General features: G+C 38.4%; 1 long non-coding RNA gene across 3 annotated transcripts; it reads left to right on the top strand.

Annotated features, from left to right (window-relative positions):
• Nucleotides 1-32,117: 32,117 nt before the first annotated feature.
• LOC135732131 (uncharacterized) lies at nucleotides 32,118-35,717 on the top strand. Of its 3 annotated transcripts, XR_012334730.1 has the most exons (6): nucleotides 32,118-32,293; nucleotides 33,144-33,295; nucleotides 33,808-33,872; nucleotides 33,987-34,085; nucleotides 34,781-34,888; nucleotides 35,622-35,717. It is a non-coding gene; the product is annotated as an uncharacterized lncRNA (long non-coding RNA). The 3 variants fall into 3 exon arrangements; XR_012334727.1 differs by having other exon boundaries at nucleotides 32,118-33,295; XR_012334728.1 differs by lacking the exon at nucleotides 34,781-34,888 and having other exon boundaries at nucleotides 32,118-33,295; nucleotides 35,622-35,710.
• Nucleotides 35,718-144,179: the final 108,462 nt, after the last annotated feature.

Raw genomic sequence — 144,179 nt, 5'->3', positions numbered from 1 at the left:
TTATGACTATACACTTTAGTTTAGTGAAGAAACAGTTGTATGACCATAGGGTGGCTTGATTTCAAAGGTTTTGTTCAATTATAGGGCCACCTACTGGTGCAGGTATACCATTTTTTTTGTGTGGCCTCGGACTCTGCTCATACATCAGTGTATCAAATCTGGTGAAAAAATCTCTTTTCGTTGCGAAGTTATAACCATTTATGTGTAAAAATACAAAATTTCAAGGTAATTTTTCGTTTTTTGCATTTTTCGGCCATTTCTGATAAAAATTTTAATATAACGCCAATAGAACTTTTTGTTCAGAAGGTAACGCAATATTCTTCCTATGGTGTTTTCGAGTCGATCGGAATAACGCTCGCCGAGATATTCGCGCGTGTTTTTTAAGTGCTCTTTTGCTGCGCAGGGTTAACCGTAAGGCGAAATCTGGCATGTTTGGTATCGTTGGACTCGGCAACTATTCAGAACTCCAAAGAAACAAGTCCCGTGAAAATATGTCAATCGGAGCCAAAGTTATAGGCGTTTAAAGCATAAGTCTGACCACTAGGTGGCGCTGTGACGAAACTCTGCATGCACCCTTAGTTCCTGACTGGCATCACAAGTACCAAGTATCGTGTCAATAGGCTTAAGTTTGGCGAAGATACAGCCTCAAATCCGTTTTTTTGTGCTCTACTTAAAATTCGTTGACGCGGTTTACGGAAACGGATGGACGAATTGACATGAATTCCATAACTTTTTGCCGTGAGGGTCTGTAGATGCTACATACCGATTTTCGTGGAAATCGGGCAAAAGCTCTAGGACGAGTTCGCAAAAGTAGGTTTTACGAATAACTCAAAATGGCGGAAAAATTTTCATGACGGAAAATGACGTCATAGGGTCCAATCGAATCGGCTTGAGCCAAGGAATCAGAGGATACAAGAATTTCGTTTCTAAGACTTACGGATCAAAAGTTATAAGCAAAAACGTAAGTGCAACTTTGGACTGTTGGTGGCGCTAGAGGGTTGGAGTTAGAGACTCCAAATTTGCTGTGGGGACACATTGGACTGTCCTTTATCAGTGTGCCAAATTTCATAACTTTCCTACGTACGGTTCTATGGGCTGCCATAGACCGCAATGGCGGAAGAAGAACCAGAATAATAATTATTATAATAAGAAAACTAACAAATACAATAGGGGTCTTCGCCCCTTCGGGGCTTGACCCCTAATAAGAACACTAACAAATACAATAGGGGTCTTCGCCCCTTCGGGGCTTGACCCCTAAATATAGCTGCAAGCAGCAATCACCGGGGTCAAGCCAAAAAGGGCACAGCAGAAAGTAAAGTTGACTTCGGATGAGCAGTTTAAAGTACCTAAGAAAATCTCTTGATTTCAGACAAAACAATATAACAGTTATCAGCAAAAAAGCTGTGTTCTCATTTAGTGAAATCTCTCCCTCTCTTTCGACGAGCATTGATAACTAGAACACTGACGTAAAAATGAGTGGTGCTTGCAGTGGCAATACTCACCTCTCAAAATGTTACAGTGTTGTTAATGAGTCAAAAGAGCCAACCCCCGTGTCTCTACGATGTTCTGATGCAGAGTTATACCTCTTGCAAAACGGTTGATAAGGTATTCTCATTGGTTGCTAGGGAGTGAATTGGCAACCACCAGTGATTATAGTCAAAGCCATGAAAGGAATAATCCATGATGACTCATGGTTTTAGATGTGCTGTTGCAGTAGATTTAGGCAAAAATAGCTATTTTCTATCTCCAAACCACTAGGGGGCGCTATGACAGAATCGTGCATGCAACCTCAGGTCATGACTGCGTTACATCTAGCTAGTTTCATGACTATACACTTTAGTTCGGCAAAGAAATAGTTGTATGACCATAGGGCTTGCTTGATATGAAATATTTTGTTCAATTATAGGGCCACCTAGTGGTTCAGGCATACCATTTTTTTTGTGTGGCCTCAGACTCTGCTCATACATCAGCGTATCAAATCTGGTGAAAAAATCTCTTTTCGTTGCGGAGTTATAACCATTTATGTGTAAAAACCACAAATTATAAATTTAAATTTTCGTTTTTTGCAATTTTCGGCCATTTCTGATGAAAATTTTAATATAGTGCCAATAGAACTTTTTGTTCAGAAGGTAATGCAATATTCTTCCTATGATGTTTTCGAGTCGATCAGAATTACGCTCGCGGAGATATTCGCGCATGTTTTTTAAGTGCTGTTTTGCTGCGCAGGGCTAACCGTAAGGCGAAATCTGGCATGTTTGGTATCGTTGGACTCGGCGACTATTCAGGACTCCTAAAAATCAAGTCCCGTCAAAATACGTTGATCACAGCCAAAGTTATAGGTGTAAAAAACATCTGTCTGGCCACTAGGTGGCGCTGCGACGAAACTGTGCATGCACACTCAGTTCCTGACTGGCATCACAAGTACCAAGTGTCGTGTGAATAGGCCTAAGTTTGACGAAGATACAGCCTAAAATCTGTTTTTTTGCGCTCTACGTAGAATTTGTTGACGCGCTATACGACAACGGATTGGTTTATCGAAATTCTTTTGATAACTTTTTGCCGTGAGGGTCTCTAGATGATACATACCAATTTTCGTGGCAATCGGGTAAAAACTCTAGGACGAGTTCGCAAAAGTAGGTTTTACGAATAATTCAAAATGGCGGAACAATTTTTATGACGGAAAACAACGACATAGGGGCCAATCGAATCTTCTTGAGCCAAGGAATCAGACGAAGTAAGAATTTTGTTTCTAGGGCTTACGGATCAGAAGTTATAAGCAAAAACATAAGTTCAACTTTGGACTGTTGGTGGCGCTAGTGGGTTAGACATAGAGACTCCAAATTTGCTGTGGGGACACATTGGACTGTCCTCTATCAGTGTGCCAAATTTCATAACTTTCCTACGTACGGTTCTATGGGCTGCCATTGACTTTCGGCGGAAGAACGAGGAAGAAAAATAATAATAATAATAATAATAATAAGAAAACTAACAATAACAATAGGGTTCTACGCCCCTTCGGGGCTTGACCCCTAAATATAGCTGCAAGCAGCAATCACCGGGGTCAAGCCAAAAAGGGCACAGCAGAAAGTAAAGTTGACTTCGGATGAGCAGTTTAAAGTACCTAAGAAAATCTCTTGATTTCAGACAAAACAATATAACAGTTATCAGCAAAAAAGCTGTGTTCTTATTTAGTGAAATCTCTCCCTCTCTTTCGTCGAGCATTGATAACTAGAACACTGACGTAAAAATGAGTGGTGCTTGCAGTGGCAATACTCAGCTCTCAAAATGTTACAGTGTTGTTAATGAGTCAAAAGAGCCCACCCCCGTGTCTCTACGATGTTCTGATGCAGAGTTATAGCTCTTGCAAAACGGTTGATAAGGTATTCTCATTGATTGCTAGGGAGTGAATTGGCAACCACCAGTGATTATAGTCAAAGCCATGAAAAGAATAATCCATGATGACTCATGGTTTTAGATGTGCTGTTGCAGTAGATTTAGGCAAAAATAGCTATTTTCTATCTCCAAACCTCTAGGGGGCGCTATGACAGAATCGTGCATGCAACCTCAGGTCATGACTGCGTTACATCTAGCTAGTTTCATGACTATACACTTTAGTTTAGTGAAGAAATAGTTGTATGACCATAGGGCTTGCTTGATATGAAATATTTTGTTCAATTATAGGGCCACCTAGTGGTTCAGACATACCAATTTTTTTGTGTGGCCTCAGACTCTGCTCATACATCAGCGTATCAAATCTGGTGAAAAAATCTCTTTTCGTTGCGAAGTTATAACCATTTATGTGTAAAAACCACAAAATCTAAAGTAAATTTTTCGTTTTTTGCAATTTTCGGCCATTTCTGATGAAAATTTTAATATAAGGCCAATAGAACTTTTTGTTCAGAAGGTAATGCAATGTTCTTCCTATGGTGTTTTCGAGTCGATCGGAATAACGCTCGCGGAGATATTCGCGCGTGTTTTTTAAGTGCTGTTTTGCTGTGCAGGGCTAACGGTAAAGCGAAATCTGGCATGTTTGGTATCGTTGGACTCGGCGACTACTCAGGACTCCTAAAAATCAAGTCCCGTCAAAATACGTTGATCGCAGCCAAAGTTATAGGTGTATAAATCATCTGTCTGGCCACTAGGTGGTGCTGCGACGAAACTGTGCATGCACACTCAGTTCATGACTGGCATCACAAGTACCAAGTGTCGTGTCAATAGGCCTAAGTTTGACGAAGATACAGCCTAAAATCAGTTTTTTTGCGCTCTACGTAAAATTTGTTGACGTGCTATACAACAACGGATTGATTTATCAAAATTCTTTTAATAACTTTTTGCCCTGAGTGTCTCTAGATGCTACATACCATTTTTCGTGGCAACTGGGCAAAAGCTCTAGGACAAGTTCGCAAAAGTAGGTTTTATGAATAAATCAAAATGGCGGAAAATTTTTCATGACGGAAAATGACGTCATAGGGTCCAATCGAATCGTCTTGAGCCAAGGAATCAGAGGATACAAGAATTTAGTGTCTAGGACTTACGGGTCAGAAGTTATAGGCAAATACATAAGTGCAAATTTGGACTGTTGGTGGCGCTAGCGGGTTAGAGATACAGACTTCAAATTTGCTGTGGAGACTTTTTGGACAGTCCTCTATCAGTGTGCCAAATTTCATAACTTTCCTACGTACGGTTCTATAGGCTGCCATAGACCGCAATGGCGGAGGAAGAAAAAGAAAAAGAAAAAGAAAAAGAAAACTAACAGAAACAATAGGGGTCTTCGCCCATTCTGGGCTTGACCCCTAAATATAGCTGCAAGCAGCAATCACCGGGGTCAAGCCAAAAAGGGCACAGCAGAAAGTAAAGTTGACTTCGGATGAGCAGTTTAAAGTACCTAGGAAAATCTCTTGATTTCAGAAAAACAATATAACAGTTATCAGCAAAAAAGCTGTTCTCATTTAGTGAAATCTCTCCCTCTCTTTCGTCGAGCATTGATAACTAGAACACTGACGTAAAAATGAGTGGTGCTTCTAGTGGCAATACTCAGCTCACAAAATGTTACAGTGGTGTTAATGAGTCAAAAGAGCCCACCCCCATGTCTCTGCGATGTTCTGATGCAGAGAAAAAGCTCTTGCAAAAACAGTTGATAACGTATTCTCATTGGTTGCTAGAGAGTAAATGGACATCCACTAGTGATTATAGTCAAAGCCATGAAAGGAATAATCCATGATGACTCATGGTTTTAGATGTGTTGTTGCAGTAGTTTTAGGCAAAAAAATGCCATATTCTATCTCAAAACCAGTAGGTGGCGCAATGACAAAATTGTGCATGCAACCTCAGGTCATAACTGTGTTACATCGAGCTAGTTTTATGACTATACACTTTAGTTTAGTGAAGAAACAGTTGTATGACCATAGGGTGGCTTGATTTCAAAGGTTTTGTTAAATTATAAGGCCAACTAGTGGTGCAACCATACAATTATTTTTGTGTAGCCTCAGACTGTGGTCGTACATCAGCGTATCAAATATGGTGAAAAAATCTCTTTGCGTTACGAAGTTATAACCATTTATGTGTAAAAACACAAAATTTAAAGGTAATTTTTCGTTTTTTGCAATTTTCAGCCATTTCTGATGAAAATTTTAATAGAATGCCAATAGAACTTTTTGTTCAGAAGATAATGCCATATTCTTCCTATGATGTTTTCGAGTCGATCAGAATTACGCTCGCGGAGATATTCGCGCGTGTTTTTTAAGTGCTGTTTTGCTGCGCAGGGCTAACCGTAAGGCGAAATCTGGCATGTTTGGTAACGTTGGACTCGGCAACTTTTCTGGACTTCAGCGAAACAAGTCCCGTGAAAAAACACAGATCAGAGCCAAAGTTATAAGCATGTACAACATTTGTATGACCACTAGGTGGTGCTGTGACGAAAGTCTGCATGCCCCCTCAGATCCTCACTGGCATCACAACTACCAAGTTTGGCGTCAATAGACATAAGATTGGCGAAGATACACACTAAAACCTGTTTTTTTGGGCTCTACGTAAAATTTGTTGACGCGTTATACGAAAACGGAATGGTTTATCAAAATTCTTTTAATAACTTTTTGCCCTGAGTGTCTCTAAATGCTACATACCGTTTTTCATGGCAATTGGGCGAAAGCTCTAGGACAAGTTCGCAAAAGTAGGTTTTATGAATAAATCAAAATGGCGGAAAATTTTTCATGACGGAAAATGACGTCATAGGGTCCAATTGAATCGTCTTGAGCCAAGGAATCAGAGGATACAAGAATTTAGTGTCTAGGACATAAGGGTCAGAAGTTATAAGCAAATACATAAGTGCAAATTTGGACTGTTGGTGGCGCTAGCGGGTTATAGATACAGACTTCAAATTTGCTGTGGAGACTTTTTGGACAGTCCTCTATCAGTGTGCCAAATTTTATAACTTTCCTATGTACGCTGCTATAGGCTGCCATAGACCGCAATGGCGGAGGAAGAAAAAGAAAAAGAAAAAGAAAAAAAAGAAAAAGAAAAAGAAAACTAACAGATACAATAGGGGTCTTCGCCCATTCTGGGCTTGACCCCTAAATATAGCTGCAAGCAGCAATCACCGGGGTCAAGCCGAAAAGGGCACAGAAGGATGTAAAGTTGCGTTTGGATAAGCAGACTGAAGAACTTAGGTAAACCTAATGATTTCAGATGAAAAAATGCAAAGTAATCAACAAAAATAATCTATGTTCTTGTCTACTGCAACTGTCCTTCGGTTATTGACAATCATGGGACATTAGAGCACTGAAGGACATGTATGTGATGCTTACAGTGGGCAAACATGGGTCACAACATGTTACAACAAGTTAAAAGAGTCAAAAGAGACCATCCCCATGTCTCTGCGATGTTCTGATGCAGAGAAAAAACTCTTGCAAAAACAGTTGATAAGGTATTCTCATTGGTTGCTAGAGAGTAAATGGACATCCACTAGTGATTATAGTCAAAGCCATGAAAGGAATAATCCATGATGACTCATGGTTTTAGATGTGTTGTTGCAGTAGTTTGAGGCCAAAAAAATGCCATATTCTGTCTCAAAACCAGTAGGTGGCGCAATGACAAAATTCGTGCATGCAACCTCAGGTCATAACTGTGTTACATCTTGCTAGTTTTATGACTATACACTTTAGTTTAGTGAAGAAACAGTTGTATGACCATAGGGTGGCTTGATTTCAAAGGTTTTATTCAATTATAAGGCCAACTAGTGGTGCAAGCATACAATTTTTTTTGTGTAGTCTCAGACTGTGGTCGTACATCAGCGTATCAAATATGGTGAAAAAATCTCTTTGCGTTACGAAGTTATAACCATTTATGTGTAAAAACAGAAAATTTAAAGGTAATTTTTCGTTTTTTGCAATTTTCGGCCATTTCTGATGAAAATTTTAATACAACGCCAATAGAACTTTTTGTTCAGAAGGTAATGCAATATTCTTCCTATGATGTTTTCGAGTCGATCAGAATTACGCTCGCGGAGATATTCGCGCGTGTTTTTTAAGTGCTGTTTTGCTGCGCAGGGCTAACCGTAAGGCGAAATCTGGCATGTTTGGTAAGGTTGGACTCGGCAACTATTCTGGACTTCAGCGAAACAAGTCCCGTGAAAAAACACAGATCAGAGCCAAAGTTATAAGCATGTACAACATTCGTATGACCACTAGGTGGTGCTGTGACGAAACTCTGCATGCCCCCTCAGATCCTCACTGGCATCACAACTACCAAGTGTGGCGTCAATAGGCTTAAGTTTGGCGAAGATACAGCCTCAAATCCGTTTTTTTGCACTCTACGTAAAATTTGTTGACGCGGTTTACGCAAACAGATTGGCGAATCGACATGAATTCCATAACTTTTTGCCGTGAGGGTCTGTAGATGCTACATACCGATTTTCGTGGAAATCGGGCAAAAGCTCTAGGACGAGTTCGCAAAAGTAGGTTTTACGAATAATTCAAAATAGCGGAAAAATTATCATGACGGAAAATGACGTCATAGGGTCCAGTCGAATCGTCTTGAGCCAAGGAATCAGAGGAAACAAGAATTTCGTTTCTAGGACGTACGGGTCAGAAGTTATAAACAAAAACGTAAGTGCAACTTTAGACTGTTGGTGGCGCTAGAGGGTTGGAGTTAGAGACTCCAAATTTGCTGTGGGGACACATTGGACTGTCCTTTATCAGTGTGCCAAATTTCATAACTTTCCTACGTACGGTTCTATGGGCTGCCATAGACCGCAATGGCGGAAGAAGAAGAAGAAGAAGAAGAAATATAGCTGCAAGCAGCAATACCGGGGTCAAGCCGAAAAGGGCACAGAAGGATGTAAAGTTGCATTTGGATAAGCAGACTGAAGAACCTAGGTAAACCTAATGATTTCAGATGAAAAAATCCAAAGGTAATCAACAAAAATAATCTATATTCTTGTCTACTGCAACTGTCCTTCGGTTATTGACAATCATGGAACATTAGAGCACTGAAGGACATGTATGTGATGCTTACAGTGGGCAAACATGGGTCACAACATGTTACAACAAGTTAAAAGAGTCAAAAGAGACCATCCCCATGTCTCTGTGATGTTCTGATACAGAGAAAAAGCTCTTGCAAAAACAGTTGATAACGTATTCTCATTGGTTGCTAGAGAGTAAATGGACATCCTCTAGTGATTATAGTCAAAGCCATGAAAGGAATAATCCATGATGACTCATGGTTTTAGATGTGTTGTTGCAGTAGTTTTAGGCAAAAAATTCGTTATTCTATCTCAAAACCAGTAGGTGGCGCAATGACAAAATTGTGCATGCAACCTCAGGTCATAACTGTGTTACATCTAGCTAGTTTTATGACTATACACTTTAGTTTAGTGAAGAAACAGTTGTATGACCATAGGGTGGCTTGATTTCAAAGGTTTTGTTAAATTATAAGGCCAACTAGTGGTGCAACCATACAATTTTTTTTTGTGTAGCCTCAGACTGTGGTCGTACATCAGCGTATCAAATATGGTAAAAAAATCTCTTTGCGTTACGAAGTTATAGCCATTTATGTGTAAAAACACAAAATTTAAAGGTAATTTTTCGTTTTTTGCAATTTTCAGCCATTTCTGATGAAAATTTTAATACAATGCCAATAGAACTTTTTGTTCAGAAGGTAATGCAATATTCTTCCTATGATGTTTTCGAGTCGATCAGAATTACGCTCGCGGAGATATTCGCGCGTGTTTTTTAAGTGCTATTTTGCCGCGCAGGGTTAACCGTAAGGCCAATTCTGGCATGTTTGGTATCGTTGGACTCGGCAACTATTCAGGACTCCAAGGAAACAAGTCCCATGAAAATACGTCGATCACAGCCAAAGTTATAGGTGTGTAAAACATTCGTCTTACCACTAGGTGGCGCTGTGACGAAACTGGGCATGCGCTCTCAGTTCCTGACTGGCATCACAAGTACCAAGTGTCGTTTCAATAGGCTTAAGTTTGGCGAAGATACAGCCTCAAATCCGTTTTTTTGCACTCTACGTAAAATTTGTTGACGCGGTTTACGCAAACAGATTGGCGAATCGACATGAATTCCATAACTTTTTGCCGTGAGGGTCTGTAGATGCTACATACCGATTTTCGTGGAAATCGGGCAAAAGCTCTAGGACGAGTTCGCAAAAGTAGGTTTTACGAATAATTCAAAATGGCGGAAAAATTTTCATGACGGAAAATAACGTCATAGGGTCCAGTCGAATCGTCTTGAGCCAAGGAATCAGAGGAAACAAGAATTTCGTTTCTAGGACGTACGGGTCAGAAGTTATAAACAAAAACGTAAGTGCAACTTTAGACTGTTGGTGGCGCTAGAGGGTTGGAGTTAGAGACTCCAAATTTGCTGTGGGGACACATTGGACTGTCCTTTATCAGTGTGCCAAATTTCATAACTTTCCTACGTACGGTTCTATGGGCTGCCATAGACCGCAATGGCGGAAGAAGAAGAAGAAGAAGAAGAAGAAGAAGAAGAAGAATAATAATAATAAGAAAACTAACAAATACAATAGGGGTCTTCGCCCCTTCGGGGCTTGACCCCTAATAATAATAAATATAGCTGCAAGCAGCAATACCGGGGTCAAGCCGAAAAGGGCCCAAAAGGATGTAAAATTGAGATTGGATAAGCAGACTGAAGAACCTAGTTAAACCAAGTTTAATTAGTGAAAAGAGCCCACACCCGTGTCTCTGCGCTGTTCCGATGCAGAGATATAGCTTTTGCAAAAACGGTTGATAAGGTATTCTCATTGGTTGCTAGGGAGTGAATTGGCAACCATCAGTGATTATAGTCAAAGCCATGAAAGGAATAATCCATGATGACTCATGGTTTTAGAAGTGTTGTTGCAGTAGTTTTAGGCAAAAAATGCGTTATTCTATCTCAAAACCAGTAGGTGGCGCAATGACAAAATTGTGCATGCAACCTCAGGTCATAACTGTGTTACATCTAGCTAGTTTTATGACTATACACTTTAGTTTAGTGAAGAAACAGTTGTATGACCATAGGGCTGGCTTGATATCAAAGGTTTTGTTCAATTATAGGGCCACCTAGTGGTGCAAGCATACAATTTTTTTTGTGTGGCCTCAAAATATGCTCATACATCAGGGTATCAAATATGGTAAAAAAATCTCTTTGCGTTACGAAGTTATAGCCATTTATGTGTAAAAACACAAAATTTAAAGGTAATTTTTCGTTTTTTGCAATTTTCAGCCATTTCTGATGAAAATTTTAATACAATGCCAAGAGAACTTTTTGTTCAGAAGGTAATGCAATATTCTTCCTATGATGTTTTCGAGTCGATCAGAATTACGCTCGCGGAGATATTCGCGCGTGTTTTTTAAGTGCTATTTTGCCGCGCAGGGTTAACCGTAAGGCCAATTCTGGCATGTTTGGTATCGTTGGACTCGGCAACTATTCAGGACTCCAAGGAAACAAGTCCCATGAAAATACGTCGATCACAGCCAAAGTTATAGGTGTGTAAAACATTCGTCTTACCACTAGGTGGCGCTGCGACGAAACTGGGCATGCGCTCTCAGTTCCTGACTGGCATCACAAGTACCAAGTGTCGTTTCAATAGGCTTAAGTTTGGCGAAGATACAGCCTCAAATCCGTTTTTTTGCACTCTACGTAAAATTTGTTGACGCGGTTTACGCAAACAGATTGGCGAATCGACATGAATTCCATAACTTTTTGCCGTGAGGGTCTGTAGATGCTACATACCGATTTTCGTGGAAATCGGGCAAAAGCTCTAGGACGAGTTCGCAAAAGTAGGTTTTACGAATAATTCAAAATGGCGGAAAAATTTTTATGACGGAAAATGACGTCATAGGGTCCAGTCGAATCGTCTTGAGCCAAGGAATCAGAGGAAACAAGAATTTCGTTTCTAGGACGTACGGGTCAGAAGTTATAAACAAAAACGTAAGTGCAACTTTAGACTGTTGGTGGCGCTAGAGGGTTGGAGTTAGAGACTCCAAATTTGCTGTGGGGACACATTGGACTGTCCTTTATCAGTGTGCCAAATTTCATAACTTTCCTACGTACGGTTCTATGGGCTGCCATAGACCGCAATGGCGGAAGAAGAAGAAGAAGAAGAAGAAGAATAAATATAGCTGCAAGCAGCGATTATCGGGGTTCAAGCTATTTGGGATCACAAGACGTTTAAGGACATGGCCATATAGATATTCTGCATTGTATATTATACACATACACGTTTACCTGAGAAAGGAGAAACAAGACTGTTAAAGAACAAGACTTAATACTGACATAGTTACACACTCATTTTGTATGTAGTTTTTTTTTTATAAAAAACATAAAAATATAATTCTTACTGCAAATGTCGTGTAAGTGCCTCCAAAATTATGTTCACGTTTCACAGCTATCATAAAGTGACATGAGTGATAAAACTGACAACTCAGAACAATTGAAGTGGTAGTCTTTCACTAAATTTGATTTTAATATTATAACAGTAAAATCATGAAGTTAAAGGTGCAGTGTGTACATTTTAGTGGCATCTAGTGGTGAGGTCACGAAATGCAACCAATGGCTTAGTCCACTGCTCACCCCTCGCTTTTGAAACACATAGAGAAGCTACGGTAGCCGCCACCAGACAAACATGTCATCGTCGGAGACAACTTAGTAAAAAATTTGTCCGTTAGGGGCTTCTGTAGAAAAATGGCGCCACAAAATGTTGACTTCCATGTAAGGGGACCTTGGTGTTTGTAGATAAAAAGGTCTCGTTCTAAGCTAATAAACACATACCGGTTCATTATGAAAGGTCTTTATACACCCCTGATAATATAGTTTTCTATATAATTTTGCATTTCTGTCAAGAGATCCTTCTAAAAATTACACACTGCACCTTTAAATGTGAACAGATTTCTATTAATAGTAGAATTAGTTAAAGAGTAATCATCTTCTGTGTTTTCTGTGAGTTCAAATGTCAGCCAGTGATTGATCCTCTTCTGGCTTCTAGTGGACATAACAGAAAATTGCACCTAAAATCCACAATAAGGAATTTGAGTATATTGCCTGATCTCAATAATACATTGTATGCTTTGTCATAAGCTTTAGGGGCCGTTCGTCAGGGCCATTTTCAAAATGACTGTGTGATAGCTATACTTTTGCAAAGTTGTTTTTGTATTTATATATATATATATATATATATATATATATATATATATATATATATATATATATATATATATATATATATACAGTGTAGAGAAAATTGTACTGCACTGGCTTTACTGTTGTTGAGTGTAAGAACTGAAACAATTTAATAAAACAACCAGATACGTTATCAGAATGGTGGATGGTGTTATTAAATCCTGTCAATAACAAATATCATTTCATTTAGCAGATTCATGTTCATGTCCTTTAATCGAGTACCATGAAGGCTTTCTGTTTTAATTAGGTAAATAAAGTGAGGTATGCAAGTTATTTAACCGTATATATTTTTATGGACAAAAGGAACATATACACAAACATGCTCTGCACATTTTGTATGTTTCTCTCATCTGAAACAGTCATTTTACTTCATAGAGATCTATTCTGTAGGTCTTACTAAATGTTTGCTTGTTTAAATCTTTTAGACATTTTTTTAACAAAAGTAATTGTTCTTATAGAACATATATATTCTTTGACATAGATATTATGTGCAAACATACAAGTATTTCAGATAACAGCCTCTGTCATATTATAGTAGGCCTAAAAGTAGTACTAAAGCTCTACATTTTTTATATTTAACCACTGGCTATGTCCATACATAACTGATACAGATGTGTTGTTTATATCAAATGGAGTTAATAACAAATGATGTCATTAAGCAAATGTCAGTCAGATTTGCTATTAAGCACTTATTAGTGTTCACACATGTGCTGTGCTAGAGTAAGTTTTCAGCAAATCATTTACATTTAAAATAACCAATTGTATCATAACATTACAATTTCATTGCAATAATTCTATAAACAATTATTAAAAACTTTATAAGATACATCATGACATGTTTATGTTCTGGAAAGTAGATTAGAATACTAAAGCTTCTGATAACCAAATATATATTCTCTTTATGTATGATTATTAGTTATTATTTCTAATGTTGGCCTATTATTGTTCTTTAAGGATCCACATATTTACAGCAATCTTTTTCATACCTTTAGGATTTGAAAAATTCTAAGACAACATTTGAAGCTTTATAACTTTATTGGGTTGTTTCCCACAGGTTTAGATTGATGCATGACTAGCCATTAGTTATGTAAAAACATTTAGGTACTTTTTACAAACAAACCTTATAAAAAACATTTCTGGTGTACATCTTAAGACAAAACTATGGCCCAGATATATTTAAAGGTAGGCCAGTGTAAGCTATTTTCAAGTAAGACAACTAAAACTTAAGCCTAAATTTTAGTCTGGAACTACATTTAAACCAATGGTCAGTAACATTAATCTCTAAGACTAGTATTCAAAGTTAGTCATACATTTTTGTCTTCATGATTGAACATAACTGCTTTAAGTATCATGTGAAAAAATATTTAAATTATTTAAAATATATTTAAATCCAAATAGTTAGACTGATTAGCCCTAACTAACTACTAATTCTTCAGACTAGTCCTTAAAACACAGTCTTAATTATGTTTTTTATATTATATAGTTTTTTTAAATAACATTACTAAAATATTAAATGTATCATTTTTTATTACGAGTTGAATTTGAATCCCGAGCAGTTTTAACCTTACGGACATGTTACTATAACAACAACTCTAGGATGACCTTCGAAGAAACAAATAATTCAACATGAAGCTAAATTGTCAACAATGAAATCCAGCTAACTGAGTAATCCACGTATGAACGACAGACACAGCAGTGAAGCACTACATTAAAAAGTCAATTCTATGCAATCCAGTTGAGAAAGGAGGATACTTTTTTTACTAGATTTTAATACTGCTAACTGTGTTTTTAAAAATAAGTGGATAAAAAGTTACTGAAGTTGCAAATGTAGTATATGGAACATCATACCAGAAATGATTTTTAAGAAATTGGGTGGTTTGGAATTTTTTTTGCGATACAATTTTGATATAAACAAGTTTCCCATAAAACTGTCAGGTTTCCATAAACAGGTTTGTTTATCTTGGATGCTCATATAAAAACATAACTTTTCTCCACATAGATCTGTTATTTGGAATAACAAGAATATTCTATACAAGAAACAGATCCTTATTTTATAGAAATTGGTATGATAATAATATAATATTAGTGAGGCAGTTATTTAAAGATGATGGTCACCTCTTTAATTATTGTGAATTCCTCAATCACTGTAAGATTCCAGTAACTGCTAAGGAATTTGCAGTTGTATTTGATGCCATACCTAGTGGACTTATTCAACTCTTTCAATGTTATACATCTTATGATTGTAACTCCTTACATAATACTCAGTTATGTATTAATAGAGTAAATATTCTAGAAAAAAAATTAATAACTTTTTTATAAGAACAGAAATGAATGTAGAAGTGAATATTTGCCTAGATGTAAACCATACTAATCTGCAGTTCAACCTTTAAACAAGTTTTAATTTAAACTATTTGATTGTAATATTGTAGTAATGAGTTTCTAAAATTAATATATATATATATATATATATAAATTGTTCGTATTTTAATTTGAAAACAGAAGTGGAGATAATTAGATTTTAATTAGTTTTAATACATTTTGATGATTTGATTATAAAATAAAATAGATAAAGTACAGTAAATTCACAAAATAGTTTTTCATATAAACATAAACATCTAGAGAAGTACTTTCAACTCATTGAAACGCAGTGGTTTCTCGAGACCCAATGCTCGGCACATTTTGTATGATTCTCTCATCTGACACAATCAGTTCAGTTCATACAAAGCTCTACTGATGATTAAAGTAGATTTGTTTAAAATAGAAGACTTTTGTATATGTGCAGAGCAGTGGGCCTCCAGGAATAACTTTGAGAACCACTGATCTAGGGGACAGTTAACGTAACACCCGTTGTTCTAGATGCAAATATTTCCGGAATGATGAGCCAAAAATCCTCACAGACACTTGAGAACATAAGACAAACAGGCCCATCAGTTTAGTTGTAATCGCACACCATTACACTGGAATCGTACATGGTTAATGCTGGCTGGCTGTTGGTCTCATGTTTTCTAAGATATGTAATTATCCTAATAGACCCTTATAAGAATCTGAAAGCAGATGTTAAGTGCAAAATAACAAGTAGGTCAGACAAATATTTATGTGTCGTATACATATGCTATAGTCATCGTTCTTTGTTCTTAGGTTATAGCGCCACCTCGTGGACAATCTCTGAAATGTTTTGCATGTGACCTCGGCCTAGGTCTATACATATGTGTACCAAATTTCGTGTTGATATCTCATTCCTATCATAAATGATGGCCATTTAAGTATTTGTGGCACCGCCTCTTCGTACTTTTGACCGTGGTATTGCGACGACGAGTGCAAAGTTCAACTTTTTTTTGATAATTATTGATATTCAGTGTCTAAGGAATATTCCAGCACTGGATTGGTTCAGATCGGTCAAAAAACCTAGGACTAGTTCGCAAAAGTAGGTTTATAAGAAAATTATGAATATCTAACAAACGATTCAACTGAGACAAATGCTTCTTGAGGGAAAGTTGTTCATTATAAGTACCTCTATTAAATGATATGAAGATCTTGTTGATATCTGAAACACTGCATAATACACAATCACTTAAACACTGAATAAACGTGATAGCGCCTCCCGGAGGCCGAATTTTTTCTTACTCTGCACAGACCTTCATGGCCAAGAGACAAACAGGCCCAACGCGTTTCGTTTTGATCGGCCTCTGTTAACCCTGTCTAATAGCTGCTTTTTCTTGATTGGCCGATGGCGGCCATGTTTTTGAGCTACGCGAAATTCCTTTTAGACATAGATAGTACCCTAGACCAGGAGCACCGGTGCCAAAGGTCAAGATGATCGGTCGCATATTTCTATAGTTACAGACCTTCAAAGTTGAGGTGGTGTTATAGCGCCAACTAGTGGTCAAGCGGCGCAATTTTTTGCACGTGACCCCAGAATAGTCCCCTGTATATGTGTACCGAATTTGGTGTCGATACCTCTTTCCAATCCCAAGTTATAGCCATTTAAGTCCAAGAGGCTCCGCCCATTGGGGGCGTTTGGGCGTGGCTTTACGATGGTGAGTCGAAAGTTCAATTTTTTTTGATAACTTTTGATATTCACACTCCAAGGAATATAACAGCACTGGAACGGTTCCGATCGGACAAAAAACCTAGGACTAGTTCGTTTTTATTTTTTTCGACAAAATCGAAAATAGCGAAAAAAAATTCATGACGGAAATGAAATCGGAGATATACGTTTTGTTCGCCTTGACGCAAGGATTCCAGTGATATAAGACACTTGACATTTGGACAAGATTTTTGGCAGTTATGATCATCAACGCGTTTGTTATCGCTATAGCGCCACCTATAGGCCAATCGGGTTGATACTCTATCAACCTCTCCCCAAATTGGGTCCTACCATTTGGCCAAGTTTCAAGTCTCTAGGCCTTACGGTTTGGGCTGCACATTCCGTTTTACGGCAAAATAATAATAATTAATAAAAATAAAAATCTTAACAATTACAATAGGGTTTCAGCCCTACGGGCTTGAACCCCTAATAATAAGAAAACTAACAAATACAATAGGGGTCTTCGCCCCTTCGGGGCTTGACCCCTAATAAATATAGCTGCAAGCAGCAATTACCGGGGTCAAGCCGAAAAGGGCACAGAAGGAAGTAAAGTTGAGTTTGGATGAGCCTAGATGAGTCTAGGGGTTTACAGTGTAATTTTTTAACAGACGGTGATCATTTTCTTAAGCTAAGGCTCCAACTCCATCTGCTTTAAATAAAATAGTGCCATCATATTTGCTTTTTTTAAATTAATTATCACATTTATTTAAATTCATTATTAAAAGAGAGAGCATTTTATTTCATCTTGTGCCTGGGCCCATTTTTCTAAATTTCCATATTCACCATACAAAGTAAACGAAATGCAAAAATCTAAAATTTAGTCTACCTAAATAAACGTTTTCATATGTGTCTCTCACTCAGTTTGCAAGTGTAACTGTGTTTCTATGGTTACCAATGTTTATAGTAGCAGATTAATTTCTAACTGCAATCAAACTTCCTGGAACTACCAGTGCATTTAACAGTTCTAATGCACACCTTCCAGCCAATCAGAATTGACTATTTAAACAGACCATGGTATAAATGTGTGTAATTCATTCATTCGTGTCGTGTTAATAGACATAAGTTTGGCAAAGATACAGCCTAAAATCTGTTGTTTTGCACTCTACTTAAAATTTGTTGACGTGGTTTACGACAATGGATTAGTGTATTAAAATTATTTTGATAACTTTTTTCATGAGTGTCAACATACCAATTTTTGTTGCAATCGGATAAAAGCTCTAGGACGAGTTAAAAAAAGTAGGTTTTACAAATCTTTCAAAAATGTCTAAAATGTTTTATGATGGAAAATGCTTACATCTTGGTAGCAATGACTATGTTAAGTTGTCTAAATGTATTTGTATAAATATGTGATATCTATAAAAGGTGTAGGACCAAAAATTTTTATAATAATTATTGAACTCTGACTGAATGCAATAAGACCTTGTTTACACTGTCAGTTCAAATATGATTTTGATGCATATCCGATTGGAATCCAATCAGATTTAGAACGTGTAAACGACCAAAAAACACATGAAATCTGTTTTTTTTCTAACCTGTTTCAGGCTACATCCAGAGGATGTCTGGGAATCCAATTCAGTCTGACCGCTCTAATTGCATGTGTAGCTTTTTGGTTACATCATGCTGTCATGTCCTGTAAAAGGTAAACACATCAGACGTCGGGGCAGATTGTCATGCCAGTGCAACGTCATTGCCATAGAAACAGTGCAGATAATCCAGAACAAGGAAGAATGCTACAGGACGTACAGATTGGATATGTTAGCTTAGCGTAGCGTAGCGCTAGTTCTACCAGGAAACTCGAATGTTACGTCATTCATTTCACAAGGCGCAATCAATCATCCCTGATGCTGAGAGTATATAAGCCTCGTACTCACCTGTCTTTGCGTTCGCAGATACTGATGCCAGCATTTACAACCCACCCTCCCTACCACCATCACCAGGTCGGCTCCGTCCATACTCGAGGGGAATTAGATTCTGGCCTGTCTTCATCTTCAGACAGGAACTGCAAGAATCCGTGACCCGGATTTGAACTATGGTCGGGGCCTATGCCAAAGAACTATACTGTGTTACATTCCAGCCTTGGTTGCTAACTACTGTTAAATAAACTCATATCAATTCTTAACCTATCTTCGAGTCTTTCTGGTAGAACTGAACAGTTATGATACACAATATGGACAGTGAGTCTGTCAAATTGGATATGTACCATAAACAGATATGGACTGTCTGACAGTGTGAATAAGGTATAATTGGACCTATTAAATTTTTGATCCTCTTTGGTGAATGTGTTTTGCATGCCACTGCATACCCTGTTCACGCAGACATCATACGTCATCAGTGCATTCAAAACTTTATTGCTGAATTGACAACCTGCAGAAGAACCACAAAAAGAAAGACATCTTTTGAAACTACAAAAAAGTCTGGATCATCAAAGAGAAAAAACCCAAATTAATATTGGTAACTTTACTGCTTTCCCACGAGATGGAAACAGCTGCGGGTCTTAAAGGGTCGTTACAGTGTTTCTTTTGGAAAGGTAGGTACGCGGTGTGATTCTATTTTGATGGATTCATATTGTATTTTGAGTAAACATTGTGTTGCTTATGTAGTTTGTGTACCTTTATGAATTATCGTAACAATATTGATGTTTTTAAAATAACAAGCAACTACTATATCTACACCATCGAAAACGTGCTGTATCTAATTCTGATTTAAAACATGTTCATGTTGGTTATTTTGGAAATGTTATTAACGTTGTACTGCAAAGTTTTCTTGTTGGTGAATGAGATATACATGCACCAGCTTCTGGTTCAGTTTACTGTTTGGGTTTTATAAAACTTGGCTTATTCTATACTGTTAAGTTACCTGCAAGAATGTTACGGTTCCTACAATACATAAAGTAACTCAATGTTAAACATGAAAAAATAATCAAATACACTTACAAGACCAGACTAGTGTGGTAGTTTTTAGGTTGATTTCCTCAACCTTATGCTGCTCGCTGATGTTGATTTTTAAAAATAGTGTGTGACGGAGGAGAACTAGCCCTCCCCGCTGGGTAATCATTACTGGCAACCACACACACACACATACACACATCGCATTCACTTACCTCTCATAATCCATCCCGTTTCCCCGGCTGTCGAAGCTGTGAGTGCACGCACACTCTGATGGCACATGGACATGTTTTCACACCACTCTTCCCCTCTGTTAGCATCCAAAACTTGGACCCTTCATACACATACATTGTCTTTGCACCCACGCTGTTTTGTTTGTTTGTTTTGGTTAGCTGCCTTCGGACTGACACGCTGTGCCGGCAAACCTGAGCGATCGAGCGGCGCGCGCTTATGACGTCATCAAAGTGCGCCGCGCCGGCGCAGTACACCCGAAGGTTGGCGAGTCCATTTATTTTGTTTTTTTTGTAAATTTGTAAATATAAATATATCACTTTTGGTTATCTTCTCATACACTGTAAATAAACTTCACCTTGTACGAAAGTACTCTTACGGTTTGGGCCATCGTTATTGTGGTATTTTGGGACATACCCACGTCTCAAAGCGAACTGGTGGTGTTCGCTTTATCACAGTTGGTGGCAGCGGTGGGATGGCTCCCCGTAAGCATAAAGGCCGGGCACGGTCTAAGGTGAAGGCAGTGGAGGAGGATGTGACCTGGAACGCTGCGGAGTCAGTGGAGGACGAGGGATCGCCTACTGAACGTTCCGGTACATCACCAAAGCGCAACTTACCACAACCTAAGCCCGTCTCACCAGGGTCTAAGGCTAATGATGGGATGGTGACTCTGATGCGCCAGTTCTTGGAGGCACAAGAGCGGAGGGAAGAGCGGCACATGCTGGAGCTTCGAGGTCTGCGGGAGACCATAATGCAGTCTGCACTTCCTGCTCAGTCATCGATGGACATGGGAAGTCTGCGTATGGATCTACCAACCCCGGCAGCACGGAGAGTTACGGGTCATTATGATGCAGATCCTGACGTAGGCTCTCCGAGATTCCCTGCTCCCAATCAGCCGTTACAACGGGCAGAGCCGAAGATACCTGTCTTTCAACAAGGGGAGGACATCGAGAGTTATCTTCGGCGTTTCGAGCGTCTTGCTAAGACATGGAGGTGGCCTCAGGAGGAGTGGAGTTGTCGTTTGGTACCGCTGCTGACAGGGCAGGCGTTGGAGGCGTATCTGGCCATGGACGAGGACCAGGCGGAGCAGTACTCTGAGCTGAGGGAGGCACTTCTGGCTAAGTTTGACGTCTCGGCTGAGACATATCGTCAACGGTTCCGGGCGGCTACAGTTCCTGCTGGTGAGTCGCCCACAGAGTCATATAACCGGCTGAAGAATCTCTTCAATCGTTGGGTGCGGCCGAAGGATCACACAAAGGAGGAGATCGGCGAGATCGTCATCCTCGAGCAGCTGCTCAGGGTTCTGCCCTATGATGCACGCACGTGGGTGAAGGAGCACGAGCCAAGATCAGGCCTGGAGGCGGCGAAGCTGGCACAAAGGTACCTGAATGCTCACCGTGGTGGTCCTCGCACTCAAAACCCCAAAGGTACTGTACGCACTTTCACACAGAGTAATACTGATGCTGTGGCTCAGAGAAGTGGTGTGGAGCATACGAGCACCCAGGGACAACACCCATCATTGGGGAAGGGGTTGATTTGTTTCTATTGCCAGCAGTCAGGTCACAAAGCATCTGTGTGCCCTGCACGAAAGGCAAAATTGACTGGTTATTGTTACGTTCCAAGGGAAGAGGACAATGTACGAGACTCTGTTGGGAACCTGAGAAATTGTTGTGATGTGACTATTAATGGACAAACCTTACAGGCACTTGTGGACACTGGGAGTTCTATATCCCTTATTAAACCATGTTATGTTCATAATGTTGATTATCTGATGACAACATCTGTTCAATGTGTTCATGGGGATATTAAGCAGTATCCTCAAGCTGAAGTTACTGTGGGTATTTGTGATCAAATGTTTCTATTGACTGTTGCAATAGTTGACAATTTACCTGCTGACATGATTCTTGGTAGAGATATACCTGTCATATATGATCTGTTACCAACCAAGAATGTGAATGTTTATGAGAATGCCATTGCTAACCTGTCATGTCCTGTGTTGACTAGAGCCCAAGCTAAGGCAGGTCTCCAACCACTGCCAGACTTTGATGATAGTCTGCTGCAGGGTGGAACCAAGGGCCCCAGAAAGTCACGCCAACAACGGCGGTTTGAAAAGTACCTGGGTACACCAGTCGCTGAATCTTCAGTGGAAGGTCTCAGTGTTGATGGCTGGGAGATCCCAGAGAATATTGTTGCTTTGCAAAGGGGTGATGTAACATTAAAACCATTGTTTGAAAAAGTTGAATGTGGGAAAAATGATAATGTGTGCAATGAGAGATATGTGGTGTTGAATGATGTGTTATATTTACAAACTGATGATGTAACACGTTTGATTGTCCCCACATGTTGTCGCCCTATGGTATTACATATTGCACACACAGTCCCCTGGTCCGGTCACCTCGGCCAACAGAAAACACATGCACGCATCTGTTCACGTTTTCACTGGCCCACATTATACACTGATGTACAGACATACTGCAATACATGTGCCATCTGTCAGAAGACCAGTATTGTATCCCAGCGGGGTCGAGCACCCCTGCAACCTCTCCCTGTGATCTCTGGTCCTTTCAGGCGAATAGCGATGGACATCGTAGGCCCTTTGGAAAAGAGCAGCAGTGGAAATCAGTACATCTTGGTGGTCAGCGATTACGCTACAAGGTACCCAGAAGCATTCCCTCTTCGGTCTATTACAACACCGAAGGTCATCCAGGCTCTGGTACAGTTGTTTTCCAGGGTTGGTATTCCAGAGGAGATTCTCACCGACCAAGGGACGAACTTCACATCGAAGCTGATGGGTCAACTGAATCGCCAGCTAGGCATCAAAGCAATCAGAACAACCCCATATCATCCACAAACCGACGGACTGGTCGAAAGATTCAACCAGACTCTGAAGAACATGCTGAGGAAGTTTGTTAACGATACAGGTAAAGACTGGGACAAGTGGCTACCATTTGTTCTGTTCGCTTACAGAGAGGTTCCCCAAGCGTCAACAGGATTCTCGCCCTTTGAACTCTTATACGGCTGGCAGGTGCAAGGACCATTAGACCTTCTGAGGAAAGGATGGGAAGGCACTACAAGTGGAGCTGAGGAGAAAGGGATAGTACAGTACGTACTGGAGATGAGAGATCGGCTTGAGCGATACCGAGAGGAGGCGAAGGAGAACCTAAAAGAGGCACAGAAGAAGCAGAAATTATGGTACGACAAATATGCACGGAAGCGCGAGTTCCTACCTGGACAGAAGGTTCTACTCCTGTTGCCGACATCGGCCAATAAGTTGTTGACCAAGTGGCAAGGACCATACAGTGTGATCCGGAAAATGGGACCGGTGACCTATGAGATACACCATCCAGATAAGGGTAAGACCAAGCAGACATATCACGTCAACCTGCTAAAAGAGTGGAGAGAGCCAGCCGGTAAGGAAGCAGCAGAAACATCATTGATGGTACAAGAGGTGGACTGTGTGGAGGAAGAACCTGCGGAGTCGATAGCCAAGAGAGGAGCGTCTGTGGTGGATCTGAGTCACCTAGAGGACCTCCAGCGTAAAGACCTGCAGTACCTCCTAGATCAGTTCCCTGCTCTCTTCCGCCAGAGGCCTGGGCGGACTGAGTTGGCTCAACATTACATCCATCTGAGCAACCCAACACCATCAAGACAACGGCCTTACCGGGTACCTGAACGGCTTGTGGACCCACTGAAGAAGGAGGTGGAGCTGATGATGGAGCTTGGTGTGATTGAGCCCTCGACCAGTGAATGGTGCAGTCCAGTGGTCATCGTCCCGAAGAAGGATGGAACACTGAGAATCTGTATAGACTTTAGGAGGCTGAATGCACAGTCTCAGTTTGATGCTTACCCGATGCCTCGGATTGATGATCTGCTGGAGAGGATCGGGAAGGCGAAATACATTACAACCTTGGATCTCTGCAAGGGATACTGGCAGGTACCCCTAGACCCAGCATCACGACCGTACACAGCTTTTAGGACACCACTTGGGCTGCACCAATTCACGGTTTTACCATTTGGCCTTCATGGGGCACCAGCGACCTTTCAGAGGCTGATGGACCGAGTGCTACAAGGCTGTGAAGGTTGGTCTGCTGCTTATTTGGATGATGTGGTCATCTACAGCAACTCCTGGGGTGAGCATCTGCAACATTTAAAGAGCACCCTACAGAAGATCCAGAATGCAGGATTGACCCTAAATGTGGACAAGTGTGAGTGGGCAAGGCAGGAAGCAAGATACTTGGGATATCACCTGGGAAATGGACAGCTGCGTCCTCAGGTGGACAAAGTGGAAGCCATAAGGAGGAGCCCCAGACCCACGACGAAGAAGGAGGTGAGGTCTTTCTTGGGACTGATCGGCTGGTACCGAAGATTTGTATCAGACTTCGCCACTCTAGCAGTGCCACTCACAAACCTGCTTGCAAAAGGGATCAAGAATCCAATTCCTTGGACGGAGGACTGCGAAAATGCCTTCGTCAAGTTGAAGGAGAGGATATGTGCTGATCCTGTGCTGCAAAGTCCAGACTTTACCCAGCGATTCCTCGTACAGGTGGATGCCTCGGCGACAGGCCTGGGGGCAGTTCTGTTACAGGGAGCAGCAGGAGAAGAAAGGCCTGTCACCTACCTCAGCCGGAAACTGATGCCACGAGAGACACGTTACTCGGCAGTGGAGAAGGAATGCCTCGCCATCAAGTGGGCCCTAGAAAGTCTCCGATATTACCTCTTGGGACGGGAGTTTGACTTGGAGACAGACCACAGGGCATTAACGTGGATACACTCCATGAAGGACCGAAACTCCAGGGTCACAAGATGGTACCTCAGCCTACAGCCCTATAATTTCAAGGTGCGGCATCGTCCTGGAAAGCAGAACGTGGTCGCCGACTACCTGTCTCGGTTCCCGGCCAGTGCGCGGCTTAGAGAGGGGGGGGATAATGTGACGGAGGAGAACTAGCCCTCCCCGCTGGGTAATCATTACTGGCAACCACACACACACACATACACACATCGCATTCACTTACCTCTCATAATCCATCCCGTTTCCCCGGCTGTCGAAGCTGTGAGTGCACGCACACTCTGATGGCACATGGACATGTTTTCACACCACTCTTCCCCTCTGTTAGCATCCAAAACTTGGACCCTTCATACACATACATTGTCTTTGCACCCACGCTGTTTTGTTTGTTTGTTTTGGTTAGCTGCCTTCGGACTGACACGCTGTGCCGGCAAACCTGAGCGATCGAGCGGCGCGCGCTTATGACGTCATCAAAGTGCGCCGCGCCGGCGCAGTACACCCGAAGGTTGGCGAGTCCATTTATTTTGTTTTTTTTTGTCTGCACTTGTAAATATAAATATATCACTTTTGGTTATCTTCTCATACACTGTAAATAAACTTCACCTTGTACGAAAGTACTCTTACGGTTTGGGCCATCGTTATTGTGGTATTTTGGGACATACCCACGTCTCAAAGCGAACTGGTGGTGTTCGCTTTATCACATAGTGGTTCTCGCAGATTGTCATGTCTGTGTACCGTGTGAGATTGTCATGTCTGCGTCATGCCATCTAGTGGTTATGAGTTGTAACTGCATTTTGTTTAACTTTGAAATTGGTAAAATAATATATAAATGTTATGCATGACTGACAGCCAAAATAATGCTAATTCAGATGTTTAGTTGAATTTAATGATGTCATGCATCCCACAAGTTTGTGTGGGCAAAAATGGAAAACATTTTAACATCATTTTGGTTATTTAGATTCACTCGATTTGTCCAAGTGGACCAAAATCAGTAGTCAGCTTGCCCATGTTGTGTGAAATTCAGTTCCCGTTAAAACTGTTCCAATGGGCATTCATGCATATTCATAGGTTTGCTCCGCGTTGGAAAAAGCGATTGGATTGCAAATTGTTGTTTGTTTTCCATCTCTTTTTTGATATTTCTATAAGGTAATAAAGACGAAAGATCATATGCCTTGTTGTACAATTGTTTACATTATGCTTTGCGGGTGCATTTTGTAAGAACACTTTTTAATGGCTAAACAATATTGTTTTACTATTTAGCCTACATTTATAATGCTAAACACCAAACTAGAGCACAAATTGAGCACATATTTATCCTCCTTGTTTTTGTTGTATCTTGTCCATAGTTGATGTCTTGTTTAGTAGTATTTCGCTGCATTAATTACATGCACTGCAATAAAACGTAAATGAAGCTTACTGCATGTTCTAATAAAGATTTTAAAATGTTCTCTAGTGTTGTTTTTGTTTCATTTTTGAGTTGGACTTTATAGAGCCTTATTGAAAAGTGCTTTGCAATCATTCAAAGGATATGATGCATTATTATGCTGCTCTGTTAAAGCATGATTCAATAAAAATAGCCTAATATTATCAGCAGATTTGCAAAGCATTATTTATTGCCACATATATCATAAATAAAAATTAGTAGGGTAATTTGCAGTATACCACAGGGGCGGAGTGGCAATCGGGAGAGTCGGGACTTTTCCCGGTGGGCCGGTAGTGTTTTAAGGCTGCGAGGGCTGGTCTGATAATAGCCGTGCTTTCAGTCTTTAGTCGTGCACTCCGGCCACACTAAAAACTATTTATCATATATTTAATATGCTTCAGCGCTCAAAATGTATCTGGCCGCACCTCTCTCTTTATCAAGCCCGTCTCCCCTGGAGTTCTATCAGCCAATCAAAAAAAAGAACAGAAAGAGGCTTCACAATAGCCAATCAGAAAATAGCACTGTTGCATCTGGGTAAGATTTAACGCAACAACCAATAAAAAAGCATAGCCTCGCACACCCATCGAGGAATGGAGCTCCGAGCATCACTTTGAGCAGCACAGAGTAGCCTAAGTCTGGTCTCATGTTTTAATGTTACAACAAATGCACAACTTTGACACAAACAATGACAACTTGACTGCTGTTAGAGAATGTTTCCCAGATAATCCGCATCAGTTTTTCACGAGTGTATGTAACTTAGCCAACAGTTTACAGCCTGTTCACTGACAACACCTGCTCAGAACATGTAAGTTGCGTTATATTTTCGTTATCACACGATGACTGACATTTTGTCACATACAACATCTCTCTCCAAACAGGCTTAATAATTTTATAAGCAACTGCTTTGCAACCATAGTAAGCTGAATCTTACCTAAAACTAGGGAACTGTTGTTGACTCTATGATCTTTTAAATAATAGTTATTACACTTGGTATTTCATGTTGTTGTGCAGTCATTTTATTGTAATTTTAGATTTCAGCATTTGCTTATTTTTTTTGACCATGGAGGGCTGGTGGTCTATGAAATTTCCCGGTAGATTTTTGGGTCCCACTCCGCCCCTGGTATACCACGTTGTATATTTCCTACTACGTGATTTACAGACTATAGACGACAGTATTCAATGGCAATAAATGTCTCATATGGCAATAAATATCCTCACAATATTATTATTTCTCAAAACTTTTACAAAAATTATTTTCAAAGGAACTGTATTCTTACAATTATTTAAAGATGCACACATTATTCCGCATATGATTTGAATATTAGACGAGAGTATTCATATAACGGCAATGAAAGTCTCATATGCAGGGGTGGAGCCAGACATTGTAGACATTGGGTGCTTAGCCCAAATCTAGGGGTTTCAAAGCATGGTCCCCTGCTGATATTTTGTCTCCATTTACAGAAGCTTTATAAACTAATTTTTATGTTCTCTGTATTGTCATGAAACTTCTCATAATAATAATAATATGTTTGCTTTTGCCTAATCCAGTAACTATAAAGCTATATAATAAAGAATAACAATTTTGACTTCAGTGACAGAACAATTTCTTATCTGCTTATGGAAGCGTTCTCTTTCTTTCTTTCTTTCTTTCTTTCTTTCTTTCTTTCTTTCTTTCTTTCTTTCTTTCTTTCTTTCTCTCTCTCTCTGTATGTGATCTCTCTCCACCCTCCTCTCTCCCTATTTGGAGTTTGCACTGACAGTTATCACACATAAAAATGTGTTAATGTAAGAGATTGTGAGGATTAAAATTTTATAACTGTGTATCAATGTATTTCTGCAGTGAAATAATTGCGAATTTCAATTAAATGCATATGGACAAAACATACAGTGGCGGCTCCAGAGATTTTCTGATGCAGGTGCTATGGGGATGCTCAACACTTAAGAGAAGGTGCTTGGAATTTTGGGGGCGTTTCATTATGGAGGTTGCATTGGACCACCCTTGGTATATATATATAGACCCTTTTACAGCCCCCGTGACCAAATAGCCTGCTCGTGCATTTTGGCAACAGAAGTGGTGTTATTCCCCATTGGTTCTAACGTGTTAGCAACTCAGAAAGTTTATTAAAACGGTTTCCCAGAATCAAAATGTCTGGTTGTTGCGTTTGGTTGCACTAACATAGTATACTACTCTACGTATATGCTAACGTCTTCTATCCACTCCACTATAGTACACGGATCTGGTGGCTGTGTTGAAAATGTTGAAAGTCAACTTTTTTTTAAATAACTTTCTCTGTCTGTGTTGCTTCAATGCTGATTCTCGCCATACTTCCGTTGCCCAATTTGCGCTTGCATTCGTTGACATGTCGTAATTGTGTACAAACAGTAAAAGAGTCTATATACACGCGTAACATACACGCGTAACATACACGCCCGCATTAACTGACCTATACTCCTTTCGCGACTATGTAAAAGTATTCAACACAAGGGCTATAGATACAATATACATAAGACTGCCAATGTAAACATCTGAAAATAATATTTCACAATTCTGTCACAGTCAAGCCCTGAATACAACGGAGCAACAAACAACACAATCCAACAGAAACTGTGCACGCTTTTGCTCAGATCACGAAATCGCACAGCCAGTTACCAACACTAATCTAATGATAAATCAGCAGTATTCCTATGGTTGGAGCATTATAGATGTAACTATGAAGAGCCAAGATTTCTGCTGCTTTAACCACCAAATTAATTCAATTTGTAATAGCCAACAGCTGGGGAAAATCAAGCACTTACCATAGACGTCTTCACAACTTTTGATTGAGTGCGAAGGCATCAATGATGTTGTCGCAATTAAGGGTCTTTGCTAAATTTCCAAATTTGCTATCAAAAACAAACTGCTGTGCGTTAAGGTCAAAGGTTCACCAGGCGCTGCGCCCATTGGCCAAAGAAGATCACCTGTTTGGGCCTTGTTATTTTACACTAAAATTTATATTTTTAAATTATTATTTAATTCCTTTTTTAACAACATGAAAAAGACTATTCAAACATGACATTAAAATATAAACATATAAAATATTACAGACATTTCTTGGGGGTGCTGGACGGGTGCTATGGATATTATAGGGGGAGCTACAGCACCACCTAGCTCCTCCCTGGCGCCGCCTCTGAAAACATAACCTGCCTAAGTAACTATATACTTTCTAACATTCTTAATTCTGACGTCTTAAAAAATCGTATATCCATCTATAAAAAAGGGATATGTGCAATAAGCAAAGTTTTTTTTCAAAGTTTTAATTCACTGTAATTAAATCTAGTTTAGAAACAACGTTACCAATGACAGTGTGTTGCAGAGCAAGCAGAGTAGATCAGAGCGCTGACAGTAGCCGTTAGCCATGCAGATAATATATCAGTTGATGCTATTTAACAGTATTTACATCACATAACTATAAATATACACTTACCGTAATAACGAAGGCACTGTAACACTTTAAAACATTGCGTTTACTGTGGGGAGATTCAGCATATTAATTTGCCTTCTACTCGCATGTCTCATTCGTTTTCCCTGGAGTTGGGGACCGGAGAGGTTAGAGCTGAATGCCGCCACCTAGCGTAGTGGATGAATTCAGTTTACAGACCTTTAAAGAATCATTTGGTGCTTTTGACAAAACATTAGGGGCTTGAGCCCCAGAAGCCCTCGCTCCGCCCCTGCTCATATGGTAATAAATATCCACACATAACTTAACTTAACAGCATAATGAAATTAATAAATAGACAAGGAAGCAGGATTGACATTTAAATTGTATTATTATTACCGGAAAACAGCAATATATTACTGAAATAAACTTAGGTAAATGCGCCAAACACACTGTTAACCGCACTAACAAGTCTAAATAAGCAATAAAAGTGGAAAAAACATTTTATCTCTTAAAACTTTATATGACAAAAATTATACTTTAAGGAAATATATTCTTACAGTTATTCAAAGATGCACAAATTATTCCATATATTATTTCCTATTCAAGAGCACGTTCGTTTCTGGCCTCGCTATGTACCCAGCAAACACAAAACATTTTTTCAACGTTGTGAAAATACGTATTTATAACGTTAAAAAAACCCGACATTTGGTCGTATTAAGTATGTCGGAAAATAACGTTATCTCAATCTTTTCACAACGTGAAAAAAACGTTTTTATAACGTTTTTGTGTTTGCTGGGTAATAGCTGATTGACAGGTGCGCATCCCCGTCTTTCAATATCATTTTGTATAGTTACTCCCTTAGTAAAATTAGCCATGATTTTATTATTGTGAAAATGTTTTTTTTTTGCAGATTGATTACGCTCCGCCCCTTTTAAAAGATGAAAGTGAATTGCTTCTTCCAGTGCTGTACCGGATCGAAATTACCCATTTAGAGCCCATATATAACATAGTATATTTGTTTCATTAAAATAAATACAAATATTAATAGGCTTTAGTTAAAGCATTGTTACATTATTGTTCAGTGTGCTCTATATTATTCTTGGTATACATTGATGCAGATTTTGTTAGGATTATTGAAGGAACAGACACTTTATGAACATCACTTATGGTTTCATTATAGTAGGATATGTGGTCCGAAACAGACGTCGGCTATCTGGACTAAATTATACGGACCAAAAAAAGTTTTTCAACGTCTTTTTTGTAACTAAATAAAAGCTATAACTTGATTTAGCCCAAAAAACAATTTTTTGTATTGTATATTATTAATCTGTGTGTGAGTGAATTTTTTATTTTACGTGACAATATTAAGTCAAATTCAAGTCAAGTCTTTTTATTAATTTATTTAATTGTTCTGTAATTTTAATTTATTAAAAGAAACCACTTCCATATAGTTTAATGACAAATTATAGCTCTAATATAGGCTAGGCCTTAAATCTAATATCTAACATCAAAGCGACTAGAATCAGACATAACAAGTCTGCTCGTTCTGCAATGAGAACCTAATTTCAATGGCTATTTTGTTCAACATTCACAAATGTTATAGGTACGAGAGTGTGTTTGGAACTTCTGCGGGCCTTTCATGTTAGGGTAAAATAAAACATGGCTTTGATGAAATGTAGGTTCAAAGTAATTAACCAATAGCATCGGGTCATATTATACTTTGCTGCCTGAGTATCCGCACCATTGTCGATAGAACGCTGGAGAGAGAAGTAGGCTATACCTGCGGTAACCATGGCCAGTCCTGCGAAACGTAAAGAGGAGGATTGGGACGTAGAAGGGTATCTACACAACGTTTCTCCGGCGAAAAACTCCAAAAAGAACCACAAATATTTTACTGCTGTGATTCAGACCGGGAGAAGGGACTTTCACAAGGTTGTGAGTTTTTCGATGAAAAAACTATCTCCGTTTTCTCACGCTTCAAAGACCGGGACAGCAGTGAAACTTAAGAACGTGCGGCGGTCTCTCAGTAAGTGCACAAATCAGTAACCTAAAAATAGAGTATCCATTTTAAGTTGTTTTCCGTATATATTTTTTAAAGTTGCCTATTTTATAATTTGCATTGTGTTATTCTTACAACGAATGCACTGTTAAAAAAAGATATTTATAAGATATGAATTCTGAAAGAATTTTTTTTATAGTGATTGAGCGCAAATGGGGTTGATTTTAGGCTACCGTTTACCGAATATCTTTTGTTGTTTTCTTGTAGGCTACTCCGATCCAAATGGATTCGATGTGATCTGTAATAGAACCACATCTCTTGATGTTGTGAGCGTTCCGTTCTCCCGCATTGCACCTCCAAGCAGTACAAGGCTGAGTGTAGCCGATGTTAAAGCTCTGGGACCCAGACAAAATGTAAGTAGCCTATTCTATATCTTGTTTTAAATTAATATATGCTATTGACAAAGAGAACTATTTTATGAAACTATTTTTTATATACTTGCAGGTAGGCGAGCTGGAAGCAAAAGTGATGTCCCGTGCAGTGCTTAGCAAAATCGTGCTGGTGAACAAAGAGGAGTGCGAACTGAAGGAGATATCCCAGCAAGCAATAGCCGTCATTTCAACGTCTCGTTTCAGTATAGACCCGATATAGCCGGGCTGTGCCTAGCCCACTTCTAGCCCAATTAAACTTTAATTTGGTTACATGTGGTTTTTGACAAAATAATTTGTGAGATGGATGCTATTTTATCATGTAAGCAAAGTTAACAGCGATTACAAGGTATTTCTTTTCATTTCTTTAAAGTGTTTTATGCATCGTCTGTACGTAGTCATAATTTAGCTCATAAATAGACCGACTACGAATAAACCACGTTTAGCCCAGAAATAACCATGAATTTAATTACATGTTGTTTTGCCAAAATTATTTGTGAGATGTATGATATTTAATAATGTAAACAAAGTTCAAAGCAATTAAGGTATTTTGTTCCATTTCTTTAAAGTGTTTTATGCACCGTCTGTACTTAGCCACTATTTAGCTTACAAATAGACCGACTACGAATAACCCACGTTTAGCCCAGAAATAACCATTAATTTAATTACATGTTGTTTTGCCAAAATGATTTGTGAGATGTATGATATTTAATCATGTAAACAAAGTTCAAAGCGATAAGGTATTTTGTTTCATTTCTTTAAAGTGTTTTATACACCGTCTGTACTAGCCACTATTTAGCTCACAAATAGACCGACTACGAATAACCCACGTTTAGCTCAGAAATAACCATTAATTTAATTACATGTGGTTTTTGCCAAAATAACTTGTATGGTATGTCATTGTAAGCAAAGTTAACAGCGATTACAAGGTTTGTTTAATTTCTTTAAAGTGTTTTATGCACCGTCGTACATATAGCCACTATTTAGCTCATAAATAGACCGACTACGAACAAACCATGTTTAGCCCAAAATAACCTTGAATTTAATAAAATTTTGTTTTTGCCAAAATAACTTGCAAAAATTATGATATTTTATCAGGCATGCAAAGACACCAGTGAATTTAAGATGTTTGGTTTTATTTATCTTATCTGAATATCTGCTGTCACGCATAACATTCATTATTTGACCGTATTTCAAAGATAAACAAAATCCAGTTACAACTCCGAACCGCTAGATGGCAGCAGTACACAAACACGGGGCCAAATCTCACGAGAAAGATTTCCGCTGTTTGAAAAGCAACAACATCAGCGAGCAGCCACGAGGAAAGCATGTACCACACTTGTTTGGTCTTGTAAGTTTTTTATTATGATTTTATTTTACATGTGTTTAAAATTGATTTACTTTATTTGTTGTTGGAATCGCGACATTCTTGCGGGTAACTTAACAGTATAACGTAGTAAAGTAACCCATGTTTTATAAAACCTAAACAGTACAACCTGCAATGTAATAAAATAGTGGAGGTAAATGAGTCTATGTAACGTTACACTGAAGATTTACATGAGTGATTTGTAGGCTGCTTTTTAGTAACAGCAGTAACTTAGCTAAGTTATTACTGTGTTGCTTACAGTAAAGTAGGCAGTGTTGTGCTTTACAATTATGCATGCAGAGATAGATTGTGGGGGAAAGCTATTTTCCATAATGGATTTAACTTACAGGCCTTCAGTCTGTTGGAAAAAAGAGTTTTATTGTGTTAGTGAGGGAAAACTTGCAGGTCAGTGGGCATTAACCTTTAAGGTTGGTAAACACTTGTACACTGAAGCATACAATACTGTACAATTACTGACATAGGCATGTGCTATTCAGGTGTCAAAGCTCTGCGAAACTGGAGGGAGAAACTTGAGAGACCGTGCCGGAAGAATGCTGGACAGGTAAATTCTCTAAACATGCAATATTAATCAGACATTGTGGTGTTCATGTGGTCACAAAAAATCAAAAAATATTTCAGTCTGCAACTGTTAACGACATTGTCTTTTGTATTTTAGAGTTCACTAAAATTCATTAATTTCAAAGTTCAACATTAATGGTGGTGGTCCACTGCAGAAGCAAGCATTTGAAAAAACATCTCTTCTCAGTTATTAAAGGTAAGTGTGTTTGTATGTAGTTTTAGGCTGAATGGTGTTTCACAAAATAATACTTTTAAAATGACATTAGGTTATGTGAGGAGTAATTGACGACAGTCCGGTACTGCCTTAAAATTTTTTAAATATTAAAAGCCCCAGATTAAATTACTCTTTGCCGATACAACAGTTTACTCATCCACACAATATTGTTTAGATGTTTTATTTTTAGACATTTGACAGGTTTTATGTCAATAAGATTGTATTGTGAATATTTTATGCTTGGCATCTTAAAGGGCAGGGTATTTGATTTTGAAAAATACTAACTTTAGCCTACACGCACCAACCAGAAGCACACTCCTATCTCATTAACCAGTAAGACTGACAAAGTGAATAACATTACCAAAATGACCAACATAAACAACTGTTTTTAATCCGAAATAAATACAGCACGTTTAGAAATTTGAAAAGATAAATATCATTACACTAATTCGTAAACAAACTACATAAGCAACAAGTTTCATTAAAATACAATCTGAATCCATCAAAATAGAATCACACTGCATACCTACCTTTCCAAAAGGTACTTACCAATGTTAATTTGGGTTTTTCCTCTTTGCTCATCCAGATGTTTTTTTGTTGTTTCAAAATGTCTTTCGTTTTGTAGCTCCTGTGTCAATTCAGCAGGAAAATGTATTTGATTCTCCCTATTTTTACAGAGCGTGAACAGGTTCTGAAGTGGCATGCAAAACACGTTCACAGAAGAGGGGCAAAAATTGTATGCGTCCAATTATGGGCCGGAATGAGATTCTGGCAGTATGATAACCGTAAGCAAAAATACCACGGTGTTGTGGTTTTGCCATTGTGACACTAAAATGTGTTATTTTCAAATGTCTGCATATTAAAACATCAACTTTTCAACTGGACACAATACATTTTATTTTTAAGCAACAAACAACGTTTATGCCAGGTAAAAATAAAGCCTTTAAATGATAATATTCTTTCAATTGTAAATTTAAACATGAATTCAATTACATGATTTAATTCACTTTGTGTAAACACAGTTCATACATTGAAAACGGTATCACAGAAAATTTTTGTGGTTTTTTAAAAACCTTGACTCTGAAAATCTCAGTATACCTTCAAACCGGTAACTGGCCCATGCCCACGCCCAATTATTGCATTCGGTCAGGGTTCAATAATTTGTTGAACGTTTTTTGGTCCTACGCCTTTTATAGATGACACAAATATATAAAAATACACATTTAGACAACTTAACATAGTGAGAGCTATCAATATTTGAGGAGACTTTCAACCAGCATAACTAAAAAAAATTCTGGATCAAAATCAGATACCCTGCCTTTAAGCCTCTTTTGCTAGTTCCAAAAATGTCATTAAACACACGCAGAGAAACATGCACTTCTGTTAGTAATGAGAACGGTATGATTACTGTTGCCTGTCAATATTAATATATGACTTTTTCAAAAGAGAATGACTATCACATTTAACATTAAGCAGAAATACTTGTCTCATGCATTCTTTTCATATCATATTTGGCAGATGCTGTGTTGAACAACTTCCCAGCAGCAACAGAACTGGAAGTGAAGGATGCAATGGGGGCATTTCAAACAGGCACCAGGGAGCACGGGGGGGGGGGGGGGTATAGAAATTAGTACAATTAATAAGTTGACGTGAACTGAAGATAGTTTGTTAATGTTTAGATGTAATTTCATTTTTAAAATTGTATTTTGTTATATATGCTTTTATTTTGTTACTGTTTTTATTCTTTTTGTTAAAAGTAGTTTTTCTTCATTTGGTCTTATCTGAATTTCTATTGTATTAACAATATTTTTTGTAATAAATTGCATGATTGCATGTTTATGAGAACCTTTTTAATGGATTAAAAAGAATTCTTTAGCCATTCTTTTGTTCTTTATTAGACACACACGTGTAGTCGTTTAATAGCCGTCTATTTAACGGCTAGTCTATTCTTGGGCTATGATAGACGTCTACTAGATTTTCACTGACAGCCCAAAATTAGCCTTGTTTTAGCCTAGACCCACATTCACCGTCTATTAGACGTATATATGTAGACGTTTAATAGCCGTCTATTTGATGACTAGTCTATTTCTTGGGCTATGATAGACGTCTACTAGATTTTCACTGACAGCCCAAAATTAGCCTTGTTTTAGCCTAGACGTCAGGGGGGTGTTTAGACGGCTATTAGACGTCTATTAGCCGCAAAATTGCTTGCTGGGATGGGTCAGCGACGGGACCGGAGAAATGAAACTCACACTCTGGGACAGCCTCATTTCTGAAGCTCAAATATCAAAATCATATTTGTTTTCGAATTTGTCTACACGAGAGATAAAAGGAGAAATTCGTCTAACGACAACTCCATCCAGCAAAATCAAAGAAATCCCGCCACTGAATGTACCTGATAGAGACGAAGATCCAGTCGACAGCGCTTCCTCCGCGACCCTGCGCGGTGTCGTCTCCGGTATTAAAATTATAGCCCGACATCGCTGTCCGAAGTGCCACAGCCTGCAGAATAATATTATCCCCAAATCTATTATGCACAGATGTGAAGCCTGTAAACTACTACAACGGTCATCTTCTTTCAAATCAACCTACGGAGGAGTTATTGTTCTCACGACAGACCAGGGAGATAACTCGTGTACGTTGTCAGATTTATGCCTGACTACTTACTTTGACAAATACGGCATAAACCATTCACCCAACGATCTGGAGTCCATTGAGGAACACTTCATTAATCGTTCTGAGTTTGAAATTACCATCAACGACGTTTCCCTGGTTACTTGCATAATGCACCCGACTCAGCAAAATGAAGATTGGGAAGATGATCAAGCGTTGATTAAAATGGATGGTGAAGGTGGCGTGGCTGGTGAAGGTGGCGTGGGTGGTGAGGGTGATCCTGTCGCTGGTGCTGAAGGTGGCGTGGCTGGTGACGACGGTGCTGGTGTCGCTGGTGCTAAAGGTGGAGTGGCTGGTAAGGTCGCTGAAGTTGGCGTGGGGTGTTCTTCAGGACGCCAGTATAGGCTAATTGACTAGAGTAGCTAATGTTAAAAAAGATATAAGGCTAGTTAAAATGCACATTTATAGTTAAATTAATTATATTGTTATATGTTATTGTATTTTTATATTGTAGGCTACTCACCCAAGTTGCATGTATGCACTTAATTGTTCTGTGTTATTGCAGTTTTTTTTGTTCTATGGTTTGTACCTGTATTTTAAAGTGCCTTTAAAATTTAAAACAAGGTTAGTGTTTGTGATTCACTTTTTCATTAGGCTAGAACTCCTTTTTTTTAAATTGCCAATAAGTTGTTTAATCTTTTGTTAATAAATGACTTTGTGTGTAATGAACATTTTTTGTTTCTATTATTCTGTAGCAGGTTTTCCTTTCAGTTTAATTTCCCAGAAGTTAGATTTGATCCTTAAAACAATTGTCGTAGACTAACTTAATAGCTAGCAAATTTAAATGCTCATTTAAAAAGCATCGGTATTATCCAATACCCAATACTGTTATTATCCAATGTTGTTGGATTTTTTTTGTTGTTCTATGGTTTGAACCTGTATTTAAATGTGCTTTTAAAATTTAAAACAAGGTTAGTGTTTGTGATTCACTTTGTAATTAGTAGGCTAGGTTTACTTTTTTTTTGTTTGCCAATAAGTTGTTTAGTCTTTGGTTAATAAATGAGTTTGTATGTAATAAAAATTGCTTGTTTCCTTTATTTTGTATAAAGCTTGCCCTTCAGTTTAATTTCGCAGAAGTTATTTAAATAACTAATTTAAATAGTCATATAAAAAACAGCGGTATTATCCAAACTATTTCAATTATTAGCCTACGTTAAATGTAGCCTATTAAATAAGTTTACCTAGAGTATTTTACTTAGCAATTCAAGTAGCCAAGCATTAATTGAAAATATGAATTAAAAAAACTTGGTACAATAAACATTTAATTTTTTTCCAAAAAATATCAAGGTTGGCCACACGGCTATATGTAGTAGGCTATGGGTTTTAAAAGCGTGTTTGGTGCATTTACCTCAGTTTATTTCTGTAATATTGCTATTTTTTTTCGGTAATAGTAATACAAATAACATGTTAATCCTGTTTTCTTCTCTGTTTATTCATGCTGTTAGTTATGTACATTTGAGACGTTCATTGTCCTTATATGAATAGCATAGAGAAATAATAATGTTGTGATATTTATTGGCATGACCACCAGATTTTAAACATCCTTAATCCACACCAACTAATCTATCAAATAATATCCAAATATATTGTTTTGTGGAAAAAATGATTCTTTGTTATATTGTTTATGCGATCATAACGAATCACGTTTTTTATTTTATTTATACGCAGAAGCAGCGGTCAGCAGCTGCAGCGCACTCGGATCCGACCGCATAGCCTACTGCAATAAACATGTGTTCGGCGGCTTTTTACATCATATGCCGATAGGCTATGCCATTTGGGGAGGGACCGCTCACTGATCACCGTATTTTTGTAAATCCTGGACATGGTTGGACTTGCCGAACGGGTTGAGGACTTTTATATACTTTAATGAGCAGAGAGGCTGCACAGTTTGACCAGCGGGAAGCGGCCGCACATCAGGCTGCCAGACGGTGTTAACTTGCAATGTATAACTATTATCAGAACGGGCCACACCGGGGAAAAGTCCCAATTGCCACTCCTCCAAATAGACAGCTGCAGTCTATGACGTCACTTGCAATGTAGTAGGTCTATATACTAATACTGTAGTATAGGCCTACTGTTTATACAGTAAGTGCATTTTATTATTAAATACCCTAAACTGAGAACAGACTATTGGGTAAAGTAATTTGTTAATTACTAGAGTTGACATTTTAATACAACAAATTACCATAACAAGATAATTCAAGTACTTTAATATGGTCCGGGAACAATTTACTAAATTACTTAGTATATTTTCTGGGTATAATTTGTTAAATCAGGGAACAATTTTATAATTTGTGAGTGGTATGATTAATACATTTAGAGGGTTAATTACAGAACCGTGGTGGGTGAGTGTTTTTTTAAACTTTTATGTAGTTAATTTAATTAATTTGACCTATAATAAAATACAATAGTAATTTATTGTAAATTCTATTGTTTTGAACCATACCATAGTAAAATACGTTGATTTGTTGTGGTAATTCTGTAGTTGTTGTATAGTAATAACCTATAACAACTATAGTAAAATTAACAAATTACTTTACCCAGTGCTGTACTAAGTTTTCTACAACTATACACCAGTTTACCTCTAATGAAGGGATCTCCAACCACGCTCCTGTAGAGCTATCTGTCCTGAACACTTTAGTTCCAACGCTGTTCCAACACACCTGCCTATAATTATCATGTAATCCTGAATAGCTTGATTAGCTGGTCCAGGTGTGTTTGATTGGGGTTGTAGCTAAAATTAGGACAGTAGCTCTACATGAGAAGGGTTGGAGCCCCCTGCTCTATGTAATCAAAATGATCAATAGATTGTATTTCTTTTGTCATAATATGGCTAAACTGTATTCTGGAATATTCATACATATAAATCCGTCAGGGTTTGAAATTAACTTTTTGACTCACTGGCTTATTTGGCTACTAAACAGATTTATTTTTATTGAGAAAAAAATTAAAGTTAACAACTAATATAGCTTATACATGTATACAAAACAAACAACAAAATTCATACCATACAAACAAAAGAAAACAGTTAAAAAGCGATATAGTGATGTATGCAGGTAGTTTGGTAAGTTTTAGCAATGGAATATTTTAGTGATATAGATGGAGGCAATTTGAGACAACCATAGTGATAGAGTTCAAACTGATTAATACAAATAATAATGATAATAATATTATTAGTACGTGGTACTGTAGGAAAATAAATATCCTAAATTAAAAAAAAAACTAAACAGTGTAACCTAAGGACATTTTTAAAAGTTTGAAAAAGCACCCAAGTGGTACGTTTTTTTTAAGTAATAAAAAATGTAAATATCACGTCTGTTTACTACAAAAACAGACAAAAATGGAAATTTTTTGAGACAATTTATTTAGGTGTCAAAATAACGTAATTATAATAACGTTGGAATATAATGTAAATATCACGCTCATTTACTTAGAAAAGAAAAGCAGACCAAAAGTATTGTAATTTATAATAATAATAATAATAATAATAATAATAATAATACAGACCAGCCAATACAATTATTGTAGACATACAATATTCTCTAGGCGTAGAAACCAATCTGCCAGTGAGCACAAATTTCTACTAGACAAAAGGAAAGGAAAAAAAACGGATTAACTGTCACAGCTTAGTTTTGTTAGTGAAAATAACCTATACCAAAATGTATTTAAAATTTATGTATTTTATACTAGGTATACTAGAACCTCATCATTCTTTATGAGACTTAATAATGAAACATTATTTTGAGAACGTCTTTATTGCCCAATTCAGATGTTTTATGTAAAGCATAAAATGTGTTTTAATATCACTTTTAGTAAGAATAGGATGATCTCTGTATGATAGGCCTACTTGCAAAATAGTTTCGCAAAATGAAATGTAGTTCTAGAATTAAATTACATGTCTATATATTATTTTTACTAGCAATATTTACGGACAATTAAAGTGCATTAATCAAACTACTGAATTAATTCCAATTTATTTTTTACATTTTAATTCCAATTTAGCAGATTTTAAATATGTCAATTTAGTATTACAAGCAGGATATTTTTATAGACTACATAAATACATAAATGTTTGTGTAGTAGGTTATACTTACCATAAAATAAATGTATTTCAAATAATTTTAATTATTCTATATTTATTTGATACAAGGGTGTGTCTGACAAGGCGAACGAACTGTTGCTGGAAATGTATTTCCGGTTTATTAGTGTCGATTGTAACTGACGTCACTTGCAGATATACACACTCCAGTACAGTAGGTGGCGGCATGCACCTAAACGTTGTTTGCAGTCCGCCATTAAATAAGAGAAGAAGAAGAAGAAGACGTCAGTTGCAGAGGTAGCCATTTTGTTTTGTACATTTTGAAGGTAAGAAACGTGTCCTTCTAATTTCTATTTAATCTGATTAATCCGTGCTTAATTTGTCGCCATTTATAATATATTTGAAAGTACTTTAATTAATTAGATGTAAGATGATATGTTTGTATGGTTTTCTTTGACAAGTAGGTATATATACATTGTTTTTTAATAAATAATAGAGACCCACGGTTGCTTACCCTTTCATCGTTGTAAAGTTGAATGGCCTTAATAAAAAGAATCAGAGGTACCTTAAAGTATTTTTTTACGACATGTGTTACACTATTTATTTAAATTGTTGTGAAAGTATATTAGGGTTTGCTGAAAAGGATCTATATGTAATTTATTATTTACCGGAAATGTTAGTATCGAATAATGACATGTGCTCTTTAAGGACATAATTTAATTGTAATAGTACGTGAAGTGTTTATACTGTTTTGAGAAGGTATTATTCATGATCTATAGCGAATGATCTTTCTTTTATTGTTAACTAGCTGTATGTTTTTATTAGTCGAGTTTAAATCTGATTGAGTCTGCTGTCATAATCTGTGTCATTATGATGGTTTCTTGCAGCTTGAGTGTGTATTGGTAATTTTGTTGCCTGGACGTGCTATCAGAAATGTAATTTCCATTTCTGGAGTTGTAATTGATTACGATCTTATGCATTTAAGTAAAAAAAGGAGGGCTCGATGTGCACTTTTTTAAACCTAAGAAACTCGTATGTAGGCCTACGACATTTGTAATGCACGTAGGCCTAAAAGGCAGCATTATGGTAGAATCCGTCACGGGAACTCAAGCTTAGTTATTGTTACCGAACGGTCCGTTTTCACTGTTGCACCGGTGGCGGTGACCGCTGAAGTTAGATCTTTAATGTTAACATTTAGTTTACTTCGAGTCGGATGGACTGTCAGCCAGGGATGTCCGTTTCTGAGTAATTTTACTAATGTATTAGGCTAACTTGTGGATGAGCGCTGACTCACTCAAGACGCGAACGATTCAGTCCATTTGGTGCATTTTTTCGACCGGTTCAAAAGACGATTCGGACATCACTAGTATTGCGTTCATGTAAGCATATACAGATTTACATGTTTATCAGATTGTGTTGCGGATTGTACTCGGATTTTCATATATTTACATTTTGACCGTTTTATGACATTCACGCTAGGTTTCTGCAATCACGTGATTCTGATGACGGGCGAAATTCCGCTGGGGTCAGGGAATAAATGAACTGATAGTAATGTTAATTGTGTTAAGACACGTTCACTACAATGTTGAAATGCCACGGACGTGTGCTGTAACTATTTTGAGAAGGTATGATTGATAAGAAAACAACTGGAAAAGTGTTCCGCTTTTCAGTGCTGATGATACCTGCAGATACCATTAAAAAGTGTCTTGCATTATTATGCATATATCTAGTTAGCCCATGAGTTAAGGCTTTATTAGTCTAAAATAAGTTTGTTATTCCAGGTTCAGAGTCATGAATATTGTTATTCTGGGGCCGGATTCACAAAGCATTCTTAAGAAGAAAAATCTTCTTAACTGCCATTTTTTTCTTAAATTCAAGCTTAAGAAAAAAGTTAAGAATATTTTGTATTCTCAAAAAAGCCTCTTAAGAAAGTTCTTATTTTTTCCTTAAGTATGTTCTTAAGAAAACACTTCAGAAGAATTCCATTTCTTGAAAAATAAACTGTCTTAAATAACATCTTAAAGTTAGGATAACCTTACAGGTTACAGTAGTCTTAAATCTCAAAATGTAAGATGTTTTATAAGTTAATTTGATTGTTTTAAATGTGACATGTTGTATTGTGTAGTCTAAAATTGCAATTTAATCTGTTACTTCAAATAGAGTTCAGAAGTTTAATAGCTTACTCAGTATTATGTCATGAAACACAAATAAGTATTAGTGATAATATTAGCAAACCTTTAACTTCCTTCGTAATACATTCATTGTGAATTTACTTAACAACTAAAAGTTGCTCTAAGCGGGAGGCGAACCGATAATCGCATGTCTAAATTGTTCTGTGTATTAGGTTATAGGCCCAAGTTCAAGCTTAATTTTCCACTCCCAATGTAGTAACATATTTAGCATTTTAATAACCAGAAAATGTTTGTTAACCTTTTACCATAGGTTTTGAATTATTGGAGTAATATTGTATTGTGACTGTGTAATAGCATGTCAATTTTTTGGTAAGCTAAATTTTATCTTTTTGTTGTGTTTTTCAGAAGACATTCAGAACTGATTCAAGGTAAGTCATGCAGTGTTTCCCACAGGATTTGGAGAGACTTGTGGCGGTGATGACATCACAAGCTATTTAGCATATATATTTGAAGTCATCACGTTTTTGCGTTTCATCGAGTGTTGGCACCTGAAATAAGTTTCACACTTACTCTTTGAATGGTCAAATTTTTCATATTATCCGCTTTGTTTTCAGACATAAAACAAGTAGACTGTAAATTAGTGACTAAACATGACCCAGTAACACCTCATGTTTAATCCAACCACTGAACCAGCTGTTCCTTTAAAGGGATAGTTCACCCAAAAATGAAAATTCTGTCATCATTTTCTCACCCTCATGTTGTTACAAACCTGTATGTCTTTGTTCTGATAAACACAAAGGAAAATATTTTGATAAATGTTTGTAACCAAAACGTTCATGGACACCATTCACTTCTATAGTAGGAAAAAAGAATACTATGTAAGTAAATGGGGTCCACGAATGGTTTGGTTACAAACATCTCTTAAAATATATTCCTTTGTTTTCATCAGAACAACGAAATGTATACTGGTTTGTTACAACATTAGGGTGAGAAAATAATGACAGAATTTTCATTTTTTGGTGAACTATCCCTTTAAGTGCTGCCAAAATCCTGATTTATAAATGCGGCATCTTCTGACAAAATCACCATACATTTACATTAAAGCCTTACTGTTGTTGCTCTTGTCATCATTATGAGCCTTATTTTATTTTAAATATGAGAGAAAACGTTGTTTCTACACAGACAACTACGTGCATGTGTACGTGCACACCATATCATAGGGAGAGAGAAAGCTCTCACATCAAGACAATCTGTGTGTTTGTGCATGGGAACATGCATAACACTCCTGCTAACCTTTGTTTAGTCATGATAAACTAGATCAGTCGTCTTCTCGGTCAGTAACATCCGTGACTGATAACGTTTGCGTTAAAAAGAAAGTATATCGAAGTACGGACCTTAAAGCACCGCTGCCTTTTCACTGTCATGAGAGAGAGAGAGAGAGAGACACGTGCTGTTGAAGCGCTGCATGCAACATGAGAGAGAGGTGCGTGCTGAGTGCTCGCAACAATGAATTTAAGCAGTTTTAAACAGTAAAATATACATGTAAATGGGAATCCTAGAAAATCTATTCATGGCGGCCAGTGTTGATTTCATGGTGCTGCGCTACGAGAAAATCAATGTATGGGAAACACTGTCATGTTATATCATAGCTTCTTGTGTTAAAGTTGTAAATACATTTTATAGTTTAACAGGGAAATAAAAGCATATTAGCCTTATTGATTATTTGACTGTCTTTGAGAAAAGGTATAAGTTTATTTTTGTGAATGTCAACGTGTTCAGGAAAATGTTTTTGTTAAGTGTAGGGGTGTGCGGTTTCAGAATTGGTGATGACGGTTATGACGTGAGTCAAATGTGACATTCCTAACATAACCGTCCACGTTTTGCGCGTTGCTGCATTTGTTTGTTAAAGGAGAACTGACAAATGAGCAGACACTGATTAGCTACTTGCTCTAAGTTTCTTTAAAATTAACAGCAAGACAACTAGCAGTGAATGTGCTTTCACCGGGGCTTTGAACCAGATTGTTTTCCAATTGGTTCGTTCCGAACAGAAACAGTATTTTAACGTTTTCGGTTCAACCCTAAAATTGAGGTTCCTGAACTGGTTAATAACGTTCCATGTCAGCTGTGGGACATACAAATAAGTAGGCTGATCATTAAGACATTAAACTTAAATTATTAGTCTGCATAATTTTCCTTTAGTCTCTATGTTGTCATCAAACATTAAAAAAGGTTACATTATGAAAGTGGCATAACTGTAATTCTGACATGCCTACATTTGTTGAGTGCATTTAAACACGCGCACACACACAGATGGAGGATGAATTCCAAACAGCGCTTCGGGAAGAAGATGCAGCATAAACATGTCGCTTCACATAAAGTGAAAATTGCATTGTTTTAGTGCTTTATTCGCCAAATGTATTTTACACAGTGGTGACACACTAGTGCAACTCTCTCTCTAGTTTATTCATCAAGAGTTCTGATCTTTGTAGGGCATAGGGATAATAACGTTTAATTGTTGGACCGCACACATTCAACCACATGTGCATCTCTGCTTATAGAAAATTGCTCACTTTAGCGCTTTTTGTGGTTAAATTGTTTAAAATCACTTAAGTGTTAACATTTGCAAGCCTTTGAAACACGTGCAAATTATCAACTTTTACCCTATTTAAATTCACAGGTGATCTGACCCATCATACTTCTTTGCCATTCAAAGCAGTCAGGAGAGTTAGCAGATTAACATTTGATGATTTGAACTTGAAAAGCGGTGTACTGGCGCCTTTCTGCGGTTAAAACAACTTTCCTCCTTAAGATCATTTATGTTTATTTGATATTATAAATTAACTAGAAGGAAGAGATGATTTGAAAGGTGAGACTTTGTTTAATATGTTTAATATCAAAAGTAACCTGGTCTGTCCTGTGTGTTAGCGTGTTGTCAGTGTCCTCTGGGTCAGCGTTGTATTTTTCACTGCGTGTGAATATGGTGGGCTGTGAGAGTGGGGTATCTTGTCGGACATAGCGATAGAAAACTAAGGGGGTCGGGTCTTTGTGAACGGTCAATTGACCTGATATATTTTTCAAAAAATATATTTTAATAACACAGTTTTGGCGGTTATAGAGTTCAAATGACTGTGTTCAACCATAACCGTCGGTCTCACGGTTATATAATAACAGTCACACCCCTAGTTAAGTGTTCAAATAATCTTCTTGTTCTGTATAAACAATACGTTATTTGTTTCATTAGTGCAATGTTTAAAAAATATTATTTCCCTATTTGTTTACTCTATTCAAAACCATATATCAGATGCATATTACTATACCTGTATTAAGTAAACAAAATGCTTACTCTTCACTTTTGCTTTGCACAGTGACAATGTAAAGATGGTGTAAGGGAATGTGAGATGCATTTTTATCTGTATGTTTGAAGTAGGAGAATTCAGCATCATTGTCTAATTTGTTTGTTTGTTTTTTTGTGTTGTCTTTTTTTATATGATACGTGGAATGAATGATGCAGTGCTGAGGTAAGTGTAATTTTACATACCATAATTTTCAGTAAATAGCAGATCAGTCAGATTTAGATTTCACCACTGTCAATGATGTAAAAATTGGGCTGGGCGATATGCCATTAGTAGGGCTGTGCAAAAAAAACCCATAGATTTTTTGATTAATCATTTTTTTTTAAATGTGGTCGAAGCTAAATTGATTCTTAAAGACAAGAAATAGTTTTTTTTTTTTTCGTATTCAGGGTTCTAATTTTGGCGTGGTATTGCGCATCATTTTAATTCATATTTATTCAGATATGCCATTAGTAGGGCTGTGCAAAAAAAACCCATAGATTTTTTGATTAATCATTTTTTTTTAAATGTGGTCGAAGCTAAATTGATTCTTAAAGACAAGAAATAGTTTTTTTTTTTTTCGTATTCAGGGTTCTAATTTTGGCGTGGTATTGCGCATCATTTTAATTCATATTTATTCAGATGTTTTGATTCAATTTTTATTCACAAGCTCTCAATTCGATTTGATTCGGATTTTGATTATCTATCCTAAATTAATAAAGAAATTAAGAGCCACAAATCTGTACATTAAACTTTTTATTTTAGGGACATTTGGGTACATTAAAAAGAACCAAACTCTATTTCAAATGCATACAATGAATAGAAATTTTGATGCAAGTGAGAAAAGTTGCTTGCCGTGATCAAACAGGATTAGGTTATTTTATGTTTAACAAGCCTATGAACAGTGTAGGAAAACTAATACTGGCTTTTGGGTGATTGATAGATAAATATCAGGGCCTAAATTTTGGGATTTGTTTTATTTATTTGGGAAGGGGTTTAAAGGGATAGTCAACCAATTTTTTTTTAGTTTCGGCAGTAATAACTTACTCTCATGTTGTTCCAACCATGTAACATTTTCGTTCATTTTTGAAAAACAATTTAAGATATTTATGATGAAATCTGAAAGCTGGATTATTCCTCCATAGACCTCTAAGGGATTTTAACTTGCCTGCTCAGAAAACATATTAAAGATAGTGTTAAAATAGTGCAAGTGACTACAGTTGCTCAGCCTTAAGTTTATCAAGCGACGATAGTAGTTTTTGTGCGCCAAAAACAAACAAAAATAACACATTTATTCCACTATACATTTATTCCCCAGTGAGCTTGAGTGTGATTATGTAGTCTAACTGGGCAGAGCTTCTGGGTTCTATGTCACCACGTAGGCTCACTATTAACTGATGCTGTGTCGTGTGTGTGATGTGTGTGACATGAAACACAGAAGCGTTGTGCAGTTAGACCAGTGATGTTCAACCCCGGTCCTCGAGGACCCCCTTCCAGAAAGTTTGAGATGTCTCCTTATTTGAAACACCTGAACCAACTCATTAGGCTGCTTCCTGAATGTTTCCCTAACAAGTTAATGAGTTTAATCAGGTGTGTTAATTAAGGAGACGTCTAAAACATTCTGGAAGGGGGTCCTCGAGGACCAGGGTTGAGGGAAAACTGAGTTAGACTATGTGAACACACTCAAGGCCAACAGAGTAGAAAAATGAATAGTGGAATAAAGTTATTTTTTTTTTGTTTTTCGCGCACAAAAAGTATTCTCGTTGCTTGATAAACTTATTGTTGAGCCACTGTAGTCATGTGGACTATTTAAAGGGGCGGTGAATTTGTCGATTTTATTGTTTTATACTGTTGCCTGATGTCTACTTCTGATGTCCGCGTGGTTTTTACATTCAAAAACATCAAAAACAATAAGTAATAGGCTATTTTGTAACATGGATTAGTGGCTGTCTGGAGAAATGGTTCGTTTGAAGGGGCGGGCCGCATTGAAGACCTGGACGTAAACACCCACTGCTATGATTGGACGGCTTCATTCCCCGTCATTACATGTGGGGAAATGTTTTAAAAACATTAATGTGATAAAAATAGCAGCCGAACACAAATATGTTTGAGCCACAAAAGATTCTGGGTGCTAAATATGATACACATAAATGACAATACGTATATTAAAGTAGAAACAAAACTCGACGTGACTAAATTACCGTATACAACACAGTAAGCGCGCATCAGAATCTAAACTGCGGCTAATAAATCCTTATCAATAACTTTGTATAATTCGATTGTGCTTGTGAGGTTACTTTTACATTCACGTAATGTTAAATACCACAGTTATATGATAAAAAATAAGCTTTGTTGAGTGTTTGACCTTTCAAACGTAACTCGCCTAAATTACCGTATACAACACAGTAAACGGGCATCAGAATCTAAACTGCGGCTGATAAATCCTTCTTTATAAATAACACTGAATATTTCTACCGTTGAATTACAGTCGTGTTGTTAAATCTTTATTAATCGTTTAATGTTTTTAGTACATTAAAACAGTCAAACATATGTGTTTAGACACGGATGTTACAACAGACATATCAAGCGATCTCTTCTAACAAAGCAATAGTGAAACGCAGTAACTTAAATAAAGTAAAATGTCTTACTGTGTATAATGCTGTGTCATTGTTGTCAGATCCAATATAAGTGGTGCTTTTAATCACAGTCTCTCTGCAAATCCAGCATCGACTTCTTTGCAAATAAATCCGTGTAACCAAAGTTAACAAACACTCCCCACACGAGCTGGAACTTCTTAAAAAGCAAACTTTTTCCAGGCATTTAATGTTATGTTCCAAGCCTCCGAATTAAAGTATTTAGCTTCTGTGTTGTTCCCACGCGGTTCTTCCACAACCGAAAATGCGTTTCCAGTCTATCATAACAGATCACCGCGTCAAAATAAAAGTCTCTCAGAAAAAAAATGTATTTAAAAGTCATTTTGGTTACATTTGTCAATCTTTAAAGACATATTTACTTGTTGAGACACACGTGTGTCACGCGAAGCTGTGGGCGGGACTTCAAAAGTGGTCCTTGTATTTGGCTATGGGGCGGTGCTTCAATTCTACTTTGACGTCATAGATTTCCGAATTCCACACTGGCTTGTTTTACTGGCTTGGTGCCAAAAACAGTTATATTTCAGTAGCACGGACGTTTTCAGTTCTGAAACTTGCAGGATGTTCATTTAAGTATGATGACCTCTTATATAACAAATTATCAAGTTAAAATTGAGTATTTGATTCACCGCTCCTTTAAACAACGTGTTTAATATGTTTTCTGGGCAGGGAAGTTTCAGTCTCTTAGAAGCCAATAGAGGAGTGATATAGCTCTCAGATTTCATCATAAATATCTTAATTTGTGTTTCGAAGATTAACTCTTTCGCCGCCAGCGTTTTTCATGATTTTTCACAAAAGTTTAATGCCTTCCAGAAAATGTTCTTCTTTAAAAATATAAACATACAATATATCAAATGAAAGAACAGACCCTCTGCTTTCAAACAAACAAAAAAATGTTTCATCTTACCTTCAGTTCTTTTGTAATCAGCTTTTGAATATGGGTAGGTTTCTGCAAAAACACCACATTTTGAGCAAAAAGTAGAGATAATTCCATTTTTGTGACGGACTCTTCATAGAGTTCCCATTCTATAATTCGAAATACTCGTCATTGGCAGGAAAGCGTTTTCTCTTGATTGATGAGATATCTCGTCAATGGCAGCGAAAGAGTTATTAGGGAATTAATTGAGACACATGGATTGTGTTTTTACAATGGGGGTAATTTGAGTTTATGCAAAACATGGAAATTTGATTTCAATGTTTGAATTAAATTTTAAAAAAGTAGCACAAATAAATACAATGAAATAAAGAGAAAAAAGTTTGGGTAGGTCTAACACAGTATTCAGAAATACCACAGTAACTAATAAAAGTAATGAAATGTAAAATAACACTAGATAGTCTTTTAGGTCTGACTAATTTAAATATTAGAATATTAATCCTGATTCTTAACAATTAAAGCTATCTTTTGTTTCGACCACAAATTTAATGACAGACACATATGACTGTGTTCACTTTAAGCAGTGCATGAATCCATTACTGTTTTATTATATGGTCACGTGTGTTATGATTAATACATACCTTACAAGGTTACTCATCAAGACCAGAGTTTAATAGTAATGTACAGAGTAATATACAGGTTTGTTGCTCTTAATGTCTTTGTATTAATTAATAATCAAAAATTTAATTGAGAATCGAAATGCAGGTTGAATCGAATTGTGAGTTTGCGAATTGAATCGGAATATCTGAATTAATACCCAGCCCTAGTCATCAGTCAACGGTATCAATATACATCACCGGTATATCATTGTCGGTAACAACTATATAAAAAAAACGTTTTATGTAGTGCTCGTTATTTTCACGTAACCTTACATGTGTACTTTCCACACATGTAAAAATGTGTGTAAAGTACGGCGGTGCCACTGTCTTCTTGTTTCAAGGCACTTGTCCTCCTGTGGCATTTGTCGTTGCTATGCAACCATGATCTGGGCAGGTGCGTTACATTTGACTGTGATTTGTATGTAGTTAGAGATGGTGCGAGTTCTACAACGTTGCACAGCATCAAATTGCAAACATACTGAAAGTGAAACAAAATTGTACTACTTATTATTAGGTGTTTTACGGACATTTTATCAGTTAAGACCTATTAAGCACAAGCCGATTTTAACCTGATAAGGAACACTGTGCCATACACGGTACACCCCCTCCCTTGTACGTGAGGCTGCATTACGTCATTGTAACTTTGAAGCATTAAATCTTCAAAATATACGGTCATGCGGCATATCGTTGTAAAGCTTAGACTTTCGGGATTCCATTAAGCGCACACACAAAGCATAATATGATTTTTAGCAGTCATAAAACTGTAATCTAGTTGTTAGTTATCTGAACCGGGCGGTGCCGATTTAGGATATTTACTTACCTTCAAAATCTTCCCTTTATCCGCTTCGGTGAAATTGTTCAAAACAAATTGTTCCTGAATCCCCAAAAGTCCAAGTAAATGGAATATCCAAGCCTTTTAATCCAAAACGATTTGTTCATCTCACAATCTTGACGTTTCTGACCGAATTACAATATAAATACTGTATACAATTAGTTCACTAAAGGACATTCGTTTGAATCTCATTTTTCATTCACGATTTATAATGAATATATTCGTATGTCACGTTTATTGTGCAACGTCTGAGGAACAAATACGCCCCATTGTGGAATTTTAGCCGTTCCATAAGAGGCTACGCAAGTGACATTGTTATTACCGGGACAGAGAAAGCTTTTTAATTTGCCACTGAATTAATAACATTGCTTTGAGATGTATTGAGAAACATTCAAATATCACACTGTGTTGATGTGGAAACCAGAAGAAGCACTGTGCCATTAAAGGAATAGTCTACCCATTTGCCATATTAAACTATGTTATTACCTCAACTTAGACAAATTAATACATATCTATCTTTTTTCAATGCGTGCACTGTACAGCGCGTCGTGCATGTGTAAGCATTTAGTCTAGACCCATTCATTCCTATGGTACCAACAGGGAAGCCACCAAACACTTCTGTGTTTTCCCTATTTAAAGACTGTTATATGAGGAGTTATACCAGTAAGTATGGTGCCACAAAATAAAACTTTTTTTTGGTACCATAGGAATGAATGGGTCTAGGCTAAATGCTAACACATTCACAACGCGCTGTACAGTGCATGCATTGAAAAAAGATAGGTATGTATAAATTCGTCTAGGTTGAGGTAATAACATAGTTTAACATGACAAAAGGGTAGACTATTCCTTTAATGTACTAGTTAATATAGGTTTTAAAGGTGCAGTGTGTAATTTTTAGAAGGATCTAAAATTAATTTGTTCAGGAGGTTTTAGATGAAATGATATGCAAATTGTTAAGGGCACACATCAATTTATTTGCTAAGGTTTTTGTTTGTTTAAATGAATTTGATTAATATTATAAATTGAATATTACAGGCTAGGGAGTAAAATGAAATAAGAAATCACTGTGCTAAACTTGTTTTTCTTTGTGTCTTTTTATGTATTTGCAGATGCCACGCGGAAAGGGTTTCCGTCGGGCCCAGGCGGCGAAGAGGAGAAATGCTGAGCGTCATTTGCTCAGGTCCTTCTTGGACTTAAAAGAGGTTGTGCCTCCTCTGAAAAAAAAGGCACCCCACAGCTCTGTAGAGAATTGTCCAAACTGCCGTGAGGCTCCAAATGCTTGCCAAAACTGCCGTGAGGCTCCAAATGCTTGCCAAAACTGCCGTGAGGCTCCAAATGCTTGCCAAAACTGCCGTGAGGCTCCAAATGCTTGCCAAAACTGCCGTGAGGCTCCAAATGCTTGCCAAAAGTGCCGTGAGGCTCCAAATGCTTGCCAAAACTGCCGTGAGGCTCCAAATGCTTGCCAAAACTGCCGCGAGGCTCCAAATGCTTGCCAAAACTGCCGCGAGGCTCCAAATGATTGCCAAAACTGCCGCGAGGCTCCAAATGATTGCCAAAACTGCCGCGAGGCTTCAAATGATTGTCAAAACTGCCGCGAGGCACCAAATACTTGTCAAAACTGCCCTGAGGCACCAAATACTTGTCAAAACTGTCCTGAGGCACCAAATACTTGTCAAAACTCCTCCCGCAAGGCACCAAATACTTGTTATAGTGGCTCAAAGGCTGCTGAAGCTTGTCAAAGTTGGGGTAATATTAACAGTGATTTGCATGTCATTAACTCTGATCCTTTTCCACTGAAAGTCATACAGGGTTCCTTTCATCAGGGTGATTCTCGCTTTGGTTTCAACAGTGGCAGACAGTGTGCAGTAAACAGTGTCACAGCTGTCATGATGAGTGTGATGAAGGATGTGCTGACCTGGACAACAGAAGACCTGAATGCTGTTCTAATGCAAGGAGATGAGCTGTACACATGTATGCGACTGCAGGGGAAGATCAATGATGACACGAGCCGGGGACATGTTTCTGTTGCTGAATTGCCAAACGTGCACACACTGCACAACACAATATTTTCAATAAACTTTGCCGAATCTTTCTCAGGTGTTATTGGTGTTGATCTATATGATGAAGCTGTACAAGATGTATGCATGCCCTTAGATGAAGCACTTCAGAGGACACTATTAAATGATGATGCATGTTTGTTAAATATTAAAGACTATATTTGTGCCGTTATAAAGGCAGGTACAACATATGCTGTAGTTGATTCTCATTCTCGTAATAGTAAAGGTATGGTACAATATAACGGAACGAGTGTAGTAGTATACTGTGATGACATATATGTGTTATTTAATCATGTTAATAATCTTGCAATGTCACTGAATGCTCAGGGAACCCTATTCGAAGTGACGGGTGTGAAAGCAACTGTAATGGGTAAGGATTCAACTGCTGAGACAAGTTCTTGTGAGTCTGGTCAACAAAGCAGCATTTGTCAAGTTTCACCTGAAGCAACGGGTGACAATAGTAAGTGTATTAAAGGTAATGGTAAACAAACGTGTTCAGACAGGCCAGTAACACTGTGCAAACTGAATCAGACGTACGGGGATTCCAATGAGAAGAGTAAACTACAGGCTGAACCAAAGCTTACACATGTGAGCAAGTTGCGTGATAATTTATCAATGGATGATGTCATGATTTTAGAAACTGTAAATACAGAGTTCAATTTCAAACCTTTAATTTCCACAGATCAGGATGCTTTGTGTAAACGTTTACAACTGACTAATGAATACAACGGTGTACAAGGTAGAACTTTGTGTCTGTTAAGAATACCGTGTAAAACAAAGAGCATCAAGGCAGACGGTAACTGTTTTTATCGATCAGTAGCACATGCAGTATGTGGCAATGAAGAGAAACACCTTAAAATAAGACGTGCAGTTGTGAAACATCTTGAAGCTAACAGTTCTAAGTTTGTGAGGTATTTAAGAGAAGAGTACAGATCAGTAAAAGATTATGTGACGCAGTGTAAAATGTATTACTCCGGATCTTGGGCCACAGAAATTGACATTTTTTGTACGGCTGATTTGTTGAAAATAAATATATTCACCTTCAATAATGGCAGATGGAATGTGCATGCACCCACTGGTCAGTCATTTACAGATAATGCAATTTATCTGAACCACTGCAACAGTAATCACTATGAAGTTGTTACATGTGTTAAAAATCAGGACAATGTTTGTGCAGAAGCATGCGAAAGTGTAGGAGGTGATGATAGCATTAAACAGTGTTTACGAAAAAGAAAGTCAAATGAACCAATTGAGCACCTCAAAAATAAGAGAGAACGTGTAAGATACAATAGTGATAATGAATTCAGACAGAGAAAAATACATAACCAAAAATCTAAATATTCTGAAGATGATTTATACAGACAGAGTAAGATTAATAACTCCAAAACGAAATACTTGGAAAATAGTCAATACAGACAGAATAAGATTGACAACGCCAAAAAGAAGTATGAAAACAGTGACTATAAAGAAAAGAAACTTAAAAATCTCAGAGATAAATATAAGACTGATTTAAATGTACATCAATCAAAGTGTGAAAAATTAAAGATGAAGTATTCCACAAATATTAATTTTCAAAAATATGTTAAGCTGTATTCTAAGACCAAGTATAAATCAAATGAAGCCTTTAGATCAAGGTTGTGTGAGTATTCAAAACAAAAGTATTACAGAAATCTAATATTTAAAGCAAAGCTACGCCAGTATTCTTATAAAAAGTATCATGAAAACCCAACATTTAAAGCAAAGGTATGTCAGTATTCTCATAAAAAATATCATGGAAACTTAACATTTAAAACAACTGTTTGTGAATATTCCAAGCATAAATATTATAGTGATGAAAAGTTTCGCATTAGTAAAATACAGAAAGGATGTGCAATGTATGCAAAACAGAAGGAAAGACACAATGATATTGATTTCACTATTAATCTGTTTCGTCAAGAAGTCAGTAGAGGCCCAGAATGTGTTTGTTGTGTATGTCATCGTTTCACTAGTTCGCCTGCGCATTCAGGTCTTAATGATTAATGGTAAACAAACTTGGCTTGCTGTCCTCGAAGGGAGCTCTGTACCTGAGCTCTGAACCTTCAGAGAGAGCGAACCTGAGGCTGGGGCTCGAGCCACAAGTTCAACCCCCTGCAACTGAACTGCAAAGAGGAAGAAGGAGAGAGTGAAGGAGGAGATGGGGAGGAGGAGGGATGTCGGAAAAGAAAGCAGCTGGACTGGAAGGCCTGAAGGCTGCCTTATATACGCCCATGATGATGATGATTGACAGGCCTGAATGTTTAGGCTCCTCCCGAACCTACGTTTAGAACTGCATTTCACTAGTTCGCCTGCGCATTCAGGTCTTAATGATTAATGGTAAACAAACTTGGCTTGCTGTCCTCGAAGGGAGCTCTGTACCTGAGCTCTGAACCTTCAGAGAGAGCGAACCTGAGGCTGGGGCTCGAGCCACAAGTTCAACCCCCAAAAGAGTGTTTCATGGACAGCAAGTTGAGCAGGAGCCTGCGAGTAATTAAGGTCTGTAAGATTATCCTCTCTCTCCCCCCCAAAAAATGGGTAGAATATCATCAAACCATTTCTTCTTCCTCTTACTGAATTACTACTGCGGTAGTAAGAGCGAAGATGAAATCACTGCTGCGGCAGTGAAAGAATTGTACAGAAAAAGATGTGCAAAGTTTCAGCTTAAGACTCCTGCGGGAGTTACTGGGAAGCGCACGGACTGGGGCTCCTGCGGGAGCAAGGCTGAATCACTACTGCAGTAGTGCGAGCGTTATGAAATCACTGCTGTGGCTGTGAGCAAAGTTATACAGAAAAAGCTGTGCGAAATTTTTTGGCTTCAGACTCCTGCGGGAGTTACTGGGAAGCGAACGGACTGGGGCTCAAAGGGGAGCAAGGCTGAATCACTACTGCGGGAGTGAGCAAAGTTATACGGAAAAAAGTGTGCGAAATTTGGGCTTATTTTAGCTCTAGCTATAGACACTATATGCTACGCATCAGTTACAGGCTATGTATTGTAACTATGTTTGCTTGTATGGTCCCTGTCAAATAAACAAATAATAACTCCTGCGGGAGTAGGAAATGCGCTGTCTGGGGCTTCGGAGCGAGCGGGATAAGATCACTACTAAGGCAGTGAGAAAAAAGGTTGCGGCAACTGTTAAATAAGAGCACGATCGGCTGGGATCAATACTGTGGTAGTATGAGCGGGACAAAATCACTGCTGAAATCAATGCGTATCGAGCGAAAGGTTGTTAGAGGCTGATTGTGGTTGATAATTAGCCAACATGTTCATTAGATTTTTGTTGACAAATAACTGCGCAAAAAACACACGAACATTGGAAACAATCGTGAACACGTTTTTTGGAGCAACGGACTATATTATTTAGGATAAATTTCTATAGGAGGAAAAACGCAAAATAAGAACATCTTGTGACTATTTTGTGGGCTCGTCTGCTTACTTTAGAGAACTGTGTTAAGAGGTTGGTATCCGGTGGGACCAGCGGGACCCAACTCGAACCTTGTGGGAGCATGCAGCTTACCTTTGCTGCGGGTGGGACTGGGCAGATAAAAAAAGCTAGTGGTCCCGGGGTTTCTCGTTGATATAAGTGTCAACAAATAAGAATAAAGAATAAGAATAAAATTAAAACTGGAACGGAAGACTGACATTTTTTGTTACATCGCCTTGCAGATGGCTCTGCGAGGCGATGCATGAATTGAAAAAGCGTGAATATGTATAAAAAAAATATATGGATGTTATAGAATATGCATCTGCGGCCGGTCAGTTTATGGGAAAAAGCAGTGTTTCTCGATTGTTATAATACGTAGACTACGCTGTGAGATCAAAGTCCAAAGACGTGATCCACTTAGCTTTGCAGCTAGCACGGCACCGTTTAATCCCAGATAGCACGGGTACGACTGTAAGATGTCTGATAAAGATCTGGAGAAGTGGAATACATTTGGTGTGTTAAAACATCTTATAAAGGTCTTAGAAAGAGCTGCTTTACATTAGCGCTTTACATACATTATAAATCAAAAACATCTTTAATATGTCTATGACATCTTTTAGGAAACGTCCCAGAGACGTATTGCAGATGAGCAAACAATCTAAATAATGTGACTTGCAGATGTAAACACAGCCATCAAATAGACATCTTCGAGATGTACGTGTGCTATCAGGGATGCGTTTGAAATGACACCTCTAGACACGTAGACAGCACGTGTACGACTGAAAAAGCATAAGGATCTGGAGCTCTGGGAAAAAAAAATCTGGGTGAGTAAACAGCTCATAACAACCTGGAATAAAATTTCACGGCAGCCTGCCGCCCAATTGGCTTGCTGCCAGCCAGCCGCTTTGCTTTTATGAACCAAAGTCAAACTTTCCGAATTTGGCATTCAATAGAAAAATCGTTGATCAGTTTCATGAGCAGAGCATTCGCGTCGCGCACGCACCACATCTCTGCAGCGGGTATAGTGAGAATTTGAGTCATGTATTGCAGATGTGCAATTTAATCATCAAAAATTACATCTTGCAGGTGAAAATGTAGCGTAGACATCAAATAGACGTGTATGTGTGCTATCAGCAAGCACTCTCGTATGAAAAAATTATTACAAACGCAAGAGCAAACGGCTCGTTTGCAGGCTATCGACCGGTACACGGAGACGCACCCACATACATGAATACTGCGGCTCAGCCATTGTTGTAAGTTTGACTGTGCCCTAGATTGCAAACGTAAGGTGCTCTCGTTTTGTGAACAATTGAGCTTTAATCTGTGATCAATTCTCAAAAGTAAAGTTTAGCTAAACAAAACAAAAAATCCAAGAACGGAGCTAGAAGTTCATAAACTATATTTAAGACTGTCGACGACAGGGGAAAGTTCCCTCTCGCCCCTAACATTTTTTAAATTAAAGCTTATTGAAAACTGGCCGTGAGGACGAAGGCCAGGATCTGCTGCGGTAAAGAGAAATAAAAATTCTGACAAATTATAGTAAGCGGCCGAAATCACTGCTACGGCAATGAAGTAAAATGAATTTAAAAGTTGGGTGTGGTGACGAAAATCTGGACCACTGATTTAGTAGAGAAAATAATTTTTTTTTGACAATTATTGTGGGAGAAGCGGCTTGAAATCATTGCTGCGGCAATGAAGTAAAATTTATTTAAAAGCTGGGTGCAAGGACGAAAACAGGAATCAAGGCTGCAGTAGAGAAATACATTTTTTTTTCCGAGAAATAATTGTGAAAAGCAGCCGAATCATTGCTGTGGCAATGAAGTAAAATTAATTTAAGAGGCTGGGTGCGAGGACATAAACGGGAATCACGGCTGGGTAGAGAAATATATATATATATATATATATATATATTTTACAGATTATCGTGAAAAAGCAGCCGAAACATTGCTGCGGTAATTAAATAAAATTAATTTTTAAAGTTGGGTGCTAGGACGAAAACAGAAATCGCTGCTGTGGTAGAGAAATTTAAACATTTTCTAACAAATTATTGTGAAAAAGCAGACGAAATCATTGCTGCTGCAATGAAGTGAAATTTATTTAAAAGCTGGGTGCGAAGACGAAAACAAGGATCATTGCTGCGGTAGAGAAATATAAAAATGTTCTCTGACAAATAATCGTGAAAGAAGCAGCCGAAATCATTGCTGCGGCAATGAAGTAAAATTCATTTAAAAGCTGGGTTTGAGGACGCCAACAGGAATCACTTCTTCGGGAGAGAAAATTAGAACATTTTGTGACAGATTATAGTGAAAAACCAGCCGGAAAATAAATAAATGCTGCGGCCATGAAGTAAAATTAATTTAGAAACTGGGAGTGAGGACGAAAACAGGAGTCACTGCTGCGGTAGAGAAATATAAAAATGATCTTTGACAAATGATCGTAAAAGAAGCAGCCAAAATCATTGCTGCGGCAATGAAGTAAAAATAATTTAATCAGCTGGGTGTGATGAAGAAAACCTGGATCACTGATGTGGTAGGAAAAAGTTATTTTCTCTGACAATTATCAAGGGAGAAGCAGCCGAAATAATTGCTGCGGCAATGAAGTAAAATAAATTTAAAGCTGGGTGTTAGGATGGAGGCTGGATCACTACTGTGGAAGAAAAATTGTAAAATTAACTCTGACAAATTATTGTGAAAGTGGCCGAATTCATTGCTGAAACAATGAAGTAAAATTAATTTAAAAGCTGGGTGATAGGACGAAACCGGGATCACAACTGCAAATAGAAAAAAATTGACAATTTTCTCTGACAAAGTATCGTGAGAGGACGAAATTACTGAGGTGGAGAAATATCAAGTTTAACTGGGGCTGGTGAATAATCGGAGTCCGAGAACACTGCTGCGGCAGTGAGAAATGGATTTTAACTGGCGCTATTGCGGTTGGTCAGATAACTGCTGTTGGCCTTGAGATTGAAAATGAAATCAAGTGCAGGAGCGGTGTTTGTGGTTGCTGCTGCGGCTGAGGGAATGAACTTTAGGTAAGACAGGTGGAAATTATTCGATGGTAAAGAATTATGTGCGCTTCTAGTAGAAACCGGCGTTTAGGCATGAAGTCCTGCAATTGGTTACGAGGTGAGTATACAGACAAATCTTCTTTAGTCCATAAAGTTTATTGGCATAACTCCGCGGCGTGATATTTAATGACCTGATATCAATTTAATGGTGCGGCGATGAGAGACAATACCGAAGAACGATTTCAAATTGCGAAGCGTGTTTAAATGTTTTAATAAACACTGTGGTTTGGCTGTTGGACAAATTGTGAATCAATGAGACCGGGGTTAGGTCGCCTGTTAATTAAGCACTAATTAGCATCAACCGAACCGCGTTTTTTTGAGATGTTCTAATCAATTGTGAATAATATTTAAAGCAATGAAGAAGCAATATATTTAACGAATAAACATTATATGCTTATTAGGTTGATGAAAGTGGACTAGCTTACCGTGATAGTGCAAGCGGTGGTTTTGTAACGGAGAGAAACGGAGATCCCTACTGCGGTAGAGATAAAGCGACAGAAAGATCAGCTTTAAATAATACTTAACCGGACTCGTGGCGAGCCCGTGTGAGCAGGCAAGCCTGCAACAAATCTCTTTGATTGATCCATGCAATACAATGCTATTTAATGTATATGCGTCTTTACTATGAAGTATAGAAACTTGCCATTTAAAACACGAGATAGGCGATCTTATATTTATAAAGAATGTACCTTGGATGAGGAAATAACTACAATCCGATTTCTGCATTGCTTGAAAAGTAAAAACGTAAATGAAATGAAAGTTTAATAAAGACATATTTATGAGATTGTTATTTGTTCATGTTCTTATATGTGTCAAGTTTTTGTGTTACAACAATAGGGTTGTTCCGACAGACGACTTTTTCTATCCTTAGCTTTGTGTTGGGTTTTTTTTTTTTTTAACTCAATTGCTCAATGCTGTCGGTTCAAAGAAAAGTGCAACGGTAGCGCGTCATGCCTTTCGCCTTTTGGGCTGCACGCGGACGGTCCGCGCGGCCGGCCGCGGACCCTCTCGATGACGAAAATGACGTCATGCGGAAGCCGCGCATACGCGGACGTCCCTAGTATACTTTCAGCTTCGTGTGCGCGAAAAGCGGAGGCTCGTTGTAGACCATTGCGTGGGATCCTTGCCCGTCCGCGGAGACTGTCATATCATGTATGCATGCGGGGCCAGTGGAATGCGGTGTTGCCTTGGATGGAAGAACGCGGGAGCGTGTAGCGAATTCTTCTACAGAGCTGTGAGAAAAAAATAAACTATCGAGAAGAACGGAAAAACGAGCAGTTTGATTGAAATGACAATAAGGTAGGTTTCACTACGATTAACTCTGGATTATAAAGCTCCGATAGTTGTTAGCCTTAATGAAAAATGGATTAATAAACGCGAAAACAAGTGCAACACAGTCCTGTGGGCCGCCATTGTTGTTTTGGTCGATCGCGCATGCGTAGACGGAATTAACAGAAGCGCATGATGTCAAGTCGCCGTTGACAAACAGCGTTTGCAATCGAGCATGCGGTTGTCGTGTAAAAGAACATCCGAAATGCAAAAATATTGAGCACAGCCCCTGACATCAACTACAGCGGTAGTGAGAGCGGGTACTAAAAAAGCTGCTGCATTGGTATTTAAAAATTATATTTCCCAAGTTAGTAGGATCTGGAGCTCGTTGTGTAGACGTGATTCCGGAAACGGGCGGGGCCAAAATCCGGAAAAGAAAGCAGCTGGACAGGAAGGCCTGAAGGCTGCCTTATATACGCCCATGATGATGATGATTGACAGGCCTGAATGTTTAGGCTCCTCCCGAACCTACGTTTAGAACTGCATTTATTGTTCAGAAAACAGGTTATTGAATGTATAAGAGATTGTTATGAACAAAAAGGACACAAAATAGCTTATTTAAGCAAAAGATGTATCACACTCAAGTATTTCCATGCATGTAACAATGAATGTAAGTCTAATTGTTATTTATATGGCAATTTGTCATGTAAATTGTGGATTTGCTATACATGCCATCGAAAAATCCTTAGAGGAAAACTACCTGAAGAGAGTGTTGCCAACAATATGCATTTGGTGGAGATTCCAAAAGAATTAAAATGTTTAAATTCATTGGAACAACATCTAATAGCACTCAATATTCCTTTCTTACGTCTTCTTTGTCTGCCTCAGGGTCAACAGCAAGGTGTTCATGGGCCTGTCGTCTGTGTTCCAGTAAATACTACAAAGATGACCAACATTCTTCCACGAAATGAATGTAATGACCATATGATAAAGATTAAACTGAAACGAAAATTAACATACAAAGGTCATTATGAATATAAATATGTCCACACAGATCATGTAAGAAATGCTTTATGCTATCTAGTAAAACACAATAAATTGTATAAAGATGTGGAGTTTAATGAGCAGTGGGTCAACTCATTGAGTGAGCCAGATGATATACAAAGTAATGCTAATGATGAAATGGATGATGATAATGTATCAGATAAAAGTGGTGATGAAGTTGAAGAAGGTGAAGAATTGGAAATTCAGCCAGAAGAAGATTTAAGTTTTATTGCAGAGCAAAATGGTCTTTTGTCAGACACATCACTACAGCCTGTTGATATTGGTTCAGAAGTTATTGATCAGCATTTTCATGATGTACTAAATGTAGCACCAGCTGAAGGTAACAGTCCTGTTAGGTTGTTATCAGATAAAACAAATGAGGCAAAGTGCTTTCCTGTTCTTTATCCGACCGGTGGTCCAACATTTCATGATGCCAGACCAGAAAAAATCACATTGACAAGATACCTGAATGCACGAATACTAAATGCTGATGGACGTTTTGCACAGAACACAGACTTCATTTTTTATGCACAATATATATCAGAAGTTGATCAAATTGTATCTAATGTCTCAATTGCATTACGCAAAGGTTGTGAGAAAGATGAGTTATCAAAGGTAACACCAGATATGCTGACAAATTCTGATAACTTACAAAAAATACTGAAGTATAATGAAGGATATAAGTTTTTGAGACCTGTCAGAGGGACACCTCCCTATTGGATGTCTACACAGAAAGATCTCTTTGCACTGATTAGACAACTTGGCATACCGACTTTCTTTGCATCTTTTAGTTCTGCGGATCTGAGATGGCCTGAAATGATGAACACCATTATTTAACAAGAGGGTAAACAAATCATTGTTGAAGAGCTTGAGTGGTCTGAAAAATGTGCATTTTTGAGACGAAATCCTGTCACTGCAGCGAGGATGTTTGATCACAGATGGCATTGTTTTCTGAAACATGTCGTTATGTCTCCAGCTGAACCTATTGGTAAAATAAAAGATTATTTTTATCGTGTTGAATTCCAACAACGTGGTTCTCCTCATGTTCACTGTCTGTTTTGGGTAGAAAATGCTCCAAAGCTTAATGATGATGATGAAGCTAATGATCCTGTGGTTGCTGATTTCATTGACACATATATCACCTGTGAGACACCACCAGAGCAAGACACTGAACTCTTTGAAATAGTAAACAGTGTGCAGAAGCACAGTACTAAACATTCAAAAACATGTCGCAAGAAAAATACAGTATGTCGTTTTAATTTCCCAAGACCTCCGTCTAGTCGAACCTTTATTACAAGAGCATCTAATGCAGATGAGTCCAAAGGGAATGATGACGATGAAACAGCAAGTGCAATTATAAAGAAAGTTAAAACTGCCTCAAACTCTGATGTGTATTTTGATTCAGTTGATGCGTTTTTTTTATTTCTGGGAATTGATCAGACTGTGTTTGAGAAAGCATACAACAAATGTTCTAAAAAGAAAAGCATTGTCCTGAAAAGAAATACAAAAGATATTTGGGTAAACCAGTATAACAGAGATTTATTGCGTGCTTGGCAAGGGAATATGGATATTCAGTATGTCACAGATGCTTTTTCTGTTGTGGTTTATATTATAAGTTACATAACAAAAGCTGAGCAAGAAATGGGACTGTTACTTCAACGTGCACAAAATGAAGCTATGAATGGTAATCTTGAAGCTAAAGCATCATTAAAACAATTGGGAAGTTTGTATTTGCACAGTAGGGAGCTTTCCGCGCAAGAAGCCGTGTACAGACTGACAGGCATGCATTTAAAGGAATGTTCACGTAAAGTACAATTCATTCCAATAGGACCAAATCCTGTTAAGATGAGTTTGCCTTTGCATCTACTACAAAATAAAGTGGAGAAAGACCAGTCTGATGATGAAAGCAGTTATTGGATGACAAGTGTTGTTGACAGGTACAAAAACAGACCTCAGACAGAACCAATGAAAAATCTTTGTCTTGCCAGTTTTTGTTCAGAGTACAGAGTTTTGTCAAAATCTGAAGTTTCTTCACAAAAGCAAGTTATTAAACTTAATAATAATTCTGGTTATGTGAAACGAAGGACACGAACTGAACCTGCAGTTGTGAGATATCCAAGATTTTCACCCACAAAAGATCCAGAAAAATATTATCAGTCATTACTTCAGCTTTTTCTACCATATTATGATGACTGTCATCTTAAGCCTAGCAAATATGAGACATACGAGGACTTTTACAACAGTGGTCTCATAAAAATTGGTTGTACACTGCATAAAGTCAAATTAATTGTTGACTGCAACAGAGAATTGTTTGAAAAGGAAAGTGACAAAATGGAAAAAGCTAAACAGCTTTTGGAGCAGGATATAGATTTAGAGGATGCTTGGGCTGCAATATGTCCTGAAACTGAAAGACAGCGTCATGAATGTATTGAAATAATGAAGAATAAAGTATTACCTGATGATGACACTCGGGAAGCTATTCCAGATCTTACAGGAAACCCTCAAACTGTTTGTACTAATGAAACCAACCACACTATTATGCCCAGAGATGCTGCATTGGATTTACTACGCTCATTAAATGAGGAGCAATCTGCTATATTCTATAAAGTCCGGAAGTGGTGTCTACAGAAAATACTTGGACAGAACCCTGACCCTTTCAGATTATTTATTACTGGTGGAGCAGGAACAGGAAAAAGTCATTTAATTAAGGCAATACACTATGAATCATCCAGACTATTATCTCAGTTGTCTGAAAATCCTGATGATGTTACTGTGCTTTTAACAGCTTCAACAGGAGTAGCAGCTTTTAATGTTGGTGCTTCAACTATTCATAATACATTTTCAATTGGTGCAAATGTCAGATTGCCATATCAGCCACTCAGTGATGAAAAATTAAACTCTTTACGTGTGAGCATTGGTAATTTGCAAATCTTGATTATTGATGAAGTCTCTATGGTTGACCATCGTCTGTTGTCATACATTCATGGAAGGCTGCGACAAATAAAACAAACTGGTGATTACTCTCTATTTGGAAAAGTCAGCATTATTGCTGTGGGTGATTTCTATCAGTTACCGCCTGTAAAGGGTACTGCTCTTTATTCTGATGCAAAAGAAGTGAACATATGGGAAAACAACTTTGAACTTGCTCAGTCAACCAAAGTTGTAAGACAAAAAGATTCAGCTTTTGCTGAGATGTTAAATCGTCTGAGAGTACGTAAAAAAGATGAATCTCTTACAGCTACTGACATTGCTACACTGAAAAAATGTGAAACAGGGGAGAAATGTAATGATCTTCACATATTTGCTACAAATGCAGAGGTTGATAAATACAACATTGAAAGACTACATGAATGTTGCCCAGATGCAATTAGTATAAATGCTCAGGATTATATCAGAAATTCAAAAACTGGAAGAATGGAACGTAAAGTTGGATACCACACTAAAGTTTTCAACTCATGTTTGTCTAAATGTATTTCCTTGGGTGTTGGAGCAAGGGTTATGTTAAAGAAAAATATTGATGTTGCTGATGGTCTTGTTAATGGAGCTTTTGGTACAGTTGTGCATATAAGTGAAAGTCAGAAAAAAGGTGAAGATAATGAGGATTTACCATCAGCTATTCATGTGGAGTTTGATAATCCAATTGTTGGAAAAATTCAGAGAAACAGAACACGTCAGACATTTTCTCAGAATTCTACTGTAATTAATGTACAAGAAGATCAAGTAACAAATGATGGTGGAATAAGAAGGCAGTTTCCACTCAGATTGGCGTGGGCATGTACAGTTCACAAAGTGCAAGGACTTACAGTAGATAAAGCTGTTGTATCACTTAATAAAATCTTTACAGCAGGACAGGCATATGTTGCATTGAGCCGTGTGAGATCTCTTGATGGACTGATTATTGAGGACTTTAAAGATTCTGTCATATTTTGTAATGACAAAATTCAGCTGGCATTAAAAGATATGCCAAAATTAACTTTGGAAAAGTACACTTTCAGTAAATCACTTGGTACATTTAGAATAGCACTGCTTAATGTACAAAGTCTGAAAGCTCACTTACCGGATGTTACATCACATACAGTTTTGATGAATGCTGATTGTATCTGTTTGACAGAAACATGGTTAAATGTTAATGATCAAGAACCACAGATACCAGGATTTGTGTTCAAAAACAACCCAAGAGCTAAATGTTATGATGACAGCACTGCACTTTTTACTGAATTTAAAAATCAGAGAGGAGGTGGAGTTGGAGTTTATTTTTCTGAAAACATTGAGTGTAATATCTTTGTACCTGAGTGTTGCAACTTAGAGTGTTTGTACTTTGTGCTTCCATGTGTCAATTTGACTGCTGCACTTTTGTATAGGCCTAATTCATATAAAACTGATTTGTTTCAACAGCAACTATTACATGTTTTTAATGAGATGGAGAAGCAACCAGGACAAAAGATAATCATGGGAGACTTTAATGAGGATATCTTTACTTCTTCCACAATTTTGAAAGTAATGGGACAACATGGATACACACAACAGGTACAAAATTCAACAACAGAAAAAGGTACACTAATTGATCATGTGTATACAAAAGATATGGAAGGTGTTACTTTTGAAATTGTACAAACATATTACAGTTATCATCACGCAATACTTGTTACATTAATGTAAAAATACATAGACACTTTATAGGCTACTTAGTTGTCCTATATATCAATTTGACTATTGCACTTTTCTATAGGCCTAAATTATATAATATAACTGCTGTTAAAACAATTAAATTTTAAATTATTATATTAAAATAATCTCCAAAAATATTTAAATATTTCAGGATTTAATATATGTTTATTTAAACTTTATAAATGAACGTCAAAACATGAATTCAATAAATCCAGCCACAAAGATATATAGACCATGTTTATGTGAATGATTAGCGTTATAACTATATTTCGCCACTTATTAAATAGGGGCTAAGGGAGGACACAAACTATTGGCGGCTCCCTGGGGCAGGGTAGGGAGTGGGGCAGGGTAGGGAGACTGGGTTAGCTGGTACAAGTGTTGGTTGATAAAGGGGTGAATTATGTGTTATAGGTTGATTAATGAGTAATTATAATGATAACTAGTAATTATTGTTATAGTCATTCAAAGTTCTACAATGTACTAACATAGATTAAAATAATTAGCTCTTAAAATATATTAGATTAAAATAGATAAATTAACCAACTGAACAAATGAACAAAACCTTTAAAATTGTGTCAACCAACCCAAAAATCCAGTTGTTGTTGAAATGTACTTTGATTAGGGAATGTAGATAAGTTCTAACTCATTTATTCATGCAGTCTTATTTTAAATGTTATTTATGTGTTTTAATACTTTATTTTTTTCCTTTTGTTTATTTTTTTGACATCTTATTTCACAGCTATGACATAATCTACAATGTTTCTACATTATACATGCAATAACTCTTTTTTTGAAAGGGTCATATCATGTGGGAGCGTGTTTTGAATGAGACGTTTTATGAAGGTATGAATGAGCCTTCACTTTTGAGAAGAATTTCAACTTCATTATGCCAAAACAACTTTTAACACTACAAAGACAAAGAAAAAACAAGAAATTGCATCATATGACCCTTTAATTAACTTAGTTATTTTTATTAAGCATTATTACTTTATTATTTGTTTACAATAAATAATTTACAACTATTTTAAAGCATATGCCAGCTAACCCAGTTCTCTCCATTTTTGTTTAATTTTATTTTCAGTTTTTTTTTAATAATTTCACATATATTACACTTGGATCAAGATATTTGTATACTATAATTGAAAATCGCACCTATAGGAAATTGTTAAACATTAGTAGCATCTTTTGCAAAAGCAAATTTTATGTATAGTATTTATTTTATTTTTAATATAAAAACTTTTGTATAAAAGCTACATTTTCTACCTATCATATAAGTTGAACTGTGTCACAGAAAAAAAATATGTCAAAATGTTTGTTGTGTGGTTAATTATGCCAAGCACTAACACAAAAGATTTTATTTAATATAAAAAATGCACAAACAATCTGGAGTTTAAGGACAACTCAGCTTATGAACCTCTGTTCAAAAAGTTTCTCCATTTGCTTAAAGCAACTGAACTTCCTATTTCGTAATGGTTGTTTTATATTCAACAGCAGGAACTCTATTCAATTGACAAACAATCTGGAACTTATGTACAAATCAACTTATGAACCACTGCTCAAAAGGGTTCTTTATGAACAATAAAACAACAGAGCTTCTTGTCCAGTAATTGTCATTTTATATCGACCAGCCTTTTCAATGGACAAACAGTCGGGACTTTATGGACAACTCAGCTTCTAAATATCTATTTAAAAAGCTTTTGTATCTGCTTAAAACAAGCTTTGTGTCCTTTGATGTTTGCTTTTATATTCACCAGCAGAAACCCTTTTTAATGGACAAACAATCTGAAACTTCTGGACAACTCAGCTTATGAAGCATTGCTTAAAATGGTTCTTCATGGACATTATAACAACTGATCTTCCTGTTTTATGATGTCTTTTCATATTGACCAGCAGTAACCTTTTTCTGTGCCCAGACAATCTGAGTTTTATGGACAATTCAGCTTCTGAACCTGTGTTCAAAAAGTTAATTCATCAGCACTATATATGCATTGGAACATATCTACAAACAATCTGGACCTTATGGACAACTCAGCTTTTGAACCTCTGCTCAAAAAGTTAAAAGAACAGTGATATTTATTCCCTAACCTGCCGGATTACAAGAGTACTGTACACACTGCTGAAAGTTGCTGATGAAAAATCATCTTCCAAGACACTTTAGGTAAGTATAATTGTTTTTATGAATGATGTTTTACATTAGGTTTTCATTAATACATTCATATTTAGTATGGCATAATAATTAAATATTTGTTAATGTTGAAAAATTAAAGTACTAAAACAACACCTTATCATTTAGTATCTGATAAACAATAGCACAGAGCAGTAACAGCAATAGGACAATAAGTTCACTTTATTACTTAACATATCATAAAACTGAATAGACTGTTAATCTATGTGTATTTTTGTATTTCTTATCATTAAAATAGTTTAACATAATTATAGAAAATATTTGTTGTTTTGTTTACCCTGTAGAAATGAAAAGCTTGTCAATTTGGAGGACTTAGACTTTGCAGATGACCGTGCCCTCTGGTCACACGGCCATCAGCAAATACAGGAAAAGACAACAAAACTGCTCTCTGTGTCAGCACAGGTTGGACTCAAGATCAAAAGAGGAAAGATAAAAATTCTTAAAGTGAATGCCACAAGTCAGGAGCCAGTGATGCTAGAAGGGGAAGCCCTGGAAGAAGTGGACTCTTTCACATACCTCGGTAGTGTGGTGGACAAGCAGGGTGGAACAGAAGCGGACGTTAAAATCAGGATAAGAAAAGCACGCACAGCATTCATCCAGCTTAAAAACATTTGGATTTCAAAAGAAATTAGCCGCCACACCAAAATACGCTTAATCAACTCAACTGTTAAGGCAGATTTGCTTTATGGAGCTCAGACATGGAGATTTACAAGGACAACTTTAAAGAGGATCCAAACCTTTGTCAACGGATGTCTGCGAAGAATCCTCTCAATCCACTGGCCCAAGATTATATGAAACACTGATTTGTAGCAAATAACTTACCAGTGTCCCGTTGAAGGGGAGATTGTAAGATGGAGATGGGCCTGGTTAGGCCACACTCTGCGAAAACCGACAGATAACATCACCAAACAGGCACTCATATGGAATCCTCAAGGGAAAAGAAACAGCGGAGGGCCAAGAAACACCTGGCGCCGTGACCTTGAAGCAGACATCAAAGTGACTGGCCTGTCCTGGGGCGAACTGGTCAGATTAGCACAGAATCGAAAGAGCTGAAGGGAAGTCGTCGATGGTTATGCACCAGGAGGTGCAATGGGCCGAAGTAAGTAAGTAGAAATGTATAGTGCTCTGAGGACATCACAAGAGGAAAATGACACACAGCTTTGACGACATGTATCCGTATTTAAAGCAAATTACAGAAAAGGACAATTTCCAAAAATGTCTGCGAAGAATCCTCTCAATCCACTGGCCCAAGATTATATGAAACACTGATTTGTACCAAATAACTTACCAGTGTCCCGTTGAAGGGGAGATTGTAAGATGGAGATGGGCCTGGTTAGGCCACACTCTGCGAAAACCGACAGGTAACATCACCAAACAGGCACTCATATGGAATCCTCAAGGGAAAAGAAACAGGGGAGGGCCAAGAAACACCTGGCGCCGTGACCTTGAAGCAGACATCAAAGTGACTGGCCTGTCCTGGGGCGAACTGCTTTTGGGGACTGTAGGAACCCCTGTCCCAAATCCGTTCCAGTTTGTTAATGGTCCAACCTTTCTCCACTGCCGTCTACTCAACCCTTAGTCTTCTGGACAAAAATACTTGTATGTAGAATGATGTTCATAGACTACACTTCAGCATTTAATACCATCATCCTCCAATAGCTCATTCACAAACTGGTTCAGCTTGGCCTTATCATCTTGTTATGCAACTGGCTGCTGGACTGTCTGACTGTGAGTCCTCAGGAAGTATGTGTTGGCAGTAACACATTTAGCACAGTCAAGCTTAACACAGGGGCTACTCAAAGATGTTTGCTTAGCATCTTCCTATTGAGTCTGCTCTCCCACAACTGCATTATCTATTTAGCTGTATTATCTCATTAACAAAATAGATAAGATAAACTACAGGAACGAGGTGAGTCTGTGTCTGGACAAGATGAAGCTGATTTTTGTTAACTTCAGGACAGTGTGTATTTAGAATGGTCCTCTGATCGAGTGACTAGCAAAAATTTACTGGGTGTACACATCACATAGGACCTCTCCTGGACTGACAACACACATTACTGGCCAAAAAAGCGCACCAGCGAATATACTTATTCCACACCAGTGACTATACTTATCCCACAAAAAAGCCAGAGTCCTAAACCCCATCATGCACACCTTTTACAGAGCCACTATTGAGAATATCATGACCAGCTGCATCACTGTGTGGTATGACACCATAGGACCCTCCAATGCATAGTGAGAGCAGCTGAAAAGATCATTGATGTTGCAATCCTCTTGCTTCAAGATATTTATAGCACACATCTCACCTGCAAGCCCTCTGTATTGCAGATGATTCCACCCAGCCCACACACAGATTCTTCAGTTTACTAACATCCGAGAAGAGACTGGTATTTTCCAGGTCAGGACCACCAGACTGAAAGACAGCTTCATATATCAAGCTGTCAAAAAGTTGAACTTTCTCACAGCTCTACCCTCCCATCTACACCTCATTGCATTATACCCTCTCTACACCTGCTGTTGCCCTTTTGATAGTTCACTAACCCACAATTTACATGTTGACTTGCACTAGCTACTTTGTACATCATTGGACAGCTCATCACCTTATTGCAACATTGGACTGAAAACTCATTACACAGTTTGACTAAATTAGTTCTCTGTCACTTTAAAATGTTTTAAATTAGTCTCTTTGCATCATATCAATTATATTTGAACTGCTGCTTATTTCATTGGTTTTTAAATTCTATCTGCACGTGCATTGTGTTCTTACATTATACTTTATTTGTTTTATATGTTGACTGTATTTATTTGTAATTTGTTAAAGAATTCTCGCTTTAGTTTTTAATGTTGTAGAGCCGGTTTCATGGACAGGGATTAGGCTAATCATAGACTAAAATAAATGTAGGATCAATCCAAACTGAAAATAACTTGCATTGACATATCTTAAAATACATCAGTGCCCTTTGTTTTGCCTCAAAATGCACACAAGTAATATTTTAGTATGGTATGTTTGTTAAAACTAGTTATATAATAAAAATTCTGTTTTTGCTGAACCTGTGGCTGAATTGACAATAAAACAAATTTCACCTTGAACTTACAATCTTATGCAACATGTATTTTCTGATGACACATTGTGTTTTAATGTAAATGCAAAATATGTTTAACGTGATTTTTCTAATTATTGTATGATTTTTACACACAAACCTTACATTACACTTACAAGTAAACAAATTATTTAATCTGAATTCATACTTGTAATTCACACTATTTGGTGACTTGTCCCATTGGTGTGGTTTTGCTTATCAAGTAAACTACAGTAAAAATGTCATTATTTAATTATAAGATTATGTTGAATATAGCATGAAGCATCAACATATATATATATATATATATATATATATCTTGTATTAAGTACTATTAAATTATAATATTTTAAGCGTTAATTCTTTGTAATTCTAGCAAGCTAAATTAACTTACCTTTGTTAATAATTTAAATTTGTAAAATTCCAGAGGATATTTGTTTTGTTATTCCTCTTGTTTCATTTCTTGATGAATTTGTAATAATACATTGTATTGTTGTATAAAAAGTAAATTGAATTTGAATCAAAGTATAAGTGATTTTGCATTCCTTTATTTACAATTTCTTTATTAATAATAATTTAAAATAAGCACTGTAGAACAATCAGCATTTTAAATATATTTTATCTATATGCACCAGTAGGTGTCACTGTCACAAAACTGTCATGCATTCTAAGGTTAATCAATTCAATTTTATTAATATAGCAGTTTTCACAATTGTACATCATTTCAAAGCAGCTTTTCATGAAATAAATACAAAGTAAAGAAAAAAAGTAAGGCAGGTTTTTAAATATACTTTATGATGCCGTATATGAATTAACATGGGAATGGACTAATATTACAGTATTTAAATAAGAAATAAATGTGAATTGTTCAAAGAATATTATGATAATAATGTACAATGGAAAGTATGGAGGTTTCAGTCACTTTGGTACACTTCTCAGATCAGAATTAAAATTCTCAATCGAAATTCTCATTTAGTATTCACTAAGTTATAGAATATAGTCAATAATACATTATAGAATTCAGCATCCCTGCAAAATTCAGAAGGAAGTGATCAATTGTCACTGGGAATTCATCAATTTGGTAGCATGACAAAAGACATCAAGTGGATCAATTGTGGGATGAATATCATACTAAAGTGGACCTATTTGTCTTAGATGACCTCTGCGAACCAAGGATACCACAGGGAAACAGACGCAATATGTTATTAATATAGAGGCTACTTATATTTAATATTAAAGGCATACAGTCATACACTATAATTGATATGACCGTGCTCATTATGACAATAATTCACGTCAATACACAAAAGTGTATTCACTATACAGTAATGTATTCACTTTAAACAGCTTTAAACTTGTAATTCTATAAACCAGGTTTTGTCATTTTATAGTTAAAATTCAGCCATATTTATCATTGTACATCTATGCCATAATAGACTATCATAATTGATGGATCAAAATATCTTTTGTGTTCATCTGAAAAAATAAACTCATATAGGTTAAGAACAAGATGCAAATGAGAAAATTATGGGGAAAAAAATCATTTATGAGTGAATTATCACTTTAAATCCAATTTCATAAAATGTATAACCAGCAAGTGGAAGTCACAATACACAACAAAATCCCCTTTGATAAAATAAAACTCTTACCCCAGGTTTCACAGACTCAAAAGTAAGTTGCACTGACAAATCTTAAAGGGACACTCAACTTTTTTTTAAACTAATTTTTACAACTTCTCCAAACTTAAACATTGGATTTTTACCATTTTTGGATTTATTCAACCAATCTCTGGGTCGGGCGATACCTCCATTGAATCCGATTAGACCATTACCATCAAACTAAAAAATAACCGGAGAGTTTCAATATTTTTCCTATTTAAAACTTGACTCTTCTGTAGTTGCAGTGAGGAATATTATGTAGTGATATTACACAGTCACCGAACATAGGCCCCTGATACCAAGGGGACTATTTTTGGGCACTGTGAAACATCCCTGCACCTCCTGCAGCCATGGTACAACAGCAAAGTCCTTGATTATTACACTGGATTGAGAGTACAGTACCTTGCCATATTGGCCTAGAAAATTGTAACTTTTAGCTTTCTGTCGTTTTAGTACACGATGTAAAGTTACAGAAGAGTCAAGTTTCCAGAAAAATATCAAAACTCTCCAAAACTCATACAAAAATACTTTTTCTAAGGCATTTTTAAAAAAGATCTTAATTTAACTAATTTTTAGTCCAGTAATATTTTCTGTGAAACTAGGCCTTAGTGTATATATAATCCACAGACAGATAGTCTATGTTATATTAACATTATATATTAGTGTTAAAAGTAACATTGTATGAACATTGAAGTTCATGAGATCATGAACTGATGAATGAACATTACAGTTTTTCTCAGCACCTTTGGTGCATTTCTCACATCACTATTTACATTTGCACAAAAGTTAATGCAGTTGTCAAAGTTAATACAAACTGCAAAACCTAGTTTATAACCTGCAAGAGTGTGTCACTTGCTCAAAATGGATAGGTCATTCCTCAAAAGCAAGATGTCAATGAAAGTGTGACTGTCATCAAAATGAAAAGTCCTGACACCATTGTTTATGGACAAGATAGTCGAATGACTTTATCATGTTGTCATTATGACAGTTTACTGTGTAAATGTTTTCCAATGCAAAAAAGTCAGATCTTGGTGACACTACCTGAAAATGCTCAAGACAGCACTATTTGAAAAATACAATAAAGTTGCACATAACTGTATTTAGGGAGGTTAACTGCGTACAAGATACTGAATATGTATGTTTCACATTTTTACTTCATATGCTCTTTGCAATTCTATTTTGTTAATAGCATTGTACAAAAGAAAAAATACACCCTTAATAACAAAAAACATAAACTCCCTTTGGGTAGAGCTGTGCCTGTGCACAACTGTAAACAATATTGCAGTATATATTGGAATTGAACATACAACATACATAGTACTGTAATCATTCTTGCACATCCAGACATTCCTCTCTGTCTGGCCAGATAATTTCAATTTAGGAGACATTTTTGGAAAAAAAATAAAAAAAATGATTTTGACAATTAGTTCAACATTTTTTGTATGTAATGACTCAAGCAATGAAATGAGAACTATTAGTTTTATATAAAATGACTATTCAGTATTCACAAGTATAGTTAATTTTGACCGACACTACAAAAGCAAATGATAATGTTATAAAAATGCAGAGCAACTGATGTATGTCCAAAAGCATTTGCAATTTGTTCGAAGGAATGAGAAACTGCAACTATGATGTCCACAAATGACTAAATGTTGTGGAGGTTGAACTAAATGTTGTGGAAATGTAAATAGTGATGTGAAAAAAAACTATAAAAAAACTACTTTGGTGGAAAAAAACTATAGTTTCCATCGCTCCAACATGATCCAGCAATGGTTTGCGGCCCACATAAGGATGTTGCTCAAGCTCCTCTGACCCTACTCTTCATTCCTTAACCCAAGTGAGGAATTTTTCTCAGCATGGAGATGGAAAGTATATGATCGCCAGCCACATATACAGATGACCCTTCTGGCTGGCATGGATACAGAAGATATTCATTGTGATACAGAAATTAACATCAGGAGAAATGCCTACAGCACTGCATGTACAGTTTTCCTTAAAGAGATTGTCCTTTGTTCACATTTCTATTTTTTATGCTACTAAGTGTTGTCTTTCCCTGTCTGTATCACAATGACATGGTCTGTCAACAAATTACAGTACAAATAGTAAAAGTGCAAATGTGAATCTTGTCCAGTCTCTTGCAACCAAACTCACATATGTACTAGAGTGTAACCTACAATTTCCAATAACTGTCATCAGAACATCCCTCAAGACTAAACTGTTATATCGACAACATGAGTAAGCAATTTGACTGTCTCATCTGTACACATTGACACAAGCACTTGTGATTCTGATGGCACTGAGATGTTAATCGAGACAGATATTTATCTGTTATTGACAATCATGGAACATTAGAGCACTGAAGGACATGTGAGGGATTCTTGCAGTGGCAAAACATGGGTCACAACAAGTTAAATTAGTCAAAAGAGACCACCACCGTGTCTCTACGATGTTTTGATGCAGAGATATAGCTCTTTCAAAAACGGTTGATGAGGTATTCGCATTGGTTGCTAGGGAGTGAATTGGCAACCACCAGTGATTATAGTCAAAGCCATGAAAGGAATAATCCATGATGACTCATGGTTTTAGATGTGTTGTTGCAGTAGTTTTAGGCAAAAATACCATATTCTATCTCAAAACCAGTAGGTGGCGCTATGAAAAAATTGTGCATGCAACATCAGGTCATGATTGTGTTACATCTAGCTAGTTTTATGACTATACACTTTAGTTTAGTTAAGAAACAGTTGTATGACCATAAGGCTGGCTTGTTATAAAAGGTTTTGTTCAATTATAAGGCCATCTAGTGGTGCAAGCATACAATTTTTTCTGTGTAGCCTCAGAATGTGCTCATACATCAGTGTATCAAATCTGGTGAAAAAAACTCTTTTCGTTACGAAGTTACAACCATTTATGTGTAAAAAAACACAAAATTTGAAGGTAAATTTTCGGCCATTTCTGATGAAAATTTTAATATAACGGCAATAGAACTTTTTGTTCAGAAGGTAATATTAGTTTCTTCCTATGGTGTTTTCGAGTCGATCGGAAAAACGCTCACGGAGATATTCACGCGTGTTTTTTAAGCGCTATTTTGCTGCGCAGGGTTAACCGTAAGACGAATTCTGGCATGTTTGGTATCGTTGGACTCGGCAACTATTCAGAACTCCAAAGAAACAAGTCCCGTGAAAATCGTAAAATCCGAGCAAAAGTTATAGGCGTGTAAAACACAAGTCTGACCATTAGGTGGCGCTGTGACAAAACTCTGCAAGCACCCGTAGTTCCTGACTGGCATCACAAGTACCAAGTATCGTGTCAATAGGCCTAAGTTTGGCGAAGATACAGCCTCAAATCCGTTTTTTTGCGCTCTACGTAAAATTCGTTGACGCGCTATACGAAAACGGATTGGTTTATCAAAATTCTTTTAATAACTTTTTGCCGTGAGGGTCTGCACTCTACGTAAAATTTGTTGACGCGGTTTACGCAAACAGATTGGCGAATCGACATGAATTCCATAACTTTTTGCCGTGAGGGTCTGTAGATGCTACATACCGATTTTCGTGGAAATCGGGCAAAAGCTCTAGGACGAGTTCGCAAAAGTAGGTTTTACGAATAATTCAAAATGGCGGAAAAATTTTCATGACGGAAAATGACGTCATAGGGTTTAGTCGAATCGTCTTGAGCCAAGGAATCAGAGGAAACAAGAGTTTCGTTTCTAGGACTTACGGATCAGAAGTTATAAGCAAAAACGTAAGTTCAACTTTGGACTGTTGGTGGCGCTAGCGGGTTAGAGATAGAGACTAGCAGTTTAAAGTACCTAGGAAAATCTCTTGATTTCAGACAAAACAATATAACAGTTATCAGCAAAAAAGCTGTGTTCTCATTTAGTGAAATCTCTCCCACTCTTTTGACGAGCATTGATAACTAGAACACTGACGTAAAAATGAGTGGTGCTTGCAGTGGCAATACTCAGCTCTCAAAATGTTACAGTGTTGTTAATGAGTCAAAAGAGCCCACCCCCGTGTCTCTACGATGTTCTGACGCAGAGTTATAGCTCTTGCAGAACGGTTGATAAGGTATTCTCATTGGTTGCTTGGGAGTGAATTGGCAACCACCAGTGATTATAGTCAAAGCCATGAAAGGAATAATCCATGATGACTCATGGTTTTAGATGTGTTGTTGCAGTAGTTTTAGGCAAAAAATGCGTTATTCTATCTCAAAACCAGTAGGTGGCGCAATGACAAAATTGTGCATGCAACCTCAGGTCATAACTGTGTTACATCTAGCTAGTTTTATGACTATACACTTTAGTTTAGTGAAGAAACAGTTGTATGACCATAGGGTGGCTTGATTTCAAAGGTTTTGTTAAATTATAAGGCCAACTAGTGGTGCAACCATAAAAATTTTTTGTGTAGCCTCAGACTGTGGTCGTACATCAGCGTATCAAATATGGTGAAAAAATCTCTTTGCGTTACGAAGTTATAGCCATTTATGTGTAAAAACACAAAATTTAAAGGTAATTTTTCGTTTTTTGCAATTTTCAGCCATTTCTGATGAAAATTTTAATACAATGCCAATAGAACTTTTTGTTCAGAAGGTAATGCAATATTCTTCCTATGATGTTTTCGAGTCGATCAGAATTACACTCGCGGAGATATTCGCGCGTGTTTTTTAAGTGCTATTTTGCCGCGCAGGGTTAACCGTAAGGCCAATTCTGGCATGTTTGGTATCGTTGGACTCGGCAACTATTCAGGACTCCAAGGAAACAAGTCCCATGAAAATACGTCGATCACAGCCAAAGTTATAGGTGTGTAAAACATTCGTCTTACCACTAGGTGGCGCTGCAACGAAACTGGGCATGCACTCTCAGTTCCTGACTGGCATCACAAGTACCAAGTGTCGTTTCAATAGGCTTAAGTTTGGCGAAGATACAGCCTCAAATCCGTTTTTTTGCACTCTACGTAAAATTTGTTGACGCGGTTTACGCAAACAGATTGGCGAATCGACATGAATTCCATAACTTTTAGCCGTGAGGGTCTGTAGATGCTACATACCGATTTTCGTGGAAATCGGGCAAAAGCTCTAGGACGAGTTCGCAAAAGTAGGTTTTACGAATAATTCAAAATGGCGGAAAAATTTTCATGACGGAAAATGACGTCATAGGGTCCAGTCGAATCGTCTTGAGCCAAGGAATCAGAGGAAACAAGAATTTCATTTCTAGGACGTACGGGTCAGAAGTTATAAACAAAAACGTAAGTGCAACTTTAGACTGTTGGTGGCGCTAGAGGGTTGGAGTTAGAGACTCCAAATTTGCTGTGGAGACACATTGGACTGTCCTTTATCAGTGTGCCAAATTTCATAACTTTCCTACGTACGGTTCTATGGGCTGCCATAGACCGCAATCGCGGAAGAAGAAGAAGAAGAATAATAAATATAGCTGCAAGCAGCAATCACCGGGGTCAAGCCAAAAAGGGCACAGCAGAAAGTAAAGTTGAATTCGGATGAGCAGTTTAAAGAACCTGGGAAAATCTCTTGATTTCAGACTAAATAATATAACAGTTATCAGCTAAAAAGCTGTGTTTTCATTCAGTGTCATCTCTCCCTCTCTTTCGTCGAGCATTGATAACTAGAACACTGACATAAAAATGAGTGGTGCTTCTAGTGGCAATACTCAGCTCACAAAATGTTACAGTGGTGTTAATGAGTCAAAAGAGCCCACCCCCATGTCTCTGCGATGTTCTGATGCAGAGAAAAAGCTCTTGCAAAAACAGTTGATAACGTATTCTCATTGGTTGCTAGAGAGTAAATGGACATCCACTAGTGATTATAGTCAAAGCCATGAAAGGAATAATCCATGATGACTCATGGTTTTAGATGTGTTGTTGCAGTAGTTTTAGGCAAAAAAATGCGTTATTCTATCTCAAAACCAGTAGGTGGCGCAATGACAAAATTGTGCATGCAACCTCAGGTCATAACTGTGTTACATCTAGCTAGTTTTATGACTATACACTTTAGTTTAGTGAAGAAACAGTTGTATGACCATAGGGTGGCTTGATTTCAAAGGTTTTGTTAAATTATAAGGCCAACTAGTGGTGCAACCATACAATTTTTTTTGTGTAGCCTCAGACTGTGGTCGTACATCAGCGTATCAAATATGGTGAAAAAATCTCTTTGCGTTACGAAGTTATAGCCATTTATGTGTAAAAACACAAAATTTAAAGGTAATTTTTCGTTTTTTGCAATTTTCGGCCATTTCTGATGAAAATTTTAATACAATGCCAATAGAACTTTTTGTTCAGAAGGTAATGCAATATTCTTCCTATGATGTTTTCGAGTCGATCAGAATTACGCTCGCGGAGATATTCGCGCGTGTTTGTTAAGTGCTATTTTGCCGCGCAGGGTTAACCGTAAGGCCAATTCTGGCATGTTTGGTATCGTTGGACTCGGCAACTATTCAGGACTCCAAGGAAACAAGTCCCATGAAAATACGTCGATCACAGCCAAAGTTATAGGTGTGTAAAACATTCGTCTTACCACTAGGTGGCGCTGCGACGAAACTGGGCATGCACTCTCAGTTCCTGACTGGCATCACAAGTACCAAGTGTCGTTTCAATAGGCTTAAGTTTGGCGAAGATACAGCCTCAAATCCGTTTTTTTGCACTCTACGTAAAATTTGTTGACGCGGTTTACGCAAACAGATTGGCGAATCGACATGAATTCCATAACTTTTTGCCGTGAGAGTCTGTAGATGCTACATACCGATTTTCGTGGAAATCGGGCAAAAGCTCTAGGACGAGTTCGCAAAAGTAGGTTTTACGAATAATTCAAAATGGCGGAAAAATTTTCATGACGGAAAATTACGTCATAGGGTCCAATCGAATCGGCTTGAGCCAAGGAATCAGAGGAAACAAGAATTTCGTTTCTAGGACTTACGGATCAGAAGTTATAAGCAAAAACATAAGTTCAACTTTGGACTGTTGGTGGCGCTATCGGGTTAGAGATAGAGACTCCAAATTTGCTGTGGGGACACATTGGACTGTCCTTTATCAGTGTGCCAAATTTCATAACTTTCCTACGTACGGTTCTATGGGCTGCCATAGACCGCAATGGCGGAAGAAGAAAAATTTACTAACAGAAACAATTGCCAATATAGCTGCAAGCAGCAATACCGGGGTCAAGCCGAAAAGGGCCCAAAAGGATGTAAAATTGAGATTGGATAAGCAGACTGAAGAACCTAGTTAAACCAAGTTTAATTAGTGAAAAGAGCCCACCCCCGTGTCTCTACGGTGTTCCGATGCAGAGATATAGCTTTTGCAAAAACGGTTGATAAGGTATTCTCATTGGTTGCTAGGGAGTGAATTGGCAACCATCAGTGATTATAGTCAAAGCCATGAAAGGAATAATCCATGATGACTCATGGTTTTAGAAGTGTTGTTGCAGTAGTTTTAGGCAAAAAATGCGTTATTCTATCTCAAAACCAGTAGGTGGCGCAATGACAAAATTGTGCATGCAACCTCAGGTCATAACTGTGTTACATCTAGCTAGTTTTATGACTATACACTTTAGTTTAGTGAAGAAACAGTTGTATGACCATAGGGCTGGCTTGATATCAAAGGTTTTGTTCAATTATAGGGCCACCTAGTGGTGCAAGCATACAATTTTTTTTGTGTGGCCTCAAAATATGCTCATACATCAGGGTATCAAATATGGTAAAAAAATCTCTTTGCGTTACGAAGTTATAGCCATTTATGTGTAAAAACACAAAATTTAAAGGTAATTTTTCGTTTTTTGCAATTTTCAGCCATTTCTGATGAAAATTTTAATACAATGCCAATAGAACTTTTTGTTCAGAAGGTAATGCAATATTCTTCCTATGATGTTTTCGAGTCGATCAGAATTACGCTCGCGGAGATATTCGCGCGTGTTTTTTAAGTGCTATTTTGCCGCGCAGGGTTAACCGTAAGGCCAATTCTGGCATGTTTGGTATCGTTGGACTCGGCAACAATTCAGGACTCCAAGGAAACAAGTCCCATGAAAATACGTCGATCACAGCCAAAGTTATAGGTGTGTAAAACATTCGTCTTACCACTAGGTGGCGCTGCGACGAAACTGGGCATGCGCTCTCAGTTCCTGACTGGCATCACAAGTACCAAGTGTCGTTTCAATAGGCTTAAGTTTGGCGAAGATACAGCCTCAAATCCGTTTTTTTGCACTCTACGTAAAATTTGTTGACGCGGTTTACGCAAACAGATTGGCGAATCGACATGAATTCCATAACTTTTTGCCGTGAGGGTCTGTAGATGCTACATACCGATTTTCGTGGAAATCGAGCAAAAGCTCTAGGACGAGTTCGCAAAAGTAGGTTTTACGAATAATTCAAAATGGCGGAAAAATTTTCATGACGGAAAATGACGTCATAGGGTCCAGTCGAATCGTCTTGAGCCAAGGAATCAGAGGAAACAAGAATTTCGTTTCTAGGAGGTACGGGTCAGAAGTTATAAACAAAAACGTAAGTGCAACTTTAGACTGTTGGTGGCGCTAGAGGGTTGGAGTTAGAGACTCCAAATTTGCTGTGGGGACACATTGGACTGTCCTTTATCAGTGTGCCAAATTTCATAACTTTCCTACGTACGGTTCTATGGGCTGCCATAGACCGCAATGGCGGAAGAAGAAGAAGAATAATAATAATAATAAGAAAACTAACAAATACAATAGGGGTCTTCGCCCCTTCGGGGCTTGACCCCTAAATATAGCTGCAAGCAGCAATGCCGGGGTCAAGCCAAAAAGGGCACAGAAGGATGTAAAGTTGAATTCGGATGAGCAGTTTAAAGAACCTGGGAAAATCTCTTGATTTCAGACTAAATAATATAACAGTTATCAGCAAAAAAGCTGTGTTTTCATTCAGTGTCATCTCTCCCTCTCTTCTCGAGGAGCATTGACAACTAGAACACTGAAGAAAATGTGAGTGGTGCTTGCAGTGGCAATTCTCAGCTCACAAAATGTTACAGTGGTGTTAATGAGTCAAAAGAGACCACCCCCATGTCTCTACGATGTTCTGATGCAGAGATATAGCTCTTGTAAAAAGGAATGATAGGGTATCCTAATTGGTTGCTAAGGAGTTAATTGGCATGCACCAATGTTCTCCAAGCCATGAAAGGAATAATACATGATGACCCAAGATTTTAGATGTACTGTTGGAGTAGTTTTAGGCAAAAATACCATATTTCTATCTCAAAACCAATAGGTGGCGCAATGACAAAGTTGTGCATGCAACCTCAGTTCATAACTGTGTTACATCTAGCTAGTTTTATGACTATACACTTTAGTTTAGTGAAGAAATAGTTGTATGACCATAGGGTGGCTTGATTTCAAAGGTTTTGTTCAATTATAAGGCCAACTAGTGGTGCAACCATACAATTTTTTTTGTGTAGCCTCAGACTGTGGTCGTACATCAGCGTATCAAATATGGTGAAAAAATCTCTTTGCGTTACGAAGTTATAAGCATTTATGTGTAAAAACAGAAAATTTAAAGGTAATTTTTCGTTTTTTGCAATTTTCGGCCATTTCTGATGAAAATTTTAATACAACGCCAATAGAACTTTTTGTTCAGAAGGTAATGCAATATTCTTCCTATGATGTTTTCGAGTCAATCAGAATTACGCTCGCGGAGATATTCGCGCGTGTTTTTTAAGTGCTGTTTTGCTGCGCAGGGCTAACCGTAAGGCGAAATCTGGCATGTTTGGTATCATTGGACTCGGCGACTATTCAGGACTCCTAAAAATCAAGTCCCGTCAAAATACGTTGATCACAGCCAAAGTTATAGGTGTAAAAAACATCTGTCTGGCCACTAGGTGGCGCTGCGACGAAACTGTGCATGCACACTCAGTTCCTGACTGGCATCACAAGTACCAAGTGTCGTGTCAATAGGCCTAAGTTTGACGAAGATACAGCCTAAAATCTGTTTTTTTGCGCTCTACGAAAATTTTGTTGACGCGCTATACGACAACGGATTGGTTTATCGAAATTCTTTTGATAACTTTTTGCCGTGAGGGTCTCTAGATGCTACATACCATTTTTCGTGGAAATCGGGTAAAAGCTCTAGGACGAGTTCGCAAAAGTAGGTTTTACGAATAATTCAAAATGGCGGAAAAAATTTCATGACGGAAAATGACGTCATAGGGTCTATTCGAATCGTCTTGAGCCAAGGAATCAGACGAAACAAGAATTTCGTTTCTAGGACCTACGGATCAGAAGTTATAAGCAAAAACATAAGTGCAACTTTGGACTGTTGGTGGCGCTAGAGGGTTAGAGATAGAGACTCCAAATTTGCTGTGGGGACACATTGGACTGTCCTTTATCAGTGTGCCAAATTTCATAACTTTCCTACGTACGGTTCTATGGGCTGCCATTGACTTTCGGCGGAAGAACGAGGAAGAAAAATAATAATAATAATAATAAGAAAACTAACAATAACAATAGGGTTCTACGCCCCTTCGGGGCTTGACCCCTAAATATAGCTGCAAGCAGCAATCACCGGGGTCAAGCCAAAAAGGGCACAGCAGAAAGTAAAGTTGACTTCGGACGAGCAGTTTAAAGTACCTAAAAAATCTCTTGATTTCAGACAAAACAATATAACAGTTATCAGCAAAAAAGCTTGCAGTGGCAATACTCAGCTCTCAAAATGTTACAGTGTTGTTAATGAGTCAAAAGAGCCCACCCCCGTGTCTCTACGATGTTCTGACGCAGAGTTATAGCTCTTGCAAAACCGTTGATAAGGTATTCTCATTGGTTGCTAGGGAGTGAATTGGCAACCACCAGTGATTATAGTCAAAGCCATGAAAGGAATAATCCATGATGACTCATGGTTTTAGATGTGCTGTTGCAGTAGATTTAGGCAAAAATAGCTATTTTCTATCTCCAAACCACTAGGGGGCGCTATGACAGAATCGTGCATGCAACCTCAGGTCATGACTGCGTTACATCTAGCTAGTTTCATGACTATACACTTTAGATCGGCAAAGAAATATTTGTATGACCATAGGGCTTGCTTGATATGAAAGATTTTGTTCAATTATAGGGCCACCTAGTGTATTAGGCATACCAATTTTTTTGTGTGGCCTCAGACTCTGCTCATACATCAGCGTATCAAATCTGGTGAAAAAATCTCTTTTCGTTGTGAAGTTATAACCATTTATGTGTAAAAACCACAAAATCTAAAGGTAATTTTTCGTTTTTTGTAATTTTCGGCCATTTCTGATGAAAATTTTAATATAACGCCAATATAACTTTTTGTTCAGAAGGTAATGCAATGTTCTTCCTATGGTGTTTTCAAGTCGATCAGAATAACGCTCGCGAAGATATTCACACGTGTTTTTTAAGTGCTGTTTTGCTGCTCAGGGCTAACCGTAAGGCAAAATCTGGCATGTTTGGTATCGTTGGACTCGGCGACTACTCAGGTGTTAGGACTCTGCCTTAATCTTGTTGGTAATTATATCTAGTTTTGTATGGCAGGGTTCTAACAGTACATGTTTTGTGTGGGAGAACGTGGTTTTGGTATTGTTATATTAAACCACGTTTTTCCAGTGTCTTGTGACTTCTTCCCTGCTCCCTTGTATTATCTAGTCTTTGTTTTTATGTCTTGTTTAGTCTAGGGTTTTGTTTTCATGTGTGTGTGTATATATAATATTTATATATATATATATATACATATTTATTTATATACAAATATATTTATGGTTTTGTCTTGTTTGTATTGTGGTTGTCTTGTGTTTGTATGTGTTTTACAGGTTCACGTGTGCTTCCTCACAGGTGTTCCTGTTCAGTGTGATTGCCTCCTCTTGTCACCCTCACCTGTAGCTTGTTTTCCCCTCATCTGTTCAGTGTATATATTCCCTGTGTTTTCAGTGTCTCGTTGCAAGTTCGTCTTTGTATGTCCGTGCCGCTAGCTTTGTCTAGTCCCTGTCCTGTCTAGATAAGAAGGTTTTCTTATTTATATCTGTTCTCTCTGGTACCTGTGCCCCTTGTTTTCCCGCCCCGTTGTCACGCTATTGTGGATAAGTTTCCAGTCTTTTCCCTCCATCTATGCTGGTTTACTCCATATCTCTGCAGTCTGGTTTCCCGTTTTGTGTGGCACAGTCGAGTATTGTGTTCTCTACATCTGTGGTACTCTGAGCGCTGTCCATCGGCTTGTGCTGACTAGTAACGTGCGCTGTCCAGCGCTTTGTCAGCTGAAGACTCCATCAGCCTAACTCTCTCTCTCTGTGCCCCGCCAGGAATCTCTCTCCGTGCCCGTCAGGATTTCGTCAGTGTTAACATCTCTGTGGATGTCCTACAGCCCGGCTGTGTTTCCCACATTGTGACGGCTCAAGAGGATCGCGTGGTTCGCCTCGCTTGTGTTATTTCCTCACCTCTTCATCACACACACGGACACTGAGAGTTATCTACTACACATATCACTGATGACATCAAGAGTTTTCTACTACACAGATCACTGACGACATCGAGAGTTTTCTACTATACATATTGACTGTCATTAGCGTTTTCTCCATTCTCCTTAAGCCATTGTGTGTTTGTCTAATCTACATATTTGTAATAAAATCTCTGCGCTGGGATCTCTGAGTTCTGTCATTCCTAACAGGACGAACTTGCCACAAATGGATCCCGCGGAGATGGACCCATCCTGGACTGCTTACAGAAGTCACCAAGCGCATGTCCTGTTCGGCCTCCGGCAGAAGGGGGCTATTGTGAAGGACTTCGCGATGGACTTTTTGAGGGCTGCCAAGTACTCCGGTTTCAACGAGGCAGAGTTAAAAGTCATATTTAACAGCTGCCTCGACAAGCCCCTCACTGCGGCGGAGCAAAGGACCCTGAGACCCCTGGCCTTCCCGGAAACAGTGGAGTATCTAATGAACCGTGAAGAGCCAGGGGATTCTACTAACACCTCTTATCCTGTCCCTTTGCCACCCATCCCGGAGGGTTGTGTTGTCGGGGTGATGACTCAGGAGAGCTCTGCGCCCTCCACATCGAGTCCGGTAAGCTCCGCCCTGCCAGTCAGCCTTCGAGGGAAGCGCGAGAGGAGGATCTCGTGGGAGTCGGCGTCCGGGGGGTCCTCCACGGATCTTGCCTCTCCCACCACGGCGCTCATTCCACCTGCCCCGTACTCTGCTCCGCGTCCCAAGAAGAAGAAGAGGAAGAAAGGTTCCTCAATTCTCCAGTCAGCTGCCGCCTCCCCGGCCTCTGTTTCGCTGCAGCCCCTGCCGTCTGCGCAGCCACCGCTGCAGCCCCTGCCGTCTGCGCAGCCACCGCTGCAGCCCCTGCCGTCTGCGCAGCCACCGCTGCAGCCCCTGCCGTCTGCGCAGCCACCGCTGCAGCCCCTGCCGTCTGCGCAGCCACCGCTGCAGCCCCTGCCGTCTGCGCAGCCACCGCTGCAGCCCCTGCCGTCTGCGCAGCCACCGCTGCAGCCTCTGCCGTCTGCGCAGCCTCCGCTGCAGCCTCTGCCGTCTGCGCAGCCTCCGCTGCAGCCTCTGCCGTCTGCGCAGCCTCCGCTGCAGCCTCTGCCGTCTGCGCAGCCTCCGCTGCAGCCTCTGCCGTCTGCGCAGCAGCCTCTGCCGTCTGCGCAGCCTCCGCTGCAGCTCCCTGTCACTGTCCCTTTGTCGTCTCCGCAGCCGCCCGCTGCACCCCCTGTCATTGTCCCTGCCTCGTCTCCGCTGCTGGCCGCAGCGCCCCCTGTCACTGTTCCTGTTTCACCTCAGACTTCTACTCCTGACTTTGTTTTTCCTGACCTGCCCCAAGCTGTTTCCTCCCCTAAGAACCCCGTTAGGCCTGCCCGGCCTCCACGCACCCAACCCTCAGCTATTCCCCGGGGTCAGAAGGCCCGTCCTGTACCCAGTCCCGTCCCTCCTCCTGTGAACGTTGTTGTTCCCCCGCCCCCCCCTCCCTTGTTTGTTGTTTTTGTTGTCCCACCCTAACCCTCTTGTTGTTCTGTCTTGTCTTCCTTTGTTGGTGTTTGTCATGTTTTCGTGGATGGTGTCCAGTGTTCAGTCTGTCTTGTCCTGTGTCTCTCCTTGAGGGCCGCCAGGGGGCGTCCCTTGAGGGGAGGGTCCTGTTAGGACTCTGCCTTAATCTTGTTGGTAATTATATCTAGTTTTGTATGGCAGGGTTCTAACAGTACATGTTTTGTGTGGGAGAACGTGGTTTTGGTATTGTTATATTAAACCACGTTTTTCCAGTGTCTTGTGACTTCTTCCCTGCTCCCTTGTATTATCTAGTCTTTGTTTTTATGTCTTGTTTAGTCTAGGGTTTTGTTTTCATGTGTGTGTGTATATATAATATTTATATATATATATATATATACATATTTATTTATATACAAATATATTTATGGTTTTGTCTTGTTTGTATTGTGGTTGTCTTGTGTTTGTATGTGTTTTACAGGTTCACGTGTGCTTCCTCACAGGTGTTCCTGTTCAGTGTGATTGCCTCCTCTTGTCACCCTCACCTGTAGCTTGTTTTCCCCTCATCTGTTCAGTGTATATATTCCCTGTGTTTTCAGTGTCTCGTTGCAAGTTCGTCTTTGTATGTCCGTGCCGCTAGCTTTGTCTAGTCCCTGTCCTGTCTAGATAAGAAGGTTTTCTTATTTATATCTGTTCTCTCTGGTACCTGTGCCCCTTGTTTTCCCGCCCCGTTGTCACGCTATTGTGGATAAGTTTCCAGTCTTTTCCCTCCATCTATGCTGGTTTACTCCATATCTCTGCAGTCTGGTTTCCCGTTTTGTGTGGCACAGTCGAGTATTGTGTTCTCTACATCTGTGGTACTCTGAGCGCTGTCCATCGGCTTGTGCTGACTAGTAACGTGCGCTGTCCAGCGCTTTGTCAGCTGAAGACTCCATCAGCCTAACTCTCTCTCTCTGTGCCCCGCCAGGAATCTCTCTCCGTGCCCGTCAGGATTTCGTCAGTGTTAACATCTCTGTGGATGTCCTACAGCCCGGCTGTGTTTCCCACATTGTGACGGCTCAAGAGGATCGCGTGGTTCGCCTCGCTTGTGTTATTTCCTCACCTCTTCATCACACACACGGACACTGAGAGTTATCTACTACACATATCACTGATGACATCAAGAGTTTTCTACTACACAGATCACTGACGACATCGAGAGTTTTCTACTATACATATTGACTGTCATTAGCGTTTTCTCCATTGTCCTTAAGCCATTGTGTGTTTGTCTAATCTACATATTTGTAATAAAATCTCTGCGCTGGGATCTCTGAGTTCTGTCATTCCTAACACTCAGGACTCCTAAAAATCAAGTCCCGTCAAAATACGTTTATCGCAGCCAAAGTTATAGGTGTATAAATCATTTGTCTGGCCACTAGGTGGCGCTGCAACGAAACTGTGCATGCACCCTCAGTTCCTGACTGGCATCACAAGTACCAAGTGTCGTTTCAATAGGCCTAAGTTTGACGAAGATACAGCCTAAAATCTGTTTTTTTGCGCTCTACGTAACATTTGTCAAGGCGGTATACGACAACTGATTGGTGTATCAAAATTCTTTTGATAACTTTTTGCCATGAGTGTCTCTGGATGATACATACCAATTTTCGTGGCAATCGGACAAAAGCTCTAGGACGAGTTCGAAAAAGTAGGTTTTTCGAATAATTCAAATTGGCGGGAAAATTTTCATGACGAAAATGACGTCATAGGGTCCAGTCGAATCGTCTTGAGCCAAGGAATCAGAGGAAACAAGAATTTTGTTTCTAGGACTTACGGATCAGAAGTTATAAGCAAAAACATAAGTGCAACTTTGGACTGTTGGTGGCGCTAGCGGGTTAGACATAGAGACTCCAAATTTGCTGTGGGGACACATTGGACTGTCCTTTATCAGTGTGCCAAATTTCATAACTTTCCTACATACGGTTCTATGGGCTGCCATAGACCGCAATGGCGGAAGAAGAAAAATTTACTAACAGAAACAATTGCCAATATAGCTGCAAGCAGCGATACCGGGGTCAAGCCAAACATGGCAAAAAATGATTCATACGTGATGACTGTCATGATTTAAGATCTAAGTTTGCATTAGTTTTATGGAAAAAAGCAATTGTTTCGTATCTTGAGACCACTAGGTGGCCACGTTGCCGAAAGAATAGATGGTGCCTCAGGTCATGACTGTGATGACACATACCAAATTTAGTGTAAAAACAATAAAGCGATACGGAGATATAGCCTTAAATGACTTGACCACTAGGGGGCACTGACCAAAAAATAAATTGTGACTCAGGTCTTGATTGTGATGACACCCACCAAATTTGGTGTAAATACAATAAAGAGATGCAGAGATATAGCCTTAAATGACTTGACCACTAGGGGGCACTGACCAAAAAATAAATTGTGACTCAGGTTTTGATTGTGATGACACCCACCAAATTTGGTGTAAATACAATAAAGAGATGCAGAGATATAGCCTTAAATGACTTGACCACTAGGGGGCACTGACCAAAAAATAAATTGTGACTCAGGTCTTGATTGTGATGACACCCACCAAATTTGGTTTAAATACGATAAAGAGATGCAGAGATATAGCTTCAAATCTCTTGACCACTAGGGGGCACCGGAAAGTTTACAAGTCCTCCCAGAACATGTTGCTGATGAACCATACCAAGTTTCATAACAATACGCAATTGCGTTTCTGAAATACTTGAACTTAAAGAAAAATTCAAAATGGCCGACACACAAAATGGCCGACCAAAAAACATTTGGTATCGTTTGACTCGCCATGCCTCACGAAATCTAACAAGACCAGTCTCATAATTTTACATTCAAATTTGCAGTAGTTATAAGCAAAAATAGACATTTTTTATATCTCGTGACCAGTAGGGGGCAGTGTGACGAAATGGTGCATGCACCCTCAGGTCATCACTGTTATGACATATACCAAGTCTCATATTAATACGCAAAAGTTTTGTGAAGATACAGGCTCAAACACATTTTGGCGTGCTCGCCCTCGCATTCTTTAATGCGTTATACGAGAACGGATAGGTCTAACGAAAATCTTTTGATAACTTTTTGTCTAGAGTGTCTCTAGATGATGCATACCAAAAATCAAGCCAATCACACAAGCGCTCTAGAAGGAGTTCGAAAAAGTAGGTGTTCAATATAACTCAAAATGGCCGACAGGAAGTAGGTTTGACTCAGACATATTTGGTACAGTCGGACTCAGCATGAGCCAAGGAATCAATAGAGTGAAGTCTTATGTCATAGTGGCAATTTAATCAAATGACATAAAGATTTAAAATTTTTTTTTTACATATCCTGACCACTAGGTGGCGCCGTCCTAAAGATTTATAGGTGCGCTCAGAACATGTCACTGATGAACCATGCCAAATTTCGTAGCGATACGCCATTCTGTTTGTGAAATACTGAACTTAATGAGAAAATTCAAAATGGCCGACACCCAAAATGGCCGACCGAAAACCGTTTGGTATCGTTTGACTCGGCATGCCTCAAGGAATCTAACAAGACCACCTTCATGATTTTAGACTCAAGTTTGAAGTAGTTATAAGCGAAAATAGGCATTTTTCGAATCTCGTGACCACTAGGTGGCGCTGTGACGAAACGTTGCAGGCACCCTCAGGTCATGACTGTAATGACATATACCAAGTTTCGTGTCGATACAATAAAGTTTTGCGAAGATAAGGCCTCACGTCCGTTTTGGCGTGCTCGCCGCCATATATGTTGTCAATTTATATGAGAACGCATTGGTCTATCAAAAAGCTTTTGATAACTTTTTGTCTTGGGTGTCTCTAGATGCTACATACCAAAGGACATGCAAATCGGACAAACGGTCTAGGAGGAGTTTGAAAAAGTAGGTTTTACGAAAAATTCAAAATGGCGGAAAGATGTGCATGACACAAATGACATCAATGTGTGCATTTGAATCATTATGAGCCAAGGATTCAGAGGAAACAAGAATTTTGTTTCTAGGACTCACGGGTCAGAAGTTATGAGCATGAACATAAGTGGATTTTTGGACTGTTGGTGGCGCTAGAGGGTTTGAGTCAGATACACCAATGTTGCTATAGTAACTTCTAAGACCGTCCTCTACATGTGTGCCAAATTTCATAACTTTCCTATGTACGGTTCTATGGGCTGCCATTGACTTCAATGGCGGAAGAACAAGAAGAAGAATAATATATAATAATAATAATAATAATAAATATAGCTGCAAGCAGCGATACCGGGGTCAAGCCAAACATGGCAAAAAATGATTCATATGTGATGACTGTCATGGTTTAAGATCTAAGTTTGCATTATTTTTATGATAAAAAGCATTTTTTTCGTATCTTGAGACCACTAGGTGGCACTGTGCCGAAAGAATAGATGGTGCCTCAGGTCATGACTGTGATGACACATACCAAATTTAGTGTAAATACAATAAAGCGATACGGAGATATAGCCTTAAATGACTTGACCACTAGGGGGCACTGACCAAAAAATAAATTGTGACTCAGGTCTTGATTGTGATGACACCCACCAAATTTGGTGTAAATACAATAAAGATATGCAGAGATATAGCCTTAAATGACTTGACCACTAGGGGGCACTGACCAAAAAATAAATTGTGACTCAGGTCTTGATTGTGATGACACCCACCAAATTTGGTGTAAATACGATAAAGAGATGCAGAGATATAGCTTCAAATCTCTTGACCACTAGGGGGCACCGGAAAGTTTACAAGTCCTCCCAGAACATGTTGCTGATGAACCATACCAAGTTTCATAACAATACGCAATTGCGTTTCTGAAATCCTTGAACTTAAAGAAAAATTCTAAGTGGCCGACACACAAAATGGCCGACCAAAAACCATTTGGTATCGTTTGACTCGCCATGCCTCACGAAATCTAACAAGACCAGTCTCATAATTTTACATTCAAATTTGCAGTAGTTATAAGCAAAAATAGACATTTTTTATATCTCGTGACCAGTAGGGGGCAGTGTGACGAAATGGTGCATGCACCCTCAGGTCATCACTGTTATGACATATACCAAGTCTCATATTAATACGCAAAAGTTTTGAGAAGATACAGGCTCAAACACATTTTGGCGTGCTCGCCCTCGCATTCTTTGATGCGTTATACGACAACGGATAGGTCTCCCGAAAATGTTTTGATAACTTTTTGTCTAGAGTGTCTCTAGATGATGCATACCAAAAATCAAGCCAATCACACAAGCGCTCTAGGAGGAGTTCGAAAAAGTAGGTGTTCAATATAATTCAAAATGGCCGACAGGAAGTAGGTTTGACTCAGACGTATTTGGTACAGTTGGACTCAGCATGAGCCAAGGAATCAATAGAGTGAAGTCTTATGTCATAGTGGCAATTTAATCAAATGATATAAAGATTTTAAAAATTTTTTTACATATCCTGACCACTAGGTGGCGCCGTCCTAAAGATTTATAGGTGCGCTCAGAACATGTCACTGATGAACCATGCCAAATTTCGTAGCGATAAGCCAATCTGTTTGTGAAATACTGAACTTAATGAGAAAATTCAAAATGGCCGACACCCAAAATGGCCGACCGAAAACCGTTTGGTATCGTTTGACTCGGCATGCTTCAAGGAATCTAACAAGACCACCTTCATGATTTTAGACTCAAGTTTGAAGAAGTTATAAGCAAAAATAGGCATTTTTCGAATCTCGTGACCACTAGGTGGCGCTGCGACGAAACGTTGCAGGCACCCTCAGGTCATGACTGTAATGACATATACCAAGTTTCGTGTCGATACAATAAAGTTTTGCGAAGATACGGCCTCACGTCCGTTTTGGCGTGCTCGCCGCCATATATGTTGTCAATTTATACGAGAACGCATTGGTCTATCAAAAAGCTTTTGATAACTTTTTGTCTGGGGTGTCTCTAGATGCTACATACCAAAGGACATGCAAATCGGACGAACGCTCTAGGAGGAGTTCGAAAAAGTAGGTTTTACGAAAAATTCAAAATGGCGGAAAGATGTGCATGACACAAATGACATCAATGTGTGCATTTGAATCATCATGAGCCAGGGATTTAGAGGAAACAAGAATTTAGTTTCTAGGACTCATGGGCCAGAAGTTATGAGCATGAACATAAGTGGATTTTTGGACTGTTGGTGGCGCTAGAGGGTTTAAGTCAGACACACCAATGTTGCTATAGTAACTTCTGAGACTGTCCTCTACATGTGTGCCAAAATTCATAACTTTCCTATGTACGGTTCTATGGGCTGCCATTGACTTTCGGCGGAAGAACGAGGAAGAAAAATAATAATAATAATAATAATAATAATAATAATAATAATAAGAAAACTAACAATAACAATAGGGTTCTACGCCCCTTCGGGGCTTGACCCCTAAATATAGCTGCAAGCAGCAATACCGGGGTCAAGCCGAAAAGGGCACAGAAGGATGTAAAGTTGCGTTTGGATAAGCAGACTGAAGAACCTAGGTAAACCTAATGATTTCAGATGAAAAAATGCAAAGGTAATCAACAAAAATAATCTATATTCTTGGCTACTGCAACTGTCCTTCGGTTATTGACAATCATGGAACATTAGAGCACTGAAGGACATGTATGTGATGCTTACAGTGGGCAAACATGGGTCACAACATGTTACAACAAGTTAAAAGAGTCAAAAGAGACCATCCCCATGTCTCTGTGATGTTCTGATACAGAGAAAAAGCTCTTGCAAAAACAGTTGATAACGTATTCTCATTGGTTGCTAGAGAGTAAATGGACATCCTCTAGTGATTATAGTCAAAGCCATGAAAGGAATAATCCATGATGACTCATGGTTTTAGATGTGTTGTTGCAGTAGTTTTAGGCAAAAAATGCCATATTCTATCTCAAAACCAGTAGGTGGCGCAATGACAAAATTCGTGCATGCAACCTCAGGTCATAAATGTGTTACATCTAGCTAGTTTTATGACTATACACTTTAGTTTAGTGAAGAAACAGTTGTATGACCATAGGGTGGCTTGATTTCAAAGGTTTTGTTCAATTATAAGGCCAACTAGTGGTGCAACCATACAATTTTTTTTGTGTAGCCTCAGACTGTAGTCGTACATCAGCGTGTCAAATATGGTGAAAAAATCTCTTTGCGTTACGAAGTTATAACCATTTATGTGTAAAAACACAAAATTTAAAGGTAATTTTTCGTTTTTTGCAATTTTCGGCCATTTCTGATGAAAATTTTAATATAGTGCCAATAGAACTTTTTGTTCAGAAGGTAATGCAATATTCTTCCTATGATGTTTTCGAGTCGATCAGAATTACGCTCGCGGAGATATTCGCGCGTGTTTTTTAAGTGCTGTTTTGCTGCGCAGGGCTAACCGTAAGGCCAATTCTGGCATGTTTGGTATCGTTGGACTCGGCAACTATTCAGGACTCCAAGGAAACAAGTCCCATGAAAATACGTCGATCACAGCCAAAGTTATAGGTGTGTAAAACATTCGTCTTACCACTAGGTGGCGCTGCGACGAAACTGGGCATGCGCTCTCAGTTCCTGACTGGCATCACAAGTACCAAGTGTCGTTTCAAAAGGCTTAAGTTTGGCGAAGATACAGCCTCAAATCCGTTTTTTTGCACTCTACGTAAAATTTGTTGACGCGGTTTACGCAAACAGATTGGCGAATCGACATGAATTCCATAACTTTTTGCCGTGAGGGTCTGTAGATGCTACATACCGATTTTTGTTGAAATCGGGCAAAAGCTCTAGGACGAGTTTGCAAAAGTAGGTTTTACGAATAATTCAAAATGGCGGAAAAATTTCCATGACGGAAAATGACGTCATAGGGTCCAGTCGAATCGTCTTGAGCCAAGGAATCAGAGGAAACAAGAATTTTGTTTCTAGGTCTTACGGATCAGAAGTTATAAGCAAAAACGTAAGTGCAACTTTGGACTGTTGGTGGCGCTAGAGGGTTGGAGTTAGAGACTCCAAATTTGCTGTGGGGACACATTGGACTGTCCTTTATCAGTGTGCCAAATTTCATAACTTTCCTACGTACGGTTCTATGGGCTGCCATAGACCGCAATGGCGGAAGAAGAAGAATAACAATAATTATAAGAAAACTAACGGATACAACGAACTAACTTCGGGGCTTGACCCCTAATAAATAAAGCTGCAAGCAGCAATCACCGGGGTCAAGCCAAAAAGGGCACAGCAGAAAGTAACGTTGAATTCGGATGAGCAGTTTAAAGAACCTGGGAAAATCTCTTGATTTCAGACTAAAATCAGTCAAATTTTAACATAATGCCAATAGAACTTTTTGTTCAGAAGGTAATACAATGTTCTTCCTATGGTCGTTTCGAGTCGATCGGAATAACCCTCGCGGAGTTATTCGCACGTGTTTTTTAAGCGCTATTTTCCTGTGCAGAACCAACCGTAAAGCAAAACCTGGCATGCTTGTTATCGTTGGACTCGGCAACAATTCAGGACTCCAAGGAAAAAAGTTGCATGAAAATACGTTAAACTCAGCCTAAGTTATAAGCGTTTAAATGATTCGTCTGACCACTAGGTGGCGCTGTGACGAAACGACGCATGCCACCTCAAGCCATGACTGTCATCACAAGTACCAAGTGTCGTGTTGATACTTCATTCCTGTCCGCAGTTATAGCCAATAAATCCCTAGTGGCTGCGCACACTTCAGACGTTTGGGCGTGGCATGTCGACCGTGAGTCGAAAGTTCAACTTTTTTTCAATAATTATTGATATTCGAACTCCAAGGAACATTTTAACACCGAAACGATTCCGATCGAGTGAAAAACCTAGGACTAGTTCGTTTTTATTTTTTTCAACAAAATCGAAAATAGCGGAAAATTTTTAATGACGGAAATGAAATCGGAGATAAACATTTTGTTCGTCTTGACGCAAGGAATCCAGGAATATAAGACACTTGACATTTGGACAAGAATTGTGGAAGTTATGAGCATCAACGCATTTGCCATCGCTGTAGCGCCCCCCATAGGCCGATTGGGATGACAATCGGTCAACTTCGCGCACGAATGAGACCTACCATTTGGCCAAGTCTCAAGTCTCTAGGCCTTACGGTTTGGTCTGCACGATCCGTTTTACGGCAGAAGAAAAATAATAAAAATAATAAATATAGCTGCAAGCAGCGATTACCGGGGTTCAAGCGATTTGGGACATTAAGACCATTAAGGGCATGGCTGTGTAGATTTGCTGCATTGTACAAAATAAATGATGAAAAATAAGATACCAGACACACGTGTTCAAAGTTATTAGCAAAAATTGCTATCGTTCAGTGAAATGTCTCCCTCTCTTCTCACGGAACATTGACAAATAGAACACTGAAGGAAATGTTTGTGGTGCTTGCAATGGCAAAACTCGGGTCACAAAATGTTAAAATAGGGTTAATGAGTCAAAAGAGCCGAACCCCACGTCTCTACGATGTTCTGATACAGAGATACAGCTTGCTAAATGGTTGCTAGGGTATTCTCATTGGTTGCTAGGGAGTGACTTGCAATCCATCAATGATTATACTCAAAGCCATGAAAGGAATAATCCATGATGACTCATGATTTTAAATGTAAGGTTACAGTATTTTTAAGTGAAAATAACAAATTACCACTAGGTGGCGCTATGACAAACTCGTGCATGGAATCTCAGGTCATGACTGTGTTACATCTAGCTAGTATCATGGCTGTACACTTTAGTTTATTGAAAAAAAGAGTTGTTTGACCATAGGGTTTGCTCAATGTCATAGGTTTTGTTAAATTATGAGGCCAACTAGTGGTGCAGGCATACCATATTTTTTTGTATTGCCTCAGACTGTGCTCAGACATCAGCGTATCAAATCTGGTGAAAAAATATCATTTCGTTGCGGAGTTATAACCATTTATGTGTAAAAACACAAAATTTTGAGGTAATTTTTCGTTTTTTGCAATTTTCGGCCATTTCTGATGAAAATTTTAACATAACGCCAATAGAACTTTTTGTTCAGAAGGTAATACAATGTTCTTCCTATGGTCGTTTCGAGTCGATCGGAATAACCCTCGCGGAGTTATTCGCGCGTGTTTTTTAAGCGCTATTTTCCTGTGCAGAACCAACCGTAAAGCAAAACCTGGCATGCTTGGTATCGTTGGACTCGGCAACAATTCAGGACTCCAAAGAAAAAAGTTGCATGAAAATATGTTAAACTCAGCCTAAGTTATAAGCGTTTAAATGATTCGTCTGACCACTAGATGGCGCTGTGACGAAACGACGCATGCCACCTCAGGCCATGACTGTCATCACAAGTACCAAGTGTCGTGTTAATACTTCATTCCTGTCCGCAGTTATATCCAATAAATCCCTAGTGGCTGCGCACACTTCAGACGTTTGGGCGTGGCATGTCGACCGTGAGTCGAAAGTTCAACTTTTTTTCAATAATTATTGATATTCGAACTCCAAGGAACATTTTAGCACCGAAACGATTCCGATCGAGCGAAAAACCTAGGACTAGTTCGTTTTTATTTTTTTCGACAAAATCAAAAATAGCGGAAAATTTTTAATGACGGAAATGAAATCGGAGATATACATTTTGTTCGTCTTGACGCAAGGAATCCAGGAATATAAGACACTTGACATTTGGACAAGAATTGTCGAAGTTATGAGCATCAACGCGTTTGCCATCGCTGTAGCGCCCCCCATAGGCCGATTGGGATGACACTCTGTCATCTTCGCGCACGAATGAGACCTACCATTTGGCCAAGTCTCAAGTCTCTAGGCCTTACGGTTTGGTCTGCACGATCCGTTTTACGGCAGAAGAAAAATAATAAAAATAAATATAGCTGCAAGCAGCGATTACCGGGGTTCAAGCGATTTGGGACATTAAGACCATTAAGGGCATGGCTGTGTAGATTTGCTGCATTGTACAAAATAAATGATGAAAAATAAGATACCAGACACACGTGTTCAAAGTTATTAGCAAAAATTGCTATCGTTCAGTGAAATGTCTCCCTCTCTTCTCACGGAACATTGACAAATAGAACACTGAAGGAAATGTTTGTGGTGCTTGCAATGGCAAAACTCGGGTCACAAAATGTTAAAATAGGGTTAATGAGTCAAAAGAGCCGAACCCCACGTCTCTACGATGTTCTGATACAGAGATACAGCTTGCTAAATGGTTGCTAGGGTATTCTCATTGGTTGCTAGGGAGTGACTTGCAATCCATCAATGATTATACTCAAAGCCATGAAAGGAATAATCCATGATGACTCATGATTTTAAATGTAAGGTTACGGTATTTTTAAGTGAAAATAACAAATTACCACTAGGTGGCGCTATGACAAACTCGTGCATGGAATCTCAGGTCATGACTGTGTTACATCTAGCTAGTATCATGGCTGTACACTTTAGTTTATTGAAAAAACAGTTGTTTGACCATAGGGTTTGCTCAATGTCATAGGTTTTGTTAAATTATGAGGCCAACTAGTGGTGCAGGCATACCATTTTTTTTGTATTGCCTCAGACTGTGCTCAGACATCAGCGTATCAAATCTGGTTAAAAAATATCATTTCGTTGCGGAGTTATAACCATTTATGTGTAAAAACACAAAATTTTGAGGTAATTTTTCGTTTTTTGCAATTTTCGGCCATTTCTGATGAAAATTTTAACATAACGCCAATAGAACTTTTTGTTCAGAAGGTAATACAATGTTCTTCCTATGGTCGTTTCGAGTCGATCGGAATAACCCTCGCGGAGTTATTCGCGCGTGTTTTTTAAGCGCTATTTTCCTGTGCAGAACCAACCGTAAAGCAAAACCTGGCATGCTTGGTATCGTTGGACTCGGCAACAATTCAGGACTCCAAAGAAAAAAGTTGCATGAAAATATGTTAAACTCAGCCTAAGTTATAAGCGTTTAAATGATTCGTCTGACCACTAGGTGGCGCTGTGACGAAACGACGCATGCCACCTCAGGCCATGACTGTCATCACAAGTACCAAGTGTCGTGTTAATACTTCATTCCTGTCCGCAGTTATATCCAATAATTCCCTAGTGGCTGCGCACACTTCAGACGTTTGGGCGTGGCATGTCGACCGTGAGTCGAAAGTTCAACTTTTTTTCAATAATTATTGATATTCGAACTCCAAGGAACATTTTAGCACCAAAACGATTCCGATCGAGCGAAAAACCTAGGACTAGTTCGTTTTTATTTTTTTCGACAAAATCAAAAATAGCGGAAAATTTTTAATGACGGAAATGAAATCGGAGATATACATTTTGTTCGTCTTGACGCAAGGAATCCAGGAATATAAGACACTTGACATTTGGACAAGAATTGTCGAAGTTATGAGCATCAACGCGTTTGCCATCGCTGTAGCGCCCCCCACAGGCCGATTGGGATGACACTCTGTCATCTTCGCGCACGAATGAGACCTACCATTTGGCCAAGTCTCAAGTCTCTAGGCCTTACGGTTTGGTCTGCACGATCCGTTTTACGGCAGAAGAAAAATAATAAAAATAATAATAATAATAATAATAAAAATCAGTACAAATACAATAGGGTTTCAGCCCTTCGGGCTTGAACCCCTAATAATAATTAAAGCTGCAAGCAGCATTTACCGGGTTTCGAGCATTAAAGCACGTCAGAGACGTCAGATGTCGTCGACCAGGCTGATACACCACATCGCATGCAGAAAAACAAAAGAGATGGTCAGAAACGGTTCATACAGACTATGTATGCTTACACACAGGTGCACCTAAAGGACAAATATGTCACGTCCTTAATGTTAAGTCATTCAGATAATTTGTTAACGAGAATTAGTTTTTCAGATTTATACCGTAACATACAATTCAGAAATGGCCGTGTTTAGTTGAACTACAAGGCCATTGAGTCGTGGTATGGTGCAATGGTGTAAACAGACTGCAGACGTGCACATAAGGCACACACACAGCAGCGCAGCAAACCGCAAGGACCTACAGTGGACAGCAAACACAGCTGGAAAGATAATGCTTGACTTATTTAATGTCCTCCTTAATTGTGTTCTGATAACTCCAGGACTAAGCATAAGGCAAAACCTGGCATGTTTGGTATCGTTGGACTCTGCAACAATTCAGGACTCCTGTGAAAAAAGTCCCATGAAAATACGGTAACTGCAGCCAAAGATTTAGGTTTCTAAAATATGCTTCCGACCACTAGGTGTTGGTGCAACAAAACTGCAGGCTCCCTCAGGTCCTGACTGCCATCAGAATTACCAATTACTGTGTCATTACGCATACGTTTGGCGAAGATACAACCTTAAATACATTAGCTATCAGCAAAAAAACAGCTCTCATTCAGTGAAATTTCTCTGCTCTCTACTCACTTTTAAGTGAAAATAACAAATAACCACAGGGTGGCGCTACGACAAAATTGTGCATGCAACATCAGGTCATGACTTTGTTACATCTAGCTAGTATCATGGCTGAACACTTTAGTTTAGTGAAAAAAACAGTTGTAAGACCATTGGGCTCGCTCAATGTCAAAGGTTTTGTTCAATTATGAGGCCAACGAGTGGTGCAGGCATATTATTTTTTGGGTATTGCCTCAGACTCTGCTCAGCCATCATCGTATCAAATCTGGTGAAAAAATGTCATTTCGTTGCGGAGGTATAACCATTTATGTGTAAAAAACACAAAATTTTGAGGTAATTTTTCGTTTTTTGCAATTTTCTGCCATTTCTGATAGAAATTTTAGCATAACGCCAATAGACTTTTTTGTTCAGAAGGTAATGCAATGTTCTTCCTATGGTCGTTTAAAGTCGATCGGAATAATCCTCGCAGAGTTATTCGCGCATGTTTTGTAAGTGCTATTTTTGCTGTGCAGAACTAACCGTAAGGCGAAACCTGGCATGCTTGGTATTGTAGGACTCGGAAACAATTCAGGATGCTAAAAAAAAAAACTCCCATGAAAATCTCTTGACCACAGATAAAGTTATAGGCGTGAAAGTTGCAACCATTGCATAATCACAGTATTTAGTGCTATTTTCCCCGTTATAGCGCCATCTAGTGTCCAATCGGCGAGCTTTTTATATCACGACCTTAGACCGATGGCCTACACATATGATTCAAGCCCCATGATGATATCTCAAACGCCTCTCGAGTTATGGCCGTTTAAATGTTTTAAGCTCCGCCCAGTTCGGTTTTTGGCCACTCCTTGCGTGTTTGAATACAAATTTCAACTTTTTTTCGATAATTATTCATAATCCCACTCCACAGAATCAATTAGCATTCGTTAGGTTCAGATCACATGAAAAACCTAGGACTAGTTCGCAAAAGTAGGTTTGAACGTTATCGCCAATAACTAACGAACCGTTTGATTGACAGCAACGCTTCAAGAGGCAAAGTTTTTCGTCATGAACCGATCTATCACATGATGTCATGTTTGTGTATGTATGTCAAACGTCACGTGATACAGGCACCGAAATACGGTATTACGCCCCCTAGTGGCCAAATGACACCATAATTCTTACAGACCTTCTGGAGCAGTACACGAACAAGCACAGTGAGTGTCGTTCCGATAGACCTTCGTTAACCCTGTCAAATCAGCCCTCACACTTCATTGGCCGATGACGGCCATGTTTTTGGAGATACGCCAATGTCCTTCTATAGCCTCATGGTACATTGCACAAAGACACACCATACCAAATATGAAGTGTATCGGGCTTACGGTTGTGTAGTGATAGCCATTTTCGACCTCAAGCTTATTATAGCGCCACCTAGTGGCCAAAATCCGCGTGCTTTTTCCTGTGACCCCGGAGTGAGCTGATACACATGTTTACCAAACCGCGTTAAGATATCTCTAACCGTTCACGAGTTATAGCCATTTTCCTGGAGATAGTCTACTTCCGGTATTGAATTTTGGCGCCCCTTAGTGACACTGAAGCGAAATTACACATTCTGTTCGATAATTATTTACCTACTCACTCCACAGATTTCTCCTGCGTTGGAACGATTCCGATCGGGCGAAAAACCTAGGACTAGTTCATTTTGGCTTGAAATGCATATTATGCAAATTAGCGAACAAATTTGCATATCGGAAATGAAATCGGAGATATACATTTTTTAAGTTTGGAGCCAGGGATTACAATGATACCAAACACTTGATTGTAGGATGTTCGGTTTAGGAGTTATGAGCCCCAACGCGTCGGGCATTGCTATAGCGCCACCTATGGGCCGATTTGGCTGATTCACTGTATCTGAGTAGCCTGCTAATATACAACCAGCTGACCAAGTGGCAAGTTTCTACGACTTACGGTTTGTGCTGGGCGACGCGTTTTATGGCGGAAAAATAATAATAATAATAATAATAATAATAATAATAATAATAATAATAATAATAAAACAGACAAATACAATAGGTTTTCAGCACTTCGTGCTCGAAACCCTAATAATAATAATAAAAATCAGTACAAATACAATAGGGTTTCAGCCCTTCGGGCTTGAACCCCTAATAATAATAATAATAATAATAATAATAATAATAAATATAGCTGCAAGCAGCGATTACCGGGGTTCAAGCGATTTGGGACATTAAGACCATTAAGGGCATGGCTGTGTAGATTTGCTGCATTGTACAAAATAAATGATGAAAAATAAGATACCAGACACACGTGTTCAAAGTTATTAGCAAAAATTGCTATCGTTCAGTGAAATGTCTCCCTCTCTTCTCACGGAACATTGACAAATAGAACACTGAAGGAAATGTTTGTGGTGCTTGCAATGGCAAAACTCGGGTCACAAAATGTTAAAATAGGGTTAATGAGTCAAAAGAGCCGAACCCCACGTCTCTACGATGTTCTGATACAGAGATACAGCTTGCTAAATGGTTGCTAGGGTATTCTCATTGGTTGCTAGGGAGTGACTTGCAATCCATCAATGATTATACTCAAAGCCATGAAAGGAATAATCCATGATGACTCATGATTTTAAATGTAAGGTTACAGTATTTTTAAGTGAAAATAACAAATTACCACTAGGTGGCGCTATGACAAACTCGTGCATGGAATCTCAGGTCATGACTGTGTTACATCTAGCTAGTATCATGGCTGTACACTTTAGTTTATTGAAAAAACAGTTGTTTGACCATAGGGTTTGCTCAATGTCATAGGTTTTGTTAAATTATGAGGCCAACTAGTGGTGCAGGCATACCATTTTTTTTTGTATTGCCTCAGACTGTGCTCAGGCATCAGCGTATCAAATCTGGTGAAAAAATATCATTTCGTTGCGGAGTTATAACCATTTATGTGTAAAAACACAAAATTTTGAGGTAATTTTTCGTTTTTTGCAATTTTCGGCCATTTCTGATGAAAATTTTAACATAACGCCAATAGAACTTTTTGTTCAGAAGGTAATACAATGTTCTTCCTATGGTCGTTTCGAGTCGATCGGAATAACCCTCGCGGAGTTATTCGCGCGTGTTTTTTAAGCGCTATTTTCCTGTGCAGAACCAACCGTAAAGCAAAACCTGGCATGCTTGGTATCGTTGGACTCGGCAACAATTCAGGACTCCAAAGAAAAAAGTTGCATGAAAATATGTTAAACTCAGCCTAAGTTATAAGCGTTTAAATGATTCGTCTGACCACTAGGTGGCGCTGTGACGAAACGACGCATGCCACCTCAGGCCATGACTGTCATCACAAGTACCAAGTGTCGTGTTAATACTTCATTCCTGTCCGCAGTTATATCCAATAAATCCCTAGTGGCTGCGCACACTTCAGACGTTTGGGCGTGGCATGTCGACCGTGAGTCGAAAGTTCAACTTTTTTTCAATAATTATTGATATTCGAACTCCAAGGAACATTTTAGCACCGAAACGATTCCGATCGAGCGAAAAACCTAGGACTAGTTCGTTTTTATTTTTTTCGACAAAATCAAAAATAGCGGAAAATTTTTAATGACGGAAATGAAATCGGAGATATACATTTTGTTCGTCTTGACGCAAGGAATCCAGGAATATAAGACACTTGACATTTGGACAAGAATTGTCGAAGTTATGAGCATCAACGCGTTTGCCATCGCTGTAGCGCCCCCCATAGGCCGATTGGGATGACACTCTGTCATCTTCGCGCACGAATGAGACCTACCATTTGGCCAAGTCTCAAGTCTCTAGGCCTTACGGTTTGGTCTGCACGATCCGTTTTACGGCAGAAGAAAAATAATAAAAAGAATAATAAATAATAAATATAGCTGCAAGCAGCGATTACCGGGGTTCAAGCGATTTGGGACATTAAGACCTTTAAGGGCATGGCTGTGTAGATTTGCTGCATTGTACAAAATAAATGATGAAAAATAAGATACCAGACACACATGTTCAAAGTATCAGCAAAAAAGTGCTATCGTTCAGTGAAATGTCTCCCTCTCTTCTCACGGAACATTGACAAATGGAACACTGAAGGAAATGTTTGTGGTGCTTGCATTGGCAAAACTCGGGTCACAAAATGTTAAAATAGTGTTTATGAGTCAAAAGAACTGAACCCCATGTCTCTACGATGTTCTGATACAGAGATACTACTCTTGCTAAATGGTTGCTAGAGGATTCTCATTGGTTGCTAGGGAGTGACTTGCAATCCACCAATGATTATACTCAAAGTCATGAAAGGAATAATCCGTGATGACTCATGATTATAAATGTAAGGTTACAGTATTTTTAAGTGAAAATAACAAATTACCACTAGGTGACGCTATGACAAACTCGTGCATGGAATCTCAGGTTATGACTGTTACATCTAGCTAGTATCATGGCTATACACTTTAGTTTAGTGAAAAAACAGTTGTATGACCATTGGGCTTGCTCAATGTCAAAGGTTTTGTTCAATTATGAGGCCAACTAGTGGTGCAGGCATACCATTTTTTTTTGTATTGCCTCAGACTGTGCTCAGACATCAGCGTATCAAATCTGGTGAAAAAATTTCATTTCGTTGCGGAGTTATAACCATTTATGTGTAAAAACACAAAATTTTGAGGTAATTTTTCGTTTTTTGCAATTTTCGGCCATTTCTGATGGAAATTTTAACATAACGCCAATAGAACTTTTTGTTCAGAAGGTAGTACAATGTTCTTCCTATGGTCGTTTCGAGTCGATCGGAATAACCCTCGCGGAGTTATTCGCAAATGTTTTTTAAGCGCTATTTTCCTGTGCAGAACCAACCGTAAAGCAAAACCTGGCATGCTTGGTATCTTCGGACTCGGCAACAATTCAGGACTCCAAGGAAAAAAGTTGCATGAAAATACGTTAAACTCCGCCTAAGTTATAAGCGTTTAAATGATTCGTCTGACCACTAGGTGGCGCTGTGACGAAACGACGCATGCCACCTCAGGCCATGACTGTCATCACAAGTACCAAGTGTCGTGTTGATACTTCCTTCCTGTCCGCAGTTATAGCCAATAAATCCCTAGTGGCTGCGCACACTTCAGACGTTTGGGCATGGCATGTCGACCGTGAGTCGAAAGTTCAATTTTTTTTCAATAATTATTGATATTCGAACTCCAAGGAACATTTTAACACCAATATGATTTCGATCGAGCGAAAAACCTAGGACTAGTTCGTTTTAATTTTTTTCAACAAAATCGAAAATAGCGGAAAATTTTTAATGACGGAAATGAAATCGGAGATATACATTTTGTTCGTCTTGACGCAAGGAATCCAGGAATATAAGACACTTGACATTTGGACAAGAATTGTCGAAGTTATGAGCATCAACGCGTTTGCCATCGCTGTAGCGCCCCCCATAGGCCGATTGGGATGACACTCTGTCAACTTCGCGCACGAATGAGACCTACCATTTGGCCAAGTCTCAAGTCTCTAGGCCTTACGGTTTGGTCTGCACGATCCGTTTTACGGCAGAAGAAAAATAATAAAAATAATAATAATAATAATAATAATAAATATAGCTGCAAGCAGCGATACCGGGGTCAAGCCGAAAAGGGCACAGAAGGGTGTAAAGTTGAGTTTGGATAAGCAGACCGAAGAACCTAGGTAAACCTAATGATTTCAGATGAAAAAACGCAAAAATAATCAACAAAAATAATCTCTGTTCTTGTCTACTGCAATCGTCGTTCTGTTATTGACAGTCATGGAACATTAGAGCACTGAAGAACATGTGAGTGATATTTGCAGTGGCAAAACATGTGTCACACAAGGGCGTAGGTTTGATTCTGGCATTGGTGGGGACATAAATAAAATGGTCGCATTGCAAAAACTGTTTATCACCGTTTACTTGACATAAACAACAGACAACTCAGTATGCACTTTACTCAGTGACATCTGACTCGCCACCCCCGGTGCCATCCCAAATTTAATGTACTATAATAAACAATTTGTTATGTCCTAGAGCCTAATAAACAGTAGCTGTTTAAGTCTTTGTCAAAAAAAGAAAATCACATAGTAACATATATGAATCCATATTAACTTTATAATATTGAAGAATATGCAATTAATATTTAATTCTTAATTTAATTTTGCCAAAAAATCCCAGTGTTGAAGTAGGTATATATATCATGCTGTTTCCTGAACACAGTTTATTAACGTTTCTGTAGTTTACATTAAATCTTCTTTTCATTAACAGACAGTTAATCAGTGTGAAAAAAATAGTTTGTTTAAAATGCAACATTATGTCTACATCTGTGCAAGTAATGACCACAGTGCAGTAATGAAAGTATTCAGCAATCATGACATGAATTCATGTTTTTACCATGTTGGGGTTATTTTCTTTCATGGATTAGGGACCCTCTAAATAACCTTGCCACCCCATTTATAAAAGGTTGACACAAGTTTGCAACTCCTCAGGGTTAACATGGGATTGTCCTGTATTGGTGAAAACACTGTCCTTGAATCCATGGGCGTAGATTTAGGGTGGGACGCTAGGGACATGTCCCTACCAATATTCAGAGAAGACTGAATTGTCCCTAGCAATAATTTCGACCAAACATTTAATCTGTATTCATATATAACCACTAATGTCCGTCTTGTTCTTGTGTTTTCTATTTTTTACTTATTATATTTTTGTCAGAAATCATTTAAATTAGATTAGAAATCTTTTGCAATCCCGTTCTGTAAAAATAACGCTCTATGTGGTACACAAACGGTTAACAGCTTTCGTTCTCTGCAATGCCCGCCTCCGTAAGTCACATCGCTAATATGATTGGCTTTGCATTTCTTTAGTCCCGCCTCTCTAACGCACATTGCTAATATGATTGGATTAGCATTCTTGAGTCCCGCCTCTCTAACGCACATCACTTTTTGATGGGCTTGTCTTTACTCGCTACGTGTGATAGGATGGTTTCACTTTGTACAACGCGCCAAAGTTCACTCAACAAGACGTGCGTGATTATTCGGGCGACAGGTAAGTGAGGAAGAAAGTATTATTATACCCACTGTAACTGTTTCATGCACAAAAAAAGTTGTGCCACATAATGATTCAAGCAAGGGCGTAGGTTTGATTCTGGCATTGGTGGGGACATAAATAAAATGGTCGCATTGCAAAAACTGTTTATCACCGTTTACTTGACATAAACAACAGACAACTCAGTATGCACTTTACTCAGTGACATCTGACTCGCCACCCCCGGTGCCATCCCAAATTTAATGTACTATAATAAACAATTCGTTATGTCCTAGAGCCTAATAAACAGTAGCTGTTTAAGTCTTTGTCAAAAAAAGAAAATCACATAGTAACATATATGAATCCATATTAACTTTATAATATTGAAGAATATGCAATTAATATTTAATTCTTAATTTAATTTTGCCAAAAAATCCCAGTGTTGAAGTAGGTATATATATCATGCTGTTTCCTGAACACAGTTTATTAACGTTTCTGTAGTTTACATTAAATCTTCTTTTCATTAACAGACAGTTAATCAGTGTGAAAAAAATAGTTTGTTTAAAATGCAACATTATGTCTACATCTGTGCAAGTAATGACCACAGTGCAGTAATGAAAGTATTCAGCAATCATGACATGAATTCATGTTTTTACCATGTTGGGGTTATTTTCTTTCATGGATTAAGGACCCTCTAAATAACCTTGCCACCCCATTTATAAAAGGTTGACACAAGTTTGCAACTCCTCAGGGTTAACATGGGATTGTCCTGTATTGGTGAAAACACTGTCCTTGAATCATTATGTGGCACAACTTTTTTTGTGCATGAAACAGTTACAGTGGGTATAATAATACTTTCTTCCTCACTTACCTGTCGCCCGAATAATCACGCACGTCTTGTTGAGTGAACTTTGGCGCGTTGTACAAAGTGAAACCATCCTATCACACGTAGCGAGTAAAGACAAGCCCATCAAAAAGTGATGTGCGTTAGAGAGGCGGGACTCAAGAATGCTAATCCAATCATATTAGCAATGTGCGTTAGAGAGGCGGGACTAAAGAAATGCAAAGCCAATCATATTAGCGATGTGACTTACGGAGGCGGGCATTGCAGAGAACGAAAGCTGTTAACCGTTTGTGTACCACATAGAGCGTTATTTTTACAGAACGGGATTGCAAAAGATTTCTAATCTAATTTAAATGATTTCTGACAAAAATATAATAAGTAAAAAATAGAAAACACAAGAACAAGACGGACATTAGTGGTTATATATGAATACAGATTAAATGTTTGGTCGAAATTATTGCTAGGGACAATTCAGTCTTCTCTGAATATTGGTAGGGACATGTCCCTAGCGTCCCACCCTAAATCTACGCCCATGGTGTCACAACATGTTACAACAAGTTAAATGAGTCAAAATACACCATCCCCATGTGTCTACAATGTTCTGATGCAGAGAAAAAGCTCTTGCAAAAACGGTTGATAAGGTATTCTCATTGGTTGCTAGAGAGTAAATGAACATGCACCAGTGATTATAGTTCAATTCATGAAAGGAATAATCCGTGATGACTCATGGTTTTAGATGTGTTTTTGCAGTAGTTATAGGCAAAAATAGCCATTTTCTATCTCAAAACCACTAGGTGGCGCTATGACAAAACTGTGCATGCAACCTTAGGTCATGACTGTGTTACATCTAGCTAGTTTCATGACTATACACTTTAGTTAAGCAATAAAATAGTTGTATGACCATAGGGCTTGCTTGATATGAAAGATTTTGTTCAATTATAGGGCCACCTAGTGGTCGAGGCATACCATTTTTTTTTTGTGTGGCCTCAGACTGTGGTCGTACATCTGCGTATCAAATCTGGTGAAAAAATCTCTTTTCGTTGCGAAGTTATAACCATTTATGTGTAAAAAATGCAAAATTTAAAGGTAATTTTTCGTTTTTTTGCATTTTTCGGCCATTTCTGATGAAAATTTTAATATAACGCCAATAGAACTTTTTGTTCAGAAGGTAATGCAATATTCTTCCTATGGTGTTTTCGTGTCGATCGGAATAACGCTCGCGGAGTTATTCGCGCGTGTTTTTTAAGTGCTATTTTGATGCACAGGGCTAACCGTAAGGCGAATCCTGGCATGTTTGGTATCGTTGGACTCGGCGACTACTCAGGACTCCAAAAAATCAAGTCCCGTGAAAATACTTTTATCGCAGCCAAAGTTATAGGCGTATAGAACATTCGTCTGACCACTAGGTGGCGCTGCAACGAAACTGTGCATGCACCCTCAGTTCCTGACTGGCATCTCGAGTACCAAGTGTCGTGTCAATAGGCCTAAGTTTGGCGAAGATACAGCCTAAAATCAGTTTTTTTGCGCTCTATGTAAAATTCGTTGACGCGCTATATGAGAACGGATTGGTTTATCGAAATTCTTTTAATAACTTTTTGCCTTGAGTGTCTCTAGATGCTGCATACCAATTTTCGTGGCAATCGGGTAAAAACTCTAGGAGGAGTTCGCAAAAGTAGGTTTTACGAATATTTCAAAATGGCGGAAAAATTTTCATGACGGAAAATAACGTCATAGGGTCTAATCGAATCGTCTTGAACCAAGGAATCAGAGGAAACAAGAATTTCGTTTCTAGGACTTACGGATCAGAAGTTATAAGCAAAAACGTAAGTGCAACTTTGGACTGTTGGTGGCGCTAGCGGGTTTGAGATAGAGACTCCAAAATTGCTAGGGATATTATTTGGACTGTCCTCTGTCAGTGTGCCAAATTTCATAACTTTCCTATGTACGGTTCTATGGGCTGCCATAGACCGCAATGGAACAGGAAGAAGAATAATATTTAAAAAGAAAAAGAAAAAGAAAAAGAAAAAGAAAAAGAAAACTAACGGATACAATAGGGGTCTTCGCCCATTCTGGGCTTGACCCCTAATAATAAAAATCCATACAAATACAATAGGGTTTCAGCCCTTCGGGCTTGAACCCCTAATAAAAATCAGTACAAATACAATAGGGTTTCAGCCCTTCGGGCTTGAACCCCTAAAAATCCATACAAATACAATAGGGTTTCAGCCCTTCGGGCTTGAACCCCTAAAAATCAGTACAAATACAATAGGGTTTCAGCCCTTCGGGCTTGAACCCCTAATAATTAAAGCTGCAAGCAGCATTTACCGGGTTTCGAGCATTAAAGCACGTCAGAGACGTCAGACGTCGTCGACCAGGCTGATACACCACATTGCATGCAGAAAAACGAAAGAGATGGTCAGAAACGGTTCATACAGACTATGTATGCTTACACACAGGTGCACCTATAGAACAAATATGTCATGTCCTTAATGTTAAGTCATTCAGATAATTTGTTAACGAGAATTAGTTTTTCAGATTTATACCGTAACATACAATTCAGAAATGGCCGTGTTTAGTTGAACTACAAGGCCATTGAGTCGTGGTATGGTGCAATGGTGTAAACAGACTGCAGACATGCACATAAGGCACACACACAGCAGCGCAGCAAACTGCAAGGACCTACAGTGGACAGCAAACACAGCTGGAAAGATAATGCTTGACTTATTTAATGTCCTCCTTAATTGTGTTCTGATAACTCCAGGACTAAGCATAAGGCAAAACCTGGCATGTTTGGTATCGTTGGACTCTGCAACAATTCAGGACTCCTGTGAAAAAAGTCCCATGAAAATACGGTGACTGCAGCCAAAGATTTAGGTTTCTAAAATATGCTTCCGACCACTAGGTGTTGGTGCAACAAAACTGCAGGCTCCCTCAGGTCCTGACTGCCATCAGAATTACCAAGTACTGTGTCATTACGCATACGTTTGGCGAAGATACAACCTTAAATACATTAGCTATCAGCAAAAAAACAGCTCTCATTCAGTGAAATTTCTCTGCTCTCTACTCACTTTTAAGTGAAAATAACAAATAACCACAGGGTGGCGCTACGACAAAATTGTGCATGCAACGTCAGTTCATGACTTTGTTACATCTAGCTAGTATCATGGCTGAACACTTTAGTTTAGTAAAAAAACAGTTGTAAGACCATTGGGCTCGCTCAATGTCAAAGGTTTTGTTCAATTATGAGGCCAACGAGTGGTGCAGGCATATTATTTTTTGGGTATTGCCTCAGACTCTGCTCAGCCATCAGCATATCAAATCTGGTGAAAAAATGTCATTTCGTTGCGGAGGTATAACCATTTATGTGTAAAAAACACAAAATTTTGAGGTAATTTTTCGTTTTTTGCAATTTTCTGCCATTTCTGATAGAAATTTTAACATAACGCCAATAGACTTTTTTGTTCAGAAGGTAATGCAGAGTTATTCGCGCATGTTTTGTAAGTGCTATTTTTGCTGTGCAGAACTAACCGTAAGGCGAAACCTGGCATGCTTGGTATCGTAGGACTCGGAAACAATTCAGGATGCTAAAAAAATAACTCCAATGAAAATCTCTTGACCACAGATAAAGTTATAGGCGTGAAAGTTGCAACCATTGCATAATCACAATATTTAGTGCTATTTTCCCCGTTATAGCGCCATCTAGTGTCCAATCGGCAAGCTTTTTATATCACGACCTTAGACCGATGGCCTACACATATGATTCAAGCCCCATGATGATATCTCAAACGCCTCTCGAGTTATGGCCGTTTAAATGTTTTAAGCTCCGCCCAGTTCGGTTTTTGGCCACTCCTTGCGTGTTTGAATACAAATTTCAACTTTTTTTCGATAATTATTCATATTCCCACTCCACAGAATCAATTAGCTTTCGTTAGGTTCAGATCGGATGAAAAACCTAGGACTAGTTCGCAAAAGTAGGTTTGAATGTTATCGCCAATAACTAACGAACCGTTTGATTGACAGCAACGCTTCAAGAGGCAAAGTTTTTCGTCATGAACCGATCTATCATATGATGTCATGTTTGTGTGTGTATGTCAAACGTCACGTGATACAGGCACCGAAATACGGTATTACGCCCCCTAGTGGCCAAATGACACCATAATTCTTACAGACCTTCTGGAGCAGTACACGAACAAGCACAGTGAGTGTCGTTCCGATCGACCTTCGTTAACCCTGTCAAATCAGCCCTCACACTTCATTGGCCGATGACGGCCATGTTTTTGCAGATACGCCAATGTCCTTCTATAGCCTCATGGTACATTGCACAAAGACACACCATACCAAATATGAAGTGTATCGGGCTTACGGTTGTGTAGTGATAGCCATTTTCGACCTCAAGCTTATTATAGCACCACCTAGTGGCCAAAATCCGCGTATTTTTTCCTGTGACCCCGGAGTGAGCTGATACACATGTGTACCAAACCGCGTTAAGATATCTCTAACCGTTCACGAGTTATAGCCATTTTCCTGGAGATAGTCTACTTCCGGTATTGAATTTTGGCGCCCCTTAGTGACACTGAAGCGAAATTACACATTCTGTTCGATAATTATTTACCTACTCACTCCACAGATTTCTCCTGCGTTGGAACGATTCCGATCGGGCGAAAAACCTAGGACAAGTTCATTTTGGCTTGAAATGCATATTATGCAAATTAGCGAAAAAATTTGCATACCGGAAATGAAATCGCAGATATACATTTTTTAAGTTTGGAGCCAGGGATTCCAATGATACCAAACACTTGAGTGTAGGATGTCCGGTTTAGGAGTTATGAGCCCCAACGCGTCGGGCATTGCTATAGCGCCACCTATGGGCCGATTTGGCTGATTCACTGTATCTGAGTAGCCTGCTAATATACAACCAGTTGACCAAGTGGCAAGTTTCTACGACTTACGGTTTGTGCTGGGCGACGCGTTTTATGGCGGAAAAATAATAATAATTAAAGCTGCAAGCAGCATTTACCGGGTTTCGAGCATTAAAGCACGTCAGAGACGTAAGACGTCGTCGACCAGGCTGATACACCACATTGCATGCAGAAAAACGAAAGAGATGGTCAGAAACGGTTCATACAGAATATGTATGCTTACACACATTTGCACCTATAGGACAAATATGTCACGTCCTTAATGTTAAGTCATTCAGATAATTTGTTAACGAGAATTAGTTTTTCAGATTTATACCGTAACATACAATTCAGAAATGGCCGTGTTTAGTTGAACTACAAGGCCATTGAGTCATGGTATGGTGCAATGGTGTAAACAGACTGCAGACATGCACATAAGGCACACACACAGCAGCGCAGCAAACCGCAAGGACCTACAGTGGACAGCAAACACAGCTGGAAAGATAATGCTTGACTTATTTAATGTCTTCCATAATTGTGTTCTGATAACTCCAGGACTAAGCATAAGGCAAAACCTGGCATGTTTGGTATCGTTGGACTCTGCAACAATTCAGGACTCCTGTGAAAAAAGTCCCATGAAAATACGGTGACTGCAGCCAAAGATTTAGGTTTCTAAAATATGCTTCCGACCACTAGGTGTTGGTGCAACAAAACTGCAGGCTCCCTCAGGTCCTGACTGCCATCAGAATTACCAAGTACTGTGTCATTACGCATACGTTTGGCGAAGATACAACCTTAAATACATTAGCTATCAGCAAAAAAACAGCTCTCATTCAGTGAAATTTCTCTGCTCTCTACTCACTTTTAAGTGAAAATAACAAATAACCACAGGGTGGCGCTACGACAAAATTGTGCATGCAACATCAGGTCATGACTTTGTTACATCTAGCTAGTATCATGGCTGAACACTTTAGTTTAGTGGAAAAAAACAGTTGTAAGACCATTGGGCTCGCTCAATGTCAAAGGTTTTGTTCAATAATGAGGCCAACGAGTGGTGCAGGCATATTATTTTTTGGGTATTGCCTCAGACTCTGCTCAGCCATCATCGTATCAAATCTGGTGAAAAAATGTCATTTCGTTGCGGAGGTATAACCATTTATGTGTAAAAAACACAAAATTTTGAGGTAATTTTTCGTTTTTTGCAATTTTCTGCCATTTCTGATAGAAATTTTAGCATAACGCCAATAGACTTTTTTGTTCAGAAGGTAATGCAATGTTCTTCCTATGGTCGTTTAAAGTCGATCGGAATAATCCTCGCAGAGTTATTCGCGCATGTTTTGTAAGTGCTATTTTTGCTGTGCAGAACTAACCGTAAGGCGAAACCTGGCATGCTTGGTATTGTAGGACTCGGAAACAATTCAGGATGCTAAAAAAAAAAACTCCCATGAAAATCTCTTGACCACAGATAAAGTTATAGGCGTGAAAGTTGCAACCATTGCATAATCACAGTATTTAGTGCTATTTTCCCCGTTATAGCGCCATCTAGTGTCCAATCGGCGAGCTTTTTATATCACGACCTTAGACCGATGGCCTACACATATGATTCAAGCCCCATGATGATATCTCAAACGCCTCTCGAGTTATGGTCGTTTAAATGTTTTAAGCTCCGCCCAGTTCGGTTTTTGGCCACTCCTTGCGTGTTTGAATACAAATTTCAACTTTTTTTCGATAATTATTCATAATCCCACTCCACAGAATCAATTAGCATTCGTTAGGTTCAGATCAGATGAAAAACCTAGGACTAGTTCGCAAAAGTAGGTTTGAACGTTATCGCCAATAACTAACGAACCGTTTGATTGACAGCAACGCTTCAAGAGGCAAAGTTTTTCGTCATGAACCGATCTATCATATGATGTCATGTTTGTGTATGTATGTCAAACGTCACGTGATACAGGCACCGAAATACGGTATTACGCCCCCTAGTGGCCAAATGACACCATAATTCTTACAGACCTTCTGGAGCAGTACACGAACAAGCACAGTGAGTGTCGTTCCGATCGACCTTCGTTAACCCTGTCAAATCAGCCCTCACACTTCATTGGCCGATGACGGCCATGTTTTTGCAGATACGCCAATGTCCTTCTAGACCCTCATGGTACATTGCACAAAGACACACCATACCAAATATGAAGTGTATCGGGCTTACGGTTGTGTAGTGATAGCCATTTTCGACCTCAAGCTTATTATAGCGCCACCTAGTGGCCTAAAATCCGCGTATTTTTTTCTGTGACCCTGGAGTGAGCTGATACACATGTGTACCAAACCGCGTTAAGATATCTCTAACCGTTCACGAGTTATAGCCATTTTCCTGGAGATAGTCTACTTCCGGTATTGAATTTTGGCGCCCCTTAGTGACACTGAAGCGAAATTACACATTCTGTTCGATAATTATTTACCTACTCACTCCACAGATTTCTCCTGCGTTGGAACGATTCCGATCGGGCGAAAAACCTAGGACTAGTTCATTTTGGCTTGAAATGCATATTATGCAAATTAGCGAAAAAATTTGCATACCGGAAATGAAATCGGAGATATACATTTTTTAAGTTTGGAGCCAGGGATTACAATGATACCAAACACTTGAGTGTAGGATGTCCGGTTTAGGAGTTATGAGCCCCAACGCGTCGGGCATTGCTATAGCGCCACCTATGGGCCGGTTTGGCTGATTCACTGTATCTGAGTAGCCTGCTAATATACAACCAGTTGACCAAGTGGCAAGTTTCTACGACTTACGGTTTGTGCTGGGCGACGCGTTTTATGGCGGAAAAATAATAATAATAATAATAATAATTAAAGCTGCAAGCAGCGTTTACCGGGTTTCGAGCATTAAAGCACATACAACATGTCAGATGTCGTCGACCAGGCTGATACACCACATCGCATCCAGAAAAACGTAAGAGATGGTCAGAAACGGTTCAGACAGACTATGTAGCTTACACACAGGTGCACCTATAGGACAAACATGTCACATCCTTAATGTTAAGTCATTCTGATAATTTGTTAACGAGAATTAGTTTTTCAGATTTATACCGTAAAATACAATTCAGAAATGGCCGTGTTTAGTTGAATTACAAGGCCATTGAGTCGGGTTCAAGCGATTTGGGACCTTAAGACCTTTAAGGGCATGCCTGTGTAGTTTTGCTGAATTGTACAAAATAAATTATAAAAAATAAGCTACCTCACACACCTGTTCAAAGTCATCAGCAAAAAAGGTGCTATCATTCAGTGAAATGTCTCCCTCTCTTCTCACGAAGCATTGACAAATAGAACACTGAAGGAAATGTTTGTGGTGCTTACAGTGGCAAAACTTGGGTCACAAAATGTTAAAATAGTGTAAAAAAGTCAAACGAGCCAAACCCCATATCTCTACGATGTTCTGATACAAAGATACAGCTCTTGCTAAATGGTTGCTAGGGTATTCTGATTGGTTGCTAGGGAGTGAATTGCAATCCACCAATGATTATACTCAAAGCCATGAAAGGCATAATCCACGATGACTCATGATTTTAGATATAAGGTTGCAGTATTTTTAAGTCAAAATAACAAATAACCACTAGGTGGCGCTATGAAAAACTTGTGCATGCAACGTCATGAATGTGTTACATCTACCTACAGATGTGGCCTTTAAAAACGCGCGTTTTCTCCCGCGGCATTCGCCAAATCGTCTCGCGGAGTCACGCAGAATTCTGCAAGTGTTTTCGGGGGGGCTACTTTCCCTTTTCCCTTAATGTGTTTCGCTTCACAGAAAATCCACCAGGTGGCGCATAAAAAACTAAATTTTTATATGCGTTGTCATTGCGGTTGTTTCCAGAAGTTAATAAGGGCATTGCTGAATATTTAACATTTCTATTAAAACAGCAAAGTGACGTCAACCCCTTCTTGCCAGCATAACAGCGCATACATATATTAAGATGACTGTACGTGCAATGGGCATTTATACTAAGTGCAACAAAGAATTTAGTGTGAGCCTAATACACTTAACTCTATTTACAATGAATATCTTAATTATTTGTGTTGTCGAATTTTGACACCGTTTCATTGTTTGTTCATAATATTAATAATTATGTCAGTTTTTCTAAAAGTATTAATATTTTAAAGAGATTCATGTGGTATAAAAAACATGTTTTAAAGTTATAAATGTTGTAAAAATATATTAGTATTATTGTTCTTAATATATTAAGAACAATAATATGACACATGTATATTGCGCTAAATTGCTTTACATATGGAAAGAGGAATTCTTCTCAACCACCACCAATAAAGTTTAAAAAATATTCTTTAAAAACGGCGTTTAAACCCACGCAGAGCGAACAAGAAAACATGGGCCTACATACTGTACAGTGGGCCTATGATATCTTTATTTAGTTTTACATATTTAAAACTTTAATAATACCTTTCTTGCGCATATAGGCAGTCAGTGTTATGATTTTTTTTATCCTTTCAGCCGTTATTCATAACAGTAAAAATATTCAGTGGCTTTGTAAATATATTACTAAAATAATGGATTAAAGTAACTTTATAAAATCTCTTAATGTCACTTATGTATTTTTTAGTAGGTCAAAACAAAATAAATTGCTAGAAATAGAACAGACATTTTAATTTAAAATGTACATATATTATAGTCGTATATTATAGGTCCTTCCAGATATCTTATCTCAGACGTTCGCAGTCAACACTTTTAAAACTTATTTATATAAAATCTAATTTATAAATTAAAAAACAAAGTTTTAAGTTAAGACAATAATAAATATGTTTATTTTTATTGAAAGAAAAACGTAGAAAATGTTATTATGGGTGTAGTTGATGCAAATAAAGTGTGCAGTATACAAAAAATGCAAACAAATTATTTCTAAAAGTGGCAAGATTTTAAAAAGATAAAGGTGGTATAAAGAAAGACATGAGAAAAGTAGAGGTATGCAAAAGAGCACAGTTTAGTTATTGTTAATTAAAGCGGTTTTATACACCTTTGTTTGAATTGACAAGCATTTTATTCGCCACTTTCAACACATTTTGTGATTGATTTACTGATTTATTACAGAAAATTGTTGTCAGAAGCAAAGCTATTGTACAAAGCATCTTTATATGTATGTTTTAAAGTTAAAAATGTTGTAAAAAATATATTAGTATTCTTTTATATTAAGAATAACAATATGATACATTTATATTGCGCTAAAATGCAATATACATTATTCTGCAATATAAATTATTCTCAACCACCACCAATAAAGTTTAAACATTATTCTTTAGAAAAAAACGGCGTTTAAACCCGTGTTGCGTGGAGCGAACAAGAAAACATATGCTTACATGCTCAATCGGCATATGATTTCTTTTTTATTTAGTTTTACAGTTTTAAAAGTGGCAAAAAAGTTCTTAAAATCTAATGAATACCGGTTTTGTAAAATGTATATAACTGCAGATGCGTGCGTGGGATCCGGGCAGGTATCCTTTTCCTCCAGACCTTGACGCATGGTCGCGGAAAAGCGAGAAATATATTTTTTTTTTTAAGTAAAAATATTTTGCACAATTGATATATTACTTATGAATATTTTAGGAAATTATTTTTGACACACGTAGGTTATTACATGTATTTTGGATTTTAATTTCATTACTGTCTGTGCCTATCCGTGGCCTCATCCGAGCGCACTTTCTTTGTCTTGCGTCTTTTGAAGACAAGGGTACGCAGCACTATGAACCAGAAAAGACTCACACACCTTTCCCTGATGCATGCCCACACAGAAATACTGAACTCCATGGACATTCGTCCCCTAGCTCATGAGAGACTTTGGAATTTCTATTATACAACCGGCGCAATGCGCGACGCGAGTTTTTTCTGCGCGAGTAAAGAGCGCATTGATAATATGCGTATTAACGGAATGACAACGCGGGTTTGTTTATTACATACATGGAAGCGCAGCAGCACAAAAACGCTTTTTAATATGAAAAATTAAAGGATTAAAATGTGACAGATTATTATTGAGTCTCTTGGACATAAATGATGACCAATTATGAGACGTTAGAAGGCTTAAATAGCTGCTTCATCTGTAGCTAAGTAAATAAATGCTTTGCTTTAAACAAATGCATCTACTTTTAAATGTTTTTTTTTAAAATGCTACCCAACGGATTTATTGTATATAATGACTCTGCACCTGTAGATATGGTGAGATGAGAAAACATTTTAAGTAATGCTTTAAAAAAAAACATTTCGCTGTCCAAGTGCTGAAATGGCTCTCCACACGTTTGTAAATTCTTTATCTTTTGTTTGTAACAAATAGAGTATTTTTACAGTACAAACCTTATATAAAGCCTATTCTAAAAATTTTATTCTAAAATTATACACCATGTATTTCTTTATAAAAGTATACAATATCAGAATTAAACCCATCATTATTTTTGTTCAAATTATGAATTATTTATAAGTTTAAAAAAGACAGTAATAGTACTATTTAGTAAAAAAAAAAGATCTATATAAAAATATACTAGGTATGTTAATGTGAGAATATTTTATATCTGTCGTGTGATTCTAACTTAAAAACGAAAGTAAAATATGTTCGTCCGCATGGACATTGAAAATTGTGAAGTTTAATTAATATTATATGTTGTTATAATATTATATGTTGTATGTAAATTGTAACGAAAGTAATTCCCCCTGGGATAGGCTAAGTATTTTTGCTTCTGATTAATAGCGCATATTCATCTGAGAACTGATGATGTCTGTGTTTCAGACCCTGGCTGTGTGCCCTGAAGTGTATATGACAATAAAGTAGTAAATCTCAATGTATTTATTTTTAAAATGTATTTTAAATAGGCCTATAGGCTCATAGGTTTTTGGTTAAAAAATTCACAGCACCCCCTGTTCAAAATGACTTCCAGCGGCCCTGCCTTGACGCTTTGTGTGTTCGACTTTAAATGGTGCGGCGCTGACTGGTCGGCGTATGACATCAGAGTACCGCGAGAGCAAAGGTAAAGTCGGACCATTTGTAACATTTCGACTTGCTCTCGCGGTACTTTGATGTCTTCGTTGCCGAACTGTCTGCGCAGCGCCACATAGAAACGCCCTTTGACTCTTTAAGGCAAAGTACCAGCAACATGAGAAGTGGTGGCACGCAAAAGAAAGTGAAGGTACGCAGTACGCTAAAATATAAAGCGTCTGTACTGCGAGCACTGGTATAATTATTTACATCGTGTGTTGCTCTTTCACCATTGTGCACCCGCGCACTCGCTCTGTAGTTTGTAGCTCGCGCTCCGGCTTCGATAAACAATTCCCGTTTCTCAATACCAAGTAGGGGAGAGTGGGGCAAAGTGAGCCAGTGGGTAAGTTGACCCACCCCCTTTATCTAGGCAACCATACAGATTTGTAGCCGTGTGACCACAAATACAGGTAGCAACCATAATTTAAAGAGAAGGACAAATTAAAGAGTTATGATTAAAGTATGATTTTTTTAAACAAAAAAAACAGTTTTTATCCTATCAAAGTAAAATTTATACATACCAGGTATAAAGGCTGTTATGTTAAAGTAGATTTATCCAGGTCTAAATATTCATACCATAAATATTTGTGATAGGCTAATGTATAAAACCATGTGAATGATTTAGCTAAAGATTAGCCTGAATTACTAAGCTAGGCAGTTTCCCAGAAAGGTGGCTGTGGGGCAAAGTGAACCAGATGGGGTAAACTGAACCAGGGGTTCAACCCCACCATGAGGCACTGTAACCATTGAATATGTTTTATTAAAAAAAATTCTGTGTAGTTTCGCACAACTGATTTGTTCATTTTTAAACATTTTAGAAAACATATCATGCTAAGACATTACCATATTAATTAATTTTTATGCATTTGGCGTTTTGCAGGTCTACACTGAAAAAACAAACATACCACTCAGAAACGTCCATTGACAATCTCCAAACAATAAGTTGTTCCTCAAAATCTGTATTTTCATCTGATACAGACTCAAACATGAGTGGATGACATCAGAGTACCGCGAGAGCGATTTAAAACCAACCTCCTCCGCTTTATTTCTCGCGGTACTCTGATGTCATCTGCTTGTCGGTTCTTGTGGCGCTGCGTAAAGTTGACCACACCTAAAAAATGTACTGCTAAACTCGACAGAAATGCTCTGTATACCAGCACCTCCTTTATTAATTTGTATAGCAGGAAAAGTTCTATTTTACTTCTCAGCGTGATAAATAGCTTACAAGGTTTGGTGTGTGAGCGTGTGAACTGACAGAAATGCGTGTGTCTCATGGTGATTGCATGGGACTTAAGAGCCTAGGTTATATCAACATATGTCAAATTAAGTTACCTGATATCCACTTAATTTTATAAGTTATTAACATTCATTTAAAATAACATACAGCGTATGTATTAGGCCTATTTGCCTAAATTACATTTTAACAAAGAAACTGCAAGGGTTGATATTAAAACCCAGCACGCTGGTGAAAACTGGATAAACCGGTTTTCTTTGATGAGGTGATCGATTAGCATTGGGGGTTGGCAAAGAATTGGCAGACCTAGGGGTGGGTGGTTTTTAATTTCTTGACTCTCTCTGGTAGCTGCTAAAACAAGCAGCTAAACCATGTACAATTAATTACATTTTGGAATTAACTTCCTTCATGTCTTTTTATTTATACACTGTAAAAAATATTTTCTGAATTTTAAAGTAAAGTTAGCATTAAATATGTTTTACAAACAATTGGTTTACAAACTCTGGGATGTTTGTGATTATCATCATTCAGAAAAGTGGTGCTTGTGTTTAGACTCATGTTTTACGTGATTAAATCAGGAAGATTACATTAGTTTCTTTTCAGTGTAGAACAGTTTGTAATCAAAATGCAAAAATATAGTACATTTATAAACATCGCTGAAACAAAGAGTGAATTAAAATTAAAAAAGTAATAAAGTTAAAGCTGCTGATAATTTTGTTTATATTTACTAGCATTTTCTGAGTGAAAAATGTTTAGATTTTGTTAAGTAGCCTAAATCCTACTCCAATTTATTTCAGTGTAGGTTTCTCATTTTTATCAGCTTTCTTTTGCTTTTCAAAGGGCCGTCTACCTTTGCTACCGCCAGTGCTTTAATGTGGGCCGGTAGGCGCCAGTACACAGTACCGCCACTTCCAAATATAGCTCTTGAGCGTACCACCGCCTCTCCCTGCGCCCAGAACGTACTTCTAGCGTACCAGAACGCTCATTTGCACATCTGTTTAAATCAGAGGCTTAATTTAATTATTTGGCTGCGCTGCCGCTTTTCAAAGAGCCCTTCACAATGCAAGCTACCTAATTCGTCCCACCGAGAGCAGAGACTACATTACCCATTCACCTTTGAGTTTTACAAGTTAAAAGCGCATGCGTAGCTTTTGCTGCTGTCAATAGGCTTGTTCGACTTCATGCGGCGCCCCGAGAATCGACAGCCAGAAGACGTCACAGTATCGCGAGAGCGAGGCGAAATATGATTTCTTGAATCATTCTCGCGGTACTCTGACATCATCCGGCTGTCGGTTGTTGCGGCGCCGCATGAAGTCGAACAAGCATAGTGTTAACAACGTGGTTTGAAGAGGTGTGTGAAACGCGCAACCTTAGCTGCTCTGTTAAAATGAAAATACAATGAATACTTAATATGCCCTCCTGGTTTTAGACTCTGAGGAGTAAAAGAACAAGGTCAGAATCAGAGGACTCTCGCTGGCTGACATCCCACCAAGCCAGAATGATATCGCTGCAGGTCAGATGCCAGCTTTTTCCAATACCCTTCTGTAGGTACGTGACAATCTCTGCTGTCGCGGCTGTCAGCTTGGTTCCCCTCGACGCAACTTCGGATTTCCTCAGACAGTGTAAAACATTATTGAAATTGTATTATACATACTTGCTAAAGTACAAGTGAACGAAATTTCAATGAATTTGAACGACGCGCACAGGAGTTTTACCACACGCAAAATGGAAAACAATGGGACAAAATAAAGTGATGACTTTCGAGTTTCAAATGGCCAATATTCTGTTGTTCTTGAACCCATAGACATGGTCTTGGTGTCCAGAGAGTAACTTTGCCCGACAGCGACAATATGTTATTAAAAAATAAATTACATCATTATGGATAAATGAGTGCTTGCAGAATATATATGTTTGAGAATGCTTATCAGTACTTTTTTGTTTCTTAAACTTTAAAGATGAATATTCTCCTTTAGAGATGGGCAATTTTCAGCAATAGCACATTATATTCAAATTTTTGAGCTCATAAAAAATATTTTTTCGCTTATTTAAATGACTTTTTTATGTTTTTATGCACGTTTAGTTTTGGTGCAATTTCATCAAAAGCTTGTAATTAGGAAATACACACAACATGCTTAACGTGTATTTTCTTTATGTTAAAAATGTTGTAAAAATTGCGTATTCTTATATAATAAGAATAACAATATGATATATTTATATTGCGCTCAAAATGATTTAGAAATGGAAAAAGGAATTCTTCTCAACTACCACCAATAAAGTTTTAAAATTCTTCTTTAGAAAAACGGCATTTAAACCCACGTGCACCGAACAAGAAAACGTATGCTTACATACAGTCCGTGTATGATATCTTTTTTATTTAGTTTTACATATTTTTATTTATATGCATTTAATAATAGTCTACCGTAAGGTCATAATGTACACACTGTTAAAAATGATTCAGTGGCTTTGTAAATATCTCTAAAATAAATGATTAAAGTAACTTACTTAATGCAGTTATGCGATTTTTTTTAGTTGGAAAATAAATTACTAAAAATAGAACAGATATTTTGTGTAAAATGTACATATATTATTTGATGTATACGCATTAATAATATAAGTATTACATTTACAGATTATTTTAGTCAATATATTTAAAAAGGTCAGAGTAATATATTTAAGTTTTTAAAACTGTAATAATTGCATATTTCAAATTATTATTATTTCTTTTTGACATCAAAAATGTGTAAGTTTTACGCCTAACTTGAAGTATGATTTACTTATATTTTCACATTGATATTAATTGAGTAAATGTAGGCAAAAAATTAATTAATAATAAGTAGAAAAAATGTCAATTTTAAACAATCACATAGCCAACGGTTTTTAATCAGCAACAAAGAAACTGCGCATTTTGCCGATGACAAACACATCAGAAACTCCTCAAATTTATGAATATTTACACTCACAATATGATTTTATTTCCTTAGTACAAAAGTATAACATATTATACAAATTCTCAGTGAAATGTATTAAACACCAATGCATACTTTTTATCGTGTTTCATACCATGTAAAGGGAAACATAATAATATAAAAAGTAGCCTACTGTTCAGTAATGCAGAAAAGCGCACCACAACCATGTTAAAGCTATTAAAACGTTCAGATGCAAAAATGAACTAAATGTAAAATTAGATAAACTAGTTAATGATATTGCGTAAATGCGCTCGGTCTCTTCAAAGGTCTTCGCGAATTATTTTGTTATAAGACTCGATTATCATACATCACGTCTCTTCTACTGTAAGTACACGGAAAAAATAAGACAAATGATGCGCGTTTGAGTCGGATTTTTATGAAGAATATGTGACTGTTTATGTAACTGGCAAAAGAAAACTTCACCAACAAAATGTTTGCCAAAAAGCATGCATTTGTATGACATCAAAGTATATCGCCTAAACATCGATAATCCGTGTCATGTTACTTCAATATCATACAGTATACGCTCAGCATGAAGTCGAGCACACACATTGTCGTCAGTATGGCCTGCAAGAAACACGCCTGCCCTCTACAGGTTTTTATATTTCCTGCGTCCCCCACCGAACCCCCCTTTTGCGGGATCTCGCAGAATTTCGGAAGTCTCCGCGGCATTCTGGTCTCAAAGACGCGCATTTTTAAAGGCCACATCTGTAGTATCATGGCTATACACTTAAGTTTAGTTAAAAAAAACTGTTGTATGACCATTGTGCTAGCTCAACGTCAAAGGTTTTGTTCAATTATGAGGCCAACTAGTGGTGCAGGCATACCATTTTTTTTGTATTGCCTCAGACTCTGCTCAGACATCAGCGTATCAAATCTGGTAAAAAAATATCATTTTGTTGCGGAGTTATAACCATTTATGTGTAAAAAACACAAAATTTGGAGTAAATTTTTCGTTTTTTGCAATTTTCGGCCATTTCTGATGGAAATTTTAACATAATGCCAATAGAACTTTTTGTTCAGAAGGTAATACAATATTCTTCCTATGGTTGTTTCGAGTCGATCGGATGAACCCTCGCGGAGTTATTCGCGCATGTTTTTTAAGTGCTATTTTCCTGTGCAGAACCAACCGTAAAGCAAAACCTGGCATGCTTGGTATCATTGGACTCGGCAACAATTCAGGAGTCCAAGGAAAAACGTCGCATGAAAATACGTTAAACTCAGCCTAAGTTATAAGCATTATTCGATTCGTATGACCACTAGGTGGCGCTGTGACGAAACGATGCATGAAACCTCAGGCCATGACTCTCATCACAAGTACCAAGTGTCGTGTTGATACTTCATTCCTGTCCCCAGTTATAGCCAATAATGTTCTAGTGCCTGCCCACAATTCAGACGTGTGGGCGTGGCATGTTGACCGTGAGTCGAAAGTTCAACTTTTTTTTGATAATTATTGATATTCAAACTCCAAGGAACATTTTAGCACTGGAATGATTCCGATCGGGCGAAAAACCTAGGACTAGTTCGTTTTTATTTTTTTCGACAAAATCGAAAATAGCGGAAAATTTTTCATGACGGAAATGAAATCGGAGATATACATTTTTTAAGTTTGGAGCCAGGGATTACAATGATACCAAACACTTGAGTGTAGGATGTCCGGTTTAGGAGTTATGAGCCCCAACGCGTCGGGCATTGCTATAGCGCCACCTATGGGCCGATTTGGCTGATTCACTGTATCTGAGTAGCCTGCTAATATACAACCAGTTGACCAAGTGTCAAGTTTCTACGACTTACGGTTTGTGCTGGGCGACGCGTTTTATGGCGGAAAAATAATAATAATAATAATAATTAAAGCTGCAAGCAGCATTTACCGGGTTTCGAGCATTAAAGCACATCAGAGACGTCAGACGTCGTCGACCAGGCTGATACACCACATCGCATCCAGAAAAACGAAAGAGATGGTCAGAAACGGTTCATACAGACTATGTATGCTTACACACAGGTGCACCTATAGGACAAATAGGTCACATCCTTAATGTTAAGTCATTCCGATAATTTGTTAACGAGAAAAGGTTTTTCAGATTTATACCGTAACATACAATTCAGAAATGGCCGTGTTTAGTTGAACTACAAGGCCATTGAGTCGTGGTATGGTGCAATGGTGTAAACAGACTGCAGACGTGCACATAAGGCACACACACAGCAACGCAACAAACCGCAAGGACCTACAGTGGACAGCAAACACAGCTGGAAAGATAATGCTTGACTTATTTAATGTCCTCCTTGAATGTGTTCTGATAACTCCAGGACTAAGCATTAGGCAAAACCTGGCATGTTTGGTATCGTTGGACTCTGCAACAATTCAGGACTCCTGTGAAAAAAGTCCCATGAAAATACGGTAACTGCAGCCAAAGTTCTAGGCGTGTAAAATATGCGTCCGACCACTAGGTGGCGGTGCAACGAAACTGCAGGCTCCCTCAGGCCCTGACTGCCATCAGAATTACCAAGTACCGTGTCATTACGCATACGTTTGGCGAAGATACAACCTTAAATACATTAGTTATCAGCAAAAAACGGCTCTCATTCAGTGAAATCTCTCCGCTCTCTACTCACTTTTAAGTGAAAATAACAAATAACCACAGGATGGCGCTATGACAAAATTGTGCATGCAACGTCAGGTCATGACTTTGTTACATCTAGCTAGTATCATGGCTGCACACTTTAGTTTAGTAAAAAACAGTTGTAAGACCATTGGGCTTGATCAACGTCAAAGGTTTTGTTCAATTATGAGGCCAACTAGTGGTGCAGGCATACCATTTTTTTTGTATTGCCCCAGACTCTTCTCAAACATCAGCGTATCAAATCTGGTGAAAAAAGTCATTTCGTTGCGGAGGTATAACCATTTATGTGTAAAAAACGACACATTTTGAGGTAATTTTTCGTTTTTTGTAATTTTCGGCCATTTCTGATGAAAATTTTAACATAATGCCAATAGACTTTTTTGTTCAGAAGGTAATGCAATATTCTTCCTATGGTCGTTTCGAGTCGATCAGAATAACCCTCGCGGAGTTATTCGCGCATGTTTTTTAAGCGCTATTTTCCTGTGCAGAACTAACTGTAAGGCGAAACCTGGCATGCTTGGTATCGTTGGACTCGGCAACAATTCAGGATGCTAAAAAAACAACTCCCATGAAAATCTCTTGACCACAGATAAAGTTATAGGCGTAAAAGTTGTAACCATTGCATAATCACAGTATTTAGTGCCATTTTCCCCGTTATAGCGCCATCTAGTGTCCGATCGGCGAGATTTTTATATCACGACCTTAGACCGATGGCCTACACATATTATTCAAGCCCCATGATGATATCTCAAACCCCTCTCAAGTTATGGCCATTTAAATGTTCTAAGCTCCGCCCAGTTCGGTTTTTGGCCACTCCTTGCGTGTATGAATACAAATTTCAACTTTTTTTGGATAATTATTCATATTCACACTCCACAGAGTCAATTAGCCTTGGTTAGGTTCAGATCGGACGAAAAACCTAGGACTAGTTCGCAAAAGTAGGTTTGAACGTTATCGCCAATAACTAACGAACCGTTTGATTGACAGCAATGCTTCAAAAGGCAAAGTTTTTCGTCATGAGCCGATCTATCAAATGATGTCATGTTTGTGTGTGTATGTCAAACGTCACGTGATACAGGCACCAAAATACGGTATTACGCCCCCTAGTGGCCAAATGACACCGTAATTCTTACAGGCCTTCAAGAGCAGTACACGAAGAACCACAGTGAGTTTTGCTCCGATCGACCCTTGTTAACTCTGTCAAATCAGTCCTCAACCTTCATTGGCCGATGACGGCCATGTTTTTGCAGATACGCCAATGTCCTTCTAGACCCTCATGGTACATTGCACAAAGACACACCAAACAAAATATTAAGTGTATCGGGCTAACGGTTGTGTAGTAATAGCCATTCCCGAGCTCAAGCCTGTTATAGCGCCACCTAGTGGCCAAAATCCGCATCTTTTTTACAGTGACCCCGGAGTGAGCTGGTTCATATGTGTACCAAACCTCGTTAAGATATCTCAAACCGTTCACCAGTTATAGCCATTTCATTGACGATAGGCTACTTCCTGTATGGAGTTTTGGTGCCCCTTAGTGACAATGAAGCGAAATTTCAAATTCTGTTCGATAATTATTTACCTACTCACTCCACAGATTTCTCCTGCGTTGGAACGATTCCGATCGGGCGAAAAACCTAGGACTAGTTCATTTTGGCTTGAAATGCATATTATGCAAATTAGCGAAAAAATTTGCATACCGGAAATGAAATCGGAGATATACATTTTTTAAGTTTGGAGCCAGGGATTACAATGATACCAAACACTTGAGTGTAGGATGTCCGGTTTAGGAGTTATGAGCCCCAACGCGTCGGGCATTGCTATAGCGCCACCTATGGGCCGATTTGGCTGATTCACTGTATCTGAGTAGCCTGCTAATATACAACCAGTTGACCAAGTGGCAAGTTTCTACGACTTACGGTTTGTGCTGGGCGACGCGTTTTATGGCGGAAAAATAATAATAATAATAATAATAATAATAATAATAATAATAAAACAGACAAATACAATAGGTTTTCAGCACTTCGTGCTCGAAACCCTAATAATAAAACAGACAAATACAATAGGTTTTCAGCACTTCGTGCTCGAAACCCTAATTAAAGCTGCAAGCAGCATTTACCGGGTTTCGAGCTTTAAGGCACGTCAAAGACGTCACACGTCGTCGATTAGGCTGATCCAGCATCACACAAAAACGAAAGAGATGGTCAGAAACGGTTCATACAGACTATGTATGCTTAAACACACGTGCACCTATAGGACTATTTTGGTTTTTCACAATTTTCGGCCATTTCTGATGGAAATTTTAATATAACGCCAATATACTTTTTTGTTCAGAAGCTATTGCATTGTTCTTCCTATGGTGTTTTCGAATCGATAGGAGTTACGGTTACGAAGCTATTAGTGATTGTTTTTTATGTGGGAAAACGTAGTTCTGATCGAACCGTAATTCGAAACCTGGCATGCTTGGTATCGTAGGATTCGAAAACAGTTCAGGATCATACAAAAGCAACTCCCATGGAAATTCGTTGATCACAGATAGAGTTATAGGCTTATAAAGTGTAACCGTTGGATAATCACAGTATTTAATGCCATCTTTCCCGGTATAGCGCCACCTATTGTCCGATCAGCAAGCTTTTTATATCACGACCTTAGACCGATGGCCTACACATATGATTCAAGCCCCATGATGATATCTCAAACGCCTCTCGAGTTATGGCCGTTTAAATGTTTTAAGCTCCGCCCAGTTCGGTTTTTGGCCACTCCTTGCGTGTTTGAATACAAATTTCAACTTTTTTTCGATAATTATTCATATTCCCACTCCACAGAATCAATCAGCTTTCGTTAGGTTCAAATCGGATGAAAAACCTAGGACTAGTTCGCAAAAGTAGGTTTGAACGTTATCGCCAATAACTAACGAACCGTTTGATTGACAGCAACGCTTCAAGAGGCAAAGTTTTTCGTCATGAACCGATCTATCATATGATGTCATGTTTGTGTATGTATGTCAAACGTCACGTGATACAGGCACCGAAATACGGTATTACGCCCCCTAGTGGCCAAATGACACCATAATTCTTACAGACCTTATGGAGCAGTACACGAACAAGCACAGTGAGTGTCGTTCCGATCGACCTTCGTTAACCCTGTCAAATCAGCCCTCACACTTCATTGGCCGATGACGGCCATGTTTTTGCAGATACGCCAATGTCCTTCTAGACCCTCATGGTACATTGCACAAAGACACACCATACCAAATATGACGTGTATCGGGCTTACGGTTGTGTAGTGATAGCCATTTTCGACCCTCAAGCTTATTATAGCGCCACCTACTGGCCAAAATCCGCGTATTTTTTCCTGTGACCCCGGAGTGAGCTGATACACATGTGTACCAAACCGCGTTAAGATATCTCTAACCGTTCACGAGTTATAGCCATTTTCCTGGAGATAGTCTACTTCCGGTATTGAATTTTGGCGCCCCTTAGTGACACTGAAGCGAAATTACACATTCTGTTCGATAATTATTTACCTACTCACTCCACAGATTTCTCCTGCGTTGGAACGATTCCGATCGGGCGAAAAACCTAGGACTAGTTCAGTTTGGCTTGAAATGCATATTATGCAAATTAGCGAAAAAATTTGCATACCGGAAATGAAATCGGAGATATACATTTTTTAAGTTTGGAGCCAGGGATTACAATGATATCAAACACTTGAGTGTAGGATGTCCGGTTTAGGAGTTATGAGCCCCAACGCGTCGGGCATTGCTATAGCGCCACCTATGGGCCGATTTGGCTGATTCACTGTATCTGAGTAGCCTGCTAATATACAACCAGTTGACCAAGTGGCAAGTTTCTACGACTTACGGTTTGTGCTGGGCGACGCGTTTTATGGCGGAAAAATAATAATAATAATAATAATAATAATAATAATTAAAGCTGCAAGCAGCGTTTACCGGGTTTCGAGCATTAAAGCACATACAACATGTCAGATGTCGTCGACCAGGCTGATACACCACATCGCATCCAGAAAAACGTAAGAGATGGTCAGAAACGGTTCAGACAGACTATGTAGCTTACACACAGGTGCACCTATAGGACAAACATGTCACATCCTTAATGTTAAGTCATTCTGATAATTTGTTAACGAGAATTAGTTTTTCAGATTTATACCGTAAAATACAATTCAGAAATGGCCGTGTTTAGTTGAATTACAAGGCCATTGAGTCGGGTTCAAGCGATTTGGGACCTTAAGACCTTTCAGGGCATGCCTGTGTAGTTTTGCTGAATTGTACAAAATAAATTATAAAAAATAAGCTACCTCACACACCTGTTCAAAGTCATCAGCAAAAAAGGTGCTATCATTCAGTGAAATGTCTCCCTCTCTTCTCACGAAGCATTGACAAATAGAACACTGAAGGAAATGTTTGTGGTGCTTACAGTGGCAAAACTTGGGTCACAAAATGTTAAAATAGTGTAAAAAAGTCAAACGAGCCGAACCCCATATCTCTACGATGTTCTGATACAAAGATACAGCTCTTGCTAAATGGTTGCTAGGGTATTCTGATTGGTTGCTAGGGAGTGAATTGCAATCCACCAATGATTATACTCAAAGCCATGAAAGGCATAATCCACGATGACTCATGATTTTAGATATAAGGTTGCAGTATTTTTAAGTCAAAATAACAAATAACCACTAGGTGGCGCTATGAAAAACGTGTGCATGCAACGTCATGAATGTGTTACATCTAGCTAGTATCATGGCTATACACTTAAGTTTAGTGAAAAAAACTGTTGTATGACCATTGTGCTAGCTCAACGTCAAAGGTTTTGTTCAATTATGAGGCCAACTAGTGGTGCAGGCATACCATTTTTTTTGTATTGCCTCAGACTCTGCTCAGACATCAGCGTATCAAATCTGGTAAAAAAAATATCATTTCGTTGCGGAGTTATAACCATTTATGTGTAAAAAACACAAAATTTGGAGTAAATTTTTCGTTTTTTGCAATTTTCGGCCATTTCTGATGGAAATTTTAACATAATGCCAATAAAACTTTTTGTTCAGAAGGTAATACAATATTCTTCCTATGGTTGTTTCGAGTCGATCGGATGAACCCTCGCGGAGTTATTCGCGCATGTTTTTTAAGTGCTATTTTCCTGTGCAGAACCAACCGTAAAGCAAAACCTGGCATGCTTGGTATCGTTGGACTCGGCAACAATTCAGGAGTCCAAGGAAAAACGTCGCATGAAAATACGTTAAACTCAGCCTAAGTTATAAGCATTATTCGATTCGTATGACCACTAGGTGGCGCTGTGACGAAACGATGCATGAAACCTCAGGCCATGACTCTCATCACAAGTACCAAGTGTCGTGTTGATACTTCATTCCTGTCCCCAGTTATAGCCAATAATGTTCTAGTGCCTGCCCACAATTCAGACGTGTGGGCGTGGCATGTTGACCGTGAGTCGAAAGTTCAACCTTTTTTTGATAATTATTGATAATCAAACTCCAAGGAACATTTTAGCACTGGAATGATTCCGATCGGGCGAAAAACCTAGGACTAGTTTGTTTTTATTTTTTTCGACAAAATCGAAAATAGCGGAAAATTTTTCATGACGGAAATGAAATCGGAGATATACATTTTTTAAGTTTGGAGCCAGGGATTACAATGATACCAAACACTTGAGTGTAGGATGTCCGGTTTAGGAGTTATGAGCCCCAACGCGTCGGGCATTGCTATAGCGCCACCTATGGGCCGATTTGGCTGATTCACTGTATCTGAGTAGCCTGCTAATATACAACCAGTTGACCAAGTGGCAAGTTTCTACGACTTACGGTTTGTGCTGGGCGACGCGTTTTATGGCGGAAAAATAATAATAATAATAATAATTAAAGCTGCAAGCAGCGTTTACCGGGTTTCGAGCATTAAAGCACATACAACATGTCAGATGTCGTCGACCAGGCTGATACACCACATCGCATCCAGAAAAACGTAAGAGATGGTCAGAAACGGTTCAGACAGACTATGTAGCTTACACACAGGTGCACCTATAGGACAAACATGTCACATCCTTAATGTTAAGTCATTCTGATAATTTGTTAACGAGAATTAGTTTTTCAGATTTATACCGTAAAATACAATTCAGAAATGGCCGTGTTTAGTTGAATTACAAGGCCATTGAGTCGGGTTCAAGCGATTTGGGACCTTAAGACCTTTCAGGGCATGCCTGTGTAGTTTTGCTGAATTGTACAAAATAAATTATAAAAAATAAGCTACCTCACACACCTGTTCAAAGTCATCAGCAAAAAAGGTGCTATCATTCAGTGAAATGTCTCCCTCTCTTCTCACGAAGCATTGACAAATAGAACACTGAAGGAAATGTTTGTGGTGCTTACAGTGGCAAAACTTGGGTCACAAAATGTTAAAATAGTGTAAAAAAGTCAAACGAGCCGAACCCCCATATCTCTACGATGTTCTGATACAAAGATACAGCTCTTGCTAAATGGTTGCTAGGGTATTCTGATTGGTTGCTAGGGAGTGAATTGCAATCCACCAATGATTATACTCAAAGTCATGAAAGGCATAATCCACGATGACTCATGATTTTAGATATAAGGTTGCAGTATTTTTAAGTCAAAATAACAAATAACCACTAGGTGGCGCTATGAAAAACTTGTGCATGCAACGTCATGAATGTGTTACATCTAGCTAGTATCATGGCTATACACTTAAGTTTAGTGAAAAAAACTGTTGTATGACCATTGTGCTAGCTCAACGTCAAAGGTTTTGTTCAATTATGAGGCCAACTAGTGGTGCAGGCATACCATTTTTTTTGTATTGCCTCAGACTCTGCTCAGACATCAGCGTATCAAATCTGGTAAAAAAATATCATTTCGTTGCGGAGTTATAACCATTTATGTGTAAAAAACACAAAATTTGGAGTAAATTTTTCGTTTTTTGCAATTTTCGGCCATTTCTGATGGAAATTTTAACATAATGCCAATAGAACTTTTTGTTCAGAAGGTAATACAATATTCTTCCTATGGTCGTTTCGAGTCGATCGGAGGAACCCTCGCGGAGTTATTCGCGCATGTTTTTTAAGCGCTATTTTCCTGTGCAGAACCAACCGTAAAGCAAAACCTGGCATGCTTGGTATCATTGGACTCGGCAACAATTCAGGACTCCAAGGAAAAACGTCGCATGAAAATACGTTAAACTCAGCCGAAGTTATAAGCATTATTCGATTCGTATGACCACTAGGTGGCGCTGTGACGAAACGATGCATGAAACCTCAGGCCATGACTCTCATCACAAGTACCAAGTGTCGTGTTGATACTTCATTCCTGTCCCCAGTTATAGCCAATAATGTTCTAGTGCCTGCCCACAATTCAGACGTGTGGGCGTGGCATGTTGACCGTGAGTCGAAAGTTCAACTTTTTTTTGATAATTATTGATATTCAAACTCCAAGGAACATTTTAGCACTGGAATGATTCCGATCGGGCGAAAAACCTAGGACTAGTTCGTTTTTATTTTTTTCGACAAAATCGAAAATAGCGGAAAATTTTTCATGACGGAAATGAAAACGGAGATATACATTTTTTAAGTTTGGAGCCAGGGATTACAATGATATCAAACACTTGAGTGTATGATGGCCGGTTTAGGAGTTATGAGCCCAAACGCGTCGGGCATTGCTATAGCGCCACCTATGGGCCGATTTGGCTGGTTCACTCTATCTGAGTAGCCTGCTAATATACAACCAGTTGACCAAGTGGCAAGTTTCTACGACTTACGGTTTGTGCTGGGCGACGCGTTTTATGGCGGAAAAATAATAATAATAATAATAATAAAACAGACAAATACAATAGGTTTTCAGCACTTCGTGCTCGAAACCCTAATAATAATAAAACAGACAAATACAATAGGTTTTCAGCACTTCGTGCTCGAAACCCTAATTAAAGCTGCAAGCAGCGTTTACCGGGTTTCGAGCATTAAAGCACATACAACATGTCAGATGTCGTCGACCAGGCTGATACACCACATCGCATCCAGAAAACGTAAGAGATGGTCAGAAACGGTTCAGACAGACTATGTAGCTTACACACAGGTGCACCTATAGGACAAACATGTCACATCCTTAATGTTAAGTCATTCTGATAATTTGTTAACGAGAATTAGTTTTTCAGATTTATACCGTAAAATACAATTCAGAAATGGCCGTGTTTAGTTGAATTACAAGGCCATTGAGTTGGGTTCAAGCGATTTGGGACCTTAAGACCTTTAAGGGCATGCCTGTGTAGTTTTGCTGAATTGTACAAAATGAATTATAAAAAATAAGCTACCTCACACACCTGTTCAAAGTCATCAGCAAAAAAGGTGCTATCATTCAGTGAAATGTCTCCCTCTCTTCTCACGAAGCATTGACAAATAGAACACTGAAGGAAATGTTTGTGGTGCTTACAGTGGCAAAACTTGGGTCACAAAATGTTAAAATAGTGTAAAAAAGTCAAACGAGCCGAACCCCATATCTCTACGATGTTCTGATACAAAGATACAGCTCTTGCTAAATGGTTGCTAGGGTATTCTGATTGGTTGGGAGTGAATTGCAATCCACCAATGGTTATACTCAAAGCCATGAAAGGCATAATCCACGATGACTCATGATTTTAGATATAAGGTTGCAGTATTTTTAAGTCAAAATAACAAATAACCACTAGGTGGCGCTATGAAAAACTTGTGCATGCAACGTCATGAATGTGTTACATCTAGCTAGTATCATGGCTATACACTTAAGTTTAGTGAAAAAAACTGTTGTATGACCATTGTGCTAGCTCAACGTCAAAGGTTTTGTTCAATTATAAGGCCAACTAGTGGTGCAGGCATACCATTTTTTTTGTATTGCCTCAGACTCTGCTCAGACATCAGCGTATCAAATCTGGTAAAAAAATATCATTTCGTTGCGGAGTTATAACCATTTATGTGTAAAAAACACAAAATTTGGAGTAAATTTTTCGTTTTTTGCAATTTTCGGCCATTTCTGATGGAAATTTTAACATAATGCCAATAGAACTTTTTGTTCAGAAGGTAATACAATATTCTTCCTATGGTTGTTTCGAGTCGATCGGATGAACCCTCGCGGAGTTATTCGCGCATGTTTTTTAAGCGCTATTTTCCTGTGCAGAACCAACCGTAAAGCAAAACCTGGCATGCTTGGTATCGTTGGACTCGGCAACAATTCAGGACTCCAAGGAAAAACGTTGCATGAAAATACGTTAATCTCAGCCTAAGTTATAAGCATTATTCGATTCGTATGACCACTAGGTGGCGCTGTGACGAAACGATGCATGAAACCTCAGGCCATGACTCTCATCACAAGTACCAAGTGTCGTGTTGATACTTCATTCCTGTCCCCAGTTATAGCCAATAATGTTCTAGTGCCTGCCCACAATTCAGACGTTTGGGCGTGGCATGTTGACCCTGAGTCGAAAGTTCAACTTTTTTTTGATAATTATTGATATTCAAACTCCAAGGAACATTTTAGCACTGGAATGATTCCGATCGGGCGAAAAACCTAGGACTAGTTCGTTTTTATTTTTTTCGACAAAATCGAAAATAGCGGAAAATTTTTCATGACGGAAATGAAATCGGAGATATACATTTTTTAAGTTTGGAGCCAGGGATTACAATGATACCAAACACTTGAGTGTAGGATGTCCGGTTTAGGAGTTATGAGCCCCAACGCGTCGGGCATTGCTATAGCGCCACCTATGGGCCGATTTGGCTGATTCACTGTATCTGAGTAGCCTGCTAATATACAACCAGTTGACCAAGTGGCAAGTTTCTACGACTTACGGTTTGTGCTGGGCGACGCGTTTTATGGCGGAAAAATAATAATAATAATAATAATAATAATAATAATAAAACAGACAAATACAATAGGTTTTCAGCACTTCGTGCTCGAAACCCTAAATATAGCTGCAAGCAGCGATTAGCGGGGTTCAAGCGATCTGGGACCTTAAAGGGGTCATAGCGTGAAAATCTGACTTTTTCCAAGGGTAAGTGCTATAATTGAGTCCCCAGTGCTTATATCAACCTAGAAAACATGAAAAAGATAAAAAATAAAATAATCGAGAGCACAATTGAATTTCAATTACAACAAACCACCATCATTGTGATCAGTGTTTGCATTTCATCCACTCATTTGCATTTTAAAGGAAACACCCAAAAACTGCACAATTTTGCTCAGGCCTACAAAGTGTCAATTTTAACATGCTATAATAAATGATCTGTGGAGTATTTTGAGATAACACTTCACATACACACTCTGGGTACACAAACAATTTATTTTACATCTTTAAAAAATCTCATTATATGACCCTTTAAGACCTTTAAGGGCATGCCTGTTTAGATTTGCTGCATTGTTATCAAATATACTTAGAATATGAAATACTAACATGTTACCAATTAGGTAAATTTTCTGAAGAGAAAATTATGTGGTGCATGCTGTTGCAAGATTTGTCACACAAAATGTTTCAAAAATTGTTAACATGAGACAAAACAGCCCACCACAATTTCTCTACGATGTTCTGATATAGAGATATAGGTCTCACATGGCTAATCTATAACACAGCAATGATGAAGAATAAGCTAAAACACATACATGCATTTACACACAGAAGCAGAAATGGCAGGGTTAGGAAATAAGTCTTTGAAATAAATGACCAATCTCCATATGCTTGGTGTCCTTTAAGAGTTCATCAACCTATTTAAATGTTTATCCTATGTTCGAATGTCACATGACTGTTAAAACGGATACCGTCAGAATGATTGACGAAATGTTATTTTAACATAATAATACTGACTTCATAAAGTTAAATCATGCATCCATTGATGAAACCTGTGAACACAATTTCATTGAGTATACATTTTAAATAATAAATAATAATTTTAGCCAGCAGATGGCCGAAGATGACCTTCTGCCATCTGTTGGCTAAAATTATTGTTTTCCTTTTACAATTAATTTAACATAAAATTAGTATTGAATATTTAAAAGTAAATAAAGGTAGACACATTTTTAACTCAAATCCTGATAAGCATGCTCTTAAGTATATTAATGAGGGTCTGTGTTTCACACAGAGAGTATATATTTTTCATATAATCCTTTTATTGTGTTATTGTAAGAGAATAATAATTTATGGATTTGGAAACAATAAAGCAAAGTTACATATTTTAATAGAAACATTTTTAGGCTCTGTCATGTTAAATTGTCAAATAGTGGTATAGCTCTGCAATTATTTTCATGTGATTTTAGGCTGGGCCAATAAATAACTGATCCAGATATGTTTTCAATATCAAATTATGTCAATAACAAATGTCATGTTATTTAGTAGATTTGCAGCAGATTTGCTGGTGAGCATTTGTCTGTGTTACTTTCATAAAGTGCTGCTTTTTAGTTGGGTTCTAGCAGGTCATTTATGTGAATAATAACCAATTGCATTATCACATGAAGTTTTTGGTGCAATATTTGAAAAATAACATATAAAAATGTAACAACTTTGTATTATACATCATGTCAGGACACGTTTATGTCATGGAAGGTAGAATAGAATCCTAATGCTACTGATGTAAATAAATGGAGATAATGAAAAACTTTAATCCATATCTTTATGAGTTCCTTTAAACACACATGCTGCAATTCAGTCGTACAAATGGCACCTACACCAATGTGTGACATCACATGAAATCTATGCTTACAAAAGCAGGTATTCAAATTCATTACATTTTGTATTTGATATACCTTTAAACACAGACGACAGAAAAATGTACTGCGCTGATTTTATTGTTGTTGACTGAAAAAATTCTAGTAGTTTTGAAAAGTTGTTTTTGTAATTCAAAGCTAAACAACTAAAGGAAAAAGACGTACAATTGGTGATAACAATTTGGCATTCATATTTGCTCACAGACTACAGGAAATTGTATTGCATTGGCTTTAGTGGTGTTGAGTGAAAAACCAAGTATTAGTTCACAAAATAGTTTTTTCATATAAACATAAACATATAGAGCAGTGGTTCTCTACTCCGTTTCTGGAGAACCACTGCTCTGCACATTTTGTATGTTTCTCTCATCTGACACAATCAGTTTAGTTAATAGAGATCTCTACTATTGTGCAATTTTTTGCATGTGACCTCAGCATGGGTCTATACATATGTGTACCAAGTTTCATGTTGATATCTCATTCCTATCATAAATGATAGCCATTTAAGTATTTGTGGCCCTACCTCTTCGTACTTTTGACCGTAGTGTTGCGACGACGAGTGCAAAGTTCAACTTTTTTTTGATAAATATTGATAATCAGTGTCTAAGGAATATTCCAGCACTGGATTGGTTCAGATCGGTCAAAAAACCTAGGACTAGTTCGCAAAAGTAGGTTTAAGAGAAAATTATGAATATCTAACAAACGATTCGACTGAGACAAGTGCTTCTTGAGGAAAAGTTGTTCATTAAATGTAGCTCTATTAAATGATATAAAGATCTTGTTGATATCTGAAACACTGCATAATACACAATCACTTAAACATTGAAAAAACGTGATAGCGCCTCCCGGAGGCCGAATTTTTTCTTACTCTGCACAGACCTTCATGGCCAAGAGACAAACAGGTCCACCACGTTTCGTTTCGATCGGCCTCCGTTAACCCTGCCCAATAGCTGCTTTTCTTGATTGGCCGATGGCGGCCATGTTTTTTGAGCTACGCGAAATTCCTTTCCCACACAGATAGTACCCTAGACCAAGAGCACCCGTGCCAAATCTCAAGTTGATCGGTCCCATATTTCTCTAGTTACAGCTCTTCAAAGTTGAAGTAGTGTTATAGCGCCAACTAGTGGTCAAGCGATGCAATTTTTTGCACGTGACCCCAGAATAGTCCGCTGTATATGTGTACCAAATTTGGTTTCGATACCTCTTTCCAATCCCAAGTTACAGCCATTGAAGTCCAAGAGGCTCCGCCCATTGGGGGCGTTTGGGCGTGGCTTGACGACGACGAGTATAAAGTTCAACTTTTTTTTGATAACTTTTCATATTCACACTCCAAGGAATATTACAGCACTGGAACGGTTCCGATCGGACAAAAAACCTAGGACTAGTTCGTTTTTATTTTTTTCGACAAAATCGAAAATAGCGAAAAAATTTTCATGACGGAAATGAAATCGGAGATATACGTTTTGTTCGTCTTGACGCAAGGAATCCAGGGATATAAGACACTTGACATTTGGACAAGAATTCTGGGAGTTATGAGCATCAACGCGTTTGTTATCGCTAGAGCGCCACCTATAGGCCAATCGGGTTGATACTCTATCAACCTCTCCCCAAATTGGGTCCTACCATTTGGCCAAGTCTCAAGTCTCTAGGCCTTACGGTTTGGTCTGCACGATCCGTTCTACGGCAGAAGAAAAATAATAACTAGAATAATAAAAATCCATACAAATACAATAGGGTTTCAGCCCTACGGGCTTGAACCCCTAATAATAATAAAAATCCATACAAATACAATAGGGTTTCAGCCCTACGGGCTTGAACCCCTAAATATAGCTGCAAGCAGCAATTGCCGGGTTTCGAGCTTTAAGGCAACGTCAAAAACCTCACACTTCGCTTACCAGGCTGAGCAGTTAAACCCGAACACAGCCACAATGAATGTTAGACCACCTCGCTTCAGAAAATGAAAGAGATGGTCAAAAAAGGATCATACAGACTATGTATGCTTACACACAGGTGCACCTATAAGACAAACATGTAATGTCCTTAATGTGACGTTATGAGGATAATTTGTTAAGGAGAATTAGTTTTTCAGATTTATAACGTAACATACAATTCAGAAATGGCCGTGTTTAGTTGAACTACAAGGCCATTGAGTCGTGGTATGGTGCAATGGTGCAAACAGACTGCACAAGTGTACATAAGAAACAAACACAGCAGCGCAGCAGACCGCAAGGACCTACAGTGAACATCAAACACAGCTGGAAAGATAATGCTTGACTTATTTAATGTCCTCCTAAATTGTGTTATGATAACCCCAGGCAGGGCTGCCTTAACCTAATGTGAGGCCCCGGGGCTAAGAGGTTTTGTAGGCCCCCCTTCCCCTCGATTTATAGTCTAATTTTTTTTTTTAAGTGTAATATCTAGGTACATCACAAAATGCATTAGTTTCTTTCGAGACATACAACAGTGAGTTTTCCCTCTTTGAGCCAGAAAACACCATAATATTGTTATTAACATATCACTGAGCCCACTTGAGCATAAACACAAGACACTTTATTTAACAACCACACACAGCAACATGTGGTGATAATAAAACCAAAATGTGTGAAAGTATATATGTTTATAAGCTTTATATTTATATAGTTTTTGGAAAATACAAATTTGCAGAAAATTGCCACTCACAACTAAATGCTCACCACAGTTTTAAAAATATAATAAGTTAAAGTTAGTTTTAAAGTGAAAATGCATTAATGATAACAAAAGATAAGTCTTTATAGACAGAATCTTGTTAAATGCATTAATGATAACAAAAGATAAGTCTTTAGACAGAATCTTGTTTTTTAATCAGTTATTTATTTTGTAGGCTATTGAAGATATAGTATGCATTGTATTTAGTATTTATGCATACATAAGCATGTAAAACGACCAAGTATGAATATGCACAAGACAGACAGGGAACATACCTGTATATAAGATCTTAAGATAATGAGATTATAATGGTGCTATCAGGGGATGATCATTTGAGATGGTCTAGTCGCTCTTTACTTTCTTAGACTTGCACCTTTACCGTTGCGTCTCTTTCTCGTCTTTCTAAACCAACAGATGTGTGTACTGTGAGCTAACGTCGCGTCAAACATCGCTCCAGCTGCGCACGCGTCACTGATATAAACGCGAGTAAACTTAAACTTTATAACAATTAACAGCATTATGTGCGGGAACTCCTTTCTTAATTTAGCGGCACAGTTTCTTGTGCACGTTTGGAGAGACTTCTGCATGCCAGAGACTCAGACAGCTGCACGAGCACAGAGAGAGCAAACGAGCGAGCGTGCGCGCGAAAGAGAGAGAGACCTGCACCTCAGTGCTTATTATGAAATTTCAGAAATTACTCTTACATTTGTTGGTGGATTATTTCCCGTTTCTCTGTCACACTCAGTCTAACATGCAGGAATGTCAAGTTGACAACGCGCACTTAATTACATCACGCGGAATAAAAAATATGTTACGTCTAACATTTTATTTCACGTTAAGTTACAACGGACCAATCAGCAGCCATGTAACGTGCAATTAGAGTGATTGACAGAAAACCTGACAAGTTACAAAACAATATGACCTTTTCAGCTCATCATGAACGCAAACTTGGGAGGCCCTTGAACTTGGGAGGCCCCTGGGCTTCAGCCCAGGTAAGCCCGTGCATTAAGGCGGCCTTGACCCCAGGACTAAGCACAAGGCAAAACCGGGCATGTTTGGTATCGTTGGACTCTGCAACAATTCAGGACTCCTGTGAAAAAAGTCCCATGAAAATACGGTGACTGCAGCCAAAGTTGTAGGCATATAAAATATAAGTCCGAAACTGCAGGCTCCCTCAGGTCCTGACAGCCATCAGAATTACCGAGTACCATGTCATTACGCATACGTTTGGTGAAGATACAACCTTAAATACATTAGTTATCAGCAAGAAAACGGCTCTCATTCAGTGAAATCTCTCCGCTCTCTACTCACTTCTAAGTGAAAATAACAAATAACCACAGGGTGGCGCTACGACAAAATTGTGCATGCAACGTCAGGTCATACCTTTGTTACATCTAGCTAGTATCATGGCTAAACACTTCAGTTTAGTGAAAAAACTGTTGTAAGACCATTGGGCTCGCTCAATGTCAAAGGTTTTGTTCAATTATGAGGCCAACTAGTGGTGCAGGCATATTATTTTTTGGGTATTGCCTCAGACTCTGCTCAGACATCAGTGTATCAAATCTGGTGAAAAAATGTCATTTCGTTGCAGAGGTATAACCATTTATGTGTAAAAACGACAAATTTTGGGGTAATTTTTCGTTTTTTGTAATTTTCGGCCATTTCTGATGAAAATTTTAACATAACGCCAATAGAGTTTTTTGTTCAGAAGGTAATGCAATGTTCTTCCTATGGTCGTTTCGAGTCGATCGGAATAACCCTCGCGGAGTTATTCACGCGTGTTTTTTAAGCGCTATTTTCCTGTGCAGAACTAACTGTAAGGCGAAACCTGGCATGCTTGGTATCGTAGGACTCGGAAACAATTCAGGATGCTAAAAAAACAACTCCCATGAAAATCTCTTGACCACAGATAAAGTTATAGGCGTGAAAGTTGGAACCATTGCATAATCACAGTATTTAGTGCCATTTTCCCCGTTATAGCGCCATCTAGTGTCCGATCGGAGAGATTTTTATATCACGACCTTAGACCGATGGCCTACACATATGATTCAAGCCCTATGATGATATCTCAAACGC

Source organism: Paramisgurnus dabryanus, chromosome 1 (assembly GCF_030506205.2).
Source record: "Paramisgurnus dabryanus chromosome 1, PD_genome_1.1, whole genome shotgun sequence".
In the NCBI taxonomy this organism is placed as follows: Eukaryota; Metazoa; Chordata; class Actinopteri; order Cypriniformes; family Cobitidae; genus Paramisgurnus; species Paramisgurnus dabryanus.
This window is presented reverse-complemented; position numbering and strand designations above follow the sequence as displayed.